Source organism: Procambarus clarkii, chromosome 32 (assembly GCF_040958095.1).
Source record: "Procambarus clarkii isolate CNS0578487 chromosome 32, FALCON_Pclarkii_2.0, whole genome shotgun sequence".
Taxonomy (NCBI): domain Eukaryota; kingdom Metazoa; phylum Arthropoda; class Malacostraca; order Decapoda; family Cambaridae; genus Procambarus; species Procambarus clarkii.
In genome coordinates this window covers 13,983,481-14,127,659 of record NC_091181.1, presented here as the reverse complement: position 1 = coordinate 14,127,659, position 144,179 = coordinate 13,983,481, and the positions used below count along the sequence as shown (strand labels likewise).

The 144,179-nt window shown below is 42.3% G+C and overlaps 1 protein-coding gene across 1 annotated transcript; it reads left to right on the top strand.

Annotated features, from left to right (window-relative positions):
- Positions 1–44,045: 44,045 nt before the first annotated feature.
- On the top strand, positions 44,046–45,206 carry LOC138370434 (uncharacterized). The gene has a single exon (XM_069334794.1). The coding sequence runs from the start codon at positions 44,046–44,048 to the stop codon at positions 45,204–45,206; it is 1,161 nt and encodes a 386-aa protein (XP_069190895.1).
- The last annotated feature ends 98,973 nt before the right edge of the window (positions 45,207–144,179 follow it).

Sequence of the window (144,179 nt, the reverse complement as noted above, 5' to 3'; positions counted from 1 at the left end):
CTCCCCAACAATAGGGCTCTACGGTTATCCACAAGATCGCCAACTGGTGTTTAAGGTGGCCAGTAACACCATCAGTGGACTGGTGTATTCAGTGGTAGCCTTGGCAAGGTCACACTCAAAGATCAGGAATCAGGCAGGTACTTATTGTTATCACTCTATATTTACCAGTATAATATAGCCACAAGATCAATGGAGGGGATGATAAAAACACAAAGAGAGTTTTGTATTTTACTTAAAATGTATGAAAGATGTCACAAGGCCACACAATAATCGATAAATCAACTGATCCTGACTCGGCCGGTAATTCCCACGGATATTATGCGACCGCTAGAGGGCAACACTCTCCCCTCCTCATCAAGTGTCAAGAACAGCTGATCGGAATGGTCTCTCCGCGCGAAATTTGCTTGTTTTCTAGATTCACGTGCGCTGTTTCATTACATTCTCCAATATTACTAGAAACTCGCACACTCGATATTGGCTAAATAAACCGTATTACTCAGTTACAAACAGTCTTTTCTACAATCAATGCTATAATGATTCACTGTAATGGTTTCACATTGTTCTTCACTCAACAATATATTATGAACTATTAACACTGGAGTTTTCAGTACTTTCTCTCGTTGGCGATAACACAATGATTCACTGTACTCACAAATGATTATTCACTGCATGAACATAGACATATATATGGTATATAAATCAATCATCAATACATGGAAAATAAATAGTTTCTGGGCACATAGCCTAACCTCCAAATACTGGCATAATCTTATATATAATTTACCACTATATGTTCATATCAAAATCTATAGAAAGATATACACAACACAGTAATTTATCACTGGTTCCTGGTGTCTGTACACACCAATAATCAACATGAATATTACAAGTACTCTTGATAGTACTGTCTAGCACACTGGTGCTTTACCGTGACATAGGTGAGACTTGCTCACGACATATAAAATCTTCAGGCTAGATAATATAGCCAAATAATATAGCTAACTAAAGGGGAATGGGGAGGGAACTAGAACCACCTACTTCACCCTATCCTCCGATGAGAGTCGAGATGTAGCTCCTGGTCCTCGTGTCGGGAACGCCCCCACACTACACGTCGTCGTGTCCTACCAGAGCCTCTCGTCGTCCCACCGTTTAGCGCGTCGTCTCCGTGCCTCCTCACTGCAGGTCCGTCCTCCTCCTTGACTTCTTGAAGGTTGGAGTCGGTCTCCTGGCCGTCGTCTTCTCCCAGCAACGGCTGTCGCCTACGTCTCTGCTACAGTCGTCCGGTTCCCCAAATAGTCCTCTCTTCCTCAGCTACCCAGTGGCTCTGTCAGCCACTACGCTGTCACGAACTGGTGAATTGCCACAGACGTCAACATACGTCACTGCACGGCTTCACTGCTACTGGCACAGTACCTGACTGGAGCACTTGTTGCTCAAATAACCGTCAATTCCCTCTTCTGGTTCAACACATGAACTAGGGAAGACTTCTCAGAGTACTGGCGGACTTCCGATGACGCGTAAATCCACGGGAGCTGGAATAACTGTCCGACTGACAGGACCACTCGTCGCACGTCCGACCTCTATGACGTGTCGTGTCTGACTGCTGGCGCCAGCCCGGCGCGCTGGCCGGACCCACTTCCTTCGTGACGTCACTTTTACTATGGGAGGTTTTCATTGGCTCCCGGTGCCACACTGCTGTCTGTGACCAATCCGGTGCCACTGACGTCACACGGTTTTGGCGGGAGATCAGGGAGGTAAGCGCCATCTTGGCTCCCTAAAGGGCCTAAACCACAGGCCACAATATCACTATTTCACGAATTTCTCGGCTCTCCGAGAACACTTCACTCTCTCCCATATATCAAATTGTAGCCAGCAACGTAGAGAACGCATGGGAAAAGTAGACATGACTCTTACTGCAGGCGTGGGAGAATTATAAGGGGGGGAACACCATCACAATATATATATATTATATATATATATATATATATATATATATATATATATATATATTATATATATATATATATATATATATATATATATATATATATATATATATGTCGTACCTAGTAGCCAGAACGCACTTCTCATCCTACTATGCAAGGCCTGATTTGCCTAATAAGCCAAGTTTTCATGAAATAATTGTTTTTCGACTACCTAACCTACCTAACCTAACCTAACCTACCTTTTTCGGCTACCTAACCTAACCTAACCTATAAAGATAGGTTAGGTTAGGTTAGGTAGGGTTGGTTAGGTTCGGTCATATATCTACGTTAATTTGAACTCCAATAAAAAAAAATTGACCTCATACATAATGAAATGGGTAGCTTTATCATTTCATAAGAAAAAAATTAGAGAAAATATATTAATTCAGGAAAACTTGGCTTATTAGGAAAATCGGGCCTTGCATAGTAGGCCAAAAACTGCGTTCTGGCTACTAGGTACGACATATATATATATATATATATATATATATATATATATATATATATATATATATATATATATATATATATATATATATATATATATATATATATATATAAATATATATATATATATATATATATATATATATATATATATATATATATATATATATATATATATATTTGAGTGAGGTGGAAGGGGTGATGTGGCATTAACACAAGACAGAACAAGATGTGGCATTAATAGGGTATTAATTTCATCAACACAAGACAGAACAAGAAGTGGTATTAATAGGGTATTAATTTCATCAACACAAGACAGAACATGAAACAATGGATATTGAATAGAAGTGTTTGTACAAAGCCTATTGGTCCATATTTCTTGATGCTTCTATATTGGAGCGGAGTCTTGAGGTGGGTAGAATATAGTTGTGCAATAATTGGCTGTTGATTGCTGGTGTTGACTTCTTGATGTGTAGTGCCTCGCAAACGTCAAGCCGCCTGCTATCGCTGTATCTATCGATGATTTCTGTGTTGTTTACTAGGATTTCTCTGGCGATGGTTTGGTTGTGGGAAGAGATTATATGTTCCTTAATGGAGCCCTGTTGCTTATGCATCGTTAAACGCCTAGAAAGAGATGTTGTTGTCTTGCCTATATACTGAGTTTTTTGGAGCTTACAGTCCCCAAGAGGGCATTTGAAGGCATAGACGACGTTAGTCTCTTTTAAAGCGTTCTGTTTTGTGTCTGGAGAGTTTCTCATGAGTAGGCTGGCCGTTTTTCTGGTTTTATAGTAAATCGTCAGTTGTATTCTCTGATTTTTGTCTGTAGGGATATATATATAATATGTAATGTATAATTTTTTTATACTTAAAAGTGGTACCACCTCTGGTGCAAGTGTAGGGACCCATAGCCTTGGAGAAGAAAATAATGAGTACTCAGGGAAGACCTTGTGGATCCTCACTGAACACTTTGATGTTTACTTCTCCTACCACCCATATTATTTTAGTGTGTGTGTGTATATATATATCTAACTTTATTTTAAAATTTCATTACACAAAAGGGTTACAACATTGGTTACATGCAGGGTACAAGACTACTTGTCACAAGTTGTACAGCTCCTCGGATGGCGGGCAGGAACCATGGATGTAGTCAGCTTTTCCTTTCTGGATTGCCACACTAAGGTGCTGAAAGAGAAAACTGGCGGCTCTAGAGTCTCTACTTGTTTCAATTAGCTTGGACCCCATCTCCTTCAAAAAACTTGCAGCACTTTTACCCCAGGCACCAAGTGTCTCTGAAGCAATGGGGACAAAATTGTAGTGGTGATCAAGGTCTTCGTATTTACGTGACTTGGCTGCTTCCCGGTGATTGGCAGCACCTCCTGCCTGTGCAGCACTGAAGTTAACATAGGTGATGGCTAAGTTTGAGACACAAGTGTAGTCCCACATCAACTGTCTAATATTCTTCCAGGTCTTCACCGTGATCCCGTCTGGGCGACCGACAGGCTCATCAGAGTTGCGGGACGTTAGGTAATGGGGCTCTTTCTCTGCTGGACAACCGGACGTGGTAAGGTTTCTCTTAATAATGTCGTTAACCTCGCCGTGTCTTGCATGCCATCCTCCTGTCCTTTGGCAGAGAAGGCCATGCTGGCCTTACCTGTCGGCCACTGCCTCGCCGCAAATACACTTGTATTCAGTGTGAATTGGGGCAACGAGGCGGAGAGCCACAGCAATTCGGAGGGCCTGTGGTGTGAGACGAGTGCCAGTTGCTGACATTGGGGTTGCTAATAGGAAGTCCCCTGCATGGGGAGCTGCTACAGCTTTAAGTTGGGCAGTATCATGTGGTGTTGTCGCAGCTTCTAGTAATGTCTCAGCTTCTTGGTCGGCAATGGGGCGATCCTAGTTGGATTGCTTATGGGCTTTAGAAAGCAGTGGTTGGGGTGCTGGTCCTGCGGGAGAGACCCATTTGGTAATGTACTCTGTAAAGCTGGGAATCATGTATCCCTACTCATTGAACTAAGTGCTCAGGAAGGATTTCCTTCACCAAGTTGTCAGACGCGACTGAAGAGGACAGAAACACTGGTACCGCAATTTTTGTTGCTGTGCGCATGCCACGGCCCCCGAGTCTGATAGGAAGGGAGGCCTATTTCCACTGTGAATCGCTGAGAGAAAGGTTGGGAGCTTTTTCTGGCATTGACTTCAGCAAGCTGTCGTACTCTTCTAGTTCAATATTGTTGAAAGATGGCAAACATCTAAGAAAGTAGGTCAGCCTGGGGAGGGACTAGCATCTGGTGATGAGGTAAAGTGCATCATGAGCATCGATGTCTTCAATCCTCTCGTTCATCCTTTTCAGGTCAGTGATCTTCTTATCAAGGACCTCGTTGATGGCATTCCCTCCAAGAGGAGCACCTAGAAGTGTGTTGTCCTCAGGGTTGGTTATATGAATATCAGGCAAAACAACCTTTATTTGCTCTATTATGTTCTGGTTGGTGGAGGTAATTTCGCCTGTGGAGATGTTCATGGTGAGGCCTAGACTTGCTCCTTGCTCCTGAATTATTCTTATGTCCTCCAAGAATGAGTCTGGTGAGCCAGCTAGAGTACCATCTCCAAAAGCCAAATGTTGAGCTCACTGGACAGGTTATAGGTGATTTCCTTGATGACTAGGCAAAAGAAACAGTAGCAAGGGGGGTCACCCTGTTGGACACCTTCTTAATTGTGATTCAATTTCATGTTCCTCGAAAAGCAAAGAGAGATTCTTGCTGTAACATGAGTTTACAAACGGATAGAAGGAAGGAAAAAGGCGATGAACCGCACTGAGTACTGCATCCCTTCTAACCAGATTGAAAGCATTTTTGAAGTCCAGATTTATCGGGGCTTTTTCATCTGTAATGTTGGCAACGTAGGCTCTAGCTGCATGAGCCGCTGCCTTACACCCTTGGGAAATGCCAAACCTAAGCTGTTTTGGCTTCAGCATGTCTTGCTGCCTGACTAACTGTTCTAGCAGCAGCCTTAGCGACGAGGCGCCGGAGTGAATTGCCCACAGTTATCGGTCTGATTCCTCCATCGGTTTTTCCTGAGGGCACAGAGCGAAGCTTAAAAAAACAGTTGAGCATTAGTTTGATGTGGTTAGGTCTTAGTCCTGTGAACCCGCCTGCTGATCCTGGTGGGAAGGATAAAGCTGCTTTATGCACCATAGATTCGAGCACACACACAGGGGTTTTGCTCTGGTGACACCGACAAGAGGAATACTGTCATCACGTGGAACTCTGTGTGGGTGTTTTTCTCTTAGGGCTTGTGCTGTATCGGCGTCTCTGGTGGCAACTGTGTCCTCACTGGGGATGACTCTGATCGCCCTTATTGTGTTACCTTCTTCTATTTTCTTGCTGACTGTTGCTCTGATTTTGGATGCCTCTGTTCTGCTGTTGATATCTTTCCTACCGTGGGTGTTTTTCGGCATGGGTGGGGAGGCGTGCCTTGTTGTCCTCTCTAGGAAAACTATTTATAGCCATAATAACTGAGGAAGCTAGTGATTTGTCTCTCCTTGCAGGGACAGCTAGGCATATGTTACCAAACAGGAGAAGATTACGCCATGCTTGGATGGTTCCGGTAGTCATTAACCTTTTTCAAGAGGCTGGATAGTTTGGCTGCCGCTTGTGGGCGGGCAGCTTTGGGGATGTGCTGCAAGGTTCCAACTGATATCGCTTTGATAGCTTCTAGTAGGTTCTCAGTCGAAATGAAGCTGTTTGAGGTGTTTTACCTGACTGCTGGTGTGGAACCTTGATTGATACTCTCTTTGGGAGGGCGTCACCTACCTGGACAATCGGTTCCGTTGTGGGCATGTTTGCACACACCCCCATTGGTTTTGAGATGCCCCACCTTGTCACATACTTGGCATGTGCCGTACCTGGTGCTGGTTGATGGCTCCTCATGGCTGAGAGAAGCCTGGCTGTCATTCGTGACCTGCGACATCCTCGGGCGCTGGGTGGACGCCGGGCGGGCGCTGTGTGGGCTTTGGGTGGACGCCAGGCAGGCACTGGGTGGGCGCCAGGCAGGCACTGGGTGGGTGCCGGGAGGCGCTAGGCGGAGGAAGTGTGGGGGTGGACACAGGGAGGTAGCGGTCGCGGTTGGGTGGGGGTAGAGGGGCGGAGACCGGCACCTCTCGACTCGTGGGTTGGGTGACGGTACACACTTGAGGGAATGGGGGGGGGGAGGCAGAAGGGTGACACAAATACATAAGTATAATTTCGTGATATATCACTGCACTTGTAATGTGGTTCACTGTGGGCTCGGTGAACTTAAAACATGATATCTGTTTCCCGAGAGCCGAGATATGCAACTGGTGTACAAGGTACCTTAACCACTTGACCAACTGTGACCATACAAAAGGCGTTGTTAGGCGAAGCTATATCCCCAACATCTCGACGGCACTTGGTGGTAAGTGTGGGCATAGTTATTTCATCGAATCACCTCACTTTGTGGGGCCATGTGAGCAACACAAATCTGAACAAGCTTGAATGGTCCCCGAGTCAATATGCAACTGAAAACTCTACACCCCAGAAGTGACGCGAGCCCAGACAGGCAGGAGCACTTCGCAACTGGCGTACATGATACCTTAACCACTTGACCAACCGTGAACATACAAAAGACGTTGAAGCTGAGGCTATATCTCCAACATCATGTCTGGGTTTGAGTCACTTTTGGGGTCTGGAGTTTTCAGTTGCATATATGCAAGGGGACCATCCAAGCTTGTTCGAATATATATGTATATATATATATATATATATATATATATATATATATATATATATATATATATATATATATATATATATATATATATATATATATATATATATATATATATATATATATATATAAAGAGTTATTATATATCCAAAGAATTAAAATAATCAGAAATGAACCCAAATTAACAAATACTGCACAATTTAATGAATGATTAAAAAAATCTGAAAATATGACTGTAACTCTACATATCAGTATGACATCTTAATGATCCATTGTTAACATTTATGAACCTAAGATATGTTTAGCAATGATGTTAGCCTCTCTGGAGATTGAACATCTTATTTGTTATATCCTGCTACCAATTACTTAAATAATATTGCTTACTAGTGTTGTAAGGAGAGTTTACATAATCCAGATTCTAGTAGTAGTAGTAGTGTTGCTCTGGAGTGGCCTCTCCAGGGCGCAAAGCCAGAGTAGGTTGATATGTAGGAGACGCTGTTACCCATGCAGCAGGTCCCCCCTCTCCACGGCGCCGAAAGTCTTCAATGGAAAGGAAAACGCCAATACGATTGGTTCCAGCGCCATCGGAGGAACTGATCGCTCAGGAGTTGACTAGGAAGATGATGAAAAAAAGCACAGGGACTCCAAACCCAGAGACCGCCGTGGACGTGGCCGGGGAAGCACCACCCCATCAAGGGTATGAACTGCCCCAGCCTCCTGAAGCAGAGCCTGGGCCGCACGACCCTTGGGAGGTGGACGTCCCGTCCCGCACCTACGGGTTCCAGACAGAGATCGTCACAGAAGTTCTGGCTGTAGTAGGTGAAAAAACATAGTTTTACTTTGAAATAAACTAATTTTATAAGAAAATTCAACGTAAATAGGTGGCAAGTGACCGCCGATGATCTCCGATTAGCCAGCGTCGTTATTGGCTAAACCTGTAACATGAACACTGTTATCTTCTCTTCGATTGGCTAAACGAAAAGCCCTAGTGACATCTAACGAGAATGAAGTGAACTACATCAAAATTACTAATAGCTGCATACGAACACCTTCCTGAATCGTACGTAGGGTTCTACTTACAGAATACTTAAGAACCTTCGTAGCACAGCTACTTAAGAAGAAATACCTGGCGCTTCATGAATCTGGGTCCTGAAGCAGAGCTTGGGCTGCACGAGCCCCAGGAGGTGGACGTTTGAGGCCAGCATCTATGGGTTCCAGACAGAGATCGTCACAGCCCCCTTCCACCTTAGGCCGGCTTCCTTCATGACCCAGCAGAAGAAAGAGTAATAATTATTAAGTACAATATTTATAATTATTAATTGTTTTTATAATAATAATATAAATCATTAATAATTATTAATTACAACAATTATAATTATTAATTATTTTTATGACAATAACATAAATAATTTTAATCTCTTTCATCTACTGGGTCATGAAGGAATATCCCTTAAAAAAAATTAATGTAGAAAAATAAGATGCTGGATGAATCTTAGTGAGATTGAAGTGTGGTATTTAACGAAGTTGGAATTTAATGTGAAGCATGTTGAGAACTTTGTGAGTAGCAATGTTAAAATATTACGTTCCTTTAGTGTACATCAAAGACCAACACTTACGGTTCTCCACCGACACCTATTGGCCACAATGCAATTTAGTGAGGAATATTTTTTAACTCGTTACAAATAATAAAAAAGGTTTCCATTGGAAATTGCACATATAAAGTAGTTGAGTTCAGTCGGTGTCGGCACAGAGTTCCAGAGCTCAGGCACTCTCGTGCTGACACTACAGTCCCAGACACCGTCCCCCTCCTGGCTGGGAATAACGCACCACAGCCGGACTGGTACGACACCAGCATCTTAAAGCTGTGTGTCAACCTCAACAACCACAGGAGAGAGATTCATTGCCCGACCTTCCCCGCAGGTGTTATCCCCGATAGCAATGTCCGCCAAGCGACTGTGTAATTCCACGACAGAAAGACCAAAGAGCCTCCATCAGCCTCAGGTGAGAGGAGATGGTTATGGTAGTGGAGTCGGGTCAGGGTGTATTACCGAAAGCACCATGGCTGTTATTATCTCTGTTAGCCATTCAGCAATTTGGTCTGCAGCCAAGTCGTCTCCGGCTATGTCAGGGAAACCGTAGTTGTCCTCGATGTGCCTGCAGAACGCCTCCTTGTTGGTTACGAGATTCAACATGGACTCCATATCTCTTAAATACAGAGGTTTAGATGGATCAGTGTGGAAGCTAACTTCACTCGTAATGGTTACCTGGAGGTCTTCATGACGCATATCAATCAGTAGCTCTGAAACCTGTCCATCGCTCGAGGGACGAAGCTCTATAGAGGTGACAGACCAAGGATGCCGATCCTTCGGGGAGTGCTCAACGTCTCGGGCTGGATCCATGTTCTTGGAGGTGTCACCGACGGATGGTAGTGCACTGCTGTCCTCACCGACAGATGGTAGTGCACTGCTGTCTTCACCGACAGATGGTAGTGCACTGCTGTCTTCACCGACAGATGGTAGTGCACTGCTGTCTTCACCGACAGATGATAGTGCACTGCTGTCTTCACCGACAGCTGGTAGTGCACTGCTGTCCTCACCGACAGATGGTAGTGCACTGCTGTCTTCACCGACAGATGGTAGTGCACTGCTGTCTTCACCGACAGTTGGTTGTGCACTGCTGTCCTCACCGACAGATGGTAGTGCACTGCAGTCTTCACCGACAGTAGGAAGTGCACTGCTGTCTTCACAGACAGATGGTAGTGCACTGCTGTCTTCACCGACAGTAGGAAGTGCACTGCTGTCTTCACAGACAGATGGTAGTGCACTGCTGTCCTCACCGACAGTAGGAAGTGCACTGCTGTCTTCACAGACAGATGGTAGTGCACTGCTGTCCTCACCGACAGTAGGAAGTGCACTGCTGTCTTCACAGACAGATGGTAGTGCACTGCTGTCTTCACAGACAGATGGTAGTGCACTGCTGTCCTCACCGACAGCTGGTATTGCACTGCTGTCTTCACAGACAGATGGTAGTGCACTGCTGTCCTCACCGACAGATGGTAGTGCACTGCTGTCTTCACAGACAGATGGTAGTGCACTGCTGTCTTCACAGACAGATGGTAGTGCACTGCTGTCTTCACCGACAGATGGTAGTGCACTGCTGTCTTCACCGACAGATGGTAGTGCACTGCTGTCTTCACAGACAGATGGTAGTGCACTGCTGTCTTCACCGACAGATGGTAGTGCACTGCTGTCTTCACCGACAGATGGTAGTGCACTGCTGTCTTCACAGACAGATGGTAGTGCACTGCTGTCTTCACCGACAGATCGTAGTGCACTGCTGTCTTCACCGACAGTTGGTAGTGCACTGCTGTCTTCACCGACAGATGGTAGTGCACTGCTGTCTTCACAGACAGATGGTAGTGCACTGCTGTCTTCACCGACAGATGGTAGTGCACTGCTGTCTTCACCGACAGATGGTAGTGCACTGCTGTCTTCACAGACAGATGGTAGTGCACTGCTGTCTTCACAGACAGATGGTAGTGCACTGCTGTCTTCACAGACAGATGGTAGTGCACTGCTGTCTTCACAGACAGATGGTAGTGCACTGCTGTCTTCACAGACAGATGGTAGTGCACTGCTGTCTTCACAGACAGATGGTAGTGCACTGCTGTCTTCACAGACAGATCGTAGTGCACTGCTGTCCTCACCGACAGATGGTAGTGCACTGCTGTCTTCACCGACAGTTGGTAGTGCACTGCTGTCTTCACCGACAGATGGTAGTGCACTGCTGTCTTCACAGACAGATGGTAGTGCACTGCTGTCTTCACCGACAGATGGTAGTGCACTGCTGTCTTCACCGACACCTCGTAGTGCACTGCTGTCCTCACCGACAGATGGTAGTGCACTGCTGTCTTCACCGACAGCTGGTAGTGCGCTGCTGTCCTCACCGACAGTTGGTAGTGCACTGCTGTCTTCACAGACAGATGGTAGTGCACTGCTGTCTTCACCGACAGCTGGTAGTGCACTGCTGTCTTCACCGACAGCTGGTAGTGCACTGCTGTCCTCACCGACAGCTGGTAGACAGTCATCGTCCGGGCGGAACATAATCTTCCCGATAAGGACGAGCTCGACTAGCGCCAGTGAGAGACACATGAAGGCCTCGCGCCACACTTGGTAATGCGTCAGCTCCGGCAGCAGGCACCTGAGGTACTGCACGCGGTTGCCCTGCAGCAGCAGCCGGTACAGGGTGCCGAGGACAGGCACCCTCGCCCAGGGACTCCTGTCCAGGACACCGTCCCTCATCCGGCTGGGGAAGACCGACCCCAGCAGGGGCATGGAGGACACCAGGCTCCTGAAGCTGCCCTCCAGCGTCCGGAGCTGCCAGAGTTCGTCATCCACGCCCCACATGGACGGGTGCCAGGTAGATCCTTCCTGCCGGCGCCGACGAAGGCACTGGGCGTCAAGCGGCTGTGTCATGGACCAGACAAAGGCACCAAGCTTGGCGACGAGGCTGCGGTCGGCAAGGTGCCACCTCAGGTCTTCCTCCACCTCTATCAGGACCCCGCAGCACAGCTCCAGCTTCAACAACAATGCCAGCAACAGTGATAGTGGTAATAGAACTTTATGACAGTGTTTGGGGAGATTCATCTTCATCATCTTACTGTACTTTTGTAAGGAACTTTTTGAAGTCTATTTGTGATTGCCTGTTGACGTTTTCTGCAACACTGTAAAAAGAGATGTACTCACCTAGTCGTGCGTGTGTGTGTGTGTGTGCGTACTCACTTAGTTGTGCTTGCGGGGGTTGAGCTCTGGCTCTTTGGTCCCGCCTCTCAACCGTCAATCAACAGGTGTACAGGTTCCTGAGCCTATTGGGCTCTATCATATCTACACTTGAAACTGTGTATGGAGTCAGCCTCCACCACATCACTTCCTAATGTATTCCATTTGTCAACCACTTTGACACTAAAAAAGTTCTTTCTAATATCTTTGTGGCTCATTTGGACACTCAGTTTCCACCTGTGTCCCCTAGTGCATGTGCCCCTTGTGTTACATAGACTGTCTTTATCTACTCTATCAATTCCCTTCAGAATCTTGAATGTGGTGATCATGTCCCCCTAACTCTTCTGTCTTCCAGCTAAGTGAGGTTTAATTCCCGTAGTCTCTCCTCGTAGCTCATGTGTGTGTGTGTGTGTGTATGTGTGTGTGTGTGTGTGTGTGTGTGTGTGTGTGTGTGTGTGTGTGTGTGTGTGTGTGTGTGTGTGTGTGTGTGTATGTGTGTGTGTGTGTGTGTGTGTGTGTGTGTGTGTGTGTGTGTGTGTGTGTGTGTGTGTGTGTGTGTGTGTGTGTGTGTGTGTGTGTGTGTGTGTGTGTGTGTGTGTGTGTGTGTGTGTGTGTCTGTGGGTGTGTATGTGGGTGTGTGTGTGTGTACTCACCTAGTTGTACTCACCTAGTTGTGTTTGCGGGGATTGAGCTCTGGCTCTTTGCTCCCGCCTCTCAACCGTCAATCAACAGGCGTACAGATTCCTGACCCTATTGGGCTCTATCATATCTACACTTGAAACTGTGTATGGAGTCAGTCTCCACCACATCACTTCCTAATGCATTCCATTTGTCAACCACTCTGACACTAAAAAAGTTCTTTCTAATATCTCTGTGGCTCATTTGGGCACTCAGTTTCCACCTGTGTCCCCTTGTGCATGTGCCCCTTGTGTTAAATAGCCTGTCTTTATCTACCCTATCAATTCCCTTCAGAACCTTGAATGTGGTGTTCATGTCCCCCCTAACTCTACTGTCTTCCAGTGAAGTGAGGTTTAATTCCCGTAGTCTCTCCTCGTAGTTCATACCTCTCAGCTATGGTACTAGTCTGGTAGCAAACCTTTGAACCTTTTCCAGTTTAGTTTTATCCTTGACTAGATATGGACTCCATGCTTGGGCTGCATACTCCAAGATTGGCCTGACATATGTGGTATACAACATGTGAGTGTGTGTGTGTGTGCGTATTTACTATTTGCATTTACATTTGTATCTGCAGAATCTAGCTATTAGCTCTTAAACCCCACCTTTCTAACCAATTTATTGGTTAGTGTGTGTACTGTTATGATCTCAGTCTACAGGAGAAACGAATCTCCCCCTTGAGGTGTTATTCAACAAGCCTGGCCTAACTAGAAAGTATAGGAAATATAGAGGCGATAACACAGACGCAAAATAGTTTGTTGGATTCAATGAACAATTTAAGATTATGGGCAGTGAATAAGAAAACAGATAAATGACTGGTTAGGAGATGTGGATAATTTGCTGGAGGCGTGAGGCTTGCTTCTGGAGGGCTTTGACCTCACTTGAGCGCCAAACATCGCAGGGGGAAGCCGCGCTTCGTTTGAGCTTCCGTCAGAAAGGAACCCCTAGTGATATATCTCCAAGAGAAGAGAAGTGTGCAGACGTGCCAACTGTGTTGGAGTGCCCTGACCAGGCTCTGTCAGAGGGAGGAGAGCCCTTGGCCAGACAATCGGTGGTAAGCACGATTTAAGCCAGTTCATAGTGATTGCTTGTAGTTGGTTGTGTGCCCAGCGACAGTAGCAATGTTTATTGATAAGTTAGACATGTTTTGATAAGGCAGAAGGCCTAAAATAAGAGAGTGGAGAGGGAGGAACACGGAGCGACATCCGTCTCATCTGAGCGCTGGCAGGTGACTGAGAGACCCAGCTCCTAGTGGCTGAGGACCGTCCCAGAGTGAGTGAGGCCCGCCGGGTGAGGTGGAGCATGGACCGGCCCAAAACGGGGGAGTCCACTCTCACTGCATGTAGAGAGCAGATAGATGTTGGATGCAAACATATTGTGTGGATTATTTCGTCTATGTGTTTAAAGGGAAACTTTTTTATTGGAGTGTCAATGGGTTGCAGTTTGTCTTTGGGGAAGAAGTTGCTCAGAACTTCGAAGCCAGAACAGAGGGAGTTGCTGATGAGACTCCATGGTAGTGGAGGAGAGGACCTCGAGCTGTGAGGAGAAGCAGTGAAGAGGAGTGTCACGTGCTTCTGTAGAGGTGGTGAAGCACCGTAGTTGTTCGAGGAAACTTCATGGTGTAGCAACCAGGAGAGCTGTGGAGGACCCTAGTAGAAGTGGTGAAGCACCATAGTTGTTCAAGGAAACTTCATGGTAGCAGCCTGAAAGAGCTGCAGAGGATCCTGGTGGATAAACCCGGAAGAACCTGAAGAGATCAGGGTAGTGAACTTCCAGTTGTGGAAGGAAAGTTCTAAATGATCACTTGTAGGGAGTTGATAGAGTGTTTGTCTTTAGCGTGTAAGACACAGTGAAAGGCGAGTGATAGTTTGCCATTTTTGTACAAAGGAGTTTACACTGAAGTATAGAGTTACAGCCGTAGGCTGCATTACCTACAGATGTATGTGTTCTAGGAGTGATAGGGTGATCGATTGATCAATGTTGTGTATATAGGAACATTTATTCTGATATATATGTTATTGTATTCATATGCTGATTTTCCTTGTGCATGTTTATAGATATATGTATTCTCTTGCTGATAGTGCAACATTGTATTATAAGACTTGATCTAATTGAGGATGTTGATAGCATCAGGAGGTGAATCAGAAGATAGGATACCACTTGATAAGCTGATGATAGAGTTCTGATGGTGTTGGAGTGCAACCTGACTGAAATAGTATAGAGTGTTAGATTCATTATCATTATATGTGTGTATGTATTGTGTATGTGCTTTGTCCAGTAAATGTATTCAAATTTGCTGGTGTTTGCCCTTGTCCTAGTGAGGCTTCTCAGGAGGTAGTAAAGAAGGAGAAAGAGAGAAAAAAAGAATCAAGAACCACTGCTGTGGACAGGGTAGAAGGTAATACTAATAAGTCAAAGGGGATTGAGGAGATCATATCTCATAATGAGAGAGTAGGGAGTCACAGCGGCTCGAGTGGGTATGTACACGTGACAACGAGGCTAAGTGTTGGAGCTGCATCCCCTAAACGTGTGACGTTGAGCCCCTCTCCAAGAACCAGAAGTGCCCAGTGTGATCTCCTGGTGAAGTATAAGCACTCTACCGAGTTGTGGGTTGGGTTGTCCAGAAAAAAGGATCAACGACGACAACACCACCAACCCACACCGCATAATAAATTGGGGGCCTGTCCGGGATAGTGAACTGACACACCCGCACCCTGTCCAAGAGTGGATTCGTACACCCCTTGTTGAAATAGATACACTGTGTGACCGCAGGTGTATATTCTCTCTCTTGGGAAGACTCACAGGATAAGGTGCAAACATTTGTGGAGTCAGGCAAGCCTGAGGACCTGCAAGGTTGCACCAGGGATCAATTAAAACAAATAGCAGAAAAATGTGGCATTAGGTTGAAAGCATCTAAAGTAGCTGGGATGAAGGGTGAGATCCTGAGGCAGTTAAGAGCCAAAAGTGAAGCGGCAGAGCAAGGATCCCAGAAAGGAGCTGAAAGTGGAAAGGAGGATGAAGGGCAGGATGAAGTGAGATCCCAGGGATCGAGTAGGAGCAGCAAGAGTAGCTGCAGTAGCAGGAGTAGCCGAAATAGGAGCTTGGAGAAATTCCAGTTAGAGCTCCAGATGCAGCGTGAGGACAAGGAGAGACAGTTCCAGCTGGAAAAGATGAAATTAGAACTCCAAATGAAAAATGAAGCCGAGAAGGAAAAAGAGAAAACCAGACTGGAAGTAGAAAAAGAGAAAACCAGACTGGAGGTAGAAAAAGAGAAAGCAAGACTAGAGGTCGAAAAAGAAAAAGCCCAGGTCGAAAAATAAAAAGAAAGAACAAAACAAATGCAGATAGAAGCGAATAGAACCTTGGCTGAACAAAGGATTGAACATGGGTTGCCAGAGAGCACCACCAAGGTATCACACTCACCAGATGTTAGGGTTAGGGAGAAGGACATTCCCTTGTTTGTTCCTGATGAGGCAGAGAGCTTCTTCGAGCATTTTGAAAAAGTAGCCAGTATCAAGGAGTGGCCACAGGAGGAATGGGCCCAGCTGGTCCAGTTAAGATTGACCGGTGCAGCCAGGGAGGCATACACCCTATTGTCACTGGAAGAGTGCCAGGATTATGACACAGTAAAGAGCAGCATATTGCGCTCGTTTCAGCTAACCCCAGAAGCTTATAGGAAGCGCTTCAGAGAGATGGTGAAGGTTGGAGCATGTACGCTTGCCGAGACGGCAAGGGATCTGGAGAGACGATTCCAGAAGTGGATTGAGGCTGCTGGAGTTGGATCTTACGCTGACCTGAAGCAACTGATGGTCATGGAGAAGTTCTTGGAGATGATGCATCCCGAAACAAAGTTCAAGATCCAAGAGGCAGGGGTAAAGGATGTGAAAGATGCCGCAGATAGGGCGGATATGATTACTGAAGCTTAAGGGAGGGCAGAATGAAGAATGAGGTGAGACGCAACAATGGCAGAGCTAGTGGAGTCTGGGGAGGAAGAAATTATGAAAGACCCAGAAGAGTCTGGGGTGAGAAGAATTTTGATAAATGGGCGGATAAACGTGAGTACTCTAAAACTCAGAAGAGTAGGTCACGCACTTCGTCTGAAAGTAAGGATAGAGGAGGTAAACGAGAAACTAATCGTTATCCAGGAAATCAAGAGTCCAATAAAGCCCCACAGAGTACGAGTAATACGTCTAGCCCGAGGAACTCCAATACGAGTGGACAAAGTCAGAGCCACTCTGGTACATATAGGAGAGACTTTCCCCAGGTGAGGTGTTACAATTGTAACGGATTGGGTCACGTGATGCGAGACTGTCGGCAGGGCAAAAGAGTTGTGACCCTGGCCATGTGTGACCCCCGAAGTAAATATGCTAAGGTGTTCCAAGACAAACCACAAAGGGTGAACTTAGTGAACGAGAGGTATAGGCAGTTCATGACCAAAGGTTGGATCAGTATAGGAGGCCAGCCTGAGGTAGAAGTTGGTATTTTAAGAGATACCGGAGCTAATCAGAGCTTGATTACAAGAAGCCTGATTGGGAATGATCGACGGTTAGCTGGCAGGAGTAAGATGAAAGTATATGGGTTATTGTCTGAGAGTGACATGCCCGTTTGTACTGTCCAGCTGATGTCAGTATATGCGTCGGCAGAGGTGATGTTGGGAGTATGCCCCGACATACCTGTTCCAGGAGTCCAAGTGATCCTGGGGAATAACTTGTGCGGGACAAAGGTGTTGCCAAGAGTCATGGCGGAGACTGTGCCAGAGGAGTGCCCAGGAGGCCACGGCATGGGTGGGACACCTGAGAGTAAGAACCAGACTGACATCCGAGGAGATGCGTCAGGAAACCGCCAAGCCATTGAGTACCCTGTCTCGGTAGTGATGAAGGCAGAGGTGGCCGACGAGGAAGACGCTGGAGAAGATGAGACAGTGTCGATTCAACCGGTGGAAGATATCGACGTAGATATAGCGTGGCTGTTTGATGAAGGTCCAGCCCAGGAAAATGAAGTCTCGGTGAGGTCAAAAGTGAAAATGGCCCAGCCGAAGAAGAATCATGTGAAGAGAATGAACCTGAGTAGAACCCAGCCCGCTGGAATTAAGAGTCGGAAGGCGAATGCAACTGTGCTGAGTAGGAATAAGGAAGGATGTGGACAGACTGAGGATGGGAGTAGAGCGTCAAGTTGTCCACGAGCACAGAGGCGTTTGGATAATGGAGTTAAGTTATTTGAGATGTCAGGAGTTGACATGTTTCACAGAAAACGTGGAGGAGAGATAATGAAGAAGAGTAATAGCCAAGAAATGAAAGGAGAAGAGACAGTATGTGTGGAGAGATGCTTACGAGCACTCTAGGAGAGGTAAAGCGACATGTACGGTCGAGTGCTGTTGGATGTAGTACAGTGCTCGAAGAAACTTTTAGGGAACGAAGAAGAGTTGAAGAAGAAGAAATGGAGTGGTACAGAGGTGAGAAGTGCGGCAAGAGGATGATGATACAAGCATGGAGGAATAGAAGAAAGCCGAGGACTCGATGGAAGTCAAACAGGATGAGGTCTCGGATAAATGAGGAGACGAAAGGGAGGATCGTCGGCGAAGACGAGGGAGTGAAGTATGATGACAGGAGACAGAAGACGGAAGTATGATGGAAGTATGTGGAAGTGTGAAGGCGACAGAGGAGGTACAGACAGTAGACGTCTGACTCTGGACGTGAAGAGAGGAAGACGAGGAAACGGAGGGTGGAAACAATAAGTAGAGTGGACCGATGGAGTGCAGGCGTCCAAGGGGGACAGCCTAGCCAAGAGGTCAGATCGTTTGTGAGAAGATCATGTTTCTGGCGAGTTGTGAGCCGGATGTTGCAAGGTGCAACGAACTAATTGTAGACTCATAAGGGAGTACGTAAGCAGGTCAACCGGTCGAACCAATCGGTTGTAGAACGAGACAGTGTGGTGGCGGATGTATTATCCCGAGCTTTGCCACTGGAATAACTCTCAAAAATAAGGGGAGGAGAGTGTTATGATCTCAGCCTACAGGAAAAACGAGTCTCCCCCATGAGAGTTATTCAACAAGCCTGACCTAACTAGAAAGTATAGGAAATATAGAGGCAATAACACAGATGTAAAATAGTTTGTTGGATTCAATGAACAATTTAAGATTATGGGCAGTGAATAAGAAAACAGATAAATGACAGGTTAGGAGATGTGGATAATTTGCTGGAGGCGTGAGGCTCGCTTCTGGAGGGCTTTGACCTCACTTGAGCGCCAAACATCGCAGTTGCTGAGAACTTCGAAGCCAGCACAGAGGGAGTAGCTGATGAGACTCTAAGGTAGTGGAGGAGAGGACCTCCAGCTGTGAGGAGAAGCAGTGAAGAGGAGTGTCACGTGCTTCTGTAGAGGTGAAGCACCATAGTTGTTCGAGGAAACTTCATGGTGTAGCAACCAGGAGAGCTGTGGAGGACCCTAGTAGAAGTAGTGAAGCACCATAGTTGTTCAAGGAAACTTCATGGTAGCAGCCTGAAGGAGCTGCAGAGGATCCTGGTGGATAAACCCGGAAGAGCCTGAAGAGATCAGGGTAGTGAACTTCCAGTTGTGGAGGGGAAGTTCTAAATGATCACTTGTAGGGAGTTGATAGAGTGTTTGTCTTTAGCGTGTAGGACGCAGTGAAAGGCGAGTGATAGTTTGCCATTTTTGTACGAAGGAGTTTACACTGAAGTATAGAGTTACAGTCGTAGGCTGCATTACCTACAGATGTATGTGTGCTAGGACTGATAGGGTGATCGATTGATCATTGTTGTATATCAAGGAACATTTATACTGATTGTTGGAAATTTCCAACACTAAATACAACACTGTTGTATTCTCATTAATTACTACTAATTCTACTAATCATTGTAGTGATTAAAATTAACCCAACGTAGAATTCACATGTACTAATAATTGCATCTGTACAGTAAGGCTAGAATTCTTACGTCACCCGACGCCAGTATTGCGTCAGATTTCATTGTAATAAACACATTTATATCCAATGTGCCTGAGAATTGAATTTGATTCTCTATAATCAACGGTGTTCTGTGTGATAATTAATTACAGATAAACTGATCTCTGACTAAAGCCAAATAGAGCGTTTATAGTTATAGCTGTTATCTAGTAATAAAATTAACGTCACGCGTGAATGCCCTGGAGAGACATTAATTCTTCTCCATTGTACGTTTACTATCACAGAACTGGCAAATAATAATATTTAACTCTTCCAAATAATAAACCCGTCCTAACCCGAGCATTTCAAGCACAACCGTGAGAAATGATAATATCCATAATTATAATTTGGTTAATGAACGCGGGACGCGGAGCGGGGAGGAAGAAGACGCCAGTCCACGTGTTGAAGCGCTCACGAGCAGACCTGTTCACTTGGTGCTCACGAGGAGACGCCATTACCCAGCCACCAGGGTAAACGCTATCAAATCTCCAGAAGAAAGTCGCCACTGTGAGGTGTGAAGAACCTTGCAGACAATACCTTCACCTGGTGTCAGTGTCATTTACAGAACCTGTTAAATTTGGTTCTATGTAACTCCATGTGACCGGCCAGTGGAGCACATCATTATCTAGGATAGACAAGTTCAGAGCCTAGGACGCTACTTTCGGCAAGCTTTAACTTACACAGTGCCCATATTTGCTAAGTACCTTATCCTTGTTTGATGCATCAGATCGGGGGTGGGTTTATAGCTGGGTAGCTTGTCGTGACGACGTATAACAACAAAAAATCACAGGTCATTATCCCTCTCTTACCATTAATGTTAATTTTATTGAGCATAGAAATCCAGTAATTTAAATTGTTGCTACTGGAAACATTTGTTTTTGCAGCGTGTGTGAAGAATTACCCGAGCTGTCATTTCCCATGTTAATCAACTCCTAGTGTTCCATGACGAGTCCAGGAGAATCAGAGGAAGCGTCGTGACTAACTTCTAAGGAATCGTCATTAAGCTAAGATTCCTTTGTATTCCTCTAATTTCTTATCTATACTCTTTTACATGCAGAACTCTGTTCATTGGATTACCATGTGTTTATTATGATTATTATTATTCATGTTCATGATCTATGTTCCCATTAATGATAACGATAATGATTTCATAAGTATTCATAGGATTAGATTATTATACATTGGATTAGTGAACATACCACACTAGTTCCTGGACGTACTGAGTTCCAGTAATAACCCCCCAATGTAGGTGTTTGAGGTTTGATTAATTTAATTATACAGCCCATTAATTATTTCAGTGATCATATTCTCTAGTATTTTATCCATAGTTACTGGTTCATCTAGGAATTATCTAATGATCATATTTTCTCAGTTTCCCTCTTTACTATAAAAGCGGGTGGTCCTTCGTAATTAATTTTACTATATTAATATTTAAATAATAAGAGTCAAGCCCCAAATGTCCCACACTGATATATATATTATTGTATTCATATGCTGATTTTCCTTGTACATGTTTATAGATATATATATTCTCCTGCTGATAGTGCAACATTGTATTATAAGACTTGATCTACTTGAGGATGTTGATAGCATCAGGTGGTGAATCAGATGATAGGATACCACTTGATAAGTTGATGATAGAGTTCTGATGGTGTTGGAGTGCAACCTGACTGAAATAGTATAGAGTGTAAGATTCATTATCATTATATGTGTGTATGCATTGTGTATGTGCTTTGTCCAGTAAATGTATTCAAATTTGCTGGTGTTTGCCCTTGTCCTAGTGAGGCTTCCCAGGAGGTAGAAAAGAAGAAGAGAGAGAGAGAGAGAGAGAGAGAGAAAGAACCAAGAACTACTGCTGTGGACAGGGTAGTAGGTAATACTAATAAGTCAAAGGGGATTGAGGAGATCATATCTCATAAGGAGAGAGTGGGGAGTCACAGCGGCTCGAGTGGGTGTGTACACGTGACAATGAGGCTAAGTGTTGGAGCCGCATCCCCTAAACGTGTGACGTTGAGCCCCTCTCCAAGAACCAGAAGTGCCCAGTGTGATCTCCTGGTGAAGTATAAGCACTCTACCGAGTTGTGGGTTGGGTTGTCCAGAAAGAAGGATCAACGACGACAACACCACCAACCCACACCGTATAATAGTACTCACCTATTATTGCTTGCGGAATCGAGCATTCACTCTTGGATCCCGCCTTTCTAGCCATCAGTTATGGTGGGCGTGTGTGAGTGTACTCATCTAGTTGTACTCACGTAGTTATGCTTGCATGGGCTGAGCTATGGCTCTTTGGTCCCGCCTCTCAGTCGTCAATCTATGAATTTCAATTTTAAATTTCAATTTCAATTCAGTTTCAATGAATTTTCTGTCAGTCAATCTGAATTTGCTCCCCTGCACCCCTGGTCTTAACAAACAATGACTGACCTCTCCACTTCCACTGATGCCTGGCTCTCCTTGTCCAATGTCAATAAGTGATAGAAGGGTCACATTTACTCTATTTTGATACTGATAATTAAGTTAATTAAAATGAGATGTTTTTATGATGTTAAAAATCCAAAGACTAATGTATTTAAAAATAATTCCAAACAGAATAGCTGGTGAATTTATAGTTCTATGTGGCAATGATATCCCGTTTTCTATTGACAGAAAATTCCACTACAAGCTACATTTTCTATGGGTAGCTTGTGTATACAAAACAGCAGTTATTATCTGCCTATTGTATGTAATATTATTAAATGGTGTCGGGTTTTCCGACATATTTCTCCAGGGGGCTGCTCACGGGTCGAAGTCCTATTTAGAACAGACGAACACCGATACTCCTCCTTCGAATTATTAGATTAATTTGATGTTAGTTGTTAGTAATCACACATTTGTGAGCCTGTTTGTACAGGACGGATGTCCCGTACTCGAGTTGCAGGGGTTAGAAGTCTAATGCGATTTCTATTCCCTGTTAACTCTTGAGAGGCTAAAATTATGGCCTAATTACATATCAACCCAAAGGACTGAATGTGATCAAATACTGCAGTCAAGTATGATTCAGGGACTGCAGTGATATCAGTGACATTAGATATAACTTAAAGCTTGTTCAGGTAACTGGTCACTGATATATAAACACTGAGGCCCATGGAATTCATCTTCATTAAATAATAAATGTATCAAAATCAGTCGTTAGATTTATTGGGGTTTAATTTAGTTAATAGATTCAGAGGATTGAATAGTACACCATTAAAGTCAAGTATGGTTCTGAGACTGCAGTGGGTTCAGTGACATTGGTCGCAGTGACTTGTAGCTGTTTATGTTACTGTTTACTGATTTGCCACTGAGGCCTCATAAACTCATCTTCAGCTTTAAATGATGATATTAACATCAACCTCTGTTGGTATAGTCAGCTGTAATCTCTTTAGTATAATGCTACTGGAGATATATAATCAGCTGACAAATTTAGATTTCTACTGGTATTATTTATCTGCAGGCATAAGTCTCCTCAGGCTTAATACTGGGCCTGAGACTAATTTGCCTCCTGCAGAATTTAGCATTGTTATGCCCTGATATTTAGTAGGGCTACCTATGAATCGATGGTAGTAGTCTATACCTAGAAGGATACCGAAGTCGGTGAGGTGATCAGACTTAATATTATCTGCCAAATTTATATCTCTATTTCTCAGGAATTTGGCGGTTGTTCTCAGACCTTGTACTTGTATGTCTGCTGGTATTTTGTCCACCACAATAGCTTGTACTTGACAGACGTACCTGCCTAAACGTACTGATGGTTGTACCACCTGGTAGACTTGAGGTCCTGTATCTGTTAGAAACCCTGAGATATTGATTGTCGTCTGGGCTACAGGCCTTAATTGTAGTTCATCTGCTAACCTTTTAGTGTTATATGTTCTCTGGGACCCTAGGTCAAACAACCCACGGGTATGGACCTTGGCCCTTTTATTTTGGATGGTAATTTGGCAATAGGCAAAGTCGTATTACCTTTAGACTTTGCCGATTGGACACTAGTTGTTTGTGGCACCGTCCAGTACTGTACTGTAGTGGGAATGCTATCTTCCACCTTGGGGTTTGGAGACGTTATTTTGGTGTCTCTGCAAAATGTTGCATGGTGATGACCCTTGTTACACCTATTACAGGTGTGTAATTGGGTCTCACAGTCGTTGATGTTATGTTTCCTGAGGCACCTCGTGCAATGTTGCAAATCTTTGAGTCGCTCAACACGGGCGTCACTATCAAGAAAATTAGGGCAGTGGTAATTTGAATGTTTCGCATTGCAGAACAAACATGTTCCATAGCTTCCAGTACCCTTTGGTGTCACGTTCTTGGTTGACACAGTAACTATAGGCTTGGACGGTCCAACTGCATATACGCCCACACTGCCACTGTTCCACTTTGGTGATGAATTATATTGTTTAGATTGATTTGGAGTACCTTTGGTACTCTGTGGATTACTATTATTGGTTTCTGAGGGTTTACTTGGTGGTTTTAATTTGTCATGTGTTCGTAATTGATGAATTACTGAACGTAAACCCTCAGATATTTCATTCATGGATAAGATGCTTTTATTGTAATGAGCACTCATTTGTCTCAATACGTCCCTAGGTATTTTCTCCTGGACAATTATTTTCAAGACCCACTCAGCCCCGTTAGTATCGGCTGTCACGCTGAGGGCCTTGATCATTGACTCTACCTCCAGCTTGAAGACTTGGAGTGCATCAGCTGAAGCCTCCGGTGGGGGTAAATGCAACAGCTCATGGACTAAATGTGATGTTCTTACTTCTGGATCAGCGTAATTATCCTTGAGGAGTTGTACTGCCAGATCGTAGCCGTCATTAGTTAACCTCATATGGGATGCTACTGTTTTAGCCTCACCTGATAATTTGCCTTGAAGAATAGAGAATTTACTATTCGTAGGTAAAGATTGTTTTGAGTCCACAAGGTCAACGAATTTGTTCCAAAATTCGTCCCAATCTTCCTCGTCTTTTCCTGAGAAAGTGGGTAAATTAATTGGAGGGAGTCGAGCTTCCGCTTGACTTGTATTACATGCAACTGTTGTTATTGTTGTTGTTGCCTTGTTCTGGGCAATTAATTTGACGTAAGGCTGTAATGTGGCTTGAGTGTGATCTTCATAACTCGCTAGATCAACCATAATGTCGTCTATTTCTGTTTCTGATAAATTGGTGTAGGCAAGTTCAGCCACATATGTTGCTATTTGGCATTTGATTTGCTTAAACTTACCTGCAGCTGCATTATAATAGCTTTCCAGGTCAGCATAATCAACTGGAGATTGTTTTGACAAATCCTCACATTTCTTGATCTGTCTTGTTAAGTGGCCTTTAAGACCTGCAAGGGTTCTTTTCATTCTCCCTGCATTATACATATTGGCTAGTTGGTAAAACCTTGTGGGGCTTGTACTTGGGTTGCTCATAATACTGAACAAGTACTAATTGGAGCCTAGGGTAAAATTCTGCAATCACTAGGCTATAATCCTACTTCTTCTAGAGGATAGCACTTAAAAGTATTACACATTATATATATATAATCATACACACTAATGATTTGAGCGATAAAGTAGTGTCACTGGAAGTACCTTTAGGTTTGCTCCTCAATTATCACCCTAGGATGGTATAGACACTAATTAATCACTCAAAGGTGTAATGATCTTAAGTAACTTATTATATATACACAACTCAACTCAACCTTCTTTGGTGATGAAGGTCACCACCAAAGACACCTTACAAGCAGAACTTATTGCGGAAGGAGGAAAGAATAGAGGCAACTACAGAAGCACCATACTGTCCCCCGAGCTCAAAGCGGCAGCTAAGAGCCTTCGTGAGAACAAGGAGATAGTCGTCAGAAGAGGTGACAAATCGCCAATATATGTCATTCTTAAAAAAGACGAATATCTGGTGAAAATGAACCTCATTCTCTCTGACCAAACAAAATTCCAAAGGGTAACGAAGGACACTACGGCCGAATTGAAAGCAAAGGTCAACAAATTGATCGAAACTGTGAACGCCAAGAAATCCGGACTCCACCTGCCAAAGATTATTGGGAAATATAAACCTGGATATGCGTATGGAAATGTCAAGACACATAAGCCTGGAAACCCACTTCGGCCAATCACCAGCCAGATACCCACACCCACGTACAGACTGGCGAAGCGACTAAATTGCTTGCTGACTCCTTATGTCTGTTACGGACCCAAGCCCAGCATCCGAGCAAGGAGCAGTGACGACCGCGCCATCTGTGGGTCAGCTCCAGAAACCCCCTCCAAATGGACGACGCCATCTAGTGAGGACAGGATATACTGGCCACAGGGGCTGGTTTCCCGTCCTGTTCAGTTCGTGACATAGCCGCTGCTGACCTCTGGTGAGGTGACGCTTAGACAGCAACGCCATCTATGGAGTGGATAGGTGGGCGTTTGTGTCTAAGCCTGTAAGTGAGGTGCCCTAGAGTGTAACCAGTACTGATGACGTGTCTGATTACAGAGTCGACCTGGGATTGCTGTAGTGGACGTTGGATCAGTCTACCCAAGGCAGCCGTAGCATCTCCACGTATTTGCTGCAGAAGCTGTGAGTCGCCCCCTGGATGAACACTGTTGTGTTAGCCTGCCTGTGAGGTGGCAGAACCAGGGATTGTCGTACCTGGGGCTGACTGGTGGAGAAGACTAGCCACTGCGGTGTTGTGGTGAGGAAAGTGATCAGTGGAATCACACGAGGCTCCTGCCTAGGGCTCGCAACCCTAGTATCGGTCGTGGAGTGGCCTACGCAGCGTAGCTGATTGGAACCTGCCAGCTACAGGCTTGATTTGTGGTTGAAGGCCTCCACGACGGTGCACCCAGTGGGACCGTGATTTGGCTGACCTGTGGCCGGGGTAGACTCGTCTAGAGAATCTACGGATTCATCGTGAGGCCACAAGAAGAGGACCAAGGGCTAAGCATTGTTGAGCACCGTGGAACACTCCGCGTCTTCAGAGGAAGACCATATTGTACATTATAGTGTTTATACCCCCCGTGTGATAATTTATATATTTATTTATTGGTGATGGTAATTATATATTTAATTTAGAGAATTTGTATCCCTTCCCCTTTAATTTAATTTACTTGCGTTATGGAACACACCCCTTAAAAGCCACTACTAGCTTGGGGCCGGATACCCTAACTCTAATAACATCAGAGAAAGAACCCAGTTGCGACCCAATAGGGCCGTAACAATGTCCCTTGCACCTTCAGCCTGAAGTCTCCAAAGGAATTTGTTGACTTACTGCGGGGAATATGGGCCACAGGGATAAGAGCCTCGTTGGAAGTAGAATCACTGTTTACCAACGTACCTGTTGATGAAACAATCGGGATGATAGCGGACAGAGTGTATCGTGATCTGGCCTGTACTCCTCTTGACATCCCAGAAAACATTCAAAGGAAACTACTCCAAGCTTGTACTAAAGAGGCACCCTTCTTGAGCCTGGATGGGCACATGTATAAGCAAGTAGATGGGGTCGCCATGGGTTCTCCCCTAGGTGTCCTGTTTGCGAACTTCTACATGGGTACCATCGTACAAAAGGTCTTAGTCGTCATGAACTTGAAACCGGCCATATACTGCAGGTATGTTGACGACATTTTTATACAGGTGCCTGATGTCAGGCATCTGCACGAGCTGAAGGAGGCATTTGAGCGGAATTCTGAGTTGCATTTCACTTACGAGATGGAGAAGGATGGGAAGCTGCCCTTTCTAGATGTAACAGTCATGGAAAGGAGCGGAGGTTTCCACACTGCAGTCTACACTAAGGAAACAAACATAGGAATGTGCCTCAATGCCAACATTGACTGCCCAGACAGGTAAAAGAGGAGTGTCGTTAACGCTTATGTCGACCGTGTTCTCAGCCACAGCTCAGGATGGAAGGAAGTCGATGAAGAACTCTGTAGGGTATGGCAGGTCCTAGTCAACAACGGCTTCTCCAATGGTTTCGTTGAAGACATCAAAAGAAGGAAGGTGAAACGCCATGCAACCTCTGAAGAGACAACTAACACAACACCTGTACCCCTTATTAGACTATTTTACAGGAACTTCTTTTCCACAGCTCATAAATCGGAGGAAAGGGTCCTGAAAGATATTGTTAATAGTAACGTTATCCCTACAGACAAAAATCAGAAGATACAATTGACGATCTGCTATAAAACCAAGAAAACGGCCAACCTACTCATGAGAAACTCTCCAGACACAAAGCAGAACGCTTTAAAAGAGACCAATGTCGTCTATGCCTTCAAATGACACTTGGGGACTGTAAGCCTCAAAGAATTCAGTATATAGGCAAGACAACAACATCTCTTTCCAGGCGATTAACGATGCATAAGCAACAGGGCTCCATTAAGGAACATATAATCTCTACCCACAACCAGACCATCACCAGAGAAGTCTTAACAAAAAACACGGAAATCATCGATAGATACAGCGATAGCAGGCGGCTAGATATCTGCGAGGCACTCCACATTAAGAAGTCGACACCAGCCATCAACAGCCAATTAATGCACAACTATATTCTACCCACTTCAAGACTCCGCACCAATATAGAAGCATCAAGAAATATGGGCCAATAGGCTTTTTGCAGATACTTCCATTCTTCCCTTTAACTTACAAAATATTATACCCATTGTTTCGTGTTCTGTCTTGTGTTGTTTTTTCGTTGAGGGTACAACTGACGATTTACTATAAAACTAGAAAAACGGCCAGCCTACTCATGAGAAACTCTCCAGACACAAAGCAGAACGCTTTAAAAGAGACCAACGTCGTCTATGCCTTCAAATGCCCACTTGGGGACTGTAAGCTCCAAAAAACCCAGTATATAGGCAAGACAACAACATCTCTTATAAGGCGTTTAACGATGCATAAACAACAGGGCTCCATTAAGGAACATATAATCTCTTCCCACAACCAAACCATCGCCAGAGAAATCCTAGTAAACAACACAGAAATCATCGATAGATACAGCGATAGCAGGCGGCTTGACGTTTGCGAGGCACTACACGTTAAGAAGTCAACACCAGCAATCAACAGCCAATTAATGCACAACTACATTCTACCCACCTCAAGACTCCGCTCCAATATAGAAGCATCAAGAAATATGGACCAATAGGCTTTCTACAATCACTTCCATTTCAATACCCATTGTTTCGTGTTCTGTCTTGTGTTGATGAAATTAATATCCTATTAATGCCACCTCTTGTTCTGTCTTGTGTTGATGAAATTAATACCCTATTAATGCCACCTCACCCCATCCACGTCACTCAAATGTAGATATAAACGAAACCAGGAGATGTGTAAGTTCTATTCAGTTGTGTATTTGTAAACTAAAAGTCTTTGAAAATGTAATAAGTTTTACGAAACGTGCTCGTGTCCCGTCAGACTAGAAATAAAAATGAATTTTGGAGAATTGATTTTTTATTTACCTCCAACAGTGAAAAGAAATGTACGAAAGATTGAGAAAATTCGTGTTAGAATTATTAATCATACTTTTTCGGTCATATTTAATAATATATGTCTACAGGAAAGACTGCTACCAAAATATACTAATATTAAAGCGCACGACCCAGCAGCAAGGAATCAGGCCTTCACGATAAAATATCGCCAGGATCTGATTCGTGATCAGATATACAAGGCAGAGAATGAAATCAAAGACAACAAAACGCAACTACTTCATGCTACAAACGAGTGGAGAAATAGCAACATCGACGAAAGTATCCGTACCCGCATTGAACAACACCTCGACATCCTCACAGACCGACATCACCACAGCACTGAAACAAGGATTATCAAGAAACTAACAACATTATATGGAGGACCTATGGCAATTCACGACCAAGAGATGGCTTCCTGAACCTTGCAGGAATTAACCTCACTGAGGACCAAGTCACTCTCCTAAATCTGGGCATAAACTGTCACGTTATGTCCAGACCGAGTGAGATGGCTCGGAAAGTAGAGTTGGAAATTCTGTTGGACGACATATTCGACCTCGAGACACAAAAGAAGGTCACTACCAAAGATACCTTACAAGCAGAACTTATTGCAGAAGGAGGAAAGATTCGAGGCAATTACAGAAGCACCATACTGTCCCCCGAGCTCAAAGCGGCAGCTAAAAGCCTTCGTGATAACAAGGAGATAGTTGTCAGGAGAGGTGACAAGTCGCCAATATATGTCATTCCTAAAAAAGACGAATATCTGGCGAAAATGAACCTCATACTCTCTAACCAAACTATGTTCCAAAGGGTAACGAAGGACACTACAGTCGAACTGAAAGCAAAGGTCAACAAACTAATCGAAACTGTGAACGCCAAGAAATCCGGACTCCACCTGCCAAAGATCATTGGGGAATATAAACCTGGATATGCGTATGGAAATGTCAAGACACACAAGCCTGGAAACCCACTTCGGCCAATCATTAGCCAGATACCCACACCCACGTACAGACTGGCGAAGCGACTCAACGGCCTGCTGACTCCTTATGTTCCTTGCGCCTTCAGCCTGAAGTCTCCAAAGGAATTTCTTGACTTACTGCGGGGCACACGGGCCACAGGGATAAGAGCCTCGTTGGACGTAGAATCGCTGTTTACCAACGTACCTGTGGACGAGACAATCGGGATGATAGCCGACAGAGTGTATCGTGATCCAGGCTGTACTCCTCTTGACATACCCGAAAATATCCTAAGGAAACTACTCCAAGCTTGTACTAAAGAGGCACCCTTCTTGAGCCCGGATGGGCACATGTATAAGCAAGTAGATGGGGTCGCCATGGGTTCTCCCCTAGGTGTCCTGTTTGCAAACTTCTACATGGGTACCGTCGAGCAAAAAGTCTTAGTCGACATGAACTTGAAACCGGCCATATACTGCAGGTATCTTGACGACATTTTTACACAGGTACCTGATGTCAGACATTTGCAGGAGCTGAAGGACGCATTTGAGCAGAGTTCCGTGCTGTGTTTCACTTACGAGATGGAAAAGGATGGGAAGCTGCCCTTTCTAGATGTAACAGTCATGGAAAAGAGCGGAGGTTTCCACACTGCAGTCTACACTAAGGAAACGAACATAGGAATGTGCCTTAATGCCAACAGCGACTGCCCAGACAGGTACAAGAGGAGTGTTGTTAACGCATATGTCGACCGTGCTCTAAGCCACAGCTCAGAATGGAAGCAAGTCGACGAAGAACTCTGTAGGGTAAGGCAGGTCCTAGTCAACAACGGCTTCTCCAATGGTTTCGTCGAAGACATCATAAGAAGGAAAGTGAAACGCCATGCAACCTCTGAAGAGACAACTAACACAACACCTATACCCCCTATTAGACTATTTTACAGGAACTTCTTTTCCACAGCTCATAAAACAGAGGAAAGGGTCCTGAAAGATATTGTTAATAGAAACGTTATCCCTACAGACAAAAATCAGAGGGTACAACTGACGATTTACTATAAAACTAGAAAAACGGCCAGCCTACTCATGAGAAACTCTCCAGACACAAAGCAGAACGCTTTAAAAGAGACCAACGTCGTCTATGCCTTCAAATGCCCACTTGGGGACTGTAAGCTCCAAAAAACCCAGTATATAGGCAAGACAACAACATCTCTTTCTAGGCGTTTAACGATGCATAAACAACAGGGCTCCATTAAGGAACATATAATCTCTTCCCACAACCAAACCATCGCCAGAGAAATCCTAGTAAACAACACAGAAATCATCGATAGATACAGCGATAGCAGGCGGCTTAACGTTTGCGAGGCACTACACATTAAGAAGTCAACACCAGCAATCAACAGCCAATTAATGCACAACTACATTCTACCCACCTCAAGACTCCGCTCCAATATAGAAGCATCAAGAAATATGGACCAATAGGCTTTCTACAATCACTTCCATTTCAATACCCATTGTTTCGTGTTCTGTCTTGTGTTGATGAAATTAATACCCTATTAATGCCACCTCTTGTTCTGTCTTGTGTTGATGAAATTAATACCCTATTAATGCCACCTCACCCCATCCACGTCACTCAAATGTAGATATAAACGAAACCAGGAGATGTGTAAGTTCTATTCAGTTGTGTATTTGTAAACTAAAAGTCTTTGAAAATGTAATAAGTTTTACGAAACGTGCTCGTGTCCCGTCAGACTAGAAATAAAAATGAATTAGAATTGATTTTTGATTTACCTCCAACAGTGAAAAGAAATGTACGAAAGATTGAGAAAATTCGTGTTAGAATTATTAATCATACTTTTTCGGTCATATTTAATAATATATGTCTACAGGAAAGACTGCTACCAAAATATACTAATATTAAAGCGCACGACCCAGCAGCAAGGAATCAGGCCTTCACGATAAAATATCGCCAGGATCTGATTCGTGATCAGATATACAAGGCAGAGAATGAAATCAAAGACAACAAAACGCAACTACTTCATGCTACAAACGAGTGGAGAAATAGCAACATCGACGAAAGTATCCGTACCCGCATTGAACAACACCTCGACATCCTCACAGACCGACATCACCTCAGCACTGAAACAAGGATTATCAAGAAACTAACAACATTATATGGAGAACCTATGGCAATTCACGACCAAGAGATGGCTTCCTGAACCTTGCAGGAATTAACCTCACTGAGGACCAAGTCACTCTCCTAAATCTGGGCATAAACTGTCACGTTATGTCCAGACCGAGTGAGATGGCCCGGAAAGTAGAGTTGGAAATTCTGTTGGACGACATATTCGACCTCGAGACACAAAAGAAGGTCACTACCAAAGATACCTTACAAGCAGAACTTATTGCAGAAGGAGGAAAGATTCGAGGCAATTACAGAAGCACCATACTGTCCCCCGAGCTCAAAGCGGCAGCTAAAAGCCTTCGTGAGAACAAGGAGATAGTTGTCAGGAGAGGTGACAAGTCGCCAATATATGTCATTCCTAAAAAAGACGAATATCTGGCGAAAATGAACCTCATACTCTCTAACCAAACTATGTTCCAAAGGGTAACGAAGGACACTACAGTCGAACTGAAAGCAAAGGTCAACAAACTAATCGAAACTGTGAACGCCAAGAAATCCGGACTCCACCTGCCAAAGATCATTGGGGAATATAAACCTGGATATGCGTATGGAAATGTCAAGACACACAAGCCTGGAAACCCACTTCGGCCAATCATTAGCCAGATACCCACACCCACGTACAGACTGGCGAAGCGACTCAACGGCCTGCTGACTCCTTATGTTCCTTGCGCCTTCAGCCTGAAGTCTCCAAAGGAATTTCTTGACTTACTGCGGGGCACACGGGCCACAGGGATAAGAGCCTCGTTGGACGTAGAATCGCTGTTTACCAACGTACCTGTGGACGAGACAATCGGGATGATAGCCGACAGAGTGTATCGTGATCCAGGCTGTACTCCTCTTGACATACCCGAAAATATCCTAAGGAAACTACTCCAAGCTTGTACTAAAGAGGCACCCTTCTTGAGCCCGGATGGGCACATGTATAAGCAAGTAGATGGGGTCGCCATGGGTTCTCCCCTAGGTGTCCTGTTTGCAAACTTCTACATGGGTACCGTCGAGCAAAAAGTCTTAGTCGACATGAACTTGAAACCGGCCATATACTGCAGGTATCTTGACGACATTTTTACACAGGTACCTGATGTCAGACATTTGCAGGAGCTGAAGGACGCATTTGAGCAGAGTTCCGTGCTGTGTTTCACTTACGAGATGGAAAAGGATGGGAAGCTGCCCTTTCTAGATGTAACAGTCATGGAAAAGAGCGGAGGTTTCCACACTGCAGTCTACACTAAGGAAACGAACATAGGAATGTGCCTTAATGCCAACAGCGACTGCCCAGACAGGTACAAGAGGAGTGTTGTTAACGCATATGTCGACCGTGCTCTAAGCCACAGCTCAGAATGGAAGCAAGTCGACGAAGAACTCTGTAGGGTAAGGCAGGTCCTAGTCAACAACGGCTTCTCCAATGGTTTCGTCGAAGACATCATAAGAAGGAAAGTGAAACGCCATGCAACCTCTGAAGAGACAACTAACACAACACCTATACCCCCTATTAGACTATTTTACAGGAACTTCTTTTCCACAGCTCATAAAACAGAGGAAAGGGTCCTGAAAGATATTGTTAATAGAAACGTTATCCCTACAGACAAAAATCAGAGGGTACAACTGACGATTTACTATAAAACTAGAAAAACGGCCAGCCTACTCATGAGAAACTCTCCAGACACAAAGCAGAACGCTTTAAAAGAGACCAACGTCGTCTATGCCTTCAAATGCCCACTTGGGGACTGTAAGCTCCAAAAAACCCAGTATATAGGCAAGACAACAACATCTCTTTCTAGGCGTTTAACGATGCATAAACAACAGGGCTCCATTAAGGAACATATAATCTCTTCCCACAACCAAACCATCGCCAGAGAAATCCTAGTAAACAACACAGAAATCATCGATAGATACAGCGATAGCAGGCGGCTTAACGTTTGCGAGGCACTACACATTAAGAAGTCAACACCAGCAATCAACAGCCAATTAATGCACAACTACATTCTACCCACCTCAAGACTCCGCTCCAATATAGAAGCATCAAGAAATATGGACCAATAGGCTTTCTACAATCACTTCCATTTCAATACCCATTGTTTCGTGTTCTGTCTTGTGTTGATGAAATTAATACCCTATTAATGCCACCTCTTGTTCTGTCTTGTGTTGATGAAATTAATACCCTATTAATGCCACCTCACCCCATCCACGTCACTCAAATGTAGATATAAACGAAACCAGGAGATGTGTAAGTTCTATTCAGTTGTGTATTTGTAAACTAAAAGTCTTTGAAAATGTAATAAGTTTTACGAAACGTGCTCGTGTCCCGTCAGACTAGAAATAAAAATGAATTAGAATTGATTTTTGATTTACCTCCAACAGTGAAAAGAAATGTACGAAAGATTGAGAAAATTCGTGTTAGAATTATTAATCATACTTTTTCGGTCATATTTAATAATATATGTCTACAGGAAAGACTGCTACCAAAATATACTAATATTAAAGCGCACGACCCAGCAGCAAGGAATCAGGCCTTCACGATAAAATATCGCCAGGATCTGATTCGTGATCAGATATACAAGGCAGAGAATGAAATCAAAGACAACAAAACGCAACTACTTCATGCTACAAACGAGTGGAGAAATAGCAACATCGACGAAAGTATCCGTACCCGCATTGAACAACACCTCGACATCCTCACAGACCGACATCACCTCAGCACTGAAACAAGGATTATCAAGAAACTAACAACATTATATGGAGAACCTATGGCAATTCACGACCAAGAGATGGCTTCCTGAACCTTGCAGGAATTAACCTCACTGAGGACCAAGTCACTCTCCTAAATCTGGGCATAAACTGTCACGTTATGTCCAGACCGAGTGAGATGGCCCGGAAAGTAGAGTTGGAAATTCTGTTGGACGACATATTCGACCTCGAGACACAAAAGAAGGTCACTACCAAAGATACCTTACAAGCAGAACTTATTGCAGAAGGAGGAAAGATTCGAGGCAATTACAGAAGCACCATACTGTCCCCCGAGCTCAAAGCGGCAGCTAAAAGCCTTCGTGAGAACAAGGAGATAGTTGTCAGGAGAGGTGACAAGTCGCCAATATATGTCATTCCTAAAAAAGACGAATATCTGGCGAAAATGAACCTCATACTCTCTAACCAAACTATGTTCCAAAGGGTAACGAAGGACACTACAGTCGAACTGAAAGCAAAGGTCAACAAACTAATCGAAACTGTGAACGCCAAGAAATCCGGACTCCACCTGCCAAAGATCATTGGGGAATATAAACCTGGATATGCGTATGGAAATGTCAAGACACACAAGCCTGGAAACCCACTTCGGCCAATCATTAGCCAGATACCCACACCCACGTACAGACTGGCGAAGCGACTCAACGGCCTGCTGACTCCTTATGTTCCTTGCGCCTTCAGCCTGAAGTCTCCAAAGGAATTTCTTGACTTACTGCGGGGCACACGGGCCACAGGGATAAGAGCCTCGTTGGACGTAGAATCGCTGTTTACCAACGTACCTGTGGACGAGACAATCGGGATGATAGCCGACAGAGTGTATCATGATCCAGGCTGTACTCCTCTTGACATACCCGAAAATATCCTAAGGAAACTACTCCAAGCTTGTACTAAAGAGGCACCCTTCTTGAGCCCGGATGGGCACATGTATAAGCAAGTAGATGGGGTCGCCATGGGTTCTCCCCTAGGTGTCCTGTTTGCAAACTTCTACATGGGTACCGTCGAGCAAAAAGTCTTAGTCGACATGAACTTGAAACCGGCCATATACTGCAGGTATCTTGACGACATTTTTACACAGGTACCTGATGTCAGACATTTGCAGGAGCTGAAGGACGCATTTGAGCAGAGTTCCGTGCTGTGTTTCACTTACGAGATGGAAAAGGATGGGAAGCTGCCCTTTCTAGATGTAACAGTCATGGAAAAGAGCGGAGGTTTCCACACTGCAGTCTACACTAAGGAAACGAACATAGGAATGTGCCTTAATGCCAACAGCGACTGCCCAGACAGGTACAAGAGGAGTGTTGTTAACGCATATGTCGACCGTGCTCTAAGCCACAGCTCAGAATGGAAGCAAGTCGACGAAGAACTCTGTAGGGTAAGGCAGGTCCTAGTCAACAACGGCTTCTCCAATGGTTTCGTCGAAGACATCATAAGAAGGAAAGTGAAACGCCATGCAACCTCTGAAGAGACAACTAACACAACACCTATACCCCCTATTAGACTATTTTACAGGAACTTCTTTTCCACAGCTCATAAAACAGAGGAAAGGGTCCTGAAAGATATTGTTAATAGAAACGTTATCCCTACAGACAAAAATCAGAGGGTACAACTGACGATTTACTATAAAACTAGAAAAACGGCCAGCCTACTCATGAGAAACTCTCCAGACACAAAGCAGAACGCTTTAAAAGAGACCAACGTCGTCTATGCCTTCAAATGCCCACTTGGGGACTGTAAGCTCCAAAAAACCCAGTATATAGGCAAGACAACAACATCTCTTTCTAGGCGTTTAATGATGCATAAACAACAGGGCTCCATTAAGGAACATATAATCTCTTCCCACAACCAAACCATCGCCAGAGAAATCCTAGTAAACAACACAGAAATCATCGATAGATACAGCGATAGCAGGCGGCTTAACGTTTGCGAGGCACTACACATTAAGAAGTCAACACCAGCAATCAACAGCCAATTAATGCACAACTACATTCTACCCACCTCAAGACTCCGCTCCAATATAGAAGCATCAAGAAATATGGACCAATAGGCTTTCTACAATCACTTCCATTTCAATACCCATTGTTTCGTGTTCTGTCTTGTGTTGATGAAATTAATATCCTATTAATGCCACCTCTTGTTCTGTCTGGTGTTGATGAAATTAATACCCTATTAATGCCACCTCACCCCATCCACGTCACTCAAATGTAGATATAAACGAAACCAGGAGATGTGTAAGTTCTATTCAGTTGTGTATTTGTAAACTAAAAGTCTTTGAAAATGTAATAAGTTTTACGAAACGCGCTCGTGTCGCGTCAGACTAGAAATAAAAATCAATTTTGGAGAATTGATTTTTGATTTACCTCCAACAGTGAAAAGAAATGTACGAAAGATTGAGAAAATTCGTGTTAGAATTATTAATCTTCCTTTTTCGGTCATATTTAATAATATATGTCTACAGGAAAGACTGCTACCAAAATATACTAATATATATATATATATATATATATATATATATATATATATATATATATATATATATATATATATATATATATATATATATATATATAAATATATATATATATATATATATATATATATATTTATATATATATATATATATATATATATATATATATATATATATATATATATCTATATATATATATATATATATATATATATATATATATATATATATATACATATATATATATATATATATATATATATATATATATATATATATATATATATATATATATATATATATATATATATATATATATATATATCGAACCAAGTAGCCAGAACGCACTTCTCAGCCTGCTATGCAAGGCCCGATTTGGCTAATAAGCCAAGTTTTCATGAATTAATTTTTTTTCGACTACCTAACCTACCTAACCTAACCTAACTTTTTCGGCAACCTAACCTAACCTAACCTATAAAGATAGGTTAGGTAGGGTTGGTTAGGTTCGGTCATATATCTACATTAATTTTAACTCCAATAAACAAAAATTGACCTCATACATAATGAAATGGGTAGCTTTATCATTTCATAAGAAAAAAATTAGAGAATATATATATATATATATATATATATATATATATATATATATATATATATATATATATATATATATATATATATATATATATATATATATATATATATATATATGTCGTACCTAGTAGCCAGAACTCATTTCTCAGCCTATTATGCAAGGCCCGATTTGCCTAATAAGCCAAGTTTTCATGAATTAATTGTTTTTCGACTACCTAACCTACCTAACCTAACCTAACCTACCTTTTCGGGCTACCTAACCAAACCTAACCTATAAAGATAGGCTAGGTTAGGTTAGGTAGGGTTGGTTAGGTTCGGTCATATATCTACGTTAATTTTAACTCCAATAAAAAAAAATTTACCTCATACATAATGAAATGGGTAGCTTTATCATTTCATAAGAAAAAAATTAGAAAAAATATATTAATTCATGAAAACTTGGCTTATTAGGCAAATCGGGCCCTGCATAGTAGGCCAAAAAGTGAGTTCTGGCTACTAGGTACGACATATATATATATAAATATATATATATATATATATATATGTCGTACCTAGTAGCCAGAACGCACTTCTCAGCCTACTATGCAAGGCCCGATTTGCCTAATAAGCCAAGTTTTCCTGAATTAATATTTTTTCTCTAATTTTTTTCTTATGAAATGATAAAGCTACCCATTTCATTAAGTATGAGGACAATTTTTTTTATTGGAGTTAAAATTAACGTAGATATATGACCGAACCTAACCAACCCTACCTAACCTAACCTAACCTATATTTATAGGTAAGGTTAGGTTAGGTAGCCAAAAAAAGCTAGGTTAGGTTAGGTTAGGTAGGTTAGGTAGACGAAAAAACATTAATTCATGAAAACTTGGCTTATTAGGCAAATCGGGCCTTGAATAGTAGGCTGAGAAGTGCGTTCTGGCTATTAGGTACGACATATATATATATATGTCGTACCTAGTAGGCAGAACTCACTTCTCAGCCTACTATGCAAGGCCTGATTTGCCTAATAAGCCAAGTTTTCATGAATTAATGTTTTTTCGACCACCTAACCTACCTAACCTAACCTAACCTCACTTTTTCGGCTATATATATATATATATATATATATATATATATATATATATATATATATATATATATATATATATATATATATATATATATATATATATATATATATATATATATATATATATATATATATATATATACATATATGTTTTATATACATATTATATAGATGTCACGTCTGTAACGGGAAAAAACATGCTTTTTTGAAAAACTGTGTTTTTCATGTGCTTCCATGTGCGGGAAATCTTCGAAACCTCTTTACTGATTGCTTTGAAATTTTGACAAATTGTTGCATTCGAATAGGTGTGTTTTTATATACCTACTATATACATGCCTCACCTATGACAGATTTTTTTTTAAACAGTGCCATTTGTTGGACGTAGGAGCAACACATGCTGTAATCTCCAAAAGTTCTTCACCGATTGCTTAAAAATTTTGAAGCAAATGTTCCATTCGAATATTCGCGTGTTTTTATATACCTACTATAGAGATACCACACCTGTGACAGGCAAAAACATGCTTCTTTTGAAAAACAGCATCATCTGTTGTATGTAATAGCAACACGCTATACTAAATATTTAGTAAATATTTATATTTACTAAATAATATAATAGTATATAAATATATACTAACAGTCTCCGTGGTGTAGTGGTAAGACACTCGCCTGGCGTTCCGCGAGCGCTATGTCCTGGGTTCGTATCCTGGCCGGTGAGGATTTACTGGGCGCAATTCCTTAACTGTAGCCTCTGTTTAACGCAACAGTAAAATGTGTACTTGGATGAAAAAACGATTCTTCGCGGCAGGGGATCGTATTCCAGGGACCTGCCCGAAACGCTACGTGTACTAGTGGCTGTACAAGAATGTAACAACTCTTGTATATATCTCAAAAAAAAAAAAATTGTTACGATTCCATTTCAGTGTTTTCGATTGCATTGATAAATTAAATTTTCATAGATTTCGATTGATTTTCATTTTGATTTAACTATTTTGTGTGATATTGCATTAGAATTGAGCTGTATTGTTTACCATACCAATCATTTCGTGAGTATAAGTATAGATGCCACACCTGTGACAGGTAAAAACATGCTTTTTTGAAAAACAACGCCATCTGTTGCACTTAAAAAAAGAGTAACTTAAGCTGTACTAAATATGTTTTGATTCCATTTCAATATTTCGGATTTCATTGATAAATTTAATTTTCATAGATTGCTATATTTTTTAATTTTAATTTGATTATTTTAAGTGACATTGCGTTAGAATTGAGCTGAGTTAATTACCATAACGTTCATTTCGTGGGGTATAGTTTATTATTTTATTTTTTCATTGTTCTTCATTTTTTTTAATTTTTTTCTTATATTTCAGTGATGGGAACATCAGGTCATTTGGTGATGCATCGGACGAGGGAGTGGGGGATAGTGGGGAGGACGAGGGGATGAGGGAGTTGGGAATGGTGGGGACGAAGGGACAGGGGAATGGAGAATGGTGGGGAGGACAAGGGAACAGGGAAGTGGGGAAAGATGGGAAGGATGTGGGGACGATGGAGTGGGGAATGGTTGGGGAGGATGAGTGGATGGGGGATTCAGGAATGGTTGGGGAGGGGGGAATGGTGGGGAGGACCGGGAGAGAGGGGGAAGGTTGCTGTAGCTCAGCAACGGGGAACCTTCTCTTCCCACCCCCTTGAAGGGGAACTGGCCTACCCCCCTCCCTAGAAGGGGAACCGGCCTTACACCCCTAGAGGGAGAACCGTACTTCCCACCACCCCTTGAAGGGGAACCGGTCTCCCCCCCCCCTTGAAGGGGAACAGCCCTTCCCATCCCCTTGAAGGGGAACCGGCTTTCACCCCCTTGAATGGGAACAGCCCTTCCCACCCCTTTGAAGGGGAACCGGCCTCCCACACCCTTGAAGGGGAACCAGACTTCCCACCCCCTTGAAGGGGAACCGGCCTCCCACACCCTTGAAGGGAAACCAGACTTCCTACCCCCTTGAAGGGGAACCGGCACTTCCCAGTATGTATGGGTGGAGAGGAGACACTGGCAAACATTATCGTTGTTTACAATCCTAAATCAATACGGTTTCAACATAATCTCCACAGCTTAGTAACAACAATACTAGAATGTGCAGCACTGTCGTGGTATCTATATCTCGTGTAGCACAAAGCTTGTGCTGAAACAGTGCAGAGGCTTGCGACTGGTTTAGTGCCGGTGCACTGTGGGCTAAGCTGTCACGCTAGGGTGAAGGAACTGTTCCTCGCAACTTTAAGAGAACAGAAGATATAGAGGAAATATGATAACAACGTACAAGATACTGAGTGAATAGACAAGGTAAACAAAGACACCTTCTTTAAGCAGAGAAAAAGTAGGACAAGAGGACACAAGTTGAAGCAGGAATCACAAATAAGAGGAAGAAATGGAGAAAATACTGATATCCTGTACGGGTGGTCAACACGTGTAATACACTAAGAGAAAAAGTTATGGAAGTCACCTCCATCCCCAACTTTAAGGCCAGGTTCGACGAAGACTGAACTTTAGAATAGTATACCTTTAACGCAACAGGTACAACAATTGTAGTTTGTGTAAGGAGCTAGACCTCACTTCCCCGTAGTCAATGATAGGTAAGTAAGTACCCATGCTAATAGTTTGTCTTTATCTACCCTGTTAATTCCTCTGAGAATGTGTTAGGTGATAATCATGTCTCCCTAACTCTTCTGTCTTCCAGTGTCGTGATGTTTAGTTCCAGTATCTTTCCTCGTAGCTCATACCCCTCAGCCTGGTGGCACATCTCTGAACTTTCTCTAACTTCGTTTGGTGTTTGACTACATATGTGTTTGACTCTAGGTTGGAGCCGCATATTCTAGTATTGGTCTGACATATGAGGTATACAAGGTTCTGAATGATTTTTTACACAAGTTTCTGAAGGCACTTTTTATGTTTGCCAGCCTTGAATATGCCGTTGATGATATCATTTTTATGTGGACTTCAGTGTACAGGTCTGGCGTGATATCAACCCCTAGATCTTTTTCGCTTCCTGATTCCTAATGGATTTCATCTCCCAGCTGGTACCTTGTGTTTGGCCTCCTGCGCCTTACACTTATTGGCATTACTTTACACTTCCTTGAGTTAAACTCTAGTAGCCATTTGGTGGACCATTCCTTCGGTCTGTCTAGGTCATCTTGGAGTCTCTTGCTGTCCTTCTTGGTCTTAATCTTTCTCATAATTTTATAATGGTAAGCAAATACTGAGAGGAATGTGTTTGTATGTGTGTGTGTTCACCTAGTTGTTCTTGCGGGGGTTGAGCTCTGCTCTTCCGGCCCGCCTCTCAACTGTCAATAAACTGTTCCTAACTTCTATTTTTTCCCACACCACACACACACACACACACCCAGGAAGCAGCCCGTGACAGCTGACTAACTCCCAGGTACCTATTTATTGCTAGGTAACAGGAGAATTAGGGTGCAAAAAACTCTGCCCATTGTTTCACTCCAGCGCCCGGAATCGAACTCGGGACCACAGGATCCCGCGTTCAGCATGCCACTCAGCCACACACCTCCCACCGGTGTGTGTCTGAGTGAGTGCATATGTGTGTGTGCCTGAGAAAATGAGATAAACCACCAGGACTATAGGTGGGCACAAACCCATGACCCCGGCATTGTTAGTCGTGCACTCTACCACTAGACCACCAGGGACTTGTGTAATGTCATACAAACGGATTTCTACTGAAATCACAAGAAGTTAACAAGTGAACAGTGGCCTAGTGGTCGAGTACGCGACTAGTAATGCCGAGGTCGTCGGTTCGCGTCCACCTATAGTCCTAGTGGATTTTCTCATTACTATTTGTGCCCACAGAATCGAGCTATTAGCTCTTGAACCTCGCCTTTCTAACCGATCTATTGTTTTCCTCTATTATATTTACTAAATATATTTCTCTCTCATACGCTCACATCTCCGGGAAGCAGCCCAGCTTCAAGGCACCTACTTACTGCTAGGTGAACAGACGCATCTGATGAAAGAAATTGTTCCCATTTGTTTCTGACTCGGCCGGATATCGAACCCAGGCCCTTAGGACTACGTCCCCAAGCGCTGTCCACTCAGTCGCGAGGTCCTATGTCCTTGAGCTGGTGCTCGTGTACGTGTGCTTATAAGTACACCTTAGGGCAATAATTAATAATCAACATCAAGACGACAACCGACCTCTGGCTTTGCCGGATTGGTAGACCGTCAACCAATCAGAACGCAGAAAGTACCTGCGCTCTGGTGAACGCAACCAATGAGGGGGACACCTCCGGGCTCGTCCCTGATAAGTACCTCCAGCCGAGCAGAGTGCCTCAGTTTGTTCCCAGACAGCAACTGGGTAACATCTACCGTCGTTCATCCTGCTTCTTTGCTGCTCATTGTCAGGTATTAACACGTTTGTTATCATTCACTATACAAGTAAAGCACGGAGTAATTTACTTTATCATATTTATAAACAAAATGATTACAGAAACTACATATGTAATTATTATAGCACATTAAATGTTAGTTGTACAAAGACAACTTATACATAATGTGATTTTTTATGAATGTTCATTGGATAATATTAACAAAACACGGTAAATAGAAAGGAAATATGAGTGTGATGTTTGTTATATCATGTGGACCTTATCACCGCACCACATGGGGCTCACACCGCACCACTTGGGGGCTCACAACCGCACTACATGAGGCTCACACCGCACCACATGGGCCCCACACCGCACCACATGGGCCCCACACCGCACCACATGGGGCTGACACCGCACCACATGGGGCTGACACCGCACCACATGGGGCTCACACCGCACCACATGGGGCTCACACCGCACCACATGGGGCTCACACCGCACCACATGGGGCTCACACCGCACCACATGGGGCTCACACCGCACCACATGGGGGCTCACACCGCACCACATGGGGCTCACACCGCACCACATGGGGCTCACACCGCACCACTTGGGGCTGACACCGCACCACATGGGGCTGACACCGCACCACATGGGGCTCACACCGCACCACATGGGGCTCACACCGCACCACTTGGGGGCTCACACTGCACCACATGGGCCCCACACCGCACCACATGGGGCTCACACTGCACCACTTGGGGGCTCACACCGCACCACATGGGGCTCACAACCGCACCACATGGGGCTCACAACCGCACTACATGAGGCTCACACCGCACCACATGGGGCTCACAACCGCACTACATGGGGCTCACAACCGCACTACATGGGGCTCACAACCGCACCACATGGGGCTCACAACCGCACCACATGGGGCTCACAACCGCACTACATGGGGCTCACACCGCACCACATGGGGCTCACACCGCACCACATGGGGGCTCACAACCGCACCACATGGGGCTCACACCGCACCACATGGGGCTCACAACCGCACCACATGGGGGCTCACAACCGCACCACATGGGGCTCACACCGCACCACATGGGGCTCACAACCGCACAACATGGGGCTCACACCGCACCACATGGGGCTCACACCGCACCACATGGGGCTCACGCCGCACCACATGGGGCTCACACCGCACCACATAGGGCTCACACCGCACCACATGGGGCTCACGCCGCACCACATGGGGCTCACACCGCACCTCATGGGGCTCACACCGCACCACATGGGGCTCACACCACACCACATGGGGCTCACACCGCACCACATGGGGCTCACACCGCACCTCATGGGGCTCACACCGCACCACATGGGGCTCACACCGCACCACATGGGGCTCACACCGCACCACATGGGGCTCTCACAGCACCACATGGGGCTCACACTGCACCACATGGGGCTCCCACTGCACCACATGGGGGGCTCACACTGCACCGCACGGGGGGCTCACACTGCACCACATGGGGACTCACACTGCACCACATGGGGACTCACACTGCACCACATGGGGACTCACACTGCACCACATGGGGACTCACACTGCACCACATGGGGACTCACACTGCACCACATGGGGACTCACACTGCACCACATGTGGGCTCACACTGCACCACATGGGGCTCACACAGCACCACATGGGGACTCACACTGCACCACATGGGGACTCACACTGCACCACATGGGGAATCACACTGCACCACATGGGGGCTCACACTTCACCACATGGAGGGCTCACACTGAACCACATGGGGACTCACACTGCACCACATGGGGACTCACACTGCACCACATGGGGGGCTCACACTGCACCACATGGAGGACTCACACAGCACCACATGGGGGGCTCACACTGCACTACATGGAGGACTTACACTGCACCACATGGGGACTCACACAGCACCACATTGGGGGCTCACACTGCACTACATGGAGGACTCACACAGCACCACATGGGGGCTCACACTGCACTACATGAGGGGCTCACACTGCTCCACATGGGGGCTCACACTGCACTACATGGAGGACTCACACAGCACCACATGGGGACTCACACTGCACCACATGGGGACTCACACTGCACCACATGGGGGCTCACACTGCACTACATGAGGGGCTCACACTGCTCCACATGGGGGCTCACACAACACATGGGGATGAGGGGGGGGGGAGGTTACATCAAACAGACTCTTTCGTCCACGAGACACAAAAGCTTCATCAACATGTCTAAGGTTAGCACAAATAATTAGGGACATTTTACACGTTTTATCAATGTAAGTGTTTTATACATGAAGATGGCTGTTAAAGTGTCTCAGAACTCAGCAACTAGTACTTAACTACGACTTCCAAAATATACCTGTCGCAACCCCTTGCTATCAGGAGTAATGCATAGCGTCATCCGTTTCACATATGACGCATCCCACACATCGTGGGTAAGAGTATATCATTCAGGTCTTACTGGCTTAAGAGACCGACATTTTCCCCGCCTGAGTTTGTAACCCGTGATGAGAGAAGAGACTGAAATATTACTTTTAGTGATATAGTGGACTGCCCCTCCTGTGACGCGGACAAAGTTGTGTTATGTTTTGACCGGAAGAGTCAAACCAAGTTCTTAGTTTGTTTATTTAATGTACATGTACTCCGACGACGTCATAAAGTTCAGATAAAAAAGTATGACCAATTATCAACAATGAGAATTAACATTGTAATATCAACCGAACAAAAGCACGATTAAACACTATGCATCACTCACAAGGTCAAAATGGTTAGATTATTTCCAGGAACCACAATGATGCTACAGTCATGGTTTAAAGTATACCAGCTGAGTCGTTCTCAGCTCCTCCGGTGTTCCGAATATATTTATTATTACCTATACTAAGTTGTATTGCATGTTACATGCCGTGGGCGAGAGAGTGGACTACAGTAGTGCCACGCTGGTGCTCAAGGGATGGTTCGAATTCTCTCTTGAGTGTTAGTTAGGAACTTCTTAGACACTTCCTGATCACTGCTCAGTGGTCAGCTCAGTCGCTCGCCAACCGAAATATCTTTGTTTCAATTTCCGCAGCAAGATAGCGACGTTGGCTACGTTTCCTTTGACCTCATGCCTCTGTCGGCCTAGTGATAAATAGGTACAAGAATTTTACAACTCTTGTGGGTCTCATCTTGGAAAAAGCCAGATTGATCTCGGGAAAAGGGGGGGAGGAGGGGCACAATTAGCTTGGCAGGTGTCCGTCAAAGACAATAAGAAGCAATATAGTCGTAATTGCTTGGGGGTTTCCCCTGATAGTTCCCCTTCCCTAGTGGAGTTAGTATTATCTGATTAATCATGCAGGTGTTGATATCGTTTAGAGGAGACTCGTCTAGATTCCATCAACAATGCTGAAGAATTTCTAGGCATCTGTGCAAGATTAAGTGAAGCAGGTAAGTAAAACAGGTACTCCCAGTAAGCTCACGCAAATGTTCACCAAAACATCTTTGATTCATCACAATTATATATTACACATTGTTCTTAATTAAACAGGGAAAACCAATAATGTTTTTCATGCGTGGAATTGCACCATTCCATATATGGTGCAATTGTTTTTTTTGTATCAATAGGCTGCATCTTCATGTCTATAACTACAGGATAAAATTTCTATTTGTTTTTCATTCTGATTGGAGACAAGAAAATAAAGAGTACTCAGAGAAGACCCTGTGGATTCTCATTGAACACTTTAATCTATTCTTCTCCTACCACCCCTATTCATTTTTTATTCATTTTGTTATATTTTAGTTCAGTTTATTACATTGCTGCAGTTTACAGAGAACACACATATATAACAGCATACCAATCAGTGTTCGAAAACCTCGTCCAACTCTTCGGAGGTCGGGATCGAACCCAGGATACAGCAGGCATTTCCTCTTTGAACTGCGACACTGAGGTGCTGGAACAGGAAACAGGTCACTCTTGTGTCTTGAGTTTTCCCAATGAGGTCCTCACCAACCTCCTGTAGGAACTTAAGTGCACATTTATCCAACGCGCCCAGAGTGTCATAGCTATCTGCTCGTACCTGTAACAACGTTCTAAGTCTCTGTACTTGTTGGTTTTGTGCATCTCTCTGACGGTGGCCGCCCCGCTTCCCTCAGCTGTGCTGTAAGGTAGATAGGGATCCGCCAATGTAGACGCACACGTGTAATCCCACACGACCTGTTTACCTTTCCTCCACGGCTGCAGGGTCACTCCATCTGGTAGTTTTTGGCTGTTGTCAGGCCTGCACAACTGAGGTTCCCTTTGTGCTGGACACCCAGCTGTAGCCAAACTTCTCTTGATGATGTCATTGACTGCTTCATGTCTGGCAATCATTCCCTTTTACTTACGACAGATGAGACTATGGCTGCCGTATTGGTCCACCCGCGCATAGCCAGAAATACACAATTGTTCGGTGGATATAAGGGCCGCAAGGCGCAGGGCAACACCAATACTTAGGTCCCTATAGTCCAGGCGGGTGTCCAAGGCGGAATTTGGGACTGCCATCAGGAAGTCTCTGGCATGGGGGCTTGCACAGCTAGAAGACGCGCTCTGCCCTTCTCAGAAGCTGCCTCCAGCAACGCTGTTCTCCACTATGAGGCTATCCCATTTGGAAGATTTGCAGTCTAATGGAAAAGTTGGTCGAGGGTGAGAGTTGACAAGAGTGTCCCACTGACCAGCTCCTTCTGCGAATTTTGGATCATAAATCCCAATGGAGTCTATTAGGTATTCTGGTAGTATTTCATTCACTAATTCACCTGTAGCACTGGTCGAGGATAAAAATGCCGGCAATGCTAACTGTGTCGCCTTGCGAATACCTATCCCCCCGAGTCTAACTGGGAGCGTAGCTTGGTCCCATTGGCAGGGAGAGGTTTAATACTTTCATGGTTATTAACTTTAGGAGTGAGTCATATTCTGTTAATTTTGGGCTGTCGAAGGAGGGAGGACATCAGAGGAAATAGGTAAGTCTGGGCAAAGCCAGGCACCTTGTGAGAAGGTACAAAGCATCGTGGGCATCCAAAGCCCCTATTCTTTCCTCCATCCTCCTCAGGTCGTTCAGTTTTTCTTCGAGGATTACCTCAAAGAGGATGGATCTTAGAGGTGCTCCTAGCAGCACACTGTTGGGGGGAGCGATCATGGGGCTCCTGGCAATATAATTCGTACTGCATCTAGGATTTTTTGCCTTGACGATGATTTCACACTTTGATGGATTTAGGGTGAGTACTAACTCTTCTCCTTTAGATATCACTAGCTGTAGGTCTCCTAGCAGGGACTTCTGTGTCCCTAGCTGCTAGAGTGCCATCGTCCAGGAACCAGATGTTAAGTTCGCTGGACAAAAACCTGCTTGTGACCTCTTTAACAGCCATGCAAAAAAGCAAAGGGGCAAGTGGGTCTCCCTGCTAGACACCTTCGGCGGAAACAACTTCATGTTCCCCAAACATCAGTGTCGATTCCCTACTGTACCCTGCTGAAACGAAGGGGAGTAGACAAGGGAAGCTAGTTCGAACTGATTCCAATACCCCATCCCTTTTTACCTGGTTGAAGGCATTTGTAAACTCCAATTTAAATAATGCCTTATTTTCTGGAAGGTTTTAATATAGGCTCGTGCTGCATGAGCTGATGCTTTACAGCCATGGGGAACATCAAAACCTAGTTGATAGGAGTCAAAGCGTCGTTGCAGCTTCCGTGAGGATGTTTCTGACAGCTGCCCTAGCAATGAAGCGCGGTGAGTTTTCAGTTGCATGTATGCCTGGGAACCATTCAGGCTTGTTCACACACTTGTGAACAAACCTTATTTGTGTTAGAATTATTAATCTTACCTTTTCGGTCATATTCAACAACATTTTATATATATATATATATATATATATATATATATATATATATATATATATATATATATATATATATATATATATATATATATATATATATATATATATATATATATATATATATTAGTATATTTTGGTAGCAGTCTTTCCTGTAGACATATTTTATTAAATATGACCGAAAAAGTAAGATTAATAATTCTAACACGAATTTTCTCAATCTTTCGTACATTATGCTTCACTGTTGGAGGTAAATCAAAAATCACTTCTCCAAAATTCATTTTTATTTCTAGTCTGACGCGACACGGGCGCGTTTCGTAAAACTTATTACATTTTCAAAGACTTCACAAATCCACAACTGATTAGAACTTGCGTTTCCCTGATTTTATATCTACATTTGAGTGAGGTGGGAAGGGTGATGTGGCATTACATTTGAGTAAGGTGGGAAGGATGATGTGGCATTAGAGGATATTAATAGGGTATTAAAAGTATCAACACAAGACAGAACACGAAACAATGGATATTGAATAGAAGTGTTTGTAGAAAGCCTATTGGTCCATATTTCTTGATGCTTCTATATTGGAGCGGAGTCTTGAGGTGGGTAGAATATAGTTGTGCAATAATTGGCTGTTGATTGCTGGTGTTGACTTCTTGATGTGTAGTGCCTCGCAAACGTCGAGCCGCCTGCTATCGCTGTATCTATCGATGATTTCTGTGTTGTTTACTAGGATTTCTCTGGCGATGGTTTGGTTATGGGAAGAGATTATATGTTCCTTAATGGAGCCCTGTTGTTTATGCATCGTTAAACGCCTAGAAAGAGATGTTGTTGTCTTGCCTATATACTGGGTTTTTTGGAGCTTACAGTCCCCAAGTGGGCATTTGAAGGCATAGACGACGTTAGTCTCTTTTAAAGCGTTCTGTTTCGTGTCTGGAGAGTTTCTCATGAGTAGGCTGGCCGTTTTTCTGGTTTTATAGTAAATCGTCAGTTGTATCCTCTGATTTTTGTCTGTAGGGATAACGTTTCTATTAACAATATCTTTCAGGACCCTTTCCTCTGTTTTATGAGCTGTGGAAAAGAAGTTCCTGTAAAATAGTCTAATAGGGGGTATAGGTGTTGTGTTAGTTGTCTCTTCGGAGGTTGCATGGCTTTTCACTTTCCTTCTTATGATGTCTTCGATGAAACCATTGGAGAAGCCGTTATTGACTAGAACCTGCCTTACCCTACAGAGTTCTTCGTCGACTTGCTTCCATTCTGAGCTGTGGCTGAGAGCACGGTCGACGTATGCGTTAACAACACTCCTCTTGTACCTGTCAGGGCAGTCGCTGTTGGCATTTAGGCACATTCCTATGCTTGTTTCCTTTGTGTAGACTGCAGTGTGGAAACCTCCGCCCTTTTCCATGACTGTTACATCTAGAAAAGGCAGCTTCCCATCCTTTTCCGTCTCGTAAGTGAAACGCAGCACGGAACTCTGCTCAAATGCCTCCTTCAGCTCCTGCAGATGTCTGACATCAGGTACCTGTGTAAAAATGTCGTCAACATACCTGCAGTATATGGCCGGTTTCAAGTTCATGTCGACTAAGACTTTTTGCTCGATGGTACCCATGTAGAAGTTTGCAAACAGGACACCTAGGGGAGAACCCATAGCGACCCCATCTACTTGCTTATACATGTGCCCATCCGGGCTCAAGAAGGGTGCCTCTTTAGTACAAGCTTGGAGTAGTTTCCTCAGAATACTTTCTGGCATGTCAAGAGGAGTACAGGCTGGATCACGATACACTCTGTCGGCTATCATTCCGATTGTCTCGTCCACAGGTACGTTGGTAAACAGCGATTCTACGTCCAACGAGGCTCTTATCCCTGTGGCCCGTGCGCCCCGCAGTAAGTCCACAAATTCCTTTGGAGACTTCAGGCTGAAGGCGCAAGGAACATAAGGAGTCAGCAGGCCGTTGAGTCGCTTCGCCAATCTGTACGTGGGTGTGGGTATCTGGCTAATGATTGGCCGAAGTGGGTTTCCAGGCTTGTGCGTCTTGACATTTCCATACGCATATCCAGGTTTATATTCCCCAATGATCTTTGGCAGGTGGAGTCCGGATTTCTTGGCGTTCACAGTTTCGATCAGTTTGTTGACCTTTGCTTTTAATTCGGCTGTAGTGTCCTTCGTTACCCTTTGGAACTTAGTTTGGTCAGAGAGTATGATGTTCATTTTCGCCAGATATTCGTCTTTTTTAAGAATGACATATATTGGCGACTTGTCACCTCTCCTGACAACTATCTCCTTGTTCTCACGAAGGCTTTTAGCTGCCGCTCTAAGCTCGGGGGACAGTATGGTGCTTCTGTAGTTGCCTCGATTCTTTCCTCCTTCTGCAATAAGTTCTGCTTGTAAGGTATCTTTGGTAGTGACCTTCTTTTGTGTCTCGAGGTCGAATATGTCGTCCAACAGAATTTCCAACTCCACTTTCCGGGCCATTTCACTCGGTCTGGACATAACATGACAGTTTATGCCCAGATTTAGGAGAGTGACTTGGTCCTCAGTGAGGTTAATTCCTGCAAGGTTCAGGAAGCCATCTCTTGGTCGTGGAATTGCCATAGGTCCTCCATATAATGTTGTTAGTTTCTTGATAATCCTTGTTTCAGTGCTGAGGTGATGTTGGTCTGTGAGGATGTCGAGGTGTTGTTCAATGCGGGTACGGATACTATGGTCGATGTTGCTATTTCTCCACTCGTTTGTAGCATGAAGTAGTTGCGTTTTTTTATGCCTATATACTGCGCTTGCCCAGTATATAGGCAAGACAACAACATCTCTTTCTAGGCGTTTAACGATGCATAAACAACAGGGCTCCATTAAGGAACATATAATCTCTTCCCATAACCAAACCATCGCCAGAGAAATCCTAGTAAACAACACAGAAATCATCGATAGATACAGCGATAGCAGGCGGCTCGACGTTTGCGAGGCACTACACATCAAGAAGTCAACACCAGCAATCAACAGCCAATTATTGCACAACTATATTCTACCCACCTCAAGACTCCGCTCCAATATAGAAGCATCAAGAAATATGGACCAATAGGCTTTCTACAAACACTTCTATTCAATATCCATTGTTTCGTGTTCTGTCTTGTGTTGATACTTTTAATACCCTATTAATATCCTCTAATGCCACATCATCCTTCCCACCTTACTCAAATGTAATGCCACATCACCCTTCCCACCTCACTCAAATGTAGATATAAAATCAGGGAAACGCAAGTTCTAATCAGTTGTGTATTTGTGAAGTCTTTGAAAATGTAATAAGTTTTACGAAACGCGCCCGTGTCGCGTCAGACTAGAAATAAAAATGAATTTTGGAGAAGTGATTTTTGATTTACCTCCAACAGTGAAGCATAATGTACGAAAGATTGAGAAAATTCGTGTTAGAATTATTAATCTTACTTTTTCGGTCATATTTAATAAAATATATATATATATATATATATATCGAACCAAGTAGCCAGAACGCACTTCTCAGCCTGCTATGCAAGGCCCGATTTGGCTAATAAGCCAAGTTTTCATGAATTAATTTTTTTTCGACTACCTAACCTACCTAACCTAACCTAACTTTTTCGGCAACCTAACCTAACCTAACCTATAAAGATAGGTTAGGTAGGGTTGGTTAGGTTCGGTCATATATCTACATTAATTTTAACTCCAATAAACAAAGTGTTAGAAGTGTTTGTAGAAAGCCTATTGGTCCATATTTCTTGATGCTTCTATATTGGAGCGGAGTCTTGAGGTGGGTAGAATATAGTTGTGTATTCAATATAGTTGTGTATCACAACTATATTCTACCCACCTCAAGACTCCGCTCCAATATAGAAGCATCAAGAAATATGGACCAATAGGCTTTCTACAAACACTTCTATTCAATACCCATTGTTTCTGTTCTGTCTTGTGTTGATACTTTTAATACCCTATTAATATCCCCTCCTGTTCTGTCTTGTGTTAATGCCACATCACCCTTCCCACCTCACTCAAAAGTAGATATAAAATCAGAGATACGTTCTAATCAGTTGTGTATTTGTGAAGTCTTTGAAAATGTAATAAGTTTTACGAAACGCGCCCGTGTCGCGTCAGACTAGAAATAAAAATGAATTTTGGAGAAGTGATTTTTTATTTACCTCCAACAGTGAAGCGTAATGTACGAAAGATTGAGAAAATTCGTGTTAGAATTATTAATCTTACTTTTTCGGTCATATTTAATAATATATATATATATATATATATATACTAGCCGGGTACTGCTAATATATATATATATATATATATATATATATATATATATATATATATATATATATATATATATATATATATATATATATATATATATGTATATATATATATATATATATATATATATATATATATATATATATATATATATATATATATATATATATATAATATATATGTCGTACCTAGTAGCTAGAACCCACTTCTCGGCCTACTATGCGAGGCCAGATTTGCCTAATAGGCCGAGTGATTTTCTTTATTTAAAAAAAAAATGTTTCCTATTGGTTTATTTTAAATATTATTATTATTATATTAAGAACATAAATTATTGATTTAGTTATGTTAGTTTAGGTTAGGTAGGGTTGGTTAAGTTCAGCCATATACCTACATTAGTTTTAACTCAAATTAAAAAAAAATTGTTCATGCATAATGAAATGAATAGCTTTAGCATTTCTTAAGAAAAAAATTAGAAAAATATTGAAAATCTGGAAAACTTGGCTTATTAGGCAAATCAGGCCTTGCATATTAGGCCAAGTATTGCATTCTGGCTACTAGGTACAACATATATATATATATATATATATATATATATATATATATATATATATATATATATATATATATATGCGAACAAGCCTGAATGGTCCCCAGGACTATATGCAACTGAAAACTCACACCCCAGAAGTGACTCGAACCCATACAGCCAGGAGCAATGCAATTGGTATGTACAGGACGCCTTAATCCGCTTGACCATCATGACCGGACATAAGGAAGTGATAGCCGAAGCTATTTGAACCACTTCCCCGCCGGCACTCGGATGGTAATCTTGGGCATACCATTTTATCAAATCACCTCGTTCTTTGGGGCACACTTGAGGAACACAAATGCGAACAAGCCTGAATGGTCCCCAGGACTATATGCAACTGAAAACTCACACCCCAGAAGTAACTCGAACCCATACCTTGAGGTTTCCTTGAGGTGCTTCCGGGGTTTAGTGGCCCCGCGGCCCGGTCGTCGACCAGGCCTCCTGGTTGCTGGACTGATCAACCAGGCTGTTAGACGCGGCTGCTCGCAGCCTGACGTATGAGTCACAGCTTGGTTGATCAGGTATCCTTTGGAGGTGCTTATCCAGTTCTCTCTTGAACACTGTGAGGGGTCGGCCAGTTATGCCCCTTATGTGTAGTGGAAGCGTATTGAACAGTCTTGTGCCTCTGATGTTGATAGAGTTCTCTTTCAGAGTACCTGTTGCACCTCTGCTTTTCAACGGGGGTATTCTGCACATCTTGCCATGCCTCCTGGTCTCATGTGATGTTATTTCTGTGTGCAGGTTTGGGACCAGCCCCTCAGTTATTTTCCACATGTAAATTATTATGTATCTCTCCCGCCTGCGCTCAAGGGAGTACAGATTTAGGCTCTTTAGTCGGTCCCAGTAATTTAGATGTTTTACTGAGTGGATTCTAGCAGTAAAGGATCTCTGCACGCTCTCCAGGTCAGCAATTTCTCCAGCTTTGAAAGGGGCTGTCATTGTGAAGCAGTACTCCACTCTAGAGAGCACAAGCGTTTTGAAAAGTATCATCATCGGTATAGCATTTCTAGTGTGAAAAGTTCTTGTTATCCAACCTGTCATTTTTCTTGCAGTTGTGACGGCTACTATATTGTGTTCTTTAAAGGTAAGGTCTTCCGACATGAGTACACCCAGATCCTTTACATTGCCTTTTCATTCTATGTTATGATTTGCCTGAGTTTTGTACGTGGTTTCTGTTTTTATATTTTCAATTTTTCCGTAGCGCATGAGCTGAAACTTATCCTCGTTAAACACCATATTACTTTCTGTAGCCCATAGAAAGACCTGATCGACATCTGATTGGAGGTTTGCCGTGTCCTCTATGTTGCCAACTCTCATGAAAATCCTAGTGTCATCTGCAAAGGATGATACAGTGCTATAGGTTGTGTTCTGGTCTATGTCCGATATGAGGATGAGAAAAAGTACTGGAGCAAGCACAGTACCCTGGGGGGACTGAGCTCTTCACGGTTGATAGGCTGGATTTTATTTTGTTGACTATTACACATTGGGTTCTGTTAGTCAGGAAATTGTAGATCCATCTGTCTATTTTCCCAGTAATTCCTTTTGAACGCATTTTATGTGCAATAACACCATGGTCACATTTATCAAAAGCTTTTGCAAAATCTGTGTAAATTACATCAGCGTTTTGTTTGTCTTCCATAGCATCTAATGCCATATCATAGTGGTCCAGCAACTGCGACAGGCAAGAGCGCCCTGTTCTGAAACCATGTTGTCCGGGATTATGGAGATGCTGTGATTCCATGTATTTTGTGATCTTACTTCTTAGCACTCTCTGACTCTCACTCTCTCACTCTCTCTTCTTAGCACCCATACTGCCAGGAGCAACTTAACTGGTATGTACAGGACGCCTGTACGCCAAAGCTGCCGCTTTGAGCTCGGGGGACAGTATGGTGCTTCTGTAGTTGCCTCGATTCTTTCCTCCTTCCGCAATAAGTTCTGCTTGTAAGGTCTTCACAGATCGACTTCACCTCAGCACCGAAACCAGGATTATCAAGAAACTAACAACGTTATATGGAGGACCTATGGCAATTCTACGTCAAAGAGACGGCTTCCTGAACCTTGCAGGAATCAACCTCACTGAGGACCAAGTCACTCTCCTAAATCTGGGTATAAACTGTCGCGTTATGTCCAGACCAAGTGAGATGGCCTGGAAAGTGGAGTTGGAGATCCTGTTGGACGACATATTCGACCTCGAGACACAAAAGAAGGTCACCACCAAAGACACCTTACAAGCAGAACTTATTGCGGAAGGAGGAAAGAATCGAGGCAACTACAGAAGCACCATACTGTCCCCCGAGCACAAAGCGGCAGCTAAGAGCCTTCGTGAGAACAAGGAGATTGTCGTCAGGAGAGGTGACAAGTCGCCAATATACGTCATTATTAAAAAGACGAATATCTGGCGAAAATGAACCTCATTCTCTCTGACCAAACTAAATTCCAAAGGGTAACAAAGGACACTACAGCCGAATTGAAAGCAAAGGTCACCAAATTGATCGAAACTGTGAACTCCAAGAAATCCGGACTCCACCTGCCAAAGAATATTAGGGAATATAAACCTGGATACGCGTATGGAAATGTCAAGACACATAAGCCTGGAAACCCACTTCGGCCAATCATCAGCCAGATACCCACACCCACGTACAGACTGGCGAAGTGATTCAACAGCTTGCTGACTCCTTATGTCCCTTGCGCCTTCAGCCAGAAGTCTCCAAAGGAATTTGTTGACTTACTGCGGGGAACACGGGCCACAGGGATAAGAGCCTCGTTGGACGTAGAATCACTGCTTACCAACGTACTTGTGGATGAAACAATCGGGATGATAGCGGACAGAGTGTATCGTGATCCGGCCTGTACTCCTCTTGACATACCAGAAAACATTCTAAGGAAACTACTCCAAGCTTGTACTAAAGAGGCACCCTTTTTGAGCCCGGATGGGCACATGTATAAGCAAGCAGAGGGGGTCGCCATGGGTTCTCCCCTAGGTGTCCTGTTTGCGAACTTCTACATGGGTACCATCAAACAAAAGGTCTTAGTCGACATGAACTTGAAACCGGCCATATACTGCAGGTATGTTGACGACATTTTTACACAGGTACCTGATGTCAGACATCTGCAGGAGCTGAAGGAGGCATTTGAGCAGAATTCTGTGTTGCGTTTCACTTACGAGATGGAGAAGGATGGAAAGCTGCCCTGTCTAGATGTAACAGTCATGGAAAGGAGCGTAGGTTTCCGCACTGCAGTCTACACTAAGGAAACAAACATAGGAATGTGCCTGAAAGCCAACAGTGACTGCCCAGACAGGTACAAGAGGAGTGTTGTTAACGCATATGTCGACCGTGCTCTCAGCAACAGCTCAGGATGGAAACAAGTTTTTTGAAGAACTCTGTAGGGTAAGGCAGGTCCTAGTCAACAACGGCTTCTCTAATGGTTTCGTTGAAGACATCATAAGAAGGAAGGTGAAATGCCATGCATCCTCTGAAGAGACAACTAACACAACACCTGTACCCCCTATTATACTATTTTACAGGAACTTCTTTTCCACAGCTCATGAAACGGAGAAAAGGGTCCTGAAAGATATTGTTAATAGAAACGTTATCCCTACAGACAAAAATCAGAAGATACAATTGACGATTTACTATAAAACCAAGAAAACGGCCAACCTACTCATGAGAAACTCTGCAGACACAAAGCAGAACGCTTTAAAAGAGACCAATGTCGTCTATGCCTTCAAATGCCCACTTGGGGACTGTAAGCCTCAAATAATTCAGTATATAGGCAAGACAACAACATCTCTTTCCTGGCGATTAACGATGCATAAGCAACAGGGCTCCATTAAGGTACATATAATCTCTTCCCACAACCAGACCATCACCAGAGAAGTCTTAACAAAAAACACGGAAATTACCGATAGATACAGCGATAGCAGGTGGCTTGATATCTGGGAGGCACTACACATTAAGAAGTCGACACCAGCATTCAACAGCCAATTAATGCACAACTATATTCTACACACTTCAAGACTCCGCACCAATATAGAAGCATCAAGAAATATGAGCCAATAGGCCCTTTGCAGTTACTTCCATTCTTCCCTTTAACTTACAAAATATTATACCCATTGTTTCGTGTTCTGTCTTGTGTTGAAAGTTTGTTTTCACCTCATCCAAAACTGTTGTAACATACATATCACCTCACCCAAATGCAGGTATAAAATGAAAGCTGTTTAAACTCTGTTTAGTTTTTGCAGGTTATAGTTGTGTGCGTGTAAACTAGTGTCTTTGATAATGTAATAAGTTATTATGAAACGTGTTCAAGTGTCGCATCAGACTAGAAATAAAAATGAATTTTTGGGAATTGATTTTATTAATTACCATCAACAGTGATAAGAAATATTGAGAAAATTCGTGTTAGAATTATTAATCTTACTTTTTCGATAATATTTAATAATATATGTCTACAGGAAAGACTACTACCAAAATATACTAATATATATATATATATATATATATATATATATATATATATATATATATATATATATATATATATATATATATATATGTCGTACCTAGTAGCCAGAACGCACTTCTCAGCCTACTATTCAAGGCCCGATTTGCCTAATAAGCTAAGTTTTCATGAATTAATTGTTTTTCGAGAACCTAACCTACCTAACCTAACCTAACCTAACTTTTTCGGCTACCTAACCTAACCTAACCTATAAAGATAGGTTAGGTTAGGTTAGGTAGGGTTGGTTAGGTTCGGTCATATATCTACGTTAATTTTAACTCCAATAAAAAAAAATTGACCTCATACATAATAAAATGGGTAGCTTTATCATTTCATAAGAAAAAAATTAGAAAAAATATATTAATTCAGGAAAACTTGGCTTATTAGGCAAATCGGGCCTTGAATAGTAGGCCAAAAAGTGAGTTCTGGCTACTAGGTACGACATATATATATATATATATATATATATATATATATATTTATATATATATATATATATATATATATATATATATTTATATATATATATATATATATATATATATATATATATTTATATATATATATATATATATATATATATATATATATATTTATATATATATATATATATATATATATATTGGTGTATACTGGCAGCAGGTTTTCTTTCAAACATGTTTCATTGAATATGACCGCATATTCTGTATTTATTATTTTCTGGTTTAGGGCTTCTATCCCTCTAACTATTTTCTTAGCATCAGGGCTTAATTGAAATAGGAGTTCTCCAAAACTCATTTTCGTACTTTTAAGGTGAAGAAAAGAAGTGATTTACTATAGAGTGTATTACACTTATTTGTATAATTTGCACGACGTTTCGAACCTCCATGGTTCATTCTCAAGTGAACAGATCTTACAATACTAGTTGATTTTATACCCGCATTAGGTCAGGTGATAATACAATGAAGGTGAAAACATGGGGTACAAAAAAATTATTTTGTAAAAATAAAACTTTTAAAAATTTAAAAGTACGAAAATGAGTTTTGGAGAACTCCTATTCCAATTAAGCCCTGATGCTAAGAAAATAGTTAGAGGGATAGAAGCCCTAAACCAGAAAATAATAAATACAGAATATGCGGTCATATTCAATGAAACATGTTTGAAAGAAAACCTGCTGCCAGTATACACCAATATATATATATATATATATATATGTCGTACCTAGTAGCCAGAACACACTTCTCGGCCTACTATGCAAGGACCGATTTGCCTAATAAGCCAAGTTTTCATGAATTAATATATTTTCTCTAACTTTTTTCTTATTAAATGATAAAGCTACCCATTTCATTATGTATAAGGTAAATTTTTTTTTATTTGAGTTCAAATTAACATAGATATATGACCGAACCTAACCAACCCTACCTAACTTAACCTAACCTATCTTTATAGGTTAGGTTAGGTTAGGTAGCCGAAAAAGTTAGGTTAGGTTAGGTTAGGTAGGCTAGGTAGTCGAAAAACAATTAATTCATGAAAACTTGGTTTATTAGGCAAATCATGCCTTGCATAGTAGGCCGAGAAGTGTGTTCTGGCTACTTGGTACTATATATATATATATATATATATATATATATATATATATATATATATATATATATATATATATATATAAATATATATATATATATATATATATATATATATATATATATATATATATATATATATATATATATATATATATATATATATGTCGTACCTAGTAGCCAGAACGCACTTCTCAGCCTACTATGCAAGGCCCGATTTGCCTAATAAGCCAAGTTTTCCTGAATTAATATATTTTCTCTAATTTGTTTCTTATGAAATGATAAAGCTACCCATTTCATTATGTATGAGGTAATTTTTTTTTATTGGAGTTAAAATTGACGTAGCTATATGACCGAACCTAACCAACCCTACCTAACCTAACCTAACCTATCTTTATAGGTTAGGTTAGGTTAGGTAGCCGAAAAAGTTAGGTTAGGTTAGGTTAGGTAGGTTAGGTAGCCGAAAAACAATTAATTCATGAAAACTTGGCTTATTAGGCAAATTGGGCCTTGCATAGTAGGCTGAGAAGTGCGTTCTGGCTACTAGGTACGATATATATATATATATATATATATATATATATATGTCGTACCTAGTAGCCAGAACGCACTTCTCAGCCTACTTTGCAAGGCCCGATTTGCCTAATAAGCCAAGTTTTCCTGAATTAATATATTTTCTCAAATTTTTTTCTTATGAAATGATAAAGCTACCCATTTCATTATGTATGAGGTCAATTTTGTTTTATTGTAGTTAAAATTAACGTAGATATATGACCGAACCTAACCAACCCTACCTAACCTAACCTATCCTATCTTTATAGGTTAGGTTGGGTTAGGTAGCCGAAAATGTTAGGTTAGGTTAGGTTTGGTAGGTTAGGTAGTAGAAAAAACATTAATTCATGAAAACTTGGCTTATTAGGCAAATCAGGCCTTGCATAGTAGGCTCAGAAGTGCGTTCTGGCTATTAGGTACGACATATATATATATATTTATATATATATATATATATATATATATATATATATATATATGTCGTACCTAGTAGCCAGAACGCACTTCTCAGCCTACTATGCAAGGCCCGATTTGCCTAATAAGCCAAGTTTTCATGAATTAATATATTTTCTCTATTTTTTTTCTTATGAAATGATAAAACTACCCATTTCATTATGTATAAGGACAATTTTTTTTTATTGGAGTTAAAATTAACGTAGATATATGACCGAACCTAACCAACCCTACCTAACCTAACCTAACCTATCTTTATAGGTTAGGTTAGGTTAGGTAGCCAAAAAAGTTAGGTTAGGTTAGGTTAGGTAGGTTAGGTAGTCGAAAAATAATTATTTCATGAAAACTTGGCTTATTAGGCAAATCCGGCCTTGCATAGTAGGCAGAGAAGTGCGTTCTGGCTATTAGGTACGACATATATATATATATATATATATATATATATATATATATATATATATGTCGTACCTAGTAGCCAGAACTCACTTCTATGCCTACTATGCAAGGCCAGATTTGCCTAATAAGCCAAGTTTTCATGATTTATTTGTTTTTCGTCTACCTAACCTACCTAACCTAACCTAACCTAACTTTTTCGGCTACCTAACCAAACCTAACCTATAAAGATAGGTTAGGTTAGGTTAGGTAGGGTTGGTTAGGTTCGGTCATATATCTACGTTAATTTTAACTCCAATAAAAAAAAATGACCTCATTCGTAATGTAATGGGTAGCTTTATCATTTCATAAGAAAAAAGTTAGAGAAAATATATTAATTCAGGAAAACTTGGCTTATTAGGCAAATCAGGCCTTGCATAGTAGGCCGAGAAGTGCGTTCTGGCTATTAGGTACGACATATATATATATATATATATATGTCGTACCTAGTAGCCAGAACGCACTTCTCAGTCTACTATGCAAGGCCCGATTTGCCTAATAAGCCAAGTTTTCATGAATTAATTGTTTTTCGACTACCTAACCTACCTAACCTAACCTAACCTAACTTTTTCGGCTACCTAACCTAACCTAACCTATAAAGATAGGTTAGGTTAGGTTAGGTAGGGTTGGTTAGGTTCGGTCATATATCTACGTTAATTTTAACTCCAATAAAAAAAAATTGACCTAATACATAATGAAATGGGTAGCTTTATCATTTCATAAGAACAAAATTAGAGAAAATATATTAATTCAGGAAAACTTGGCTTATTAGGCAAATCGGGCCTTGCATAGTAGGCCGAGAAGTGCGTTCTGGCTACTAGGTTCGACATATATATATATATATATATATATATATATATATATATATATATATATATATATATATATATATATATATATATATATATATATATATATATATATATTTTTTTTTTTTTTTTAACAATATGGAAGGGAGTACCACCTCTAGCTGGAAGAAGGGGGACCCATAGCCTCGGAGGAAACCACGCATAACGCATTAGAGGGAATGTTTAGATCCCCTCCAATACAGTTTCTGTGTGCTTTTCTCCTACCACCCCCTTCCTTTTTTTTGTGCTTTATTATGCATTTGATGGTTACAAGATATACATGGGTTGATAAAAAATAATAATGCAAAAAGGTGCTTAAAGGTTATGGATCTCTTGAAAAACACAAAAATGGGAAACAATGATGAATGTCACAGACGGGTTCGATCATTGTTGCAAGTCAAACACTTCTTCGGGTTCGATCATTGTTGCAAGTCAAACACTTCTTCGAATTCCTCTGAAGTTGGACTAGTGCCCAAGACGCAACAGGCATTTCCCCTCTGAATCGCAACACTGAGGCGCTGGAACAAGACACTTTTTGCTCTCTGGTCTTTTGTAGCGCTGATTAATTTGTCCCCCAATTCCTTCAGGAACTTCAATGCACATTTTCCCCTCGAACCGAGGGTCTCCAAGCCGATCGGAACAAAGCTGTAGCAGTGTGCTAGACCTCTGTATTTAATAATTTTCTGCGATTCCCTGAAAGAAGCAGCACCACCGCTTTCACGTGTGCTGTAGTGGAGGCAGGTACTGGCCAGTGTGGCAGCGCACGTGTAGTCCCATACCACTTGCTTGCCATCCTTCCAAGGTATATATATATAAATAAAAATGGAAATGTTCGTTTGTTCAAAATCGCTAATCTCCGAAAGTTCTTTACCAATTCCTTTGAAATTTTCACACAACGTTCCATTCGCATCCGGCGAGGTTTTTATATGCATACTATATAGATGTTACGTCTGTGATGGTAAAAAAAAATGCTTTTCTGAAAAACTGTGTTTTTCATGTGTTTTTCATGTGAAGGAACTCTTCGAAACCTCTTTGCCGATTGTTTTGAAATTTTGGCACAAAGTTGCATTCAGATAGGAGCGTATTTTTATATATCTATTATATACATGCCTCACCTGTGACACGAAAAAACATGCTATTTTTGAAAAACAGTGCCATCTGTTGGACGTAAGGGCAACACAAGCAGTTATCTCCGAAAGTTCTTCACCAATTGCTTTGAAATTTTGACAACGTTGCATTCGAATAGGCGCATCTTTTTATATACCTACTATATAGATGCCACCCCTGTGACAGGTAAAAACATGCGTTTTTTAAAAACAGCGCAATCTGTTGCACATAATGGCAACATGCACGCTATACTAAATATATCACGAATTCTATTTTAATGTTCCCAATTGTATTGATATTTTTTTTTTTCACAGATTTCGATTTGTTTTATTTTTTAGTGAATTATTTTATGTCATTGTGTTGGAATTGAGCTGTGTTGTTTACCATACCGTTCATTTCGTATGTATGAGTATAGATGCCACACCTGTCACAGGTAAAACTATGCTTCTCTTGAAGAACAGTGCCATCTATTGCATGTAAGTGCAACACACATGCTACACTAGATATGTTACAATTCCATTTCAATGTTTATGATTGTATTGATAAATTGAATTTTCCTAGATTTTGATTTATTTTCATTTTGATTTAATTATTTTTGTTTGAATTGCGTTGGAAGTGAGCTGTGTTGTTTTTCCAGACCATTCATTTCGTGAGAGTAGTTTATTTTTATACTTTTACTAATTTTCATTTCATTTTTTAACTGTTTTTCTTATATTAAAGTGATATGAAAATCAGATCACTTGATGTTCCCAATTTTCTAATGGGAACATCAGACCATTTGGGAAGGCATGGGACGAAGGAGTGGGGAATGGCTGGGATGATGAGGGGACAGAAGTGAGAGATGGTGTGGAAGACGAGGGGACAAGGGAGGGGGTAATGGTGGGGAAGGATGAAGGGACGGGGGAGTATGGGATGGTGAGAACGAGGGGATGGGGAAATGGAGAATGGTGGGGAGGACAAAGGGACTGAGGAGTGGGGCAGGGTGCGGAGGACAAAGGGACAGGAGTTCCATCACACAATGTTCCATTCGCCTCAGAGCAGGTTTTTATATACATATTATATTGATATCATGTTTGTGACAGAAAAAAACATGCCTCTTTTGAAAACTGTTTTTCACGTATTTTTCATGTGAGAGAAAACTTCGAAAAAACTTTACCGATTCCTTTGAAATTTTGGCACAACGTTGCTTTGGAATAGGCGAGTGTTTTTATACACCTATATACATGCCTCACATATAACGGGAAAAAACATGCTTTTTTTTTAAAACAGTGATAGCTGTACGATGCAGGAGCAACACATGCTTTAATCTACGAAAGTTCTTCACCGATTGCTCTGAAATTTTGACCCAACGTTCCATTCGAGTACATGCATGTTTTTATATACCTACAATGTAGATGCCACACCTGTGACAGGTAAATCCATGTTGTTGTTTTTCTAAACAGCGCCATCTGTTGCTCGTAAGACCAACAAAAGCTATACAAAACTTATTACGATTCTATTTCAATTTTTCCGATTTCATTGATAAATTGAATTTTCATAGATTTTGATTTATTTTCATTTTTATTTAATAATTTTGTGTGACATTGCATTGGAATGTCACACAATTCTGTGTTGATTCTTTGTTGTTTACATACCGTTCATTTCGTGAGTATAGTTTATTTGTTTATTTTTCATTGTTTTTATTTAGTTTTTTTAACTGTTCTTCTTATTTTTCAGTACAATTGGGGGTGAAATTCAGCTGTGTCGATTGATCTGCGTTTGAATTGAAATATCTCCTTAGTATTTTTTGTTTTTGTTTTAAAAACATGAAATTGGGCAACACGTTTATTTCACAGCTGCAAATGTGCACTAAACAGCTGTGAATCCACCGGCTACAGCGTTAACTGCTTTCTTCACGTTATGTCAGAATGACGTGTTTGCCAAAACACTGCTGTATTATGAAGTGCCTACGTATTACACATGGAATGCCAGTAGAAAATTATTTGAACGACACAAACGAGGAGAGCGAGTCGACTGTAAACTGTAAACCATGCATCCCAATCAGGATGAATGCTTCTTTCTTCTTATGCTGTTGGTAAATGTGCCCGGTCCAACGTCTTTCCAGCAACTGAGATTTGTCAACGGAGTAACACATGCCACTTCCCGTAGTGCATGTCAAGCTCTGAATTTATTGGAGAACGACCGACATTGGGATGTATGCATTAATGACGCGTCCAATACGTTACATCAAAATGAAATTCGTGCATTGTTTGCAATCATGTTGATCACCGGCTCTCCTTCATCTCCAACAGAGTTATGGGAGAAACATAAATCGCATATGGCTGAAGATATTATCCGTCGAATTCGCAAGGAAAATTCAAATATGACCGTGGATTTTACAGCAAAAATCTACAACGAAGCGTTGATAATAATTGCAGGCTTGTGCTTAGAAATCGCGAACAAAGTTCTCAATCAATTGGAAATGCCATCACCGAATCGATCAGCTGCTGCTTCGTTCGATGTAAAATTGCGTCGTGAACAAAAGTTTATATATGTCGTATGTTTACTCAAATTTTCCTAAGCTAACGCTCTAGCGAAAAGGCATTTACAATCAAATAATTCAAACGGTCAATAACGGGCTTGGAGAAATCTTCTTAGATGCGCTAAGAGTAACTGGTAAAACATTCCTAATTAGATTGATTCTGGCAGCATTTCGATCCCAAAATGGCATAACCTTAGCTCTTGCATCGTCCAGAATTGCTGCGACATTGCTACCAGGTGGAAGAACTGCTACTTCGGCTTTGAAATCGCCATTGAACATGCAATTCATTGAAACTCCCACGTGCAACATTTCCAAAGCATCCGCCCTGGGAAAGTATTGCAGAAATGCAAACTTACTGTCTGGTATGAATGCACAACACCCCACAAAAAATCGTTCGAGGCTCTTGATCGATCATTGCAAGATTTGCGTGGAAACATCAGACCATTTGGGAACGTGTTAATATTGCTTGCAGGAGATTTCAGGCAAACATTACCTGTAATTCCTCGAGCGACACCAGCGGACGAAATAAATGCCTGCCTGAAATACTCTACTTTGTGGTGCCACGTAAAGGCATTTAAAGTAATTACAAATATACGTGTAGTTATGTAGCTACTGCAAAACGATCCGTCAGCTGAGATATTCTCACATCAACTTCTGGAAATTGGGAACGTAAACGTGCCGGTTGATCTGACCTCAGGACGAATTTCATTGCCTCATAACTTCTGCAATTTAGTGACGTCAAAAGAAGAATTGGATGAAAAAGTATTTACCAATATTCAAACCAATTATAAGAATCATGATTGGCTGAGTGAACGAGCTATTCTTGTGGCCAAGAACAAAACGTCTACGACCTTAACAATATTATTCAGTCTAACATACAAAGCAACACAGTCACATACAAGTCCGTCGACACTGTTGAGGAAGCAGATGAAGCAGGTAATTATCTAACAAAATTTTTTAATTCACTCGATCTGCCAGGGATACCATCATACGTATGGCAATTTAAAATCGGCTTGCCAATTATCATGTTGCAAAATACCAACCAGCCAAAACTTTGCAACGCCACGCGCCTTGCAGTAAAAAAATTAATCAGCGACGTCGTAGAAGCAACAATCTTGACAGGACCTTTCAAAGGTGAAGATGTCCTCATTTCTCGCATTCCTCTCATTCTAATAGATATTCCATTTCAATTTAAGAGATTGTAATTTCCAATTTGATTGATGTTTGTAATCACCATCAACAAAGCTCAGGGCCAATCTATAGAATTGTGCAGTTTATATGTAGACACGGACTGCTTCTCACATGGACAATTATATGTTGCGTGTTCTAGAGACGGCAAACCAGACAATCTCTATATCTCCACAAACAATGGCACAACAAAAAATATTGTATACCCACAAGCATTGTGATGTTAAACATATTAGAAACGTGCGCTTTCTCTTTTCTTTCTTTCCCATTTAACCAGACTGAGCCACAGCAACGCGTGGCGGGTACTACTAGTATATGTATATATATATATATATATATATATATATATATATATATATATATATATATATATATATATATATATATATATATATATATATATATATATATATATATATATATATATATATATATATATATATATATAATTCTCCCACGCCTGCAGTAAGAGTCATGTCTACTTTTCCCAAGCGTTCTCTACGTAGCAGGCTTCAATTTGATATATGGGAGAGAGTGGAATGTTCTCGGAGAGCCGAGAAATTTGTGAAATAGTAATATTTTGGCCTGTGGTATAGGCCCTTTAGGAAGCCATGATGGCGCTTGCCTTCCTGATTCCCCGCCAAAACCGTGTGACGTCAGTGGCACCGGATTGGTCACCGACAGCAATGTGGCACCGGGAACCAATGAAAACCTCCCGTGGCGAAAGTGATGTCACGAAGGAAGGGGGTCCAGGCCGCGCGCCGCGCTGGCGCCATCAGTCAGACACGACACGTCAAAGAGGTTGGACGTGCGACGATTGGTCCTGTCAGTTTGACAGTTGTTTCCCGCTCCCGTGGATTTACGCGTCACCTGAAGTCTGCCAGTACTCTGTGAGGTCTTCCCTAGTTCATGTGTTGAACCAGAGAGGGAATCGACGGTTATTTGAGCAACAAGTGCTCCAGTCAGGTACTGTGCAAGAAGCAGTGAAGCCGTGCAGTGACGTATGTGACGTCTGTGGCAGTTCACCAGTTTGTGACAGCGTAGTGGCTGACAGAGCCACTGGGTAGCTGAGGAAGGAGAGGACTATTTGGGAATCCGGACGACTGCAGCTGAGACGTAGGCGGCAGCCGTTGTTGGGAGAAGACGACGGCCAGGAGACCGACTCCAACCCTTCAAGAAGTCAAGAAGGAGGACGGACCTGCAGAGGAAGAAGGCACGGAGACGACGAGCTAAATGGTGGGACAACGAGAGGTTCCGGTAGGACACGATGACGTGTGTGTGGGGGCGTTCCCGACACGAGGACCAGGAGCTACATCTCGACTCTCATCAGAGGATAGGTTGAAGTAGGTGTTTCTAGTTCCCTCCCCATTCCCCTTTAGTTAGCTATATTATTCGGCTATATTATCTAGCCTGAGGATTTTATATGTCGTGAGCAAGTCTCACCAGTGTCACAGTAAGGCACCAGTTTGCCGTGTAGTACTATCAAGAGTACTTATAATACTTATGTTTATTATTGGTGTGTACAGGGACCCGGAACAAGTGATAAATTTACTGTGTATTGTATATCTTTCTTGTGACTTTGATGAGAACATATAGTGATAAATATATATATAATATTATGCCAGTAGTTGGAAGATAGGCTATGTGCCCAGAAACTATTCATTTTCCATGTATTGATGTTTGATTTATATACGTTATATATGTCTATGTTCAAGCAGTGATTAATCATTTGTGAGTACAGTGAATTATTGCGTTATCGCCCACGAGAGAAAGTACTGAAAACTTCAGTGTTAATATTTCATAGTATACCGTTGAATGAAGGGCAATGTAAAACCATTACAGTGAGTCATTGTAGCATTGATTGTAGAAAGCCTGTTTGAGCCTGAGTACAGTGTAACTAAGTAATACGTTCTATTGTGCCAATATCGAGAGTGCGAGTTTCTGGTAATATTGTAGAACTTAAAGAAACAGCGCGCGTGAATCTAGAAAACAAGCAATAATCTTTCGCGTGGGGGCCAGGCGATCAGCTGTTCTTGACACTTGATGAGGAGGGGAGGTGTTGCCACTTAGTGAGTGCATACTATTCGTGGGAACTACCGGCCGCTGCCAGGATCAGTTGATTTATTTATTATTGTTTGGCCTTGTGACATCTTTCATGCATTTTAAGTAAAATACAAAATTACCATTGTGTTTATATCATTCCCTCCATTGAACTTGAGGCTATATTATACTGGAGAGCATAGAGTGATAACAGTAAGTACCTGCCTGATTCCTGATCTTTTGAGTGTGACCTTGCCAAGGCTACCACTAATTCAACCAGTCCACTGAGGTGTTACTGGCCACCTAAAACACCAGTTGGCGACCTTGTGGTTAACCGTAGAGCCCGATTGTTGGGGAGGGCACATGACAGTCAAGTGTACGAGTCGTGTTCCCACTCCTTCTCAATCAGAGGCCGTTGAGATTGACTGGGAGACTCTCCTGGCGTGCAGTGGCGCCGTGAGCATCGAGTGAAGACCCGCAGGGCTACGGTGAGTGACCTTGAGCATAACTATTGCTCACCCCACAGTAAGAATAGAGAAGTGAAACCCCAACAATACATATATATATATATACATATGCGAACAAGCCTGAATGGTCCCCAGGACTATATGCGACTGAAAACTCACACCCCAGAAGTGACTCGAACCCATACTCCCAGGAGCAATGCAACTGGTAACTACAGGGCGCCTTAATCCGCTTGACCATCACGGCCGGACTTTTTTTTTAAAGGAAGTGGTAGCCGAAGCTATTTGAACCACTTCCCTGCCGGCAACTCGGATGGTAATCTTGGGCATAGCATTTCACCAAATCACCTCATTCTTGGGGCACACGTGAGGAACACTAATGCGAACAAGCCTTAATGGTCTTCAGGACTATATGCGACTGAAAACTCACACCCCAGAAGTGACTCGAACCCATACTCCCAGGAGCAACGCAACTGGTAACTACAGGGCGCCTTAATCCGCTTGACCATCACGGCCGGACTTTTTAAAAAAAATAAAAAAATAAAAAAAAAAAAAAGTCCGGCCGTGATGGTCAAGTGGATTAAGGCGCCCTGTAGTTACCAGTTGCGTTGCTCCTGGGAGTATGGGTTCGAGTCACTTCTGGGGTGTGAGTTTTCAGTCGCATATAGTCCTGGGGACCATTCAGGCTTGTTCGCATTTGAGTTCCTCACGTGTGCCCCAAAGAATGAGGTGATTTGGTGAAATGCTATGCCCAAGATTACCATCCGAGTTGCCGGCGGGGAAGTGGTTCAAATAGCTTCGGCTACCACTTCCTTTAAAAAAAAAAAAAGTCCGGCCATGATGGTCAAGCGGATTAAGGCGCCCTGTAGTTACCAGTTGCGTTGCTTCTGGGAGTATGGGTTCGAGTCACTTCTGGGGTGTGAGTTTTCAGTCATATATACATATATATATATATATATATATATATATATATATATATATATATATAAATATATATATATATATATATATATATATATATATATATATATATATATATATATATATATATATATATATATATTGGTATCAGTCTTTCCTGTAGACATATATTATTAAATATGACTGAAAGAGTAAGTTATTACGAAACACTTGAACGCGTTTCATAATAACTTATTACATTTTCAAAGACTTTAGTTTACACACACACAACTATAACCTGCAAACATTAAACAGAGTTTAAACAGCTTTCATTTTATACCTGCATTTGGGTGAGGTGATATGTTACAACAGTTTTGGATGAGGAAAAAACAAACTTTCAACACAAGACAGAACAGGAAACAATGGGTATAATATTGGGTAAGTTAATGGGAAGAATGAAAGTAACTGCAAAGGGCTCATTGGCCCATATTTCTTGATGCTTCTTTAGGGGTGCGGAGTCTTGAAGTGGGTAGAATATAGTTGTGAATTAATTTGCTGTTGATTGCTGGTGTTAACTTCTTAATGTGTAGTGCCTCGCAGATATCAAGCCGCCTGCTATCGCTGTATCTGTCGATGATTTCCGTGTTTTTTGTTAAGACTTCTCTGGTGATGGTCTGGTTGTGGGAAAAGATTATATGTTCCTTAATCGAGCCCTGTTGCTTATGCATCGTTAATCGCCTGGAAGGAGATGTTGTTGCCTTGTCTATATACTGAGTTCTTTGAGGCTTACAGTCTTTCTCTTTTAAAGCATTGTGCTTTGTGTCTTGAGAGTTTCTCATGAGTAGGCTGGCCGTTTTCTTGGTTTTATAGTAAATCGTCAGTTGTATCCTCTGATTTTTGTCTGTAGGGATAACGTTTCTATTAACAATATCTTTCAGGACCCTTTCCTCCGTTTTATGAGATGTGGAAAAGAAGTTCCTATAAAATAGTCTAATAGGGGGTACAGGTGTTGTGTTAGTTGCCTCTTCAGAGGTTGCAGAGCGTTTCACCTTCCTTCTTATAATGTCTTCAACGAAACCATCGGAGATGCCGTTGTTGACTAGAACCTGCCGTACCCCACAGAGTTCTTCATCGACTTGCTTCCATCCTGAGCTGTGGGTGAGAGCACGGTCGACATAAGCGTTAACAACACTCCTCTTGTACCTGTCTGGGCAGTCACTGTTGGCATTGAAGCACATTCCTATGTTTGTTTCCTTAGTGTAGACTGCAGTGCGGAAACCTCCGCTCCTTTCCATGACTGTTACATCTAGAAAGGGCAGCTTCCCATCCTTCTCCATCTCGTAAGTGAAACGCAACACAGAATTCTGCTCAAATGCCTCCTTCAGCTCGTGCAGATGTCTGACATCAGATACCTGTGTAAAAATGTCGTCAACATACCTGCAGTATATGGCCGGTTTCATGTTCATGTCGACTAAAACCTTTTGTTCGATGGTACCTATGTAGAAGTTCGCAAACAGGACACCTAGGGGGAGAACCCATGGCGACCCCATCTACTTGCTTATACATATGCCCATCCGGGCTCAAGAAGGGTGCCTCTTTAGTACAAGCTTGGAGTAGTTTCCTTAGAATGTATTCTGGTATGTCAAGAGGAGTACAGGCCGGATCACGGTACACTCTGTCCGCTATCATCCCGATTGTTTCATCCATAGGTACGTTGGTAAACAGTGATTCTACGTCCAACGAGGCTCTTATCCTTGTGGTCCGTGTTCCCCGCAGTAAGTCAACAAATTCCTTTGGAGACTTCAGGCTGAAGGCGCAAGGGACCTAAGGAGTCAGCAAGCCATTGAGTCGCTTCGTCAGTCTGTACATGGGTGTGGGTATCTGGCTGATGATTGGCCGAAGTGGGTTTCCAGGCTTGTGTGTCTTGACATTTCCATACGCATATCCAAGTTTGTATTCCCCAATAATCTTTGGCAGGTGGAGTCTGGATTTCTTGGCGTTCACAGTTTCGATCAATTTGTTGACCTTTGCTTTCAATTCGGCTGTAGTGTCCTTCGTTATCCTTTGGAATTGAGTTTAATTCATACAAGTTTAATTAATAAGTTTAACACCTTAATCTACTCGACCATCACGACCGGACATGAGGAGGTGATAACTAAAGCTGTATGAACCACCCCCCCCCCCCCCCGCCGGCACTCGAATGGTAATCTTGGGCATAGTATTTTATCAAATCACCTCATTCTTTGGGACACACGTGAGGAACACAAATGTGAACAAGCCTGAATGGCGCCCAGGACTATATGCAACTGAAAACTCACACCCCAGAAGTGACTCGTTGTGACCCGCCACATGTTGCAGTGGCTCAGTCTGATTAAATGGGAAAGAAAGACCAATGTCTCTGATGACCAAATGTCTGTAATCCGAGAGCAGTCGGACTTGATAATGAACCTACAGAGTGATGCTTTGGCCATGCATGAGATTAATCTAGATCTGTCTGCCAGAGTCGGCCACCTCGAACAGCAATTAAGCTCTCTTCAGACCTCGGTTAGTAACTTAAAACCAGCAGAAACTTCTAGGAAGCAAGAAGAGATGTTACATAAGTTTGAGAACCATTTTAACTCCTACAACAGCAACGCACTGCAACCCAAGACGAATCAGACCAAATTGCTGCCATCGTGATCCAGGAATTACGTACTAAAATGAATTATTCACTCTAAGCAAGTGATGTCAAGTCAGCTTATAGAGTGGGTACCAAATCATCTGGTACACTTAACAGAAAAATTCGTGTAAAATTAGATAGCTGCTCCCGCAGGTCAGACCTTTTCAGTGCGGCAGTCGCTAAGAAATCCACTGTTTATGTGAACGAATGTCTAACCAGATTCAGACAAAATATTTTATTTAAACTACGTGGAATCTGCACAAGATCCCCTGTAAATAAACATTGTTTTGTGCGAGATTGTAAAATAATAGCTAGGAAGACTGACTCTGGAAAACTTATGTCATAACCACGAGGCACATCTCACTTCTTTCCTTGATGACTGTGGGATAATAACTGTATAACCAGAATATAAATTGTAGTCTCATATACTACCTACATAAATTGTAGTCTCATATACTACCTAAGTCTCATATACTATCTCTCTGCTTTTCCTTTCCAAAGTTTTTTTTTTGTCATCTTTGTTGTTGACATTTCTTGTTATTTACTCTTAATTATTTGTTCTTAATTAACCCCCTTGTCACTAAACCTAGGGTTCTTTATTACCCTGTTATATTTAAAGTAACCTGGAATTTGTTTCTTAGTAGTCATTTATTGGAAATAATTAATAGTATAATTGTTTATAAAAGCATCTACCTCAGTATCACAGTAAAATCTTCCACATAAATATGCTATCACCATGTTTATTTTTACACTTAGAATTATATTAGAGTAAATTTCTAGATTTACTTAGATTTATATGTCATTTTTTTGGAATTATCTATTTGAGCTCACTTTGCTTTCTTAGGTTCATACTAATTAAAGGGTTTTAACTAACCATTACTAAGCTAATTATCTTTAAGATCATTTTACTTTATGTTTATTATTTTTCTTATTATTTTTTATTTTACATTTATATTGTCAGTCTTTACTGATTTTTTGTTTTTTTCTTTTATCTAACTTCTGTGTCCTTCCTGGCTATCTATTGGATCTGTATTTTACTTCTAATTTGTTACTATTTTATGTATATTTGCTTCTATTCTTGTGTCTTGCTATAATTACTTTGTTTTTACAGCAGATTTAGTGTTTTAACTGTTTCTGTAATTGCTTGTCTTTTGGTATCGTGATCTCTCTGCATTTCCATGCACACTGATATTGATCCTGATCTTAATCTTCTGTCTTATATCTACGCCAACCTGCACATTGATCATCATTTTAGCAAGTATTACACAGCACACCAGGCAAAAAAAAAAAAACTCCAAAATAGTACCTGCTTATCAGTTTACTACCAAAATGTTAGGTCACTTGGTAAACATTTTCACGATATAAATGCATTGCTCACAGCACTAGGTACTAACTTATCAGTTATTATTTTAACAGAGACTTGGCTAAATAAAGACTATACCCAACTCTACAACTTAGCTGGTTATAAAGCCATTCACAACTGTGGGCCCAATAAAAAAGGTGGTGGCACAGCTATATATTACCGAGATATATTTATCTGCAACAGTGTCATTAGTGATAGAGATGACTACTGTGAATATACTTTTGCTCAGTTTACAATTAAATCCCTTAAATCCTCCTTGACTATTGGAGCCATCTATAGATTTCCCAATACTAACATAGCTTCTTTCTCAGATAACCTAAGGAATCTTATTATAAACAGCAATCTCAACAAAAACCACATCATTCTGGGAGGAGACTTCAATATTGACCTGGGTCAACAAAATTGCTCTCAAGTTGATTATTTCCTTAACAGCATGAACTCCTGTATGCTAATCCCCACAATCATCAAACCTACCTGAGTCACTCAAGCATCAGCTTGTGATCATCAAGGATCACATATGGACAAACATAACAGCTCCCCTTGTATCTGGTATAATGTTCGACAGAACAACTGAAAACTATCCTACCTTTCTCATAGCGAACATGGACATAACACCACCAAAAAGCAAGAAATTTTCATTCAGGTTACACAGTGAATCAGCTTTAGGCAATCTTACAAATGCACTTCAAAATATTAACTGGGATTCTGAATTCAATAATACTCAGGATATAAATTCATTAACTAACCTCTTCCTCTCCAAAACTCTAAGCCTCTACAACCTTCATTGTCCCCTTCTTACCAAACAAGTAATTGACAAAAGATTAAACAATTCATGGCTCACAAGTGGCATTCTCAACTCGATCAACAAGCAACATGAACATGAAAAGAAACTTAGGATTGGCCTAGTTTCAAAGGAAGTAGCTAAAAGGTACTCATCAATGCTTACCAGTATCATAAGAAAGGCAAAACTTTCATGTTATGTGAATAGATTCAATGAAGCAAAAGGCAACATGAAAAGCACATGGAAAACAACTTCTAATATCCTAGGAACTAAACAACACTCACATAACCAAATAAAACTCTATAAGGATGGGTATACACCATCAACTGATTTAGAAATGGCAAATGAATTTAATAGCTTCTTTTCATCGGTTGGTGCTAATCTTGCCAGTAAAATCCCACAGACTCAGACACATATTAACACATATCTCTCAAGCTGCTATCCAATCTCTCTTCTCCTTTCACCAGTCAGCCCGGCAGATGTTTTGTCCATCATACATTCTCTAAAAACCAAGGCAGGGAACACCAGTGAAATTCCGTCCATGAATACAAGAGCGCCTTCCAGGCCCTTGCCCCACCCATAGCTCTACTGTTCAACAAATCTATAGAGTGTCACACCTTCCCTGATATCCTTAAAAAAGCAAGAGCAACGCCAGTCCATAAAGGTGGCAATCCGACGGAAATAAGCAATTATAGGCCAATATCAAATCTACCCATTCTATCAAAAATATTTGAAAAAAATTATCTACAAACAGCTCTATTCCTACCTCGTAAAATTCGACATACTCAGCCCCTGCCAGTTTGGCTTCCAGTCCCAAAGGAGCACCAATGATGCAATCATTAGTCTCCTTGACGTAATCAACTCAGCCCTTGACAAAAATGAGTTTCCGATTGGACTCTTCGTTGACCTAAGAAAAGCCTTTGATATTGTTAATCACAACTACCTCTTACTTAAACTCCAGCATTATGGAATCCGAGGCCTTGCCCTTGACTACATCCGATCCTATCTTAGTGACAGACACCAATGTGTAACCATCAATGTTACAACCTCTTCCACTCTACCAATAACCGTTGGAGTGCCACAGGGCAGCATCTTAGGACCTCTTCTATTTCTTATATATATCAATGATCTGCCTAATGTCTCTAACATTCTTAAACCTATATTATTTACTGATGATACTACCCTCATCTATTCAGACCCCAACCCACATACACTAAATGATGTTGTGAATAATGAATTTAAAAAAGTTACCTTATGGATGTCAACTAACAAACTAACATTAAACATAGAAAAGACCTACTACATCTTATTTGAAAGCAAATCATCGAATGCAATTCAGCTAAAGATAGACAACATTAACATCAGTAATAAAAATGATGGAAAGTTTCTTGGCCTATTTCTAGACAACCCCCTCACTGTCTGGCTCGTTGTCGCCGTGAGGGGGCTTGGTGGGTAGCTGCCGGAGTGTGATGCTCCGTAGGTCAGTCCTCTGTCCTTTTGCAGCCTTATGCTCCTGCTGCTGCCTTTATCAATTTTGCCCGACCCTTTTCCTTTTACTCGTGTTTCATTTTTCTCCCCCCTCTTCTCCTATCAAATTGTCATTTCCTGCCGACCTTTTGCTTGTTTTGATTCTCCTTTCGACCTTCTTTTGTTTTGACGCTCGGGTGTTTGAGGAGGCATACTCTTGCACCCGTAGAACTGTAGTACCCAACGTCTCGAGCGAGGGGACCCTTTTATTGTCAATCCTCCTTTCGTCACTGAACCCGCTCTCGACGGACTCAAAGTTCTAAAGGTGGCGTTTGTGGGGCGTATACTCACGACGCACTCCTGGGGGGCCCCGGCAAGATTGGCGATAGCTTCTTGTTGGGTGTGCTGCCTCTAATTGTGGCTCCATGGTGGGTATGGGGGCACATTCGTGAATGAAAGTTTTTCCTCGTTTTCATGGCTGAAAATGTTTCCCTTGTATTTTCTCAGGCTCATGGGGTGGGCGACCAAGCCCCCGAGTCGGACTGTGTTGGAAGACCAGGCCCTGTAGCCCCTGCTGCATTGGGCCCCGACGACCTGACTACTCCCCTCAGCTCCCCTCCCTCCTCTGCGGTAGGGTCGAGTCCCAAGCCCCCAGTGATGACCACCTCATCCCCTGGCACGGCTCCGTCTCTCATTGTGACTACTGCGCCTTTTACCCCCGTGAACTCCGGGGGTTTTCAACGCCGTTCCCGCCACGGCCACACTCGCACGATCCCTTTCCGTAATACTGCTTACAACGCCTTGTTTTGTCCTGCTACGTGGGCTAAATACTTTGATCTCCACCATCTGGATTCTACTCCTCCTGACGATTTCCCCCTCCATAAACACCTTGTTGATTCAGTAGATGCCTCTGTTACTTTTAACTCCACCAGTTACAGTACGCATGTCGTCGCTGCTCCTTCTCAGGATGCGGCTACTCGCTTACCCGCTTTGTCCAGCATTGGAGAGAGAGCCCTGTTCGGGTCTCCAAGAATGTTCGGTTAAATGCCAGTGTTGGCACTGTTCTCCTCCCGCACCATGTTGCAACTGGTGTTCGGGACCTCAACGATTGCCATGAGGATATTAAACATATCCTCGAAGCCCAAGGCCATTCTGTCCTCCAGGTGGACACGTTTACTCGACCCCCTCGTGATCATCGCCGTCAGCCCCTTCGAGTTGTAAAAATCACCTTTGATAGTAGGACCCTTCCGCCCTCTATTATTCTTGCTGGTGCCAGATGCTCCGTTCAGGAGTACATTCCCTCTCCTAGACTATGCAATAAGTGTTGGAAGTTCGGGCACGGTGTCCTCAAATGCACCAGTACTGTGTATCTGTGCCCCATGTGTGGGGACAATTGTCATTCTAAGTCCGAGTGCACTTCTCCCCAGGCTCGCTGCCTCAATTGCGGTGAAGCCCATCATACCTTCTCACGCTCATGTATGCACTACAAACTCGAGGAAGCCGTCCTCAACTTGAAGCACCGTGATCGTCTGTCTTTTCCTGAAGCGAGACGCCAAGTTCGTCGTCTCGCCCCTTTCGCGGGCGTCTCCTATGCTCGCGTGTTGCGTTCTACCTCTCCTCGTCCTTCCCGTCTTCCTCAGTCTCACAACCGTTTCCAGGCCTTAAACCCGACCACACCCACCACCTCCTTCCCTATTCCTTTGCCTCTTGTCACGGATGGTCTCCCTCCCGGTTCTTCGTCTGGGATTTCCCCCCTTCCTACCCAGTCCGCCATATCTCCTTTGTCTTCTTCCCCATCTCCCCCCACTCATTCTTCCCGACCCTCCCCTCAGTCTCTTCGCCCTCCACGCCACCTGTCTGTCCAGGCTGATATCCATCATCCTCCCAGCAATCTTCGTGTTGTTCGCTCTCGTTCCTCTTCTCCTATTGAGACCATTGAGTCTGTCGCCCGGTACGTTGTTACTGGAACGCCTGTCTCTTTGAGCCAGAAACGTAAGCCTGGCTCCTCTCCTTCTTCCTCTCCGGCGGGTAAGAAGGTTTCGCTTTCTTCCTCGCCCCCCTCCGTCTGACTCTGTCACTACATTTCCTCCCATTTCAGTAGTCGAACCCCCTGTCTCTGATATGAAGGTTTCTTCCGCCCCCGATTCCCTCTCTGTTGCTGCCCTTCTTGAAGTGCACTCCCTGATTTCTGCCCCCCTCTCCTCCAACTGTCCTTGCCTGCCCCTCTCAGTTGTCCCCTCCTCCTCCGGACCCCGTCAGTCCGCCTCTGGTCTGTTCTCTCGCTCCCTTCCCTCTCTCCTTACTAAGTTTACCCATGCTCGCTAACCCTGATTTTGCCGACCCTGCTCCTCATCCAGACCCTGATCCTGACCCTGCTCCTGACCCTGATCCTGAGATCCATTAGTAAACTGTGTTCCTCTTTCCCTTAATTTCTTTCTTGTTCTCTGTTACTGTCCTTTCTCTTTGATAATGTCTATTTTTCAGTGGAATATTCGTGGATTTTATGCCAACTTCCATGAACTCCAACTTCTAATTACACAGTTTACACCACTTTGTGTTTGTCTCCAGGAACCCATGCTTGGTGCTCGTCCTGGTCACTTTCCTGGTTATTCCTTTCTTTCTTCCCCTCCCCCCCCAGCTCTTGCTGGGGCCCATAACTCTACTGCTCTCTTAATTCGTTCTGATATTCCCTTCGTCCCCCCTACTTCTTCCATCCCCTATCCATTGTTCTGCTGCCCGTGTTTTTGTGGGTAAATGGTTGACAGTCTGTTCCATTTATCTCCCTCCAAATGCCCCTCTTTCCCTTCCTGATCTTAAGCACCTCCTGGACGCCTTGCCAGAGCCGTTGCTCCTTTTGGGTGATTTCAACTGTCGAAATTCCCTCTGGGGTTATGTTCTGACAAACACCCGAGGCCGTCTTCTCGAACCGTTCGTCCTCGCTTCATCTCTATCTCTTCTGAATTCTGGTGAGCCCACTCATGTGGACTCTCGAACTCGCACCCTTTCCTGTCTTGATCTTTCTCTCTACTCGTCGTCCCTCTACTTAGATTTCACGTGGCAGGTTCTTGATGACCTCCATAACAGTGATCATTTCCCCATCCTCGTTTCCTTTTTCTCTTTCCACCCTCCTCTTTCCTTCCCTAGGTGGCAGTTTGCCAAGGCTGACTGGTGCCTATTCACCCTCCGTGCTACTCTCGCTGACCTCTCCTCTCTGCCTCTTCCTCGCGCCCTCCTCCTTTTTTATGACACTGTCTTCAACGCTGCCCTCAGCTCTATCCCTCGCTCTTCCTCCCGGGGCACACGGAAGTGTGTTCCCTGATGGAATGCGGACTGTGCTCGGGCTGTCCGCTGTAAGCGTGCAACCTGGAAAAAACACCGCCGCCGGCAGACGGCTGAATCTTTTATTCTGTTTCGGAAGGCAAGTGCGGTGGCCCGTAAGACCATCCGTACTGCTAAACGTGAGAGTTGGAAATCTTATGTTTCCACCATTACGTCCGATACTCCTCTACTGCAGATCTGGAAGAAGATCCGCAAGATTGCGGGCAAGTTCGTTCCAGATGTCTCGTCTGTTCTCCACCTCCGTGGGACTCTTGTAGCGGATCCAATGAAGGTCGCGGCCGAACTGGGTTCCCACTTTTCTTCTGTTAGCTCTGGTTTTCATCTTACTCACTCTTTCCTTCTTCGTAAGCCTGTTCGTGAATCTTCTCCTTTAGATTTCCACACTCTTCTCCGCCTTCCCTATAACGATCCTTTCTCTCTTTCTGAACTTCGGTCTGCTCTGGCCCTCTGCGGATCTACGGCAGCGGGCTCGGATGACGTTCATTATGAGATGCTTCGCCATCTCCCTCCGTGCACGTTTCAGTATTTACTGAATCTGTATAACCAGGTCTGGGAGTCGTCGTCTGCCCTGAGGACTGGCTCGATGCCGTTGTACTCCCTATTCGGAAACCAGGGTCTCTCGGTACGTCCCCTAAGGACTTCCGCCCTATTGCTCTCACGAGTTGTGTTTGCAAGCTGTTTGAGCGTATGGTAAATGTCCGTCTTATGTGGTTCTTGGAACACCATCACCACCTCTCTCCTTCTCAATTTGGTTTTCGCAAGTGCCGTAGCACGACTGATGTCCTGGTGAACTTGGAGGTCTATATTCGTACTGCTTTTGCTGCGAAGACCTCCGTTGTTGCTGTCCTTTTTGACCTGGAAAAGGCTTATGACACGACTTTGAGATACCACATTCTGTCCCAATTTCGTTCTTTGGTCTTCGTGGTAATCTCCCTCTCTTCCTTCAAAGCTTTCTCTCTCGTCGTACCTTTCGAGTCAGGCTTGGTGCCACTCTCTCTACCTCTTTTCGGCAGTATGAAGGTGTGCCCCAAGGTAGTGTTCTGAGTACTACTCTTTTTCTGGTTGCCCTCAATATTCTCCTTTCCTTCCTTCCTTCTGGCATCTTCTCCGCTCTTTATGTTGATGATCTTACTCTTTGCTGTCGAGGTGATGATTCGCCTCTCCTTTAACAACAGCTTCAACTTGCGATTGATGCCGTGTCATCTTGGGCCACCGATCTTGGCTTCAAGTTCTCTACTACTAAGACTTGTGCCATGACTTTTACTCGGAAACGGGTCGTTCTTCGTCCCTCTTTGTCACTTTATGGTCATCCCCTTGAGTACAAAGATTCCACGAAGCTTTTGGGGTTATTCTTTGACACTCATTTGTCTTGGTCGCCCCATGTCTCTTACCCCCGTGTTGAATGCTCTAAGGCCCTTAACCTACTTAAGGTTTTGTCCCATACTTCTTGGGGAGCGGATAGGCGCACGTTCCTCTATTTGCATTTCTCTCTCATCCTGTCTAAGCTCGATTATGGTTGCCCTGCATACTCTTCTGCTTCTCCTTCTACTCTTCGCCGTCTTGATCCTTTGCACCATACTGGGTTGCGCCTCAGCTCTGGTGCTTTTCGTTCAACTCCTACCCTCAGCTTGTACGCTGACACTGGCTTTCTGTCTCTCCAGGATCGCCCTGATCGCTACAGTCTTCGCTATCTTGCGCGATCCTTACAGCATCCTAACTCTCGCCTCTATCGTGCTTTGATTTTTACCCCTCCTACAGTTCTGAAACGCCTCTTCCTTGAGCACTTTTCTTCTCACTCCCACTTCGTTCCCATCTTCACCGACGGGTCAAAGTCTGCTGACAGTGTGGGTTACTCTGTTGTTTTTCCTGACCACACTTATATGTGACGCCTTCCTCTGGAGGCTAGCATCTTCACAGCAGAACTCTATGCTATTCTCTATGCTCTTCGTCTCCTGCTTTTCCGGAGGCAATCCTCCTTCGTGGTAGTAGTTGACTCTCGTAGTGCCCTCATGGCTTTAGGGTCCTTTAATCTAGTCCACCCTGTGGTCATCGAGACTCAACATTGGCTGTTTCTTATCTCCAGTAAATTTAACTCAGTTGCGTTTTCCTGGGTTCCCAGCCATGTTGGTGTCTCTTTAAATGAACGTGTTGATGCTGCCACTAAGGACGCTATCCGCACTTGTCCCATCTCCCATAAAGGTGTTCCTTATTCTGACTTTTACCCAGTTATTCATGCCTCCATCCTTGCCCGATGGCAGAGTTGTTGGTCTTCTGTTCTTGGTAACAAACTGCGTACTCTTATGAGTTGTGTGCCCCAGTGGCCTTCCTCCTGCCACCGTAACCGGCGGTGGGAAACGACTCTGGCTAGGTTACGTATTGGTCATACCCGTTTAACTCACGGTCACTTGATGGAGTGCCACCCTGCTCCTTATTGTCCGAATTGCATTGTCCCTCTTACGGTCGTACATATCCTTGTTGAATGTCCTGACTTCCAGGACGAGCGTGTGTCTTGTTTTCCGACTGTCCCCCGCGGTCGCTTGTCCCTTGATAGCATTCTTGGCGACTCTGATGCTTTTGATATCGTTCGCCTTATGCGTTTTTGTTCTCGTATTGGCATCCTTGGTAATATTTAGTGCCCTCTGATTATCCCGCACTTTGATGGTGCTACATAGCCTTCCCGGTTTGGTGCCTTCTATTGATAATTATTTACTTACTATTCCTAGACAAGAGACTCAACGGAGGATATTGGGCTAAATTTTCTGTTAGCAGATCATTTTGAAATATATATTAACACATTTCTTGAAGATATATTATAAAATTGTCTCTGAATACACGTATCTTTTCGCACATTATCACATGGCGACGGAGGGTGTGCGAATAATTTAGTTGACAGATTTCACATTTAGTCAGGCCTATATCAACAGGTAAGGAAAATTTCCAGAGATACTTATAGCCGAGTCTAAACCGAGCAGTAGTAACCTCTAGAAGTCTGCTGATTTTAATGGATGAGCCATAGTTGTTTTAAGATGACTGGGGCTCACAATTCCTAAGTGGTCTTAAGAAGGCTTAGACAACATTTGTCTCATTCAAGGGGTTCAAGAGTGTCGAGAGTTCTTCGTGAGCAAGTTGACAGTTATTTTGTTCTTGTAGTAGATTATCTTCTCGATCTTTTGGTTAGTGTTGGTAGGGTTCACGTCTCTATCAATAATATCAGGGATTTTTGCTTTGTATGGAAGGTGGAGTTGAAGATCCACCTAGACGATATTTTCGACCTTTAGACTCAAAGGAACGTCACTTCTGAGCATACTCTGAACACATCACTTCTGGCAGGTGAGAAGACTTCAGGAAAGTACAAAAGTACCATTCCCTCTACTGAGCTCAGAGCGCCAGCTAAATATTATTACAATTTCTTTACATGTGGTTACGGCACTGATAATGTTTGATATCCGTATTAGCTTCAAAAGTAGGTCACTCCTTAATTCTTCGACCAACAACTTGGGCTGGACGGTAGAGCGACGGTCTCGCTTTATGCAGGTCGGCGTTCAATTCCTGACCGCCCAAGTGGTTGGGCACCATTCCTTTCCCCCGTCCCGTCCTAAATCCTTATCCTGATTCCTTCCAAGTGCTATATAGTCGTGATAGTTTGGCGCTTTCTCCTGATATTCCTCTTCCCTTCCTTGATTCTTGTCATATTTACAGATTTTTATGGTCTTTTGTTATTGAAGTTTTATGGATTTTTTTTTCAATTTAATTACTCTAGTTCATTATATATTTCAATATATTGTATATTGTTTGTTATGTCACAGACTTTAATCGGTGTATAAATCAGTTAAAACATAATTTGACTTATTTTTTTGAAAGACTGGCATATTATAAATATCACTTGCAAAATATTTCGAGTATTTAAAGAAATTACAGTATTCAACTGCCAATTTGCATTCAAATGTTTCAAGAACTTAGTGCAGGTAAGCAGGGGATGAAAGGCAGGGGCGAGGATGCAGAAGTCATGAGTGAGGAACTGGAGACGAGTCGAAGAGGGGAGATAAAGATCGGTGGCCCAATCACCGCGAATTTGAACTTTGTGTAAGGTTGAGTGTAGAGGGCAGTAAGGCTGAGTGGGGCGTCATGTTTAGTGCACACAGGGGCTGGGCTCGCAAGCAGTTGGTAGCTGATGGTTGACTGTAGATGTTGGTGTTTCTACTTCATTTCGTCAGTGGTCTTCTTTTTTCCTTGATTATTTCTGCAATCTCGGATCGTTCGTCTTCTGCTTCTTGGGCTTCTTGGCTGACCTGGAGGTCTGACTACGTGTTGTCATTGTGGTGCTGTCATTGGAGGTTGAAGGCGGAGTGTCCTGAAGGAAATCGTCAGATGAGTATTGGTACTTCCGTGGAGGAGATGGTGTTCCAACAGTCATCCTCTTCCGATGAATCTGCTGAGTCGAAAGCAGAGGTGGTGAATCTTGTTGGTCGAGGGTAATTTGAGGGTTGAGTTCTAGAAAGTTGAGTAACTGCAGCAGGTACTGCATCAGATGTAGAGAGTTCTGTGGGTACACATACGATGGGTTGAACTGTTGGCAGACTCGATAGATGAGTTAGCGTCGGCCCCTGAGTTGCTTCCAAACCGTAGTTGCAGGAACGGGCGGTGCAGGTGTAGACAGTAGGTCCTTAAGTGCGGCAGCACTCACAGTGATGTCGGAGACTGGGGTCAGAAGTCTGAGAACAAGCGGATGGAGTAGAGGTGGTGTAGACCTCATCGGGTACTAACAAGGTCGGGAGGCCATTCACAGTGTACAGAATGTTCAAGATCCTCACATATTCTCGGGAATCAGATCCAGCAATTTTTGAAGCAACTGAAGACAGAGCAGACACATTGCTGCTCTGTGGTTGGTCGAAGTAATGTGGCGGCGACTGCTGGTTCAGAGAGTGGCTGGCAGGCCCCCATTGGCTGGATTGGAGTGTGGTGGTTCCTCCGGTTCCCGGGAGCTCCGGGAAAATGCCGGCTTAAACGTTGATGGTTGAGGTGGTCGCTGATTGGTTAGCTGGGGCTGAAGGGACATCTTTAATATATACTTGAGCAAGTGCTTGCTGTAGCGGAAGATTTGGTTTGTTCCTGGTTCTTGATAACTTCTTTTCTGTGGGGACATCGATGGGAGATTGCAGGATGATTGCCGTTGCAGAGCAGGCAGCATGGTGTTTTGCCGTGTATATAGAATAGTGGTGGTCCTCAGTGCAAATGCTGCACTTTCGGAAGGACTATTGACACTGGTGGAGTGGGAGTACTTGTAGTACCGGATGCACTGGATGACTTTGTAGAATCTTTCCATCTTCAATCGGTGTGATGGCATGTGGATGCCGTAGCAGTAGAAACCATTTGTGGTCGCCAGGGAAGTCTCAGCTACGGAAGTATAGGTGATAGTCAAGGTGCGGTTGTTGCTAAACTGAACTTGATATTCTTCCAGGCCGGAGTTTGCGACCCCGATGTCGTTCGCAATTCTTGATGTTCCTTGGACACAGCTCACAACCTACTAGCTGAGATCACTGACAAAGACAGATCGTGTGTGCAGCAAGGTTCTCAACGTAGGAAGTTGAGAGTGAGGTGCTTGCTACGAAACTTGACCTCGTGATGCAGCAGTGTCTCGAGCTCCTTCTGGCTCGCGAAGTAGAATGAGATGTCTGTATCCTCCTGTCTGATGTCGATAGGTGTTACTTCACCGACTTCTTTAAGTAGCTTTAGGATGTCCATTTTGAAGAACGCATGATTGTTGAGGGACGTACCCCAGACCTTGTGACGCCTGGTACCAGGTCACAGTGGCGATGAACGGACGGCTCGACCAAGCCAATCAGCTAACACAGGGAGTGTTGATGGAAGATGCCCTCCAACTATCGGTGCGGCCGGCTGGCTCATTCGTCACATTACTGAAGAAGGCCTTTCATCTCTTTCAGGTATAAGAAACCAGGTTGGGAGTGGGGCTGACCATCTAGGGAAAGACGATCGTGATCTGTCTGATCGTCTGTGATCTTGTGATCATTATTTCTTGTGATCTGTGATCGTGATCTGTCATCATCCCAATCTGCGTAAATTTCGGAATATTTTATTACATCCAATAATACACATGGTTATTCCGTACTCATTCATTTTACACTGAAATTTTTCACTAAAATAATATTTTATATTTTATTATTGTATTATTTTATATTTTATTATTGCATTATTTTATATTTTATATTTTATTATTGTATTATTTTATATTTTATATTTTATTATTGTATTATTTTATATTTTATATTTTATTATTGTATTATTTTATATTTTAACGTTCTATTATTTTATTTTATATTAATATACTATTTTATTATATGCAATTAATTTACGGTAGAGTGATCATTGGGCCATCCTGTTTGTATAATGAAGCTAAACTTAGTTATTCAAAGATTCAAGTTCAATTCAAAGATTTTTCTTCATAGCTTAATGATATTACTGTGGACATGGTATGAAGATATATAGTGTTTTCCAGGCTCATGGAAATATGAATGGTAATGGTTGAAAGTTAAGGAATGTTGTCCCTGGATTAGTGGTATGTATGTGGGGGTGGGTTAGTTATGCTGTGTCGTCCCTGGTTGAGTGATATGGCGGTGGTGATGAGTTATGCTGTGTCGTCCCTGGTTCAGAGTGTGAAATAAAGGTAAGTGTTTCTAGTAAAAACGATGTTAGTACCATTCCCTCGGGGTTTCATTAATTGTTTTTGCATTTAAAAGTATTATTCGCTTGCTATTACAATTAAATATCGTCACCGTGCTCAGTTGTTTAATATATAATTCATATTTGCAGAACATTATTATGGAGGGACTTCGCAGTTTCAGACCAACAGCTCTAAGTGAGCGAGTGAGGTTTGTGCAAATGTGGGTGGCCGGCATGTCCCTGCGAGCCATAGCTGAGACCACCGGCACCAGCGTGTCCACGGTGTACAGGTGGATACACCGTTGGAAGCGGGAAGGCAATGTCAACACAAAGCATCATTTACACAAATATCACAAAAAATGCAATATATATGTTACTGGTGATCCCAATGCAATTCATTCCTCTCTAACATGGTCAACGGAATGTGGCAAAGGTGTCTATAGTGACTTCAGTTTAAGGTGTGATCTTCAGCAATGCCAAGATATTAATGTTCATCATATGTTCGGAGTGTATTCTGAGTATCTGAAGTTGTTGGCGACGATTCAGAACACATAGAGCTCCTACGAACGCGACGAAGTGTAAACTATCAGCTGGAATTCACGCAGGACATCTAAGAAAGAGCTTGTGGTTAAATTTTTCCATATTTTAAAAAGCTATTTATATTAACTATGTTACTTCAGAAAAAAATATATATTGCAAATGACGTGAGATACATGTCCATCCATTAACAATATAAAATTGTTTTATATAAAATATAGTACACTGAATTAATTTCCATGCAGTCAAGCATGAACAAATGCATGCACAAAGCATGCACAGGAATATCTTTTGCAGCATAATTGAGTCGATTCAGAGAGGAAATGCAAGCTGCAGTCTTGGCAAGTGACTCTCCACTAAAGAGCTGAAAGGAATTAAAAAAAAACATGTGTCAAGTGACGTGAAATTCAATTAAACTTTTTATATGAATAAAATAAGAGTTTATTTAGCAGAAAAATACAGAAAGCAGAAAAGACGGTTAAAGAGTTTCCCTGACAACTATTTAGTTTTAATTCTTATGTTCATTTCTTATTATTAAGATTCGTAAAGTCGATATAATTAAAGGTCGTGTATATAGTAGACTCCTTGACCTGTCTCCCACCTTCTCCCATCATTTCAAGTTGAGTCTTCTAAATATTCAGTTTTCGTCTTGTTGAACAAAATTATTCAGCATTTCCTCGATGGTGCAAATAATGGGAAGCCCTTGAGCGGTATATGTGGAGCTGTATTTTCTGTTAGTGTTAGTATGGTCAAGGTTCTGTTTATTATGTCATTTAGGACTCTTAACTTCTTCTTGTTGTCCTTTGAAAAGAAGTTTGTGTAGAAAAGGTAAATAGGTGTAACAATTTCAGTACTGTTGGCCTCGTCATTAGCGGGATATAACCTTATTCAAGCCAATATTAGGGTCATAAATACTTATCCACCTCAAAGTAAGACAGTAATGTTTATATCTTAGCAGACCAGCCAGAGGCCTAGAGCCCACACACGGATATATAGTTGTAAGAATAAGAAAATCAGGGCTAGCATGGCAGTTCCACTTTATTTTAATGCCATCGTTGAAATCCTTCAGTGAATCCGTTGTTGACAATAGCCTGCATTTCTATCCTGAGGTCTTCATTAACGTGCTTCCAATTAGATTTGTGTGTAAGAGCACGATTGACATAGTGTTGAACAGTGTTGTTCTGTCAGAGAACAGAACCACTGACAGCATTGGCTCCTACTGATTTTCTCAGTGATGCAGTCACGTTAGTGTGATTACTCTGTGTGTGTTTAAGATTTCTTAGTGATCCAATTGTGAGAGTTCCAGCAATTCAAAAAATTATGAGAATTTGAGATAAACATTTGATGTGGCAATTTTATTCTTATATAATGTTATTTCACAACATTGTGAATAATAAATTGCCATCTACACTTCACTGAAAATAATTATGTCATTTCCCTGGGCTCTGGGAGATTGACACCGCGGACCCCAGGCGTGAGGCGAAGCTCTATCGACTGCGCTATTGTACTCGATAGATCTTCGGCCTCAAACACGTGATGTCCGCGGTTCGAGTCTCCTAGAGCCTAGGCGAATACAATATTGTTTATAATTGCATGTAAGGAACGTTCCCGTGATCTGTGCAACATTAAGCTGTGGTAGTTAATTCAAGTGAGAGTAAACTTTTTAAGTCCTGAATGTTTCGATGGTCTTATAACCTCATGGCCATGGATGGGACGGATAGTCTTATAACCTCATGGCCATGGATGGGACGGATAGTCTTATAACCTCATGGCCATGGATGGGACGGATAGTCTTATAACCTCATGACCATGGATGGGACGGATAGTCTTATAACCTCATGGCCATGGATGGGACGGATAGTCTTATAACCTCATGGCCATGGATGGGACGGATAGTCTTATAACCTCATGATCATGGAAGGGACGGATAGTCTTATAACCTCGTTGCCCCCTCCCCGCTCAGCTCGTTGTCGCCGTGTGGGGGCTTAGTGGGCGGCTGCCGGAGTGTGATGCTCCTTGGGATAGTCCTCTGTCCTTTTCTAGCCTTGTGCTCCTGCTGCCGTCCTCTCCAATTCTCCTGGGCACCTTTTCCTTTTCCTTCTGTTTCGTTTTTCTCCCCCCTCTTCTCCTATCTGCTTGCCGTTTCCTGCCGACCTTTTGCTCGTTCTGGTTCTTCCCTTGGACTTCTTCTATTTTGACGTCCGGGTGCTTGAGGAGGCATACTCTTGCACCCGTAGAACTGCTGTACCCGACGTCGAGAGCGAGGGGAACCTTTTATTGTCAATCCCCATTTCGTCACTGAACCCGATCTCGACGGACTGTCTGTTTCTTAAGGTGGCGTTTGTGGGGCGTATACTCACGACGCACCCCTAGGAGGCCCCGGCAAGATCGGCGATAGCTTCTTGTTGGGTGTCCTGCCTCTAATTGTGGCTCCGTGGTGGGTGTGGGGCCACATTCGTGAATGAATTCTTCTTTTAGTCATGATGATAAAGCCTGTTTTGGCTGCTTCTGGTTTACCTTCTCAGGCTCGTGGGGTGGGCGACCAAGCCCCCGGGTCGGTCCGTATTGGAAGACCGGGCTCTGTAGCCTCCGCTGCATTGGGCCCCGACCTTGCTCCTCCTTTGGCCTCTCTGACTCCTTCCCCTGGCTCCCCTCCCTCCTCTGTGGTTGGGTCGAGCCCCAAGCCCACAGTGGTGACTACCTCGTCCCCTGGCGCGGCTCCTTCTCTAGTTGTAACTACTGCGCTTTTTAACCCCTCTCTCTCTGGGGGTTCTCACCGCCGTCCTCGTCACGTCCGCCCTCGCTCGATTCCTTCCAGTTCTGCTACCTATCAAGCCTTGTTTGGTCCCGCTTCGTGGGCCAAATATTTTGATCTCCTCCCTCTTAATTCTGTGCCTCCTGACGATTTCTCCCTCCATCGACATCTCGTTGATTCCGTGGATGCCTCCATTACTTTCAACCCCACTCGTCTCGGTACACGTGTCGTTGCTGCTCCTTCTCAGGATGCTGCTTCCCGCTTGGCTGCCTTATCCTGCCTTGGCGAGACCCCTGTTCGGGTCTCGAAGAACGCTCAGTTGAATGCCAGTGTTGGCACTATTTTGCTGCCGCCCCATGTTGCGACCGGTGTTCGGGACCTGCGCGACTGCCACGACGATATTCAACATATCCTTGCTGCCCAGGGCCATTCTATTCTCCAGGTGGACACGTTTACTCGTCCCCCTCGTGGTAGTCGTCGTCAACCCCTCCGGGTTGTGGAGATTACCTTTGATGGTAGGACCCTTCCACCCTCTGTCATTCTTGCTGGTGCCAGGTGCTCTGTCCAGGAGTACATTCCTTCTCCTCGGCTCTGCAACAAGTGCTGGAGGTTTGGGCATGGTGCCCTCCGCTGCTCCGGGACTGTCTCTCTCTGTCCTTTGTGTGGTGGCGAAGGTCACTCTAAGTCGGAGTGCACTTCTCCCCAGGCTAGTTGCCTCAACTGCGGTGAGGCCCATCCTACCTTCTCCCGTGCGTGTGTCCATTACAAGCTTGAGGCAGCCGTCCTCAACTTGAAGCACCGGGAGCGTTTATCTTTTCCTGAGGCGAGACGCCAGGTTCGCCGGCTCCCGCCTTATGCTAATATCTCTTATGCTCGTGAGTTGCGCTCTTCCTCTCCTCGTCCTTCCCACCTTCTTCAGACTCACAACCGTTTCCGGGCCTTGGACCCTGATGCGCCCACTGCCCCCTCCTTTGTTCCTTTGGGTTCTCTCCCGAAGGATCCTCCTCCTGGTCCTCTGTCTGGGGTTCCCCTTCCTTCTACCCGGTCTGTCGTGTCTCCTGTGTCTTCTTCCTCGTCCCCCTCCGATCCTCCTTCCCATCCTCTTCCTCCATCTATCGGCTCTCCCCGCCGCCTGTCGGTGCGGGTGGATGTCCATCGCTCTCCTAACGGCCGTCGTGTGTGCTCTCGTTCGGCTTCTCCTGTTGAGACACTGGAATCCGTTGCCCGGTACGTAGTTGCTGGGACACCGGTCTCTTTAAGTCAGAAGCGTAAGCCTGGCTCCTCTCCTTCCTCTTCCCCAGCGGGTAAGAAGGCTTCGCTTTCTTCCTCAGCTCCTACTTCTGGCTCTGTTGCTCCTTCCCCTCCCGTTTCAGTGGTTGCGCCCCCTGTTCCTGCTATGGAGGTTTCTTTGGCCCCTGCTTCCCTTTCGGTTACTGCTCTTGCTGGGGTGCGCTCCCCTCTTTCTACTCCCCCTCTTCCTGCTGCTGTCCTTGACTGCTCCTCTCCGTTGTTTCCTCCTCTTCCTCCTCCTCCTCCTCCTCCTCCGGACCCCGCCCGCCCTCCTCTGATCTGTTCTCCCGTTTCCTTCTCTCCGTCTTTGCTCAGTTTACCCATGCCCCCTAACCCTGACTTTGCTGACCCTGATCCCGACCCTGATATTCTTTAACGTGCTCTGTTGCTCTTTCGCCTTTGTTTCTTCCTTGTTCTCTGTTTTTGTCCTTTCTCTTCTCGTCGTTGTCCATTCTTCAATGGAACGTTCGAGGTTATTACGCCAATTTCCTCGAACTCCAACTTCTGATTTCGCGGTTTTCGCCCCTTTGTGTCTGTCTCCAGGAGCCAATGCTTGGTGCTCGTCCTGGTCGTTTTCGTGGCTATTCCTTTCTCTTCCCCCCCCCCCAGCCATTGCTGGGGCTTCTAATTCTTCTGCTCTCTTGATTCGTGCTGATGTTCCATTTGTTCCTTTGCTTTTTCCTTCGCCTCTCCATTGTTCTGCTGCTCGTATCTTTGTGGGGAAATGGTACACAGTTTGTTCCATTTATCTCCCCCCGAGTGTCCCGCTCTCTCTTCCTGATTTGAAACACCTCCTAGACTCCTTGCCGGAGCCTGTGCTCCTGCTGGGTGACTTCAATTGTCGTCATTCTCTTTGGGGTGACGTTCTGACGAATACCCGGGGTCGCCTCCTTGAGCCGTTTCTCCACTCTTCTTCCATGTCTCTTCTGAATTCTGGTGAGCCCACTCATTTGGACTCTCGGACTCGCACCCTTTCTTGTCTTGATCTTTCTCTCTGCTCTTCTTCTCTTTACTTAGATTTCACGTGGCAGGTTCTTGATGACCTCCATGGGAGTGATCATTTCCCCATCCTTGTTTCCTTTTTCTCTTTTCGCCCTTCCCTCTCTTTCCCTAGGTGGCAGTTTGCTAAGGCAGACTGGACCCTATTTACCCTCAGTGCTGCTCTCTCTGACCTCTCCCTTCTGCCTCTCTCTCGCGCTCTCCTCCTTTTTCATGACACTGTCCTCAACGCTGCCCTCCGCTCTATTCCTCGCTCTTCCTCTCGGGGTCCACGGAAGTGCGTTCCCTGGTGGAATGCGGACTGTGCTCGGGCTGTCCGCTGTAAGCGTGCAGCCTGGAAGAGGCACCGCCGTAGGCAGACGACCGATTCTTTTCTTTTCTTTCGGAAAGCGAGTGCGGTGGCCCGTAGGGCCATCCGTACGGCTAAACGTGAATGTTGGGCATCTTATGTCTCAACAATTACGTCCGAAACCCCTCTGGCCCAGATCTGGAAGCGTATCCGCAAGATAGCGGATAAGTTCGTTCCCGATGTTTCACCGGTCCTTCACCTCCATGATACTCTTGTGGCGGACCCGTTGCAGGTCGATTCCGAACTGGGTTCCCACTTTTCTTCTGTTAGCTCTGGTCTTCATCTTCCCCAATCTTTCCTTCTTCGTAAACCTGTCCTTGAGTCTCGTCCTTTAGATTTCTGCACTCATCTTCAGCTTCCCTATGATGATCCCTTCTCTCTCTCTGAACTTCGTTCTGCCCTGGCCCTCTGCGGTTCTACGGCGGTGGGCTCCGATGGTATTCATTATGAGATGCTTCGCCATCTCCCTCCGAGCACGTCTCAGTATTTACTGAGTCTGTATAATCGGATCTGGGTGTCGTCGTCAGTCCCTGAGGGTTGGCTCGATGCCGTTGTCCTCCCTGTTCGCAAACCGGGGTCTCTGGGTACTTCCCCTAAGGACTTTCGCCCTATTGCTCTCACAAGTTGTGTCTGCAAACTCTTTGAACGTATGGTTAACGTTCGTCTGATGTGGTTCCAGGAACACCATCACCTCCTCTCCCCTTCTCAATTTGGTTTCCGCAAGTGCCGCACCAGGGTAGTGTTCTGAGCACTACTCTTTTTCTGGTTGCCCTCAATGGTCTTCTTTCCTCTCTTCCTTCTGGTGTCTTCTCCGCTCTCTATGTCGATGATGTTACCCTTTGTTGTCAGGGTGGTGATTCGCCTCTCCTTCAACGCCGGCTTCAACTTGCAATTGATGCCGTGTCGTCTTGGGCCACAGATCATGGCTTCAAGTTCTCTACTTCTAAGACTTGTGCCATGACTTTTACGCGGAAACGGGTTGTTCTTCGTCCCTCTTTGTCACTTTATGGTCATCCCCTTGAATACAAAGATTCCGCGAAGCTTTTGGGGTTATTCCTTGACACTCGTTTGTCTTGGTCTCCCCATATCTCTTACCTCCGTGTTGAATGCTCTAGGGCCCTTAACCTCCTTCGGGTCTTGTCCCATACTTCTTGGGGGGCAGATAGGCGCACTCTCCTTGCTTTACATTCCTCTCTCGTCCTGTCTAAGCTCGATTATGGTTATCCTGCTTACTCGTCTGCTTCTCCTTCTACTCTTCGCCGTCTTGATGCTTTGCACCATACTGGGTTGCGCCTCAGTTCTGGTGCCTTTCGTTCGACTCCCATCCTTAGCTTGTATGTTGACACTGGCTTCCTGTCTCTCCAGGACCGCCGTGATCGCTACTGTCTTCGCTATCTTGCGCGGTCCATGCAACATCCTTCCTCTCGCCTCTGTCGTGCTTTAACTTTTACCCCTCCTGCAGTTCCTGTTCCTCTTCACCACCTCCCTCTTTCTGTCCGGTTATCTCGCCTGCAGGATTCTCTTTCCGTTCGTATTTCTGATGTTTCTCCTCGTGTTGTTCCTTCTTTGCCCCCGTGGAGGGTCCCTCTTCCGCGGTTTTGTACATCCTTAACCCGTATCACTAAAGCTTTTACCCCTCCTACGGTTCTAAAACGCCTTTTCCTCGAGCACTTTTCTTCTCACTCCCGCTCCGTTTCTGTCTTCACCGATGGGTCTAAGTCAGCGGACGGTGTTGGCTACTCTGTTGTTTTTCCTGATCGCACTTATATGTGTCGCTTGCCTCCAGAGACTAGCATTTTTACTGCCGAACTTTATGCTATTCTCTATGCTCTTCGTCTCCTGCTTTCTCGTTGTCAGTCTTCCTTTGTAGTTGTTGTTGACTCTCGTAGTGCCTCATGGCTCTCGGGTCCTTTAATCCGGTTCATCCAGTAGTTGTCGAGATCCAGAATTGGCGGTTTCTCGTTCACAGTAAATTTAAGTCGGTTGAGTTTTGTTGGGTTCCCAGACATATTGGTGTGTCTTTAAATGAACGTGCGGATGGTGCCGCCAAGGAAGCTGTCTGCTCTTGTCCCATCTCTCGTAAAGGCATTCCGTATTCCGACTTTTACCCGATTATCCATTCCTCAGTCCTTACCCGTTGGCAGGCTTCTTGGTTGTCTGTTACTGGTAACAAGCTACGTACTCTTAAATGTTGTGTTTCCTCGTGGCAGTCCTCCTTCCACCGTAACCGGCGGTGGGAAACAGCTCTGGCGAGGTTGCGTATTGGCCATACTCGCTTAACCCATGGTCACTTGATGGAGCGCCGCCCTGCTCCTTATTGTCCTAGTTGCATTGTCCCTCTTACGGTCGTGCATGTCCTTCTTGAATGTCCTGACTTCCAGGACGAGCGTGTGTCTTGCTTTCCGACCGCCCCTCGCGGTCACCTGTCCCTCGATAGACTTCTTGGTGACTCGGATACTTTTGATATCGTTCGCCTTATGCGTTTTTGTTCTCGTATTGGCATCCTTGGTGATATTTAGCGCCCTCTGATTATTTTGCGTATTTGATGGTGCTACATAGCCTTCCCGGTTTGGTGCCTTCTTTTGATAATTACTTACTTATAACCTCGTTGACAAGGATAGGACAGAAATAATTATCTTCTAGGAGATTTAAGAACTCTGATTTTGTGTCTCAACCTCCGTTATATTTGTCCCTTGATGATTTATTTATGTTGGAAAGGCCAGCGTCTTAAAGGAATGTTCCACATAAGTTTATACAAACAATTCTACTGCTAACATTATGGTAAATTATTTGTTTCTTCTAAAAAAAGGTTTAAATTTGATATATATAATATTGTCCAAAACGGCGTGGTGCAAAGAGATTAGCAAATTAATATTAGTTATTACTGAAATGTAAATTAAAAGTAAAACTCAATAAAATACACAAATTACTGCAATACATTATAAAACTATTAGTTAAAAGCATAGAATCTGTCCTATTCCAAATCTTGAGCGATACATTCTCTAAAAGCTGTTTTACCCGACAATATATATTCTCTAATGATGTAACAACAAGGTCATTGGCTCTAAATGTCTTCTTGCTTACTAGCTTTCCTCACTCCAACTCTAGAAGCAGTGGACCGCTCAAGTGGTATGGCATTGTCTTCTTTCACCTCTTCCTCGTGATTTTGCTTCATTTAGGATAAAACTCGAGAAGCCACTTGTCATGTAATTCTTGCAGATACCCGTGTCGTCCTCCACTGTGTTTGCAATCTTCCTCTGAAAGAGCGTTTAACATCACAATTCTCTTATCGTCCCAAACACAAATGTAAAGAAATCAGTCTTTATGAAAGTATTTGTCAAGTATTTCGTATTGGTTCGAGCACCAAGACATGAACACTCCACTTTTTACGTCCCCCTAAATTAAAGTTATAATTGTTCTTTTGTACATTTTGTTCGGCATTCTCAGGCAGTGAAGGTGGAACCTAATTGCCCACTTCCGCTGTGTGTGTGTGTGTGTGTATTCATCTAGTTGTTAATACAGGGGGTTGAGCTCTGCTCATTCGGCCAGACTCTCAACTGTTAATCAATCAACTGTAACTGATTACTAACAAATTCCACCCCCCCACCACACACACACACACACACACACACACACGCTGTGTGTGTGTGTGTGTGTGTGTGTGTGTGTGTGTGTGTGTGAGTGTGTGTGTGTGTGTGTATATTCACCTAGTTGAATTCACCTGGTTGTTCATGTGGGGATTGAGATTTGCTCTTTCGGCCCGCCTCTCAACTGTCAATCAACTGTTTCTACTACTACTATTTTATTCCCCACACCCCACACACACAAACATCCAGGGAAGCAGCCCGTGACAGCTGACTAACTCCTACTTACTGCTATTAACCTATTTACCTATTTATTGCTAGGTAACAGGGGCATAGGGGTGAAAGAAACTCTGTTCATCGTTTCTCACCGGCGTCCGGGATCGAACCCGGGACCACAGGATCACATGTCCAGCGTACTGTCTGCTCGGCCTGCTGGCTCCCTGTGTGTGTGTGTGTGTGTGTGTATGTACTCACCTAATTGCGCTTGCGGGGGTTGAGCTTTGGCTCTTTGGTACGCAAAAGTGTGTGTGTGTGTGTGTATGTGTGAAAACATTTAAATAATCACTAAATGCCAATTGTGAAAGCACTAAATAAGCACTAAATATTAAATGTGAAAGCACTAAAAATCACTATTTCAAAGCAGATATTGAGTGAAAGCACTCAATATCTGCGTACTTTATGCCATATCAGATCTTGGCAATGTTCTGTCGTGAAGGCTTGGTATCTTGCTACTTGTTAACATCGTCTGCTGCAGACAATATTAACAAGAGTTAATGAAACGCATCTCTTATTGGTAGGCAAAATAAAACTGCGAAAACAAATATTGGAGAGTTAATTTGTAAACTTCCTTTTCAAGTGTAATATAAGGAAAATAGGGAAGATTCGTGCTAAAATCATTGCTCTCACCCTATGAGTCACTTTCTGAATGTATATATATATATATATATATATATATATATATATATATATATATATATATATATATATATGTCGTACCTAGTAGCCAGAACTCACTTTTTGGCCTACTATTCAAGGCCCGATTTGCCTAATAAGCCAAGTTTTCCTGAATTAATATATTTTTTCTAATTTTTTTTCTTATGAAATGATAAAGCTACCCATTTCATTATGTATGAGGTCAATTTTTTTTTATTGGAGTTAAAATTAACGTAGATATATGACTGAACCTAACCAACCCTACCTAACCTAACCTAACCTATCTTTATAGGTTAGGTTAGGTTAGGTAGCCGAAAAAGGTAGGTTAGGTTAGGTTAGGTAGTCGAAAAACAATTAATTCATGAAAACGTGGCTTATTAGGCAAATCGGGCCTTGAATAGTAGGCCAAAAAGTGAGTTCTGGCTACTAGGTACTACTATATATATATATATATATATATATATATATATATATATATATATATATATATATATGTCGTACCTAGTAGCCAGAACGCACTTCTCAGCCTACTATGCAAGGCCCGATTTGCCTAATAAGCCAAGTTTTCATGAATTAATTGTTTTTCGACTACCTAACCTAACTTTTTCGGCTACCTAACCTAACCTAACATATAAAGATAGGTTAGGTTAGGTTAGGTAGGGTTGGTTAGGTTCAGTCATATATCTACGTTAATTTTAACTCCAATAAAAAAAATTGTCCTCATACATCATGAAATGGGTAGCTTTATCATTTCATAAGAAAAAAATTAGAGAAAATATATTAATTCAGGAAAACTTGGTTTATTAGGGAAATTGGGCCTTGCATAGCAGGCCGAGTACGACGTTCTGGCTACTAGGTACAACATAAATATATACATATATATATATATATATATATATATATATATATATATATATATATATATATATATATATATATATGCAAATAAGCCCGAATGGTCCCCAGGACTATATACAACTGAAAACTCACACCCCAGAAGTGACTCGAACCCATACTGCCAGGAGCAACGCAACTGGTATGTACAGGGACGCCTTAATCCGCTTGACCATCACGACCGGACATAAGGAAGTGATAGCCGAAGCTATTTGAACCACTTCCCCGCCGGCACTCGGATGGTAATCTTGGGCATAGCATTTTATCAAATCACCTCATTCTTTGGGGCACACGTGAGGAACACAAATGCAAACAAGCCTGAATGGTCCCCAAGACTATATACAACTGAAAACTCACACCCCAGAAGTGACTCGAACCCATACTGCCAGGAGCAACGCTACTGGTATGTACAGGGACGCCTTAATCCGCTTGACCATCACGACCGGACATAAGGAAGTGATAGCCGAAGCTATTTGAACCACTTCCCCGCCGGCACTCGGATGGTAATCTTGGGCATAGCATTTTATCAAATCACCTCATTCTTTGGGGCACACGTGAGGAACACAATGTGAGGAACACAATGTGTTCCTCACATTGTGTTCCTCACGTGTGCCCGTTCCTCACATTGTGTTCCTCATTTTTCATCAAGCCACTGTCAATGTGAGAGAACTCGTGTCCATGAGCATGGACATGAGTTCTCTCACATTGACAGTGGCTTGATGAAAAACGCAGAGTAACCTCTCACTTGTCTAGTGCCCTCGGGAAGTGGAGATATTTGAGGTGTATATATCTCAAAGTCTCTACTTCTTTTGTAGGGTCTGATGGTGTAGTGGGTTAAGGCGTACTAGTTATGGCAGCTACTGGAAGGTAGTTGTGCTTTCTGGGTTTGAGGCCCAATGGTGGGTGTTGTCCAAAGATTGTTAATCTTCACTTGTGGTTTATGCAAGTATAGGCTTATATATACATATATATATATATATATATATATATATATATATATATATATATATATATATATATATATATATATATATAATCTCTGTGGATTTTCCGCATAAAATGATCAGTGTTTTGTGATCGTCAATTGCATATATATATATATATATATATATATATATATATATATATATATATATATATATATATTAGCTGTACAAGGTGGACATGCATTAGCAATGCATGCACACATTGCTGAGCAACAACACTTTTCACCTATCCCTGCATCCCCATCATTCCCTCTTCCACCTGTAAAAACCCTTCCTTCTTTCCACCCTTTACTCCCTCTCAACACCCTAGCTTAACACTGCTTGCAGATCAATGTTACCCCCAATAAACTACAGGCTAATTAGTTAACTCTGAAATATTAAATGGGGAGGGAACAACAAGAGAAGGGATTATTAATTTAAAATTAATAATTATAAACTCATTAAACACTGCCACCAACTCCCTGTTCAGAATTTGAATGTGTCTATCACTGATCCCCCAGGAAGGAAAGAGATCAGTAATAATAAAACTCAAAGGGGATGGGGACCTGGGTAAAATGTTTGGGAGTAAAAAATGTAATCTTTACTGATTGAAGATTCAAGGACAACTCTGTTATCCATAAAATGGAGAACACCGGGGGATTTCTAGCACAACAAATAAAAACCACAAATAAGAATGTATAACACAGCATTAATCAAAGGGAACAGATAATTAAACACAAATTAACATTAATACACTTTATTTATTATTTAAACACGTTAATTGAAATCCAATATATAAAAAAAAATTGAAAATATATCCTACTCTGATAAAATCTCCTGCGAGGCAATGGTATGACTAATGATGGATATAATACTCCAGCACACTTTGCCTTAAATGCTGCAATCCGCCAACGATGTTGAATGGCTTGCCCTACAGATCAGGAGATCTGTACCCCAGTTGATTCCCAAAGACACACTGACTTTAATATTATCTTAAACTTTTCTTAAACCAGTGGACAACAAACTCCACCCTCCTAGTTCCTAGGCCCAATAAGTCCTGCCTCTCTGGGCCTATAGCCAATGGATTTAAACACAACTGGGTGCTCTGGAAGCTTGGCCAGTGGAATGGACAGGCCATACCCTGTGGGACCCTTTGAGTCCTAAGCCAACAAGGGCCAAGAATCCTTGGCCTCCATTGCTGCAACCAATTAGAACCTGGCTTGAACATAAGGATCAATTCCTCTTGGCAGAAAACGTATGTACTGGAAAAAGCAGTAACAACCCCTCGTGAGAACAGTTGCTAGCCAGCCATCCAACGACATTTGAGACCTACGGTTTATGGCTCCTCAATTCGTCACTGGTAGAAGCAAGGCAGGGGAAGAGGGGAAACGAGTGAGGGGGGGGGGGAGAGGAGAGGGAAAATGAGTGGGAAAATGAAGTGGCGAAAGGAGAGGGCCAAGAGAGGGCCTCTTGACTCAGGGATTATGACCAGTGAGGGTGGACTGTGACAAATGGCAGGGATGACCAAAGGGAGAGGGAGACGAACGACGGCAAGGGGAGAGGGGAGAAAGGGGAGGGAGGAGAAAAGAAGGGGAGAGGAGAAGAGAGAAGCCATGGACTGAGCACAAAATAATTACACAACATCTCCTCATCCTCCCAACCATTTCCCACTTTTCAGTCCCCTTGTCCTCCCCCACCATTCCCCCTCCCCATCTCCTCGTTCACCCCACCATCCCCAACTCCCCCATCTCCTAGTACTCCCCACCGTTCCCGACTCCCCCATCATCTCGTTCTCCCCACCATCTCCCACTCCCACGTCCCCTCGTCCTTCCCACCACCCCCTCTGTCCCCTCATCCTTCCCACCACCCCCTCTGTCCCCTCGTCCTCCCCACCATTACCCCCTTTCCCGTCCCCTTGTCCTCCCAACAATTACCGATTCTCCGGTCCCCTCGTCCTCCCCACCATTCCTCACTCCCTCTTCCAATGCATTCCAGAATGATCTGATGCTCCAGTCAGAAAAATGGGAACGTCAAATGCTCTAATGTTCCCATCAATTAAAAGTAAGAACAGTTAAAAAAAAAGTAAAAAAAAATAAAAAAATAAAAATCAATTATATATATGAAATAAACAGAATGGTAAAAAAAACTGATAAATTCCAATGCAATGTCACACAAAATAATTAAATCAAGATGTAAATAAATAGAAATCTATGAAAATTCCATTTATCAATGCAATAAAAAACACTGAAATGTAATCGTAAAATTTAGTATAGCGTGTGTTGCTCTTATGTGCAACAGATGGCTCTGTTTATAAAAAAGCATGTGTTTATCGGTCACAGGTGTTGCATCTATATAGTAGGTATATAAAAATACATGCATATTTGAATGAAACATTGTGTCAAAATTTCAAAGCAATCGGGGAAGAACTTTCGGAGATTACAACGTGTGTTGCTCTAATGACCAAAAGATGGCGCTGTCTAAAAAAAACAAAAACATGTTTTTCCTGTCACAGGTGAGGCATGTATATAGGAGGTATATAAAAACATGCTCCGATTCGAATGCAACGTTGTGTCAAAATTTCAAATCAATTGGTAGAGAGGTTTTGAAGATTTCACTCACATGCAAAACTCTTGGAAACACACTTTTTCCCCAAAAATCATGTTTTTCCCCCTCACAGATGTGACATATATAAAATATGGATATAAAATCTGCTTGGATGTAAATGGAACGTTGTGTGAAAATTGCAAAGCAATTGGTGAAGATCTTTGAGAGATTAGCGATTTTGAGGAAACGAACATTTACATTTTAATTTATATACCAGCTGTACCCAGCTACACCTTGCTGTGGCTCAACAATGCATGTGCGTTGCTGAACCACAGCAACCTTCCTTTGTTCCCCCAGTTCTCCCTCCCCTGTCTCCTCGTCCTCCCATCCATTATCCATTCCTCCCCCCTCCTCCGTTCCCTTGTCCTCCCCACCATCTCCAACTACACCATCCTCTCGTCTTCCCCACCATTTTCCACTCCAGCATCCCCTTCCTCCTCCCCACAATCTCCCACTCCCCAATTACCTCGTCCTCCATACCATTTTCCCCCTCCCTTGTCCACTCTTTCTCCCCTCCATCCCCAATCCCCTGTCTCATTTTCCTCCCCACCATTATCCATTCCCCTGGGCTCTCATCCCCACTATTATCAATTCCACCAGGCTCTCATCCCCACCATCCCTAACTTCCCCAGTTCCCTCATCCTCCCCACTATTACCCCTTCCCCTGTTCTCTCGTGCTCACCACCATCCACCACTTCTGTCCCATCGTCCTCACCACCATTCCCCATTCCCTCGTCCAATGCATTCCCAATATGGTAAACAACACAGCTCAATTCCAATGCAATATCGCACAAAATAATTAAATCAAAATGAAAATAAATCAAAATCTATGAAAATTCAAATTATCAATGCAGTCGGAAACATTGAAATGGAATCGTAACATATTTACAGTGCGTTGCTCTTACATGCAACAGATAGCACTGTTTTAAAAAAAGCATGTTTTTACCTGTCACAGGTGTGGTGTCTATATAGTAGGTGTATAAAAACATGCACGGATTCAAATAGAACCTTGTGTCAAAATTTCAAAGCAATCGGTGACGAATTTTTGGAGATTACAGCGTGTTTTGCTTTTACGTCTAACAGATGGCACTGTTTTTCAAAAAATCATGTTTTTTTTTACAGTCACAGGTAAAGCATGTATATAGTAGGTATATAAAAACATGCGCTTATTTGAATGCAACGTTGTGTTAAAATTTCAAAGCAATCGGTAAAGAGATTGAAGTTTTTAAAAAAAGGCATGTTTTTCTCAGTCACAGACGTGATATATATATAAAATGTATATAAAAACCTGCTCTAATGCAAATATAACAGTGTGTGAAAATTTCAAAGCAATCAGTGAAGAACTTTCAGAGATTAGCGATTTTGAACAAACGAACATTTCCATTTTTATTATATACTGTCTGTACCCGGCTACGCGTTGCTGAGCCACAGCAATCTTCCCCTTGTCTCCCAGTTCTCCCCACCGTTCCCCCTCCCCCGTCCCCTCGTCTTCCCAACCATTCCTCACTCTCCTGTCCTTTCGTCTTCCCAATCATACCCCATTCCCCTGTCCCCTCGTCTTCCCCACAATTTCCTTCCTCCCCATCCCTGTGTCCTACCCACCATTCCCCCACTGCATCGTCCCCTTATCCTTCTAACCAATCCCCACTCCACCGTCCCCTCGTACTCTCCTCCATCTCCCACTCCTCCTCCCCCCCCCGGCCTCCCTATCATTCTCCTCTCCCCTGTTCCCTCGTCTTCTGCACCATCCCCCACTCTCCTGTCTGCTTGTTCTTCCCATCATTCTCCATTCCCCTGTCCCCTCGTCCCCACCATCCCCAACTTCCCCGTCGCCTCGTCCTCCACACCATTACCCCCTCCCTTGTCCCGTCGTCCTCAGTAACATCCCCCACTCCCGTCCCCTCATCCTATCCACCATTCCCCACTCCTTCGTCTGATGCATTCCCAAATGATCTGAAGTTCCCATCAGAAAATATGGAACATCAAATGATCTGATGTTCCCATCACTGAAATATAAGAAAAACAATTAAAAAACGAAATAAAAAACAATGAAGAAATAAAAAAAATAAACTATACTCACAAAATGGTATGGTAAACAACAAAGCTCAATTCCTAAGCAGTGTCACAATAAACATTAAATCAAAATGAAAATAATTCGAAATGAAGGAAAATTCAATTTATCAATGAAATTGGAAACATTGAAATCTAATTGTAACATTGAGAATAGTGTAAGTGGTTCATACGAGCAACAGATTGTAACACGGGTAGGGTTTCTCTACTTATCTTTCCTTCTTCTTTTCCCTCTACCCGTATTCTTACTTTTTATCTCTACAAGGGACTCCAAAACTTTTACTAAAGCCAACTCCACGCCACGTGGTCCTAAGACGATTGACCGACTTAGGATTCTACAACCAGTATGACGTGACCTAGGCTTCGAGCAAAACCCTAGAGTCGCCTCCGCCGCCCCCACCAGACCAGTAACACTGAGCAATGATCGAGGTCTGGATCGATCATGCTAATTAATCAACCTTGGGGCTGGATGCCCACTATAACCGATATCCCTTAAGATCTTAAGTGTGGAATTAATTAAACGGGAATGATGAATTCCGATTCGATGTTAGAATCGGCACCCAATTCAACTCTACCTCGTGTGGACCACGTGACCAGGACAAGTAAAACATAAACAAATGGAAACAATAAAAATGCAAATTATTAACTAATTAATTTATTAAAAGAAACTAAAACAAAATCTAAATATGTTCACTCCCTGTCACTTTAACACTCCCTACTTGACCTGAATGCAATGAGTTGACTATCCCTATAAATAACAAATAGCAACTATACCTCTATGTTTTACCAGCTAAAGATGTTGGGCTGGTCTTGGGGGAGAGGTAAGATGGGTTGACCTCCCCCAGTTGATCTTGTGTCCACACTGATTTCTCCTCGTCTGGTCTACCCCAGACTAGAGCATTGTATCCTTCCGCATAGTCTAAGTTTTACCAAGTTACTTAGCCAGGTTTAAGTTATAACAATTAACCTCTGTTGTACTTAATTGATCCAGACTGGTTGAATTATTTTACTGAAATTAAATTACACAAGCACCTAACGGCAGAGTTGTTCCCGATCACAAAAATGGTTAATTGAACTTTGAGAAATAGTAGACATGTCAACCCTGATGACCTATGACCGCCGGTCACTCCGCCTTACAACTTAGATCTGATTCGTGTCGTCACTGATGGTGACTTAACTCAATAATTAGAATACTCTTGGTACTATAACCAGGAATATTATACAATACAATTTTAATACAAAATGAATAAAGGCTAATTTCTCTAAATTACTGAATACTATAGGATGATTCATTATACGCAGCTATGAACAAGGCGTCGATTATTTTCACCGCGAATTCCCCTAGGGTCAGGACCCGGGTCACCACGCGGCTCAGCTTCCCATTCTCTTTTGTCGATAAACCACTCTGGATAATTCTTACAACCAGCCTAGTTTGTTACAAGATGGCGCTGTTTCTCCAGAATGCATGTTTTTACTGGCACAGGTGTGTGGCATCTATACTTATACTCACAAAATGAACGGTATGGTAAACAACACAGCTAAACTCCAACGCAATATCCGACAAAACAATTAAATAAAAATAAAAATAAATCGAAATAAATAAAAATTTTATTTGTCAATGTAATTGGAAAGATTGAAATGGAATCGAAACATATTTATTACAGTGTGTAATAAATGTGCACCTTGTGTAATAAATGTCTCTTACGTGCAACAGATGGCGCTGTTTCTTAAAAAAAGAAGAATGTTTTTACATTTTACAAATGTGGCATCAATACTTATACTTTTGAAATGAACGGTGTGGTAAACAACACAGCTCAATTCCAACACAATGTCACACAAAATAATTAAATCAAAATTTAAATAAATCAAGATCAATGAAAATTCAATTTTTTAATACAATCAGAAACATTGAAGTGGAAATCATAACATATTTAGTATAATGTGTGTGTGTGTCGCTATTACGTTCAACATATGACGCTGTTTTTTCTTTAAATTAAGTGTTTACCTGTTAGAGGTGTGGCATCTATACAGTAGGCATATAAAAACACGCACAAATTGAATGGAACGTTGTGTCAGCATTTCAAAACAATCAGTAAAGAACTTTGGGAGATAAGAGCATGTATTGCTCTTACGTCCAACAGATGGCGCTGTTTACCAAAAACAGCATTTTTTTCCCCGTCACCGGTGAGGCATGTATATAGCAGGTGTATAAAAACATGCGCCTATTTAAATGCAACGTTGTGTCAAAATTGCAATGCAATCGGTAAAGAGGTTTCGAAGATTTCTCTCGTTTTGAAAAACATACGAAAAACTAAATTGTTCAAAAATGCATGTTTTTTCCGTCACAAACGTGCCATCCATATAATATGTATATAAAAATCCGCTCTGATGCGAATGGAACATTGTGTGAAAATTTCAAAGCAATCGGTGAAGAACTTTTGGAGATTAGCGGTTTTGAACAAACGAACATTTCCATTTTTTTTATAATGACGAGCAGGTACCCGTCACGCGTTGCTGTGGCTCAGTCTGCTTAAATGGGAAAGAAACAAAGAAAAGAGAAGGCGTACGTTTCTAATATGTTTAAATTAATATCACAATGCTTGTCGTATACAATATTTTTTGTAGGGCCATTGTCGGTGGAGAAATAGAGATTGTCGGGTTTGCCGACTCTAGAACACCTAACATATAATGGTCCATGAGAAAAGCCATCCGTGTCTAGATATAAACTGCACAATTCTAAAGATTGACCCTGACCTTTGTTGATGGTTATTGCAAACACCAATCGAATTGGAAATTATAATCTCTTAAATTGAAATGGAATATGTTAGAATGATAGGAATGCGAGAAATGAGGACATCTTCACCTTTGAAAGGTCCTGTCAAGATTGTTGCTTCTACGACTTCACTGATTAATTTTTTTTCCTGCAAGGCGCGTGGCGTTGCAAAGTTTTGGCTGGTTGGTATTTTGCAACATGATAATTGACAAGCCGATTTTCAATTGCCGTACGTGTGATGGTATCCTTGGCAGATCGAGTGAATTAAAAAATTCTGTTGGATAATTAACAGCTTTATCTGCTTCCTCAACAGTGTCGACGGACTTGTATGTGACTGCCTCGCTTTGTATGTTAGACTGAATAATATTGTTAAGGTCGTAGACGTTTTGTTCTTGGCCACAAGAATAGATCGTTCACTCAGCCAATCGTGATTCTTATAATTGGTTTGAATATTGGGAAATACTTTTTCATCCAATTCTTCTTTTGACGTCACTAAATTGCAGAAGTTATGAGGCAATGAAATTCGTCCTGAGGTCAGATCAACCGGCACGTTTACGTTCCCAATTTCCAGAAATTGATGTAAGAATATCTCATCTGATGGATCGTTTTGCAGTAGCTACATAACTACACGCATATTTGTGGTTACTTTAAATGCCTTTACGTGGCGCCACGAAGTAGAGTATTTCAGGTAGGCATTTATTTCATCCGCTGGTGTCGCTCGAGGAATTACAGGTAATGTTTGCCTGAAATCTCCTGCAACCAATATTAACGCGTTCCCAAATGGTCTGACGTTTCCACGCAAATCTTGCAATGATCGATCAAGAGCCTCGAGCGATTTTTTGTGGAGCATTGTGCATTCATACCAAACAGTAAGTTTGCATTTCTGCAATACTTTTCTTAGGCCGGATGCTTTGGAAATGTTGCACGTGGGAGTTTCAATGAATTGCAAGTTCAATGGCAATCTCAAAGCCGAAGTAGCAGTTCATCCACCTGATAGGAATGTCGCAGCAATTCCGGACGATACAAGAGCTAAGGTTATGCCAATTTGGGATCGAAATGCTGGCAGAATCAATCTAATTAGGAATGTTTTACCACTTCCTCTTGGCGCATCTAAGAAGATTTCTCCAAGCCCGTTATTGGCTATGAATTATTTGATTATAAATGCTTTTTCGCTCAAGCGTTATCTTAGGAATATTTGGTTAAACATTTGAGAACAGATCACCCGTGTTGTAATTTTGTTCACGATGCAATTCTACATTGAACGAAGCAGCAGCAGATCGATTCTGTGATGGCATTTCCAATTGATTGAGAACTTTGTTCGCGATTTCTAAGCATAAGTCTTCAATGATTATCAACGCTTCGTTGTAGATTTTTGCTGTAAAAGCCATGGTCATATTTGAATTTTCCTTCCGTATTCGATGGATAATATCTTTAGCCATATGCCATTTACATTTCTCCCATAACTCTGTTGGAGATGAAGGAGAGCCGGTGGTCAATATGATTGCAAACAATGCACGAATTTGATTTGGATGTGACGTGTTGGACGCGTCATTAATGCATACATCCCAGTGTCGGTCGTTCTCCAATGAATTCAGAGCTTGACATACACTACGGGAAGTGGCATGTGTTACTCCGTTGACAAATCTCAGTTGCTGGAAAGACGTTGGACCGGGCACATTTACCAACAGAATACGAAGAAAGAAGCATTCATCCTGATTGGGATGGACGGTGTACAGTCTGCTTATCGTAGTTTATTTGAAAATGCCAGGTTGTCCGTCGACTCGCTCTCCTCGTTTGCGTCGTTCAAATAATTTTCTACTGGCATTCCATGCGTAATACGTAGGCACTTCATAATACAGCAGTGTTTTGGCAAACACGTCATTCTGACATAACGTGAAGAAAGCAGTTTACGCTGTAGTCGGTGGATTCATAGCTGTTTGTTGCACATTTGTTGCTGAGAAATTGTCGTGTTGTCCAATTTCATGTTTTTAAAACAAAAACAAAAATACTAATGAAATATTTCAATTCAAACGCAGATCAATCGACACAGCTCAGTTTCACCATTAATTGCACTGAAAAATAAGAACAGTTAAAAAAACGAAATGAAAAACAACGAAAAAAGAAACAAATAAACTATACCCACGAAATGAACGGTATGGAAAACAACACATTTCAATTCCAATGCAATGTCACAAAAAATAATTAAATCAAAATGAAAACAAATAAAAATTTATGAATATTCAATTTATCAATGCAATCGGAAACATTGAAATGGAATCGTAACAAGTGTTGTATAGCTTGTGTTGGTCTTACGTGCATCTGATTGCGCTGGTTAAAAAAGCATGGTTTACCTGTCACAGGTGTGGCATCTACATAGTAGGTATATAAAAAGACGCACGTATTCGAATGGAACGTTGAGTCAAAATTTCAAAGCAATCGGTAAATAACTTTTGGAGATTAAAGCCTGTGTTGCTCATGCGTCCTACAGATGCCCTATTTAAAAAAAAAGCATGTTTTTTTCCTGTCACAGGTGAGGCATGTATATAGTAAGTGTATAAAAACACTTGCCTATTCCAATGCAACGTTGTGCCAAAATTTCAAAGCAATCGGTAAAGAGGTTTCGAAGTTTTCTCTCACATAAAAACATATGAAAAACAGTTTTTCAAAACATGTATTTTCAAAAACATGTATTTTCCTGCCACAGGTGTGGCATCTATGTAGTAGGTATATAAAACCATGTGTATATTCGAATGGAAGGTTGTGACAACATTTTAAAGCAAATGGTGAAGAACGTTTGTAGATTACGGTGTGTGTTGCTCTTATGTCCTTCAGATGGCATTGTTTATCAAAAACAGCATGTTTTTTCCTGTTACAGGCAGGCATGTATATAGTAGGTATATAAAAACATTCGTCTATTCGAATGCAATGTTGTGTCAAAATTTCAAAGCAATCGTTAAAGAGGTTTCGAAAATTTCCCTCACATGAAAAACATGTGAAAACACCGTTTTAAAAAAAATCCTTTTTTTTCCTGTCACAGACATGATATCTATATAGTGTGAATATAAAAACTCGCTCCAATGCGAATGGAACTATGTCTGAAAGTTACAAAACAATCTGGGAAGAACTTTTGGAGATTAGTGATTATGAACAAACGAACATTTGTTCGTTTGTTCAAATCTGTCCGCTATCATCCCGATTGTTTTATCCACAGTGTATAGTGATCCGGCTTGTACTCCTCTTGACATACCAGAAAACATACTAAGGAAACTACTCCAAGTTTGTATTAAAGAGGCACCCTTCTTGAGCCCGGATGGGCACATGTATAAGCAAGTAGATGGTGTCGCCATGGGTTCTCCCCTAAGTGTCCTGTTTGCAAACTTCTACATGGATAACATCGAGCAGAAGTTCTTAGTTGACATGAACTTGAAACCTGCGATATACTGCAGGCATGCTGACGAAATTTTTACACAGATACCTGATGTCAGACGTCTGCAGGAGCTGAAGGAGGCATTTGAGTGGAATTCTGTGTTGAGTTTCAATTACAAGATGGAGAAGGATGGGAAGCTGCCCTTTCTAGTCTGGGAAAGGAGCGGAGGCTTCCATATTGCAGTCTACACTAAGGAAACAAACAAAGGAATGTGCCTCAATGCCAATAGTGACTGCCCAGATAGGTACAAGAGGGGTGTTGTCAACGCTTACATCGACCCTGCTCTCAGCCACAGCTCAGGATGGAAGCAAGTCGATGATGAACTCTGTAGGGTAAGGCAGGTCCTAGTCAACAACGACTTTTCTAATGTTTTTTTTGTATACATCATAAAAATAAAGGTAAAACGCCATGCAACCTCTGAAGAGTCAACTAACACAACATATGTACCCCCAATTAGACTATTTTACAGGAACTTCTTTTCGACAGCTCATAAAACGGAAAAAAGGGTCCTGAAAGATATTGTAGATAGGAACGTTATCCATACAGACAAAAATAAAAAAATACAATTAACGATTTACTATAAAACCAAAAAAAACGGCCAACCTACTCATGAAAAACTCTCTAGACACAAAGCAGATCGCCTTGAAGGAAACCAACGTCGTCTATGCCTTCAAATGTCAGCAATAAACAGCCAATTAATGCACAACTATATTCTACCCACTTCAAGACTCCGAACCAATATAGAAGCATCAAGAGAAAGTATGGGCCGATAGGCCCTCTGCAGTTACTTCCATTTTTATAATCTCTTATCCAATTAATACCCATAGTTTCGTGTTTTGTCTTGTGTTTGTCACAAGTTTGTTCACCTCACCCAAAACTGTTGTACCATATCACCTCACCCAAATTCGAGTCTAAGTATGACGGACCAGCGTGTTTACAGGTTACAGTTGTGTGTGTAAACTAAAGTCTTTGAAAATGTAATAAGTTATTACGAAAAGCGTTCAGGCGTCGAGTCAGACTAGAAATAAAAAGGAATTTTGGAGAATTGATTTTTCAATTACCGTCGACAGTGAAAAAAAAACATAAGAAATATTGAAAAATTCATGTTGGAATTATTAATCTTACCTTTTCGGTAATACTTAACAACATATGTTTTCAAGAAAGACTGCTACCAAAATATACTAATATATATATATATATATATATATATATATATATATATATATATATATATATATATATATATATATATATATATATATATATATATATATATATATATATATTTATATTGGTGTATACTGGCAGCAGGTTTTCTTTCAAACATGTTTCATTGAATATGACCGCATATTCTGTATTTATTATTTTCTGGTTTAGGGCTTCTATCCCTCTAACTATTTTCTTAGCATCAGGGCTTAATTGAAATAGGAGTTCTCCAAAACTCATTTTCGTACTTTTAAGGTGAAGAAAAGAAGTGATTTACTATAGAGTGTAATACACTTATTTGTATAATTTGCACGACGTTTCGAACCTCCATGGTTCATTCTCAAGTGAACAGATCTTACAATACTAGTTGATTTTATACCCGCATTAGGTCAGGTGATAATACAATGAAGGTGAAAACATGGGGGGATACATAAGGGATAAACATAGGGGCTGCAGAAGGCTTATTGGCCCATACGAGGCATCTCCTATCTAAACACAAAGATTAATCCAGTGTAATTGGCCTGTTATGTTGGACATTGTCTTCTGTGTTGGCATCGATATGTTCTTGTCTTGTCCTTACTCTCATGGTGGGTAGAGTAAATAGTTCCGTGATTTGGGTGTTCATGGTAGGTCGCTCTATTCTTATGTGAATTGCCTCAAGAATTTGTAATCTTCTTGAATCTTGGGTTTTGTCTATTATGCAAGTATTCTTGTTCAACATTTCTCTTGTTAGAGTAATGTCATGGGCTTGTCTCGTGTGATTCCTAGGGGCACCAGATTGAAGATGGCATGTCAAACGCCTCGTCAGCTTGGTCGACGTCATACCTATGTACTTACATTGAAGGTTACATCCTTCGTGGGGGCAAGTGTACATGTATACAACGCTTGACTGCTGTAGAGGGTTCTCCGTCGGCTTCGGGCTGTTTTTGATAAGGAGTTCGGAAGTCTTCTTGGTTTTGTAGAATATTATCAGGTTTATGTTTTGGTTAGGAGTAGTGCTTTTTACTCCTTTACGGATTATTTCTTTCATTATTCTTTCCTCTTTTATATGTTCACTGTGCATGGTTGATTTGTAATATAATTTTATTGGGGGTGTTGTGGTTTCTGTTTTAGGTTCTGAATTATACCAACGGTCCAAGTGTCTTCTTATAGCAGCGTTTATTTCCGCGTTGCTATATCCGTTGTTCACCAATACCTGAGTTACTCTTTCAAACTCTCTACTCACGTTGCTCCATTCAGAGCAGTGGGTAAGCGCTCGACGAATATAAGCATTGAGAACACTGGCTTTGTATCTTTGGGGGCACTCACTTCTACCGTTCAGGCATAATCCTATGTTGGTGGGCTTGGTATATACGTTGGTGCTTAAAGAGGTTCCTGTTTTTGTTATTAGTACATCCAAGAATGGCAGACTGTTATTTTCACTATTTTCATGTGTAAATCGGAGTACTGACTCTCTCTCTAGGTGTCTTTTTAGGTCAATTAGTTCATCTGAGTCTTTTACTATTACGAATATGTCATCTACATAACGGCAGTATACAGTTGGTTTTTGTCTGCTACTGAAGACCCTATCTTCGATGGTTCCCATATAAAAATTAGCAAATAAAACTCCTAAGGGGGAGCCCATTGCTACTCCGTCTATTTGTAAATACATGTCTCCTTGTGGACTGATGAAAGGGGCTTCCTTTGTACATGCTTCGAGAAGACTTTTCAAGTGTGGCTCAGGTATGTCTAATTTGGGGGTGCTCTCGTCTCTGTATACTCTGTCCAGTATCATTCCTATGGTTGTGTCGACTGGGACGTTGGTAAAAAGGGATTCAACGTCCATGGAAGCGATGATTCCATCGGGCTGGGTAGATTTGATCAATTCTAGGAAATCTGCTGATGATTGTAGACTAAACTTACTTGGAGTGTATGGAGTTAGGAGTTCATTGAGTTTCTTTGCCAGGTGATAAGTTGGGGTTGGTATTTGGCTGATTATAGGGCGTACTGGGTTACCTGGTTTATGCGTCTTAACATTGCCGTAGGCATATCCTAAGCCATAGTCGCCTTGAAGTTTATTGAAATGCACACTACCTTTCTTTGCGTTGATTGCTGTAATTGTTTTGTTTACTTTCCGCTTAAGGTCTTCTACGGGGTTCCTCGTGATTCGTTGAAATTTGGAGTCGTCACTTAGGATGTCGCTAATTTTGTTCATGTATTCATGGGTAGGAATCAATACATATGCTGCTGTTTTGTCGGCTTTTCTTATTGTTACGTCTAACAATAGACGTAACAATAAGAAAAGCCGACAAAACAGCAGCATATGTATTGATTCCAACCCATGAATACATGAACAAAATTAGCGACATCCTAAGTGACGACTCCAAATTTCAACGAATCACGAGGAACCCCGTAGAAGACCTTAAGCGGAAAGTAAACAAAACAATTACAGCAATCAACGCAAAGACAGGTAGTGTGCATTTCAATAAACTTCAAGGCGACTATGGCTTAGGATATGCCTACGGCAATGTTAAGACGCATAAACCAGGTAACCCACTACGCCCTATAATCAGCCAAATACCAACCCCAACTTATCACCTGGCAAAGAAACTCAATGAACTCCTAACTCCATACACTCCAAGTAAGTTTAGTCTACAATCATCAGCAGATTTCCTAGAATTGATCAAATCTACCCAGCCTGATGGAATCATCGCTTCCCTGGACGTTGAATCCCTTTTTACCAACGTCCCAGTCGACACAACCATAGGAATGATACTGGACAGAGTATACAGAGACGAGAGCACCCCCAAATTAGACATACCTGAGCCACACTTGAAAAGTCTTCTCGAAGCATGTACAAAGGAAGCCCCTTTCATCAGTCCACAAGGAGACATGTATTTACAAATAGACGGAGTAGCAATGGGCTCCCCCTTAGGAGTTTTATTTGCTAATTTTTATATGGGAACCATCGAAGATAGGGTCTTCAGTAGCAGACAAAAACCAACTGTATACTGCCGTTATGTAGATGACATATTCGTAATAGTAAAAGACTCAGATGAACTAATTGACCTAAAAAGACACCTAGAGAGAGAGTCAGTACTCCGATTTACACATGAAAATAGTGAAAATAACAGTCTGCCATTCTTGGATGTACTAATAACAAAAACAGGAACCTCTTTAAGCACCAACGTATATACCAAGCCCACCAACATAGGATTATGCCTGAACGGTAGAAGTGAGTGCCCCCAAAGATACAAAGCCAGTGTTCTCAATGCTTATATTCGTCGAGCGCTTACCCACTGCTCTGAATGGAGCAACGTGAGTAGAGAGTTTGAAAGAGTAACTCAGGTATTGGTGAACAACGGATATAGCAACGCGGAAATAAACGCTGCTATAAGAAGACACTTGGACCGTTGGTATAATTCAGAACCTAAAACAGAAACCACAACACCCCCAATAAAATTATATTACAAATCAACCATGCACAGTGAACATATAAAAGAGGAAAGAATAATGAAAGAAATAATCCGTAAAGGAGTAAAAAGCACTACTCCTAACCAAAACATAAACCTGATAATATTCTACAAAACCAAGAAGACTTCCGAACTCCTTATCAAAAACAGCCCGAAGCCGACGGAGAACCCTCTACAGCAGTCAAGCGTTGTATACATGTACACTTGCCCCCACGAAGGATGTAACCTTCAATGTAAGTACATAGGTATGACGTCGACCAAGCTGACGAGGCGTTTGACATGCCATCTTCAATCTGGTGCCCCTAGGAATCACACGAGACAAGCCCATGACATTACTCTAACAAGAGAAATGTTGAACAAGAATACTTGCATAATAGACAAAACCCAAGATTCAAGAAGATTACAAATTCTTGAGGCAATTCACATAAGAATAGAGCGACCTACCATGAACACCCAAATCACGGAACTATTTACTCTACCCACCGTGAGAGTAAGGACAAGACAAGAACATATCGATGCCAACACAGAAGACAATGTCCAACATAACAGGCCAATTACACTGGATTAATCTTTGTGTTTAGATAGGAGATGCCTCGTATGGGCCAATAAGCCTTCTGCAGCCCCTATGTTTATCCCATATGTATCCCCCCATGTTTTCACCTTCATTGTATTATCACCTGACCTAATGCGGGTATAAAATCAACTAGTATTGTAAGATCTGTTCACTTGAGAATGAACCATGGAGGTTCGAAACGTCGTGCAAATTATACAAATAAGTGTATTACACTCTATAGTAAATCACTTCTTTTCTTCACCTTAAAAGTACGAAAATGAGTTTTGGAGAACTCCTATTTCAATTAAGCCCTGATGCTAAGAAAATAGTTAGAGGGATAGAAGCCCTAAACCAGAAAATAATAAATACAGAATATGCGGTCATATTCAATGAAACATATATATATATATATATATATATATATATATATATATATATATATATATATATATATATATATATATATATATATATATATATATATATATATGTCGTACCTAGTAGCCAGAATGCACTTCTCAGCCTACTATGCAAGGCCCGATCTGCCTAATAAGCCACGTTTTCCTGAATTAATATATTTTCTCAAATTTTTTTCTTATGAAATGATAAAGTTACCCATTTCATTATGTATGAGGTCAATTTTTTTATTGGAGTTAAAATTAACGTAGATATATGACCGAACCTAACCAACCCTACCTAACCTAACCTAACCTATCTTTATAGGTTAGGTTAGGTTAGGTTGCCGAAAAAGTTAAGTTTAAAAAAGTTAAGTAGATTCATTTTTATTTCTAGTCTGACGCGACACTTGAACGCGTTTCGTTATAACTTATTACATTTTCAAAGACTTTTAGTTTACACACTCTCAACTATTTCCTGCAAACACTAAACAGAGTTCATATTTATGCTTTGATTTAAACTGCTATGATTTAAACTGATTTGTTTAAATCATAGCATAAGTAAGAACTCTGTTTAGTGTTTGCAGGTAATAGTTGTGTGTGTGAAAACTAAAAGTCTTTGAAAATGTAATAAGTTATTACGAAACGCGTTCAAGTGTCGCGTCAGACTAGAAATAAAAATGAATTTTGGAAAATTGATTTTTCAATTACCATCAACAGTGAAAAGAAACATAAGAAAGATCGAGAAAATTCGTGTTAGAATTATTAATCTTACTTTTTCGGTCATATATAATAATATATGTCTACAGGAAAGACTGCTACCAAAATATATATATATATATATATATATATATATATATATATATATATATATATATATATATATATATATATATATATATATATATATATATATATATATATATATATATATAAATATATATATATATATATATATATATATATATATATATATATATAAATTTATATATATATATATATATATATATATATATATATATATATATATATATATATATATATATATATATATATATATATATGAAAACTCACACCCCAGAAGTGACTCGAACCCATACTCCCAGAAGCAACGCAACTGGTAACTACAGGGCGCCTTAATCCGCTTGACCATCACGGCCGTCAAAAGGAAGTGATAGCCGAGGCTATTTGAGCCACTTCCCCGACGGCAACTCGGATGGTAATCTTGGGCATAGCATTTCACCAAATCACCTCATTCTTTGGGGCACACGTGAGAAACACAAATGCGAACAAGCCTGAATGGTCCCCAGGACTATATGCGAATGAAAACTCACACCCCAGAAGTGACTCGAAGAAGTGACTCCTGGGGACCATTCAGGCTTGTTCGCATATTATATTTATATATATATATTTATATATATATATATATATATATATATATATATATATATATATATATATATATAAATATATATATATATATATATATATATATATATATATATATATATATATATATATATATATATATATATATATATATATATATATATATCCCGCCATCTGAGGAGCTGGAGGAACTCGACAACCTATGATAACCATCTTTGTAACCCATATGTAACTCCTTTTTTGAAACAAAGTTCAAATAAAGTAAATATATATGTGTACATACAAAAGAATGGGGGTGGTAGGAGAAGATAATATTAGTGTTCAGTGAGAAACCACAAGGTCTCCTCTGAATACTTTTTATTTTCTTCTCCGAGGCTTTGGGTCCCCACATTGGCACCAGAGGTGGTACCCTCACAAACTTATATATATATATATATATATATATATATATATATATATATATATATATATATATATATATATATATATATATATATTTATATATAGGATGGGCTAAGGTGAGGCTGTAATTGAGTTCCGTTATCCGCAATAACCTTGTTACTCTAATATTTGGTCAAACTTTAAAAAGCAGGTTGGGGGTTTCCTCCTTTTTCCCAGTTTCTTTTTCGCTTCTGCTTTAATGCACTGGTTTTAGTCCTGTTTTAATAACATTATCTTGGTGGCGGATGAAGATGCATAATGTTCACTAGTGGGTCCCATTCTTCAACGGCTTTGTTATTCATTTTAATCTATAACGAATTTTGGTAGTTGGGAGCATTTTCTTCTTGATTTGCTCCTTAATCTGTGTATAACCTGGAAGTATTTGAACCTGTACAACAGGTAGAGCAGTGACAGTTTATGCTAGTGAGTCTGCCTTTTCATTACCATCTATGCCAATGTGACTTGATAACCAATTTAGGGTGATTGATAACCCTAGATTATTGGTTTCTTTTTCTATATGTTGGATTTCTGTGAGGAGTTGTATATTATCTCTGTGCGGACTGGATAACAATGCCTGGAGCGAAGATTTAGAGTCAGTATGAATGATGACATCATGTAAATTATTCTCAATTGTATAGTTTGTGGCCTCCTGCAGGGTATAGAATTCTCTTTGCATTGTTGAGCACCCACTATTCATGCTCCAGTAAGCTTCATGGTTGGTAGTGTAAACTGCTACCCCAGCAGAACCTCTTTCTTGATCAACTGATCCGTCTGTGAAGATGTGAGAGGTTGTAGATCTTGAGATGGTTTCCATTTGTTTTTCTATGACTGCTTTGAGCCTATGCGATACTTATACTCTATTGGGTTAGGTGATATGGTGCAAAAGTTTTGGGTGAGGTGAACAAACTTGTGACAAACACAAGACATAACACGAAACAATGGGTCTAACTTGGATACGAGAACATAAGAATGGAAGTAACTGCAGAAGACCTATTGGCCCATCCTTCCTCTTGCTGCTTCCATATTGGTACGGGGTCATGAAGTGGGTACCTTACCTTGAGGTTACCTTGAGGTGATTTCTGGGCTCAGCGACCTTGCAGCCCGGTCGTCGACCAGGCCTCCTCGTTGCTGGACTAGTCAACCAGGCTGTTGCATGCGGCTGTTCGCAGACTGACGTATGAGTCACAGCCTGGTTGATCAGGTATCTTTTGGAGGTGTTTGTCAAGTTCTCTCTTGAACACTGTGTGGGGTCGGCCAGTTATGCCCCTTATGTGTAGCGGAAGCGTGTTGAACAGTCTCTGGCCTCTGATGTTGATAGAGTTCTCTCTCGGAGTACCTGTTGCACCTCTGCTCTTCAACGGGGGTATTCTGCATATCCTGCCATGCCTTCTGGTCTCATGTGCTGTTATTTCTGTGTGCAGGTTTGGGATCAGCCCCTCTACTATTTTCCATATGTAAATTATTATGTATCTTTCCCGCCTGCGTTCAAGAGAATAGAGATTTAGGCTCTTTAGTCGGTCCCAGTAGTTTAGATGTTTTACTGAGTGGATTCTAGCAGCAAAGGATCTCTGCACGCTCTCCAGGGCAAGTAACAAAGTAAGTAGACTAACAGATGTCGTCACAGCTCATATGCCCGAAACGAATATGCCTGTTGCCCGAAACGCTACGCGTACTAGTGGCTGTACAAGAATGTAACAACTCTTGTATATATCTCAAAAAAAAAAAAAAAAAATATAAGACTTGGCTACAAGTATCTCTGGCAGTTCGGCTTGTATAGGGATCTAGATGAAGTAAAGTGTAAAGTGTGTGGACAAAGACAGGGACACACACTCGAACACTATATCTTGGATTGTAGTAAAATTGAGCCATTTAAAGATAAATCTAAGCTCACTCTGTATGATATGGCAACCTATCTTATTACCGTGGATAAATTACCTGAAATCCTTGCACTGAATCCATATTTCGCTTCCAGTAGATAAACGACATATGAGATTAAGACACAAGTAGTGTATTGTGATGACTAATAATAAACAGAAGCTACCCTATGACTATCTCCATTGGTCAAATTATTATGTATTAGCGATAAGACCTACCATTAATGTATAATGACTTACTGTAAATATATAGCTCTTGAAATAGCCCCTTTCTCTGTAACTAGCTGACATTGTAACTATAAGGTGTGAAGGATAGATGAAATTGTTTATGTAATAATCTAAGATGAGGTCTGATAAAGATCTTTTGTGCCCTCTGTAATGTTTTTTGAGCTACCGCTCACAGGAGGGGTATGGGGTGCACAATAAACTAGCCGCCTCCGGCGGCAGCAATCAACACAATCTCCAGGTCAGTAATTTCTCCAGCTTTGGAAGGGGCTGTCATTGTGCAGCAGTATTCCACTCTAGAGACCACTAGCGTCTTGAAAAGTATCATCATCGGTATAGCATCTCTAGTGCGAAAGGTTCTTGTTATCCAACCTATCATTTTTCTTGCAGTTGTGATGGCTACTTTATTGTGTTCTTTAAGTGTAAGGACTTCCGACATCAGTACACCCAGATCCTTTACATTGCCTCTCCGTTCTATATTATGATTTGACTGAGTTTTGTACGTACTTTCCGTTTTTATATTTTCATTTTTCCGTAGCGCATGAGCTGGAACTTATCTTCGTTAAACACCTTCTTATTTTCTGTAGCCCATAGAAAGACCTGACTGACATCAGATTGGAGGTTTGCCATGACCTCTATGTTGTCTACTCTCATAAAAATCGTGTCATCTGCAAAGGATGATACAGTACTATAGGTTGCGTCCTTGTCTATGTCCGATATGAGGATGAGAAAAAGCACTGGAGCAAGCAAAGTACCCTAGAGGACTGAGCTCTTTACGGTTGATGGTTCGGATTTTATTTTGTTGACTATTACACATTGGGTTCTATTAGTCAGGAAATTATAGATCCATCTACCTATTTTTCCGGTAATTCCTTTTGAACGCATTTTATGTGCAATAACTCCATGGTCACATTTGTCGAAGGCTTTTGCGAAATCTGTGTAAATTACATCAGCGTTTTATTTGTCTTCCATGGCATCTAATGCCATGTCATAGTGGTCCAGCAACTGTGACAGGCAAGAGCGCCCTGTTCTGAAACAATGTTGTCCAGGGTTATGGAGATGCTGTGATTCCATGTATTTTGTGATCTTACTTCTTAGCACTCTCTCAACTATGGGTAGAATAGAGTTGCGCATTAATTGGCTGTTGATTGCTGGTAATTGTCAGCCGGCAGTCTCAAACGAGAAGTTTAGCTGGCGAATGTAGTTGGACCTCTAGACGTCCAGGTGTGTCAGGGTCATATGTATTTGTTTCCGGTGTTCCTTCGGGGTGGTTTGGATGTGTTTGGGTGTTTCTTTCCTGGCTCCTGCGTGGGCCTCTTCCTTTGCTCTGTACCAAATTTATTATTTATGCCTTTTTTATGGTGTGGGGCGCATGCTTTTTGTGTGTTATTTTGCTCCTCTGTATTTGTCTTTATGTTCATGTTTTGTTGATGTTCTTTTTGCTTTTTATATGATGTATTTTGTCTGTTTCCTGCGTCATGTGGTTTTGTCTTATTTTTTCTGTTATGTGATTTGTACTTTGGCTTTTTTATATCAATAAAAAAATTACGAATATGAATTTGCGCATAAAACACCCACGTTATCAAAGACCCAAGTCAATGTAACAGTCATATATTGCAACACCCGGAATGTATAAAGTATTATGCACCAAAAAACATTCAAATAGGAGTTCTGAAAAAACAAACATGTGTTAGAGCCAAGTTCAACTACCACAGCTTTAAGTAAAGGATCTAGGAGCATTACCTGAGCAAGACTCCTAGGACAGGCCCCAATTTTAATTAATGTTACAGAAAAGTGGATGAATAGAACAGTGGAAATTCTGGCTGGTTGGAATGCCAATAACATTTAATAAAAAAGTACAACAAAGTAAATAAAACTGCTTTTGCTGCTAAATTTCTTTACGGTGTGAAAATTGTGGGTAAAGTATAACGAATGAAAAAAACCTAAATCTTTAATATAACAAGAAATTACTTTTAACATTTAATAAAACAATTCCCCCTATGCGGCTTGACAATACACAACATAAAATGCAAAAAGAAACAAACAAGTGACAGTTACATTAATATCAAAATTAAAGGTGCAAATACACTACTATATACATAAGCTGCGTGAGTCCACCGACACCCAGGGGAGCAAGTGTAGATGAGCAGCTTAGAACACTGAAGAGTATTCTGCGTCTGGTTGGTGGTGATCTCCTTATGTACACAGCAAGGTCCAGTTGTAGGTGGTGCTGATGTGCAGGTAATTGTCAGCCGGCAGTCTCAAACGAGAAGTTTGGCTGGCGGGTGTAGTTGGGCCACCAGACGTGCAGGTGTGTCGGGGTCATGGGTACTGGAGAGTAGAGAGGAGTGGCATGTGTCTAGACACGGAGAGCTGAGCACGTATTGTTGTTGTTCTTGATGTTAATTTCTTACAATTTAGTATGCAGATTCGTTGTTGAATAGGCGGTAAAGGAATAGGCACGCTCTCCTTGCTTAAGAAGATTACCGTAACATATATGTGAACATATATATATATATATATATATATATATATATATATATATATATATATATATATATATATATATATATATATATATATATATATATAAATATATATATATATATATATATATATATATATATATAAATATATATATATATATATATATATATATAAATATATATATATATATATATATATATATATATATATATATATATATATATATATATATATATATATATATATATATATATATATATATATATATATATATATACGCTTAGTGATTGTGTGTGTGTCTGTTCTAAAGATGCTTAATGAGAGAGCTCAGGTAAACTACTTTTTACTTTCTGTGTTCTCTCTTTACAGAGAAGATGCTGCTAGGAGCTTTGCTGGTCCAACTCTTCCCTGTTGCTTCAGCGACTCTGGCACCTACTCAGCTACTAAAACCTAGTGGTAAATACCAGTACATAACACTGATGCTCCGTGATATTCTTGCTCTCTCGCCACAATAATTCACTCTGCAAAGAAATGAAAAATGAACAAAGAAATGCAAAGTTTTCACTTCTTATCAAACAAGGGAACTGGTGAGTGAAATTTATTCTACCTTACTGTTGAAGAATAGAGGCTGCAGTCCTAGCAGCCTGTTGCTACTGGTAGATGCTCCCTTTGGCGACCTCGCGTGTGTTTTCTGCAGCGTTTCCCTTTTTTATTTTCTTCAGTAAAATCATATTGGATAGTAGATCTCTTCTCACTGCTGGTCGACGAAATTTCAACGACAGATCTCCTCAGACGATCTCACTAGGATCAGGCGAAAGTCTCCAAGACCTTCACCCGTCTTCCATGCTGAATACTGGTCCCCTTCTCCTTTGTAGAAGTGCTGAGTAGCTGCTTCTCCCCAGGCTGCTATGCTGCTAAGACATTACACAAGGCCTTACGACCTCTAGATCCAGGCAGGTCCAACCTGGTACGGCCTGCGGATCGAATCTCGATCCCCGAGTACCGCTTCTTGAGTCACAGGAATACCAACGTCAAGGAGCTTCTTGAGACCTCCAATTAAGTTCCAGCTCACTAACTCTTTCTCTAGACGTTGTCCAGTAGCTCCTCTATGTTGTCTCTCGAGTACAACTTAATGTCCATCCAGGTGGCTTAAACTTCAAACAGGTTGGACTTACATGCGGTGTGACCCGTCACGTCCTTCCCTAGGTGGCTAGTGTCAGCGGGCGGCGTTTCCGCCAACTAACTCTGTTGCCGATGACACTCTACATCACTCCATGGGCGCTCTCTGATTGGTCAAACTGGACACACCACCGCATCTGACCAATCAGATCTCCCAAAACCAGGAGACAATCCATTACCACTTTTGGAGTATTTGGCGGGAAATGCTGTCTCGTCCCTGCCGAGCAGCCATATTTGCTTCAGTGCTCACTCTCACCTCCTCCACAACGAATATAAAAACTTAAATAATTCCGACCTTTGGCATCTTGCCTCTCTCTAAATGTTATTGAACAAAACTAGGTGCCTTCTTGGCTATTTATTACTCTTTTTATTATAGGTAGTATTACTCTTTTCTGGTCGTATGAGGAGCGTATTTAGGGTCCGAGCGTATTTATGTATGAGAGCGTATTTACCGTTGCTCGTTGTTTGGTCCACCAAACAACGAGCAACGGTAATAAATGATCTGGAATATTGACATATAAAAAATATTGAACATTTCCTCATCAATAAATTCGGAACTAGACACTGTTAAGGATCATAGATGAAAGAACTGAGCACTTAATCTTGTTGTGATTAGTGGAAAATAATGGGCATATTAGGAAACATTGCTGTCCTTTCATGTAGATGGTGAACTTAGAAGATCCACCTGATTTGTGAATCTTTATATCCAAAAATTTATTTATTTATTTATTTACTAGCAGTATCCGGCCACGCGTTGCTGTGGCTCAGCAATGCATGTGCGTTGCTGAGCCACAACAACCTTCCCTGAACCCCAGTCTTCCCCACCATTCCCCACTCCCTTGTCTGATGCCTTCCCAAATGATCTGATGTTCCCATCAGAAAATTGGGAACATCAGATCTGATATTCTCATCACTGATATGTATGAAAAACTGTTAAAAATTGAAATGAAAATATATAAAAAATTAAAAATAAATATTCTCACGAAATGAACGGTCTGGTAAACAACACAGCTCAATTCCAATGCAATTCACAAAATAATTAAATCAAAATGAAGATAATTCAAAATCTATGAAAATTCAATTTATCAGTGCAATCAAAAATGTTGAAATGGAATTGTAACATATCTTGTATAAAATGTATGTTGCACTTACATGCAAAAGATGGCGCTGTTTTTCAAGAAAGACATAGTTTTACCTGTCACAGGTGAGGCATCAATAATTATACTTACGAAATGAATGGTATGGTAAACAACACAGCTCAGTTCCAACACAATGTCACAAAAAATAATTCACTAAAAAATACAATAAATTGAAATACATGAAAATAAAATTTATCAATGCAATTGGAAACATTGAAATGGAATTTGTGATATATTTAGCATAGCGTGCATGTTGTCATTATGTGCAACAGATGGCACTGTTTTTCAAAAACGCATGTTTTTACCTGTCACAGGGGTGGCATCTATATAGTAGGTATAAAAAAAGATGCGCCTATTTGAACGTCAACGTTTGACGTTGTGTCAAACTTTCAAAGCAATTGGTGAAGAACTTTCAAAGATTACAGCGTATGTTGCCCTTACGTCCAACAGATAGCGCAGTTTTTCAAAACAGGCATGTTTTTTTTTCCTGTCACAGGTGAGGCATGTATATAGTAGATATATAAAATGACGCGCCTATTCGAATGCAACGTTGTGTAAAAATTTCAAAGCAATCGGTAAAGAGGTTTCAAAGATTTCCCCTCATATGAAAAACACACGAATAACACAGTTTTTCAGAAAAATCATGTTTTTTTTTACCGTCGCAGACGTGACATCTATAAAGTTTGTATATAAAAACCTGCTCCGATGCGAATGGAACGTTGTGTGAAAATTTCAAAGCAATCGGTGAAGTACTTTCGGAGATTAACGGTTTTGAACAAACGAACATTTTCATTTTTATTTATATAGATTAGTAGTACCCGCCACGCATTGCTGTGGCTCAGTCTGGTTAAATAGGAAAGAAAGAAAAGAGAAAGTGCACGTTTCTAATATGTTAATATCACAATGCTTGTGGGTATACAATATTTTTTGTTGTTCCATTGTCTGTGGAGATATAGAGATTGTTTGGTTTGCTGACTCTAGAACTCGCAACATATAATTGTCCATGTGAGAAGCAATCCGTGTCTAGATATAAACTGTACACTTCTAAAGATTGGCCATGAGCTTTGTTGATGGTGATTGCAAACACCAATCAAATTGGAAATTACAATCTCTTAAATTAAAATGGAATATATGTTAGAATGATTGGAATGCGAGGAATGAGGACATCTTCACCTTTGAAAGGTCCTGTCAAGATTGTTGCTTCTACGACGTCGCTGATTATTTTGTTACTGCATGGCGCATGGCGTTGCAAAGTTTTGGCTGGTTGGTATTTCGCAACATGATAATTGGCAAGCTGATTTTCAATTGCCGTACGTGTGATGGTATCCCTAGCAGATCGAGTGAATTCAAAAATTCTGTTGGATAATTAACCGCTTCAGCTGCTTCCTCAACAGTGTCGACGGACTTGTATGTGACTGCCTCACTTTGTATGTTAGACTGAATAATATTGTTAAGGTCGTAGACCTTTTGTTCTTGGCCACAAGAATACCTCGTTCACTCAGCCAATCGTGATTCTTATAATTGGTTTGAATATTGGGAAATACTTTTTCAACCAATTCTTCTTTTGACGTCACTAAATTGCAGAAGTTATGAGGCAATGAAATTCGTCCTGAGGTCAGATCAACCGGCACGTTTACGTTCCCAATTTCCTGAAATTGATGTGAGAATATCTCAGCTGATGGATCGTTTTGCAGTAGCTACATAACTACACGTATATTTGTGGTTACTTTAAATGCCTTTACGTGGCGCCACGAAGTAGAGTATTTCAGGCAAGCATTTATTTCGTCCGCTGGTGTCGCTCGAGGAATTACAGGTAATGTTTGCCTGAAATCTCCTGCAACCAATATTAACACGTTCCCAAATGGTCTGATGTTTCCACGCAAATCTTGCAATGATCGATCAAGAGCCTCGAGCGATTTCCTGTGGGGCATTGTGCATTCATACCAAACAATAAGTTGGCATTTCTGCAATACTTCTCCCAGGCCGGATGCTTTGGAAATGTTGCACGTGGGAGTTTCAATGAATTGCATGTTCAATGGCAATTTCAAAGCCGAAGTAGCAGTTCATCCACCTGGTAGCAATGTCGCAGCAATTCCAGACGATACAAGAGCTAAGGTTATGCCATTTTGGGATCGAAATGCTGCCAGAATCAATTTAATTTGGAATGTTTTACCAGTTCCTCCTGGCGCATCTAAGAAGATTTCTCCAAGCCCATTATTGACAATTTGAATTATCTGAATGTAAATGCCTTTTCGCTTAAGCTTTAGCTTAGGAATATAGAAATATTTTATGAAACATACGACAACAGATCACCCGTGTTGTAATTTTGTTCACGACGCAATTCTACATCAAACGAGCAGCAGCAGACCGATTCGATTATTGCATTTCCAATTGATTGAGAACTTTGTTTGCGATTTCTAAGCACAAATCTTCAATCATTATCAACGCTTAGTTGTAGATTTTTGCTCTAAAATCCATGGTCATATTTAAAATTTTATTTGCGTATTTTACGGATAATATCTACAGCCATGTGCGATTTATATTTCTCCCATAACTCTGATGGAGATGAAGGAGAGCCGGTGGTCAATATGATTGCAAACAATGCAAGAATTTGATTTGGATGTGACGTGTTGGACGCGTCATTAATGCATACATCCCAGTGTCGGTCGTTCTCCAATGAATTCAGAGCTTGACATGCACTCCGGGAAGTGGCATGTGTTACTCCGTTGACAAATCTCAGTTGCTGGAAAGACGTTGGACCGGGCACATTTACCAACAGCATAAGAAGAAAGAAGCATTCATCTTGATTGGGATGGACGGTGTACAGTCTGCCTATCGTAGTTTATTTGAATATGCCAGGTTGTCCGTCGACTCGCTCTCCTCGTTTGCGTCGTTCAAATAATTTTCTACTGGCATTCCATGTGTAATACGTAGGCACTTCATAATACAGCAGTGTTTTGGCAAACACGTCATTCTGACATAACGTGAAGAAAGCAGTTAACGCTGTAGCCGGTGGATTCATAGCTGTTTGTTGCACATTTGCAGCTGTGTAATAAACGTGTTGTCAATTTCATGTTTTTAAAACAAAAACAAAAAATACTAACGAAATATTTCAATTCAAACGCAGATCAATCGACACAGCTCAATTTCACCACCAATTGCACTGAAAAATAAGAAAAGTTAAAAAACGAAATGAAAACAATGAAAAAATAAACAAATAAACTATACCCACGAAATGAACGATATGGAAAACAACACATCTCAATTCCAATGCAATGTCACACAAAATGATTACATCAAAATGAAAATAAATTAAAATCTATGAATATTCAATTTATCAATGCAATCGGAAACACTGAAATGGAATCGTAACAAGTGTTGTATAGCTTTTGTTGGTCCTACGTGCATCTGATTGCGCTGTTAAAAAAAAAGCATGGTTTTTACCTGTCACAGGTGTGGCATCTACATAGTAGGTATATAAAACCACGCACGTATTCGAATGGAACGTTGTGTCAAAATTTCAAAGAAATCGGTGAAGAGCTTTTGGAGATTAAAGTGTGTGTTGCTCATGCATCCTACAGATGGCCCTATTTTTTAAAAGAAGCATGTTTTTTCCTGTCGCAGATGAGGCATGTATATAGTAGGTATATAAAAGCCACTCGCCTATTCCAGTGCAACGTTGTGCCAAAATTTGAAACCAATCAGTAAAGAGGCTTTGAAGTTTTCCCTCACATGTAAAACACATGAAAAAAAAGTTTTTCAAAAAGCATGTTTTTTCCGTCATAGACGTGATATCAATACAGAGTGTATATAAAAATCCGCTCGGATGCGAATGGAACGTTCTGTGAAAATTTCAAAGCAATCGATGAAGAACTTTCGGAGATTAGCGATTTTGAACAAACGAACATTACCATTTTTTTATATAGATTTTTCAATAGTAAACATGATTATGAAAACTGGTCTAAATTTGCACCTTGCTCCTGGATTGTTCTGATGTTCTCCAGGTGGGGCACGATGTCACAACAATTCTTTACGAGCTCCATGCGATCACTTTGCCAGCCAACGACTGCACATCGAGTCAGCTATCGATCGGTCTGTGGGCACAGGAAGAGAGCACCACCTCCTCTTTTGAAGATTGGTTGTACAGGGCTGTGAAGATTTCAGTGACTACATAACAGGTACCATAGCAATTGGAGGACAAAAAATTATAGTAGTAGTCATATATATAACCCCCCACCAAACGACAGAAGACCCCAAGACAGGAATATGACAGAAACAACAAGGCCACCATCAATATAGTAGAGAAAGCAGCTTCTGTAGCTAGCAGGAACGGATCCAGACTACTAATCATGAGAGATTTCAACCACGGGAAGATAGCTTTGGCGAACAGAGACCCACATGGAGGACCGGACACATGGAGAGCTAAGCTGCTGGACGTAGCAACAAGAAACATTCTAAACCAACACATCAAGGGACTGACAAGAATGAGAGGAGAGGTTGAACCAGCTATGCTTGATTTGATATTTACCCGAAATGAGTCAGATATAAGATAAGTTAAGTTGGAAGCTCCTTTGGGAATTAATGATAACAGTGTATTGATCTTTGAGTATCTGATAGAGATAGGAATTATCTTCCCCAAATCAGAACTGGGAAACAAAGGGCTGGCGTACCGAACGGGAAATTATGAGGAGATGAGAAAATTCCTAGGGGATATACCATGGGACACAGAACTCACAACTAAGTCCGTACAAGACATGATGGAATATGTCACCCAAAAGTGTCAGGAGGCAGCAAACAGGTTTATCCCGGCGCGATAGGAAAAAAACGAGAAGCAAAAGAAGAATCCGTGGTTTAATAGGGTAGGTGTGAAAGCAAAGAAACTGAACAAAAGGGCGTGGAGGAACTTCTGAAATAGCAGAACACCAGAAAGCAGTGAGAGAGGCCAGAGTACTAGGAACGAGTATGTTAGTGGGAGAAGAGAAGCTGAAAAAATATGAAGATGTTATAGCTAATAAAACCAAGACCGAACCAAAACTACTACACAGTCACATCAGGAGGTAAACAGCAGTGAAGGAACAGCTGATGAAACTCAGAACGGGTGAGGACAGGTTCACATAGAACGACAAAAAGGTGTGTGATGAACTCAATAAGAGGTTCCAGGAGGTTTTCACAATAGAACAAGGAGAGCTCACTGTGCTAGGAGAGGTAGCAGTAAACCAGGCGGCCTTGGAAGCGTTCGAAATTACAAGAGATGAGGTCAAGAGGCACTTGTTGGATCTGGACATGAGAAAGGCTGTTGGCCCGGATGGAATCTCACCATGGGTATTGAAAGAGTGTACTGGAGCAATTTGCTTGCAACTCTCCATAGTGTATAGTAGGGCACTGGAAACGGGAGACCAGAAATATGGAAGACGGCTAATGTAGTCCCAATATACAAAAAGGGTGACAGACAAGAGGCACTGGACTACAGGCCAGTGTCCTAAACTTGTATACCATGCAAGGTGATGGAGAAGATCGTGAAAAAAATAGTTACTGGAGAGACTAAAAAAACATCTGGAGAGAAAGGACTTCGTGACAACCCATCAACATGGGTTCAGGGAGGGTAAATTTTGCCTTACAGGCTTAATAGAATTCTATGATCAGGTGACTAAGATAAACCAAGGAAGAGAAGGGTGGGCGAACTGCATTTTTTTGGACTGTCGGGAAGCCTTTGACACTGTACCCCATAAAAGGCTGATGCATAAGCTGGAGAAACAGGCAGGAGTAACTGGTAGGGCGCTCAAGTGGATAAGGGAGTACCTAAGAAATAAGAAGCAGAGAGTTACAGTGAGGGGTGAGATCTCAGATTGGCATGGAGCGGAGTCCAATATAGAAGCATCAAGAAATATGGGCCAATAGGCCCTCTGCAATTTCTTCCATTCTTACCTTCAATACCCATTGTTTCGTGTTCTGGCTTATGTTGAAAGTTTGTTTTCACCTCATCCAAAACTGCTGTAACATATCACCTCATGCAGGTATAAAATATCGAAGATGTTTAAGCTCTATTCAGTTAAAGTTGTGTGTGTTTGTCTAAACTAAAGTCTTTGAAAATGTAATAAGTTTTACGAAACGCGCTCAAGTGTCGCGTCAGACTAGAAATAAAAATGAATTTTGGAGAATTGATCTTTGAATTACTATCAACAGTGAAAAGAAACGTAAGAAAGATTGAGCAAATTCGTGTTAGAATTATTAATCTTACTTTTTCGGTCATATTTAATAATATATATATATATATATATATATATATATATATATATATATATATATATATATATATATATATATATATATATATATATATATATATATATATATATATATATATATATATATATATATATATATATATATATATATATATATATATATATATATATAAATATATATATAATATATATATATAAATATATATATATTTTGCAGTCTCCGTGGTGTAGTGCTAAGACACTCACCAGGTGTTCCGCGAGCGCTATGTCATGGGTTCGTATCCTGGCCAGGGAGGATTTACTGGGCACAATTCCTTAACTGTAGCCTCTGTTTAACACAACAGTAAAATGTGTACTTGGATGAAAAAACGATTCTTCGCGGCAGGGAACCGTATTCCAGGGACCTGCCCGAAACGCTACACGTACTAGTGGCTGTACAAGAATGTAACAACTCTTGTATATATCTCAAAAAAAAAAAAAAAAAAAAAAAAATATATATATATATATATATATATATATATATATATATATATATATATATATATATATATATATGCATATATATATATATATATATATATATATATATATATATATATATATATGTATATATATATATATATATATATATACATATATATATATATATATATATATATATATATATATATATATATATACATGCGAACAAGCCTGAATGGTCCCCAGGACATATGCAACTGAAAACTCACACCCCAGAAGTGACTCGAACCCATACTCCCAGAAGCAACGCAACTGGTATGTACAAGACGCCTTAATCCACTTGACCATCACGACCGGACAAAATGAGGTGATAGCCGAGGCTATATGAACCACCCCACCGCCGGCACTCGGATAGTTATCTTGGGCATAGCATTTTACCAAATCACCTCATTCTTTGGGGCACACGTGAGGAACACAAATGCGAACAAGCCTGAATGGTCCCCAGGACATATGCAACTGAAAACTCACACCCCAGAAGTGACTCGAACCCATACTCCCAGAAGCAACGCAACTGGTATGTACAAGACGCCTTAATCCACTTGACCATCACGACCGGACAAAATGAGGTGATAGCCGAGGCTATATGAACCACCCCACCGCCGGCACTCGGATAGTTATCTTGGGCATAGCATTTTACCAAATCACCTCATTCTTTGGGGCACACGTGAGGAACACAAATGCGAACAAGCCTGAATGGTCCCCAGGACATATGCAACTGAAAACTCACACCCCAGAAGTGACTCGAACCCATACTCCCAGAAGCAACGCAACTGGTATGTACAAGACGCCTTAATCCACTTGACCATCACGACCGGACAAAATGAGGTGATAGCCGAGGCTATATGAACCACCCCACCGCCGGCACTCGGATAGTTATCTTGGGCATAGCATTTTACCAAATCACCTCATTCTTTGGGGCACACGTGAGGAACACAAATGCGAACAAGCCTGAATGGTCCCCAGGACATATGCAACTGAAAACTCACACCCCAGAAGTGACTCGAACCCATACTCCCAGAAGCAACGCAACTGGTATGTACAAGACGCCTTAATCCACTTGACCATCACGACCGGACAAAATGAGGTGATAGCCGAGGCTATATGAACCACCCCACCGCCGGCACTCGGATAGTTATCTTGGGCATAGCATTTTACCAAATCACCTCATTCTTTGGGGCACACGTGAGGAACACAAATGCGAACAAGCCTGAATGGTCCCCAGGACATATGCAACTGAAAACTCACACCCCAGAAGTGACTCGAACCCATACTCCCAGAAGCAACGCAACTGGTATGTACAAGACGCCTTAATCCACTTGACCATCACGACCGGACAAAATGAGGTGATAGCCGAGGCTATATGAACCACCCCACCGCCGGCACTCGGATAGTTATCTTGGGCATAGCATTTTACCAAATCACCTCATTCTTTGGGGCACACGTGAGGAACACAAATGCGAACAAGCCTGAATGGTCCCCAGGACATATGCAACTGAAAACTCACACCCCAGAAGTGACTCGAACCCATACTCCCAGAAGCAACGCAACTGGTATGTACAAGACGCCTTAATCCACTTAATCCAACAGATTGCATTGCAACAGACGACCTGCTAGAGGCAATTAAAGCAACGTCAACCAGGACACTCACCCACATCCCAAAGGCCTCTCGCCCATTTGCAGCCGGGAAATACACGGACCTCATCGCAAAAGTCAACAGAGGGTCAAATAACCTTGATGCACCTGATACCATCAAAGCCTGGCACAATCTGTTACTTTTTGGCAATGCATGCTTAGGTGTACCAGACAGAGGAGGCAAGACACTGGCCTCATCCGTCAATAAAGCAATTAGGGATTTTCCTAGGGCTGACAACCTAGTCCGCCTCCCCAAACACACCAAACACCGCCGAGGCAGACCAAGTACGACAATCAGCGACAACAGAAAATTAGGTACCCAAGTCAGCAAGAAAATTGAAGAGGGCAATACAGTCGGGGCACTCAGGTTGATCACAAGTGAGGACAAAATTTTGCCCAGGGATGAAACCACAGCCCAAGCACTGAGAGAAAAACACCCCCTCAGGGCCGTAGGTGGACCTCCCCCACAGGTCAGGCTCGCCCCTAACCAGGAACCTCTCGTCCTCCGGGAGTCAGAGGTTTATAAAGCTATCGTTTCATTTCCCCCGGGCTCCTCAGGAGGCTACACAGGGGTAAGACCTCAACATGTGAAGGAAATGGTGAACCCTGTTCTTGGCCCAGCTGCAGAAGCGCTCCTGACAGAAATCACAACGTTTGTCAACAACTGCCTCGCCGGGTTAAACCCTGATGAAATCAAACCATTCTTCTTTGGTGCATCCCTATGTGCCCTGAAAAAGAAGGGGGGAGGGATCAGACCCATTGACGTTGGTAATACCCTTCGCCGCCTAGTTGCAAGGGCTGCTGTCAGAAGTATCCGAATGGAAGCAGCCACCATGCTGCAACCCAACCAGCTGGGGTTTGGAGTCCCCCAAGGCTGTGAAGCCGCGGCCCATGCTGCACGAGCCTACATTAGTTCTCTTACTGAAGACCAGGCAGTAGTAAAATTAGATTTTAAAAACGCTTTCAACTCGGTCAAAAGGGAAGCAATCCTCACTGCAGTCCAGGAACATTGCCCAAGCATTCTCCCGTTTGTGTCAGCAGGCTACAGCAAAGACTCAACCCTCCTGTTTGGCAAACATGAAGTCACCTCAGCAGAGGGAATTCAACAGGGTGACCCACTTGCACCGTTCCTCTTTTGCATAGCGGTTCGAGAAATTACAACCAGACTGTCCAGTGAGCTCAACATTTGGTTCCTGGATGATGGCACTCTGGCAGGCACACAAGATTCACTGCTAGAAGACCTACAGCTGGTGAAGACACGGGGGGAGTCCATGGGTCTCGTTCTTAACCCCTCCATGTGCGAAATTATTGCATCCAGTGAAGTAATCATTACAGCAGTGAAATCAGTTTTACCAGAAGCCTCAGTCGTTAAACCTACCGACAGCACACTACTCGGAGCACCTCTGGGCCACAATGCCATTGCTGCAGTCCTTGACGAAAAGTTTAGAGACCTAAAGAGGATGGAAGAGAGAATTGGGGACTTGGACTCCCACGATGCCCTCTACCTTCTCACAAAGTGCCTTACCTTGACCAGGCTAACATACTTCTTAAGGTGTGCACCAACTTTAGGCAACCCACTTCTACATCAATATGATGAGCTCCTCAGGTCAATATTCAGGAAGGCGCTCAACCTAGATTTAGATGACAGTCAGTGGGACCAAGCAACACTACCAGTGAGATTCGGAGGGATAGGCATACGAAAGGCAACTGAGGTAGCACTTCCAGCATTCTTATCCTCATGTACAGCAGCCAACGAATTGGTAGGGCAGATCCTACCAGAGGGTATGAGAGAGACAGCGGGAACTCATGATCAAACGTTCATCGAAGCAGCCAGACAATGGGACACCATTGCACACCCTCAACCCCGACCACAAGTCCCATAAGACCACAAGCAGGCCCACTGGGATAGCTCCATAATGGAAAAGACTGTCACAGCAATGATTAACAACGCTGATGCTGAAAACAAAGCCCGCCTCCTAGCGGTAACAGCACCCCACGCCGGGGATTTTTTATTTGCTGTGCCCAATGCAGCCCTGGGAACTCGCCTCAGTCATGACGCTCTCCGCATTGGAGTTGCCCTTCGCCATGCCGCCCCCATCCTCACCAAACATAGGTGCATCTGCGGAACTGCGATGGCAGACCAATATGGTTGTCATGGTCTGGTATGTCGTAAATCACAGGGTAAAATTGCAAGACATGAAGAAGTCAACGACATCATCAAGAGGAGCCTCGCCACAGCCCGCTGTCCGGCACAAAGAGAACCACACTTATCCAGACCTAACGACCCTCAGAAGCGCCCTGATGGGGTCACCTTGCTACCTTGGAAGGATGGTAAGCAAGTGGTAGGGGACTACACGTACGCTGCCACACTGGCCAGTACCTACCTCCACTACAGCACACGTGAAAGCGGTGGTGCTGCTTCTTTCAGGGAACCGCAGAAAATTATTATATACAGAGGTCTAGCACACTGCTACAGCTTTGTTCCGATCGGCTCGGAGACCCTCGGTTCGTGGGGAAAATGTGCATTGAAGTTCCTGAAAGAATTGGGGGACAAATTGATCAGCGCTACAAAAGACCAGAGAGCAAAAAGTTTCTTGTTCCAGCGCCTCAGTGTTGCGATTCAGAGGGGAAATGCCTGTTGCGTCTTGGGCACTAGTCCAACTTCAGAGGAATTCGAAGAAGTGTTTGACTTGCAACAATGATCAAACACGTCTGTGACATTCATCAATGTTTCCCATTGTTGTGTTTTTCAAGAGATCCATAACCTTTAAGCACCTTTTTGCATTATTATTTTTGTATCAACCCATGTATATCTTTTGTATCAACCCATGTATATCTTGTAACCATCAAATGCATAATAAAGCACAAAAAATAAAAAAGGAAGGGGGCGGTAGGAGAAAGGCACACAGAAACTGTATTGGAGGGGATCTAAACATTCCCTATATATATATATATATATATATAGGGATATATATATATATCATATATATATATATATATATATATATATATATATATATATATATATATATATATATATATATATATATAGACAAACAACAACGTCTTGGGGAGAGCAAGAATCACCAGCATGTACACAATGCTGAAACAGAGACGAATGCGCTGGCTCGGGCACGTTGTGCGAATGGGCGACGGCAGGATCCCCAAGGATCTCCTGTACGGAGAGCTGATGCAGGGAAAGCGTCCAACAGGCAAGCCCCAGCTACGGTACAAAGACGTATGCAAGAGGGACCTGAAAGCCATGGACGTCGATCTAGCTATATGGGAGACACAGGCTGCAGACCGTTCAGCCTGGAGGCAGTCTGTTCGATGAGGTCTCTCCAAGTTCGAGGAGTCACTTGCCAAGGAATCGGAGGCAAAGAGACAGAGAAGGAAAGCCGGTAGCCAGGAAGACAGACCAGAATCGGACTACGTTTGTGCTCGGTGTGGGAAGGACTGCCACTCTCGGATTGGCCTCATCAGTCACACCAGACGTTGCACCAGAATTGACAACTAGGGCGCAACTCCATAGTCTCCCGAGACTGAAGGATGCCTACTACTATATATATATATATATACCCTGTGGGCGCCACAGGGAACGGATGCTGGGAGGAGGCTCTGCCGGCCATGGGCCATTATCTTGTGACATGCTGACCCCACGGGGCCCAGACTCAACAGTATGCAGTGTGAACATCCTGGGAAGGTGTGAGGGTGGCAGGAAGTGTCCAGGGTGAACTATCACAACCAAAAACAATCAAACAAGTGGATTGGCAGTGTGGAATTGTTTGAATTGCTGTGAATGCCAACAAGGGCGCCCTGAGGGGCTCCCTCGGTTATGGTGGTGGGGGTAGGGGGTGGAGGGATGGGGTGTTGTTGTGCGGTCAGTCGAGGGGGGTGACCAGTGTGTCAGTGTTTATGAAAATATCCCTGAAAAATAGATATTTCGGCTCCCGGGAAACAGATATTGTGTTTTAAGTGCATCGAGTCCACAGTGAACCAGATTATATTGTGCAGTGATATATCACGAAATTATACAAACGTGTTAGTGTCACCCCTCTGACCCCCCCCCTCCCCCCCGTACCCTCAAGTGTGTACCGTAACCCAACCCACGAGGCACCCCCCCTCCTGCCCCACCCCAACTGCGACCGCTACCTCCCTGTGTCCACCCCCGGTACTTCCGCCCAGCGCCCACCCAGCGCCCGCCCAGCGCCCGCCCAGCGCCCGCCCAGCGCCCGCCCAGCGCCCACCCAGCGCCCGCCCAGCGCCCGCCCAGCGCCCGCCCAGCCCCCGCCGATGTCGCAGGTCACGACTGACAGCCAGGCTTCTCTGAACCAAGAGGAGCCATCAATCGATGACAGGTATGGCACATGCCAAGTGTGCGACAAGGTGTGGAGACTCAAGCGTAACGGAGATGTGCGCAAGCATGCTCACAACGGAACCGATTTTCCCGGTATGTGGCGCCCTCCCAAAGAGGGTATCAATCAAGGCCCCACTCCAGCAGTCAGGGAAACAGCTCCAACAGCTTCATTTCGACTGAAAATCTACTAGAAGCCATTAAAGCAACATCGGTTGGAACCTTGCAGCACATCCCCAAAGCTGCCCGGCCCCAGGCAGCAGCCAAACTATCCAGCCTCTTGAAAAAGGTCAATGACTCCCCCGGAACCATCCAAGCATGGCGCAACCTTCTGCTGTTTGGAAAAATATGCTTAGCTGTCCTTGCAAGGAGAGACAAATCACTAGCTTCGTCGGTCATTATGGTTATAAATAGCTTTCCTAGAGAGGACAACCAGGCACCCCTCCCCACCCGTGCCAAAAACACCCACGGCAGGAAAGGTATTAACAGCAGAACCGAGGCATCCAAAATCAGAGCAACAGTCAGCAAGAAAATAGAAGAAGGCAACACAATTGGGGCGATCAGAGTCATCACCAGTGAAGACACAGTTGCCACCAGGGATGCCCATACAGCATAAGCCCTGAGGAAAAAACACCCACCCAGAGCTCCTCGTGACGACAGTCTTCCCCTAGTCGGTGTCACCAGAGCAGAACCCCTGTGTGTGCTCGAATCCATGGTGCATAAAGCAGCTTTATCCTTCCCACCAGGATCAGCAGGTGGGTTCACAGGACTACGACCTGTCCTGTCCTGTGACGTTAGGACAGGACAGGTCCTGAGGTCAGCACATAGCCGCTGCTGACCTCTGGTGAGGTGGCACTTAGACAGTGAACGCCATCTATGGAGCAAATAGGTGGACGTTTGTGTCTAACCCTGTAAGTGAGGTTCCCTAGAGCGTCCCCAGTACTAATGACGTGTCTGATTGCAGAGTCGATCTGAGACTGCTGTATTAGACGATGGATCAGTCTACCCAAGGCAGCCAAGGTCTCTTCACGAGTCTGCTTTGAAGAAGCTGTGAGTCACCCCCCGGACGAACTCTGCTGAGAGTATTAGCCTGCCTGTGACGTGGCAGTATCAGGAATCGCCTTATCCGGGGCAGGCTGGTGGAAGAGACTAGTCACTGTGGTGCTTAGAGAGGAGAGTGATCAGCGGGATCACACGAGGCTCCTGCCTAGGGCTCGCAACCCTAGTATCGGTCGTGGAGTGGCCTACACAGTGGAACTGATCGGTACCTGCCAGCTACTGGCTGGATTGTGGTTGAAGGCCTCCTCGACGGTGCACCCAGTGGGACTGTGATTTGGCTGGCCTGGGGCCAGGGTAGATTCGCCAAGAGAATCATAGAGGATTCATCATGGGCCCCGGAAGAAGGAACCAGGGCTATCCAGCGTGAGCACCGTGGAGCATCCAGTGTCTTCAGAGGAAGACAACTCTGTATATTATAGTGTATTTATAACCCCAGTGTGACTGATATATATTTATTTATGGTGGTGGTGAAATTATATATATAAATCAGAACATTTGTATCCCTCCCCCTTTAATTAAACTTGCGTTACGGAACACACCCCTTGAAAGCCTCTACTAACTTGGAGCCGGATTCCCAAACTCTAATACCATCAGAGAAGAACTCGATTACGCCCCAGTAGGGCCGTAACACGACCCAACCACATCAAACAAATGCTCAACCCTGCACTGGGAGACATTGCACAGGGCCTCCTGGTGGAACTAACTAGATTCGCCAACACATGTCTAGCTGACAACATACCAGAGACCATACGGCCTCTCTTTTTTGGCGCTACCCTCTGTGCCTTGAGGAAAAAAGATGGAGGAATCAGACCGATAGCTGTGGGCAATTCACTCCGGCGTCTCGTCGCTAAGGGTGCTGCTAGAGCAGTTAGTCAGGCAGCAGCCGACATGCTGAAGCCAAACCAGATTGGGTTTGGCATTCCCAAAGGGGTGTGAGGCAGCTGCTCATGCAGCTAGAGCCTACATTGCCAACATTACAAATGAAAAAGCCCTGATAAAGCTGGACTTCAAAAATGCTTTCAATCTGGTTAGAAGGGATGCAGTTCTTTTCTGCTTAGTTATCAAGGAAGTCACCGATAACCTGTCCAGTGAGCTCAAAATTTTTTTTTGGATGATGATACTCTAGCCGGCTCCCCAGCCTCACTCTTGGACGACATAAGAATAATTCAGGAGCAAGAAGCAAGCCTAGGTCTCACCCTGAGCCCTTCCAAGTGTGAAATAACCTCCACCAACCAGCACATAATAGAGCAAATAAAGGTTGTTTTGCCTGACATTCATACAACCAACCCTGAGGACAGCACACTCCTAGGTGCTCCTCTTGGAAGGAATGCCATCGACGGGGTCCTTGGTAAGAAGATCACTGACCTGAAGAGGATGAACGAGAGGATTGAAGACATCGATGCTCATGATGCACTTTACCTCATCACCAGATGCTTGTTCCTCCCCAGGCTGACCTACTTTCTAAGATGTTCGCCATCTTTCAACAATATTAAAATAGAAGAGTACGACAGCTTGCTGATATCAACACTAGAAAAAGCTCTCAATCTTTCCCTCAGCGACTTACAGTGGAAACAGGCCTTCCTTCCTGTCAGACTCGGGGGCCTTGGCGTGCGCACAGCAACACAAATTGCTGTACCAGCGTTCCTGTCCTCTTCAGTGGGGTCTGAAAACTTGGTTTAACCACTGCACTGCGCAAAGCGCCTTTAGGCGCTCAATGAGTTGTGCTTTTTGTTTTTTAATTTGGCTATATTTTAATGTTTTTTAATGTTTTCATTACTATTTGTGTTTTGAAATAGAAATAGTTGACTTTGGAAACATTTTGACATTAAATTTACCTGAACATTTGTAAAAATAACAAAAATATGTCCTTGACAATTGCACCAAGACGTTTTTGCCGAAAATAGGTGAGCAGTGCAAGAGTTAAGGAAATCCTACCTGAGCACCTAGTTCAATAGGCAGGGGTACATGATCCCAGCTTCACAGACTGCATAACCAAATGGATCTCTCTCACAGGACCAGCACCCCAACCACCGCCTTCTGAAGCCCATAAGCAATCCAGCTGGGATCGCCCCATTGCCGACCAAGAAGCTGCGACTTTGCTAGAAGCTGCGACAACACCAAATGACACTGCCCGACTTAGAGCTGTAGCAGCTCCCCATGCAGATGATTTCCTATTAGCAACCCCAATGTCAGCAACCGGCACCCGTCTCACACCGCAGGCCCTCCGAATTGCCGTGGCTCTCCGCCTCGCTGCCTCAATCCACAGCAAATACATGTGTATTTGCGGCGAGGCACAGGCTGACAGATACGGACGGCATGGCCTTCTCTGCCAAAGGACAGGAGGATGGCATGCAAGACATGGCGAGGTCAATGACATTATTAAGAGAAGCCTCACCACAGCTGGTTGTCCAGCAGAGAGAGAGCCCCGTTACCTAATGTCCAGCAACTCTGATGAGGCTGTCGGTCGCCCAGGCGGAATCATGGTGAACTCCTGGAAGAATGGTAGACAGTTGGTGTGGGACTACACTTGCGTTTCAACTTTAGCCAATACCTATGTTGACTTCAGTGCTACACAAGCAGGAGGAGCTGCCAATCACCGGGAAGCGGCCAAGTCACGTAAATACAGAGACCTTGAGCACCACTACAATTTTGTCCCCATTGCCTCAGAGACACTTGGTGCCTGGGGTAAAAGTGCTGCTAGCTTTTTGAAGGAGTTGGGGACTAAGCTAATCGAAACAACTAGAGACCCTAGAGCTGCCAGTTTTCTTTTTCATCGCCTTAGTGTGGCAATCCAAAGAGGAAATGCTCACTGCATTCATGGTTCCTGCCCGCCATCTGAGGAGCTGGAGGAGCTGTTCAACTTGTGACAAGCAGCCTTGTATCCTGCATGTAATCAATATTGTAACATTTTTTGTGTAATGACATTTTCAAATAAAGTTAGATAAATATACACACATACCAAAAGAATAGGGGTGGTAGGAAAAGAAAATATCAAAGTGTTCAGTGAGGATCCACAAGGTCTTCTCTGATTACTCTTTATTTTCTTCTCCGAGGCTATGGGTCCCTACACTTGCACCAGAGTTGGTACCCCTTCTATATAATAAATATATATATATATATATATATATATATATATATATATATATATATATATATATATATATATATATATATATATATATATATATATATATATATATATATATATGTATGTCATACCTAGTAGCCAGAACGAACTTCTCAGCCTACTATGCAAGGCCCGATTTGCGCCTAATAAGCCAAGTTTTCATGAATTAATTGTTTTTCGACTACCTAATCTACCTAACCTAACCTAACCTAACTTTTTCGGCTACCTAACCTAACCTAACTTATAAAGATAGGTTAGGTTAGGTTAGGTAGGTTCGGTCATATATCTACGTTAATTTTAACTCCAATAAAAAAAAATTGACCTCGTACATAAAGAAATGGGTAGCTTTATCATTTCATAAGAATAAATTAGAGAAAATATAATAATACAGGAAAACTTGGCTTATTAGGCAAATCGGGCTTTGCATAGTAGGGCGAGTACGACGTTCTGGCTACTAGGTACAACATATATATATATATATATATATATATATATATATATATATATATGTCGTACCTAATAGCCAGAACGCACTTCTTAGCTTAATATGCAAGGCCCGATTTGCCTAATAATCCAAGTTTTCCTGAAATATTATATTTTCTCTAATTTTTTTCTTATGAAATGATAAAGCTACCCATTTCGTTATGCATGAGGTAAATTTTTTTTTTATTGGAGTTAAAATTATCGTAGATATATGACCGAACCTAACCAACCCTACCTAACCTAACCTAACCTATCTTTATTGGTTAGGTTAGGTTAGGTAGCCAAAAAAGTTAGGTTAGGTTAGGTTAGGTAGGTTAGGTAGTCAAAAAACAATTAATTCATGAAAACTGGGCTTATTAGGCAAATCGGGCCTTGCATAGTAGGCTGAGAAGTGCGTTCCGGCTATTAGGTACGACATATATATATATATATATATATATATATATATATATATATATATATATATATATATATATATATATATATATATAAGTTTGTGAAGGTACCACCTCTGGTGCCAATGTGGGGACCCATAGCCTCGGAGAAGAAAATACAATGTATTCAAAAGGAGACCTTGTGGTTTCTCACTGAACACTAATATTATCTTCTCCTACCACCCCCATTCTTTTGTATGTACACATATATATTTACTTTATTTGAACTTTGTTACAAAAAAGGAGTTACATATGGGTTACAAAGATGGTTATCATAGGTTGTCGAGTTACTCCAGCTCCTGAGATGGCGGGCAGGAACCCTGGATGCAGTGCGCATTTCCCCTCTGTATGGCCACACTGAGGCGCTGGAAAAGAAAGCTTGCAGCTCTTGGGTCCCTTGTTGTTTCAATGAGCCTAGAACCCAGTTCCTTAAAAAAACTGGTAGCGCTTTTACCCCAGGCGCCGAGTGTCTCAGAAGCAATGGGGACAAAATTGTAGTGATGATCCAGTTCTCTATACTTACGGGATTTGGCTGCTTCCCTGTGGGTGGCAGCGCCACCTGGTTGTGCTACACTGAGGTTAATGTAGGTGTTAGCCAGGGTTGATACACACGTGTAGTCCCATACCAACTGCTTGCCATTCTTCCAGGGGTTCACTGTGATACCATCCGGGCGACCAATAAGAGCATCAGAGTTACGGGGCGTTAGGTAACGGGGCTCTCTTTCAGCTGGGCATCCAGCTGTGGTCCCAGCAAACACAAATCATCTAGAAAACGTTCGTCTATCTCTTCCCATAGGTGTGGGAATGATTAGCATTGAGAATGGTGAAGGAGAGCCTTTGAGAAACTTTTAATCAAAAAATCCAAATACAAAGGTTTTATAATAAGTTGTTTTTCTACAACTATTTTGTTCCTAATGTATTACAAATAGTTTTTGCATATTTAAATATAAAATTCATGGTGTTTTTTTGTAAAATTCATTAATAAATTGTGAATGATATTTATTGGCTAGTTATAATATGATCAGAAAAAAGTAGTTTTCCAAATTTCCTAAAAATCGCTCTTTTTAACACAATTTGACTCCTTATGCATTCCACTAAACACTAATATCATGTTTAAATATATAATTTATGTATTATTCCCTAAGATAATTTATATAAATTATAAAAGTTGCTGGAAAGTGGTGTGAAAGAATCTGAATACGTTTTGTTGTCTTATATTGGCGTGTTCTTATTAACTAGAGTGAGTAAGAGTGAGCGAGAGTGGGTAAGAGTGACTGAGAGTAAGAGTGAGTAAGAGTAAGAGTGACTGAAGGTGAGTGAGAGTGCCAGAGAGTGTGTAAGTGTGAGTATGAGTGAGTGAGAGTGAGTAAAAGTAAGAGTGACAGAGTGAGAGTAAGAGTGATTGAGAGTAAGGGTAACAGAGTGAGTAAGAGTGATTGAGAGTAAGGGTGAGTATGAGAGTAAGAGTGATTGAGAGTAAGAGTGATTGGGAGTAGGAGTGAGAGTAAGAGTGATTGAGAGTAAGAGTGAGTAAGAGTAAGAATGAGAGTAAGAGTGAGTAAGAGTAAGAATGAGAGTAAGAGTGATTGAGAGTAAGAGTGATTGAGAGTAAGAGTGAGAGTAAGTGAGTAAGAGTATGAGAGTAAGAGTGATTGGGAGTAAGAGTGATTGTGAGTAAGAGTGATTGAGAGTAAGAGTGATTGGGAGTAAGAGTGATTGAGAGTAAGAGTATGAGAGTAAGAGTGAGAGAATGAGTATGAATGGGTAAGGGTGACTGAGAGTGAG

Excerpts from the sequence above, each read along its gene's own strand:
- LOC138370434 (XM_069334794.1), top strand. The coding sequence starts at position 44,046 with ATGGGGCTCACACCGCACCACATGGGGCTCACACCGCACCACTTGGGG.